Source organism: Lycorma delicatula, chromosome 11 (genome assembly GCF_047948215.1).
Source record: "Lycorma delicatula isolate Av1 chromosome 11, ASM4794821v1, whole genome shotgun sequence".
Lineage (NCBI taxonomy): Eukaryota > Metazoa > Arthropoda > Insecta > Hemiptera > Fulgoridae > Lycorma > Lycorma delicatula.
The window spans coordinates 66007277-66151455 of NC_134465.1; the positions used below are offsets into that span (position 1 = coordinate 66007277).

A 144179-nucleotide genomic window follows, 5' to 3' on the forward strand; every position below is an offset into this window, starting at 1 on the left:
AATTATTCAAGTAGGAGGGTGATTAAAAAATTTTAATATGCCATTTAATACAAAATTTCCAATTGTCTAATTAATAACTAATTAAGAACAAACTGGCTGAACTTATATTCATTAATGAACATATACGGAATCTTAATGTTGGACAAAGATTACTGGCTGCCATTAGGCAAAAATTTTGGCCTCTTCATGGACAAAGCTTAGTGAGGAGTGTAGTTCATAAGTATACCATTTGCTTTAAGACGAATCCAATAAATTCAAATCAACAAATGGGAAATCTACCAAGAGAAAGATTCAGACTTATAGACCATTTTTGATTGTCGGAATAGACTATTGTGTACAATTTTACATCAGCCAGAGTTGCAATTGAGCCTTGTTAAAATCACATGTGTGTGTTTTTGTATGCTTTGCCACAAGGGCAATTCACTTAGAGTTTGTCAGTGACTTAACAACCGAAGCATTTGTTGGCGCCTTGAAGAGATTTATCCCTTATCATTGAAGGTGTCAACAGATATATTCAGACAATTTTTCAAGCAATTTTGCGCCAACAAAATTGCTTGCAAAGTGTGAATTAAAGGAACTGAATGACCTGTTCAATCAAGGGAACATTTTGACAAGGTTAATGATTTCTTGTTAAAGGACAGTATTATCTGATCATTTATTCCTCCATGATCCCCTCATATGGGAGGCAGCAGTAAAATCTTTTAAATTTCATTTTAAATGTATTGTTGATTTGGCTAATTTAACTTATGAGGAAATGACAACCATAATGGGAGTAGGGAGGCTGCTAAACATTTGAATGCCAAGTTTTGATACAGAAGTCTGATGAAAATGCAGTCCTTGGATTGCAGCATTGTCATGAATAATTGACCTTTCAACAGTATATTGTAGATAATCCAGTATTACTTCTGATCACATTACGATCTTCAGGACCAAACTTATAATTAGTTACTCCCTGGTGGTCAAAGGAAATTGTCAACTTTCAGCTCGATTTGTGTTTGCCATGCCTTCAGTTATAGATACTGTAGCATTAACAGTCTCCATTTGCATTCGTCTCACGGTAACTGTAGACCCAGGTTTCACCTCTAATTGTGATTTTCTTCATAAAATCAAGATTGGCACTGTTGCCATACACCAAGTCATCTGTAATGCTCTCAGACAACTTTCCCTTGAGGAGACTTGACATAAATTTTGCAACAATGACCTACGGAAAGATTGTCACTCAGAATTGTTTTTCTTTCAAAATCTGTAATTTTTATTCTGCGATTTTCCATCAGCACTGAATTTTATAGATTGTTTCTATGTTCATTAGATGTTCAACCATCTTTTAAGCAATTAAATGTAGTATTCATAATTTCATTAACCAAGACCATTTTTATCTTTTAACCTTCTTCAGTTTCTTATCATTTTGGATTAAAGTTTCATCCAAAACTTTCACTCAAAGCAAGAATGCAACAAACACAGAATACATATTTGAATACAAGATTTGATTAGAAAATGAATGGAATTTTTAAATTTCCCAGACTGTATAAGTTCAGTTGTCACAATTTTTTTATTGTGTTGGTACACTTGGATGTACATATTGGATGCTTAGTTTATTATTGGCTGTTGAAAAAGTTACACATGTTTTGGTATGGTTACAATTGGAAATATTGAATGTTGCTTTTGGCAATTCTTCAATGAATAAAACAAGCATTTACAAACCACTGAATCATTATCACAGTCAATAAGGATTACATTGAAGGGATAAAGACAGAATCACTAAGGAGCTAAATGCCATGCCGGAAATTGCATTCCAGAGGTACTTTGAAGATTGGAAAAAGTGCTGGCACAAATTTGTTACAGCTGAAAAAGAGAAATTTGAAGATGACAAAATCAGTATTGGTAAACGAATTAAAGTTTTTTGAGAAAAACTAAAATTCAAACCTTGTACAGCAGCCTAGAGTGATTGTGGAGTATAGCAATTTAACGCAAAATCACATACTCACGTCTGAACAAGTTCACATGTATTATGGTCGTTACCCTGTAACGAAGCTAGTTGGTATGAAAAAGATAAGGTCTAATACTTTTTGACCAGACCTTGTATTTGCTTTAATATCTTGAACATATAATTAAACACATATTTTAACAAGGAAGATTAGATGAATAAAATAAAATAACTAAGTATCACTACACAACATAATTGTTAAATACTGATTTAGCTTAAATTTATATAAGTTATGCTTGATATATATTTTCATAAATGTGAATGAAAAATAATAGAAATATTTCAAAATCATTAGTGTAAAGCAGTTTTGTTCATTACCAAGTTCACCAATTATCCTTACATTTATTTTGGGATTTGAATATTTTATTCTTCTATATAGAATTATCTAATAAATAACACCAAAAGAAAGCAAAGGAATAACAGTGATGAATAAAGTGATATCCAGAGTCAAGTAAAGTTTTTATTTTTATATACATATTTTATTTGCGAAATGACAATTTTTATTTTAATGTTTTAATTAAAATGAGGAAATATTTACAAATGTATGAAATAATTTGAATATGCATCAATTTTTGTCCACATTTAAGTTTATAATGAAAATTTTGTTATAACAGCAATTTTGTTTGTTCTTTACTGCTATTATCACAGGGTTTTACTATACTTTGTGTAACTTCAACATAATTTTTGTAAATTCTCATCACTAAAACTTCTCTTATTTACATAATATGTATTCATATAAGTAGGTAAACATACATTCATATAAGTAAATATGTAGGTGTTATGCAAGGTGACCTTGGATACTGATCTGCTACACCTAATCCAGCTGAAAAATAAGTGATAATATTTCTTGCTAGCTTCTTCATAAAAATGTGGAGATCACCATCATTTGCTGTATTGTTGGTTAAGAAACATTCAAAAGAAATATTTATATTTGTCTTGACAAAAATGAACGGTCCAATAATAAACTGACTAATAATACTGCACCTGTTTTATTACTAGGTAATTCAACTAGTATTTGTGAATTCACTTTGCATCAGTTACTTTTAACTCTAGCTGGGTTATGTCAAATGTAATAGCAGTCATTGTATTAATACTTATATTCTATTTTTTTTAAACATTTTGATGTCATAGCACTGATGAATAATTTGAAAAGTTAATTTGTTACATATCTTATTTTTAATAGATATTTCAGAGTTATTCTTTCATCAATTTGTCTGTTATAATTAATTTGTCTGGAGTTTATAAGTATCTCAGTCATTATTTTCTCCTCTTCCTCTCTTATAATTCTCTTCTGAAGGCAGTTTTTGATTGGGATATGCCCCAATCAAAATATTTCCCTCTCTTCATCTTCATCAAATTCAACTACTCTTCTGTTCTGAATAATTTCTCATTTTAAATTTTGTCTATTCATTTTATTCATTAAAAAGTAAAACAAAAAAATATAAATGGAACCTACCTTTAACAAGTAATTTTTCTTATTACTTAAGTATGACAAGAATTTTAAAAATTATACTTAATAAATAAATTTCAGTATTTGTTTAAAAAGTTGATAATTTTAATTATGTTAATCTAAACATTTCTCAACAACAAATACTTAAGGATTTAGGGTAATATTTGATGCATTTATTGAACATCACTTGGTATTTCTGGTTTACTGTTACTTCATTAAGATCACACTTTACTCGCATCCATTATTTTTCAGAATATTTATTTCATTTAAATCTAAAATTGTTAAATGAAAGATAACTTGGCATCAAAATCCCAATATAAATATGTTTCATCTTGGATAAAGGTACATGCCATGTGAACACTAAAGTTTGTTGACCATGCATTAATTTGGTTTTCCATAATTTCTTATAAGTTCATATTTCTTACAATATTTTTTTTCGTTTCACATTAATTTTTTTAATGAAACAGAAATCAAAATGTGAAAAGGATTAAATAGTACAAATTGAAGTTTTACAATGATTATTTGTAAATTAATTGTTAAATTTTTTAATACGTTTTATATATTCTGTATATATTGTTGAACACTAGGAAAAAGATTAACTTCAACAAAAAAAAATATGTTATATTTGTAAAATGAAAATGATTTTTAAATTTATTTAATTAGTTGTTAATGAACTTACAGAATAATAAAGTTTAATAAAAAATTAATTCTTTACAAAGTTAAGTAAGTTTATTTACATGTTACACTAGATTGTTCTTGCTGAACTAGATATGTAATATCTGTTTGAATGTGTTGAAATTATATTACATTAGGCAAATTTTGCCTTAAATAAGCAGTAATACATGATGTTTATTAAATTTCAATGACATATGTGTCATAAATTACTTGTAAGATTTTACATAAAATACTCTATTCTTTTATTTTTAATTTTGTAAATTTCTTTTCTTTTTATTTTGTAAAAATAAGTAATTTATATGAGTACTAGACTTCCTTCCTGAATGACCTTGGCTCGTATTCAAACCTAGTTTGCAAAGCATTTAAAGAAAATATGCTATAGCATACCCATTCCCTCTTTTCAGCATTTTTTTGGCCATTTTTCGCTTGAATATAATTTTAGAAACAAAAAACAAAATGAATCTACATAAAAATTCCAAATAGTTTCAATGTAAATAATTTTGTTGATATTTCATCATTATTTTAATTTATTCTTACCTATTTATGGGGGAGAGATAAACTTTTCACCGCTATCTTAATCCTGATCTTTTCTGCTTAAAATGTTATAAAAAGAAAAACATATTTTAAATGCAAGGCATCTCAGGTGACAACACTGCCATCCTGCTTTCTATTACACATATAAAAAAAAAGCAATATACTTGGTATTTTGGGAACATGACTTTTGCTTCTTTGGTTTATATTCAAATTTTACATACTAACTTATTTAATTTTCATGATCTCATTTCTCAAATATTATTTATTATTTGAGTATTCATAGAACTATTTACTTATCACTATTTGTTATGCTTCTGCCATCACCAAGTTGTCACACACTCATCATTCACATTGAAGGAAAATTAATATATGACTTAAAACTGAATATGCAGGTTCACTACATAGAGTGAAATTGCAAGATCACTGTTTGATCTTTATTCTTCAATTAATATTTTCTATTGTAGATTATCTGTTGAGTTGATAAAAAGTGTTAATTAATTATTTACATATTAACTTCATTTAGCATAAAATTACTATAATTGGGTGGTGTAAGCCTATTATTTCTTAGAGGTAAATAAGCTTTTTCATCGTTGTATTTAATACATTATATATTTTACTACTAGTGTGTTGTTATAATTTCATCAACAATTTATGATTTAACTGAACTGTCAAAAGAGAGAACAGAACTGTCAAAAAAAGAACAGAATGCAATTACTGAGATGAAATCAAAATGATTGTTTTGTTCAGGTAATTGTAACTACATTCAGTATGAGCGATAGAGACTGGTCAGTGCATTATTGCAATGCGATAAGAAGGGAAACACACCTTCAGCCAGATTGAGATCATCATGTTTTTCAATGTGCTAACAAAAGCAATATCAAGAGTGAAGCCTACCTTTCTGACTGGTACTTGCCTTTAACAGCCCCAGTTCTCACCAAATATGTGCTCTTAATTAACGTAAGAATGAATGTTTGTTATCCAAAAATTTGTTAGTACAACTCCTTGCGTTAGCTTTCCCATTGAAATGACAACCAGTTTTTATGTTTGATAAACTTTTATCAAAAAAGTTTTGACTCCCTTTTGGATGTTAGTTTATTTAATAAATCAAAGAACTCTAAATGTTATTAGAACTCAATGTATAACACATTCACGACATCATGCGCCCATATAGGTATACAAATTGTAAATGTATACCCATAAGGACACACTCCACCCATTACTGAAGTGTCTCATGTCCCCAACAGGGTACACATTTCCACAGGTTTCTTATAGCATTTATTTTTAGGCTAGCTATACTGTAGGTGTTTAAAATCTTACAATGGCATATTAGAAGTGTCATGAAAAGAACTACGAGTACATAATACAAGTTTGCAAATAACTATTTTATTCAGATAAATATTTCAAACTTTGCATAATACAAATTCTAAATTAAAATGCTTTACTAAGTTATAAAATGAATTACAACAATTGGTGTACTTAGTGGCAGGCTCAGAGGAACAAGAGAGCTCGTGTACCCATGCAGGTGCGCAACGCCCAGGAGTCGTGTACCTGCACGTCGATACACAACTTGTTTGTTTCATTTCAGCTGCTTCATAACATTACAGCTGTAAGAAAGATTATACAGGTAGTGTAAAGTAATAGATTATTGTAATTTATTGGTTATTATTTTTACCCAAAACAAAAGTCAAAGTTGAGTTTTGAGTATGTACAAAAATCAAGGGATTTAAATTTTCATTTAGTTAATTTAGATGAATGTTGAATAGAAAAAGATTAATTTTTATTTTTTTTAAATATCCCTTTTTAAGTTGTTACTAAACAAAGACAGAAAATGACTAAATTGGTTAAGACTGAATTCAGTTAATCATTTTAGGTAATTTGACATTTTTACAACAAATGAATGAAGCATTTTATCAGTTCTTGGAAAAATAATTTATATAACATAAACCTGCTGTTGCTGACTACAAAACCTGCTGTTGGGACTTATTCAGACCTGAACTGTTAGTATAGCACTTTATAAAGATGTGCTGAAAACCAGGTAAACTTGTTAAACTAATTGTAAATATGCTTGTAAATAAATTTCAGAGGTTTGCTGGATTACACCCAAAATTAGTTGAACTTGCTTATAGAATTAAATAATAGTGTCGATTGAAAAGAGAAATTACAACAAAAGCAAATATATGTCTATTAGAATTTTGAATGTAAGTGAATAAATCCCTCTGTTAGTATAATAACTCGACTCCTAAAAAATAAATCTCCTCATTCCCAATAATCTAGTAAATTAAACTTGTCATCTTTGGGTTGGTCGTATATATTTTAAGGAGGTTATTTGCTTAATTTAATTTAGAATTTATAACTTTAGAAGAGCTTATAAAAACTTCTAAAGTTCACAAGATACATTTATTTGTAAATTATGAAATCTTTCATTTGAATAGTTTACACAACCAACAATACAAAATAATCATATAGTGGAGCACGGCAGAAAAATAGATATTAATAAAAATATTTAATCCATTGACTTCAGCAACATTTATAAATTAATTGGCATAGAATTATTTATTTGGGTGTGTTTTTGTAATGCAAATAAATAAAAAAAAACAGTCTTTTATAATTTAAAAAAATTTTACGAATTCTATTTATTGAGAAATGGTTTAGCAATGTGTTACCTCCTTAGGAAAATAATCTTTGTAGCATTCTGTACCACTTTTGAGAGCGTTTTTTTTTACTAATACCCAAAGATTTTCAATTGGGTTTAAGACAGGTAGTTGTCTGGACATGGGAGCACTTCAATGTTTTATTCTTCAAAACATTGCCTTCAAATGTGAAACAACCCCAAAATATTTTTTCTGGGGATGTTTAGCTTTAACTGGTTGTTAGATAGAGCTTGTGATATATTTTCATCTAATGCTTTTCTAACTTATGGAACTCACTGTCCCTGAAAAAAAAGTGACATTATTTGCACATTGCTGGTGTTAAAAGCGGCTCTTTAGCTGGCTGACAGACTTTCCGTCTAGCTGCAATAATTGTGTATAATAGTTGTTACAAAAAATCTGTTACGTGGGCTGCTAATTCTCCATTTAAGTGAAATTTTATAAAGTTAAATTTTCTTCACTAATAACCAAATTGTGTTGGAATAGTTTTTCTTTAAATAGTATTAAAATAGCATTCATTGTCCCTAGTGCAACACTATACTCTTGAGTCATACTAGTATGCTCAGAAAAAGAAACAACTTTTAAATGCTTTTTTGGAGTTATGTCCATCATTATGTATTCAAGATGCGTACAACAACAAATACGAAAATATGATTTTATAATAAAAAATTAAGTAAATTTTCACAAAACGCTATTTAAAATATGAAAATTGGTAAAAAACCTCACAAGGTTATTTTAATAACCATGTGAGTTGTTTAACTCAGACAATTTAAAGAATGGATGTGGACAAGCATTGTAGCTACATAGAATCAAATTTTTAGACCAATTTTCTTGTTAAAAACTCTTGGAAAAGATTATTCACAACAGAATTAGCGGTTCCATTTTGGAACAAATCCCAGTTGAGTAGGCAGAATTTTATGCCTCGCAGAAGCTGCTGTAACCAGGTGCTGGCCTCAACTACTTTCATAGAAGCTGGTTTTCAAGAAAATCTCAGAACACCTGTGAAAGATGATTTGTAGACCTAACCGCTGCATATGACACAGTTTGGAGGGAAGAAATTATATATAATAATTCTTAAAAATTAACTTTGTGCCAAACAACTGCAACCCCTCTTAATAACATGTTAAGAAACAGATACTTCAACATCTATTTGGAAGAAAGTTTATAAGGAGAGAAAATTAAGTAATAGTTTATATTAACTATATATTTTTGATCTCCCTAATACCAGGTCAACACAATTCTGCAATGTAGCTTATATTGCTCTTGCTTGCAGAGCCAGACAGGGGCAATTCTAACAGAGGATTTGAGACTTAAAGAAGAAGTGCTGACTTATAAATAAAGTGTCAGTAAAACTGAAGTTTGTGCATTTCTCCTCTGTAACAAACAAGCTAACTTGCAGTTTCTCCAAGTGCAATTTTATGGCAATACTCTTGGTAATAATATGTACCCCAAATATTTTTTGTCATCCTTGATCACATTCTCATTCAGAACTTGAGAACACCATTGCTATGTTTAAAAACAATAATATTATCCAAAAATTGTGGTACAACATGGGATGCTTCAGTGGACACCCTGCATCCATCATCATCGCACTAGTTCTACTGCTGAGTACTATGCGCCAGTTTGGCTATAGCTGCCACACCAACTTGATTGATCAGCTGAATCACACCATGCATTTAATAACGAACAATGAGACCAACACTCACTCACTGGCTTCTGCTAAGTAACTCTATAGAATAGAAACCTTCTTTTTCTTAATATATTGTCTATAAATGAATCTATACCACATCTACACTATACACTGCACCTATACCACATGAATAAATAAATATGCAAGTTAAATTATATAATTTTTTCAAGTTTTTTATATAGTTGAACAATTAATATCAAATAAAATACTGATGCTTTCTTCAGTGTTTAGAGAGCGTGTTTTTTGGTTAGAGAGCAGTTCACCTCAATCGGGGGCTTGATTTGAGAATTGTGTGTGTTCTATATAAGGGTATGTGCAAAGTTATAATTCTGTCTGGGTTCATTGAACGAGGTACAAATGTTAAAGGAATATGTTGTTGAGAGCTCAGCATCTCCTACTGTTATCTGTGATTGATGCCTATAGGACTATCTCTGAAGAGGTCATCCATGTTATTTCTGGTATTAAGCCCATTGATATCCTCGCGACTGAGTGCCAATTATATTACGATGCCATGAAGGCAACTTACCTTTGGCATCATGAAAGAAACAAACCACCAAGGTTTCCATCATTATTTAAGGTGGACTGAATCATCCAATGGCCATTAAAATATCATCCAATGGTATTTTTCCTGATGTGAGAAGTATGCAGATAGTTAGGTGGATGTCCCCCCAATCGGCATATTACAGTTTTTTTCTGGGCATGGAGCTCTTTGAGATAAGTTGGCTGGATTTGGTTTGATTAATTCAGGCTTGTGTTCTAAGTGTAGAGCCATTAATGATGTGCATCATGTCTAATGTCTACCCCAGACACAAAGCTGAAAGCACCAAAGTAGCTAGAGAGCTTGCAATAATCAATTTTGGCTTTGATCTGAAAGTTAATTGGAAAACCGAAAAGTAATTGAACATAGTTACTGGCTTCCTTAGATTCTTAGACCTGCAAAGCACGGATGAGGGGATCTGATGCTGTTGTAAATGTATAGATAAAATAGCAACGCGGCTGGCTAGGGGTCCGCCTGGGTGCTTATTTCGCCAAGATAGGTGTTTTGGGATCGAATCCCGGTCGGCTGAGATATTCGCTGTTAGGAGGAGAACTCTCTAATAGAGCAGTAGTGTGGGAGATGTAGGCATTGACTTCGATTCCGAAAGAGGAATAAAGCAGAGAGAAATAGGGTATATTTTTTAGAGATAGATTAAATAAGATTTCTTGTTTTTTAAGTAAATCAAGAGCACTTGAGTAAATTGAATTGTAGGACAAAATTGTCGTTGTAATCAATACTTACTTTTCTTGGTATGAGGATAGTATTATTGGTCTTTAAAAGACTAAAGTACAGTCGCTGCAAGCTTGGAGTGGTGACGTAAAAACATGCTCCTCGCTATTAGTAATTCCCCTTAACAAATAATCGATCTATTTTTTTTTAACAAATGGTTTTATTTCATGTAAATTGGTGTATACCAATTTACATGAAATAAAACAGTCTGCTAATTCTGTACTGTACATTGTAGAGTGCATCAATGGATAATGAAATACTATCTATTACTACTTACACGGTAAATATTGCCATAGATGGTTATTACTGTAACTTTAATTACGGGATTCCTCATACTTACTTCCGTTTAATTCCTCAACTAGAACACTTTTCTCGCTCTTATCACTATCTTCAGTGTAATTGTCACTATTATCACTGTCCTATGTAAAGAGACAATGGAAGATTTTCAACAATGAGTTTCTGCTGCAGCAAATAACCTAATAGGGCTTCTTACCAAAGTTATCACCAAAATCTTCTAATGCCTAGATGTCTACAAAGAAACCAAAATAAAAATCTATAAAGAAAAAAATAAAGTGCGATAAAATGTACTGCTCGTTAAAACTATGAAATTATTATAGCAATGAAAATACCATAATAATTGAATCGTAAAAAAATAATCAGTTATCTCTTACTCAAATTTAATTACGTGTTATCTACAATCTGCAAAAGACAGTGTAACTTATTCAAAAGTACATTAAAATGATGCCATAAAATTAAACGTGTAAATACAATAACTCAATTATAATAATGATAATACTGTATAAAAATTAAATTTACAACAAATTTAACCTTAAAATCACTTAAGCGTAATGAGTAAGTTTTGATTTTTTAAAAATAATGTTAAAAGTTTATAGTCAACTGAATTGTTTGAAGCAATAAACACGATTAAAGAAGAACTTTTGTGGTAGTTTACTTCGTTTTTAACGCATCTTTATTCTCTGTCTAGGATAAGCAATATCCTTATAAAATTGATGCCATTAGGTGGAAATTACTTCCTTAACAGATATCTGGCAGATCATATTTCGCTGAATCGGTGCACCATTCTGAGTAATCTTTCTAGAGGTTATGAAAATCAAAGTCGTCTATACTTTTTCCCAATCATATTTTCTGAACGTCATATCCTGAAATATTTATTTCTGGGTCAACATAGTCATACTTAAAGAAAACATTAATGAAATTTTTTTTTTGGTGAATCGGAATTAGTTATACCTTTTTCCGCGACTCTATGTCCGCTGTCGCTGGAAAACATCACTGGAGATACCTGTTAGTATTGTCAACTCTATAAAGTTATCGTGAATAAAATTTTGTAATTTTTAGATCTTTGAAACTTTTCTTGCCACTGACGAATGAGGATCCATTCTTTGTACATTTACTTGTATGTTTATCGATGCCCTTTTAAAAGCATCTGTTCTTTATCTAAACGAGACATTTGTCTACATTACATAGACATAACAAAAAAAATACATAAAAAACATTTACCACGTAATCCCTCTATTGTTCAGGTGCATACATATGAGGGCGGTTCAGAATGTTTGCGACCTAGGAAAAAAACAAAATTTCTTACCAAATTTTTTTTATTTTTCAACATAGTCACCTTTTAAAGTAATAAACTTAGTCCATCGTTTTTCCAGCTTATTTATTCCTTCATTAAAATACAATTTCTCAAGCTCTGCAAACTAGGCATTTGTCTCGGCTATGACTGTAATTTGAGGTAAATCTTCGCCCGCCAAGCCATTTCTTCAGATTCAGGAACGGGGAAATAATCACTCTGAGCTAAATGCGGTGCATGTGGAAGCAATTTAAAGCCCAGTTTGTGAATTTTAGCAGCAACAACAGAAGATGTGTGCGCAGGTTCATTGTCAAGTTAAAAAAGCACTTTTTTCTCGCCTAAATGTGAACGTTTGGTCTTTTAATGGCCTCCTTCAATCCCTTCAGCAATGATGCATAATATTCTCCGATTTTTTTTTTTTTCCAAGTAGTCAATGACATTACACCATGAACATCCCAAAAAAACAGTGGCCACGACTTTCCCGCAGGTCCAATACTTTTTGCCTTCTTTGGAGCCTTCCATCGGTTTCGACCCGCTGTTTAGACTGTTGCTTTGTCTCAGGGCAGTAATAATGAATCCGCTTTTCATCAGCAGTAATGAAACATTGCAAAAATTCAGTCGAGTTACGGTTGTTTGTCTGCGTTTCTGATCAACCGTTAAAAAACGCGGCACCCATTGTGCCGATAGCTATCTATATCCAAATGCTCGTGTAAGATGCGAGTACGGTCAAACTCTTGTATCTTCAACCGTCAATCTTTTAAATCCGCATTGTGGATTTTTGCAGTGCTTTCATCGGTCATGGTGGTTGCAAGGCAACCTACAACAGAGTATAAGAAGCTTTTAAGTATAGCCTACAAACATTCTAAGTACGAGGTAAGTTCTTACCTGAGATACATGCATTTTATACAGAATGTATAATTAATATGTAATGCATGACATAAAAACTACACTTACTTTTTTTTTTCTACAGCGCTATTAAGAAAAATAACTGTATTCAATTTTAATTCATTATAAAACGGGATAAAACATTCATAAAAAAAATTTGATGGAATTCTTATTACCTCTAATGAAAACCTCTATTTAACAAATTTTTCTTGGGATTCTCGATTTCATTATATAAAGATTTGACCATATATGACAGCCTAGCACAGTTATATGACAGCGTAGCACTCTTTGGGTAAAAAGAAAATAGAAAATTATGGTTATGATGAGAATGCTCAGACAGCTCAGTTTCCTGTAATTGTTTTATAAAAACAGAAACCAATCATAAAACTGTAAAAACTTTTTGTTATACGCAAAAGTAAACAAAAGAAAAAAAAAATCAAAAAATTGACTGATACAGTTCCAAACATTTTTTAAATGTTGAAATATAATATACACAAATTTTAAAAGAGAATTAGCAGTGAAAAAAGTAATTTTATTGCTCCCTATGATTATACACGTGTTTAAATTATGCGGTTGTAATATGTGGTATTTAATAAATTCTATAATTCAAGCTTTGAGCCCTGTACTCTACCTTATCCTCCCAAACAGTATTTGAATGCGGGAGGTAATAGAGAGAGAGAACTAGTACAAACATTTCTGCGAGACCTACCTTAAAACTCTCAAAATTGTTGGCCAGATCAGTTGTAATCTAGATAGTTTGCAGCCACCCAACTGTTTGCACAAATGGAGAACCGACTGGAAAAATTATACAGCGAGTTAAACTTTAGCAGAAACATTGCAGAATTTAATAGATTCAAGTTGTAACTGAGAAGTGGAACTCTGTTTCTTTAGAGATTGATGCTGGGACTTCTGAATGTTGTGTTGCTACCATTGATTTGCAATGTAGGTGTTCAAATCGGGTTTTGAAAGGTAATATTGATTTACAACAAGTAAGAACAGCATGCGTGATTTTAATTGTTTGTGTTCATTTAATTAAGCAAAGATCTTTTAAAACCTAATTCGAACACTAGTGCCTTGTCTAGAAGCAGAGCTGGAACAATTTTTCCTGTACAAAAAGCGTGCAGTTCTAAAATCGTTTTCAATTCTTAAATTCAAAGATTTTCTTATAATACCCAAAAGCCATAAAACAATTCCAAATATATATAGGCAATAACCCGTGATGGTGGTGCAAAAACTTTTAATATTTCGAATTTGCAAAAGCTCTTAGCACGAAAGTCATAGAAATTCTTTTGGACCCTAAAATTTTTAGTAAATCTGATAAAATTTTATCGGACTTTATCAGAGTGCTTAGTAGACTCCAAAATATCATATTTCTGCAAGAGTGATCTTAGAGAAAAAATTGCGTTGCACCGTTGTATTTCACTCCAACGTTAAATATATATATTTCTAGCCAAATCTCCTTCCTTTGGAGAATATAAGCCTGAAGTATCTGAAGTTTTATGCAAAAGTGGATTGCCAACAAAAAATTAAATAAATAATTTTTTTTGTTGTTCATCTCCTTCTACAGCTGCAGGTGTCCAGGACATCCTTGTCCACATAGAGGTATTAAACAAAAGGTGCAGTAGGAATGGTTTTTTTTCTCGTCTATAAAGATTCAGTAATGCAGAATCACATCTAAGTCAAAAGAGAACAAAGCCACTGACTGGTAAATAACCCAAAAAAACTTTCACAATTTGGTAGGAAATCTGATGAGAAAATAATAATACCTGATAATGACGCTTTCCAGATGAATCGCACAAGTGAAATTAATGCGCATCAGTTTTTAAGCCCTGAAATCAGGACAGCTAAAAAATCTATTCTTTGTATCTATCGGTACACAAAGGTATTGGTATATAGTCCCGCCTTAATTTTCTGTTGTAACACAATATATTTAATTGAGAAATATCTTGAAAATTTTTGTACAGCTTTCTAAGTAAAGAAAAAGTACAGGCGATGGTCCTAGTTCTTGCATCGAACAGATGTAACTTTAAAAATATTTTTATTAGGTTAGTTTCAATAATTATAGTAAAGATTAAGCGAGCATAATTTACTATACAACATAAATGCAATATACATTACAAGCATTATGTAAATTTCCATAGAAGAAAATAAATCATACATAGATAATATTCACCGCTTAATAACTTTATCATTATCATAACCTCTACAATATGTCACTGAAATAGTTTAAAATAAATATTTATTATTAACACAAGTCTGTCAATCTTGATATGAAAAATAAATTTAACTTAAGATCGTATACATATTCTTTTCTGACAGAATCACTTCTACTTAAAAATATTAAATGTTTAAAATAGACAAGAAAAGTAAATGTGTGTGTTATATATATATATATACAAACACAGGCAAAATCATTTAAAAAATTATATAATTATACTCAGACACCATCATGTAAAATTACATTCAAAATTGTTTTACACTTTCTGTCACTAAATGCATTATTCAAATTTACAATAAAAAACTTTGAACAAGAAAGTTTCATTAAAAATATCTATAATTATTGACTGCTTGGTGGTGCTAATACAGGTACTGTAGGTAAAGTTGAATTCTCCAGCAGATTAGCGGTTAACAATAATGGCATGCTTGATATTCCTGTAAATAAAACCGTTAAGTTAAAACTAATTCATGAACACAACATAAGTTATAATAAAAGTAGATACAGAACAATAGATGTATAAGTAAATAAAATAAATAATTATAGTGAATCGTACTAAATACTAAATTATACTACAAAATAAATAATTGTGTAAGAAACAACACACACACACACACACACATGCATATAATATTTATAACAAACAAATTATGTTTATCAAACTGATATTTGAATAACGGTACTTCTAGAACATTTGAATAACGGTACTTCTAGAACTAAAGTAAATAACTGTTTTCTAGTAAGTTTCCTTCAAATTTCTTGAAAAGTTATATTAAAATTTGTTAAGATATTTTAACAGCAACATATTTTTTTCCGTCAATATATTTCAGAAAAGTTTTAACGACTGAAGATTTAAGTTCTCCATTTATTTATTTATTTACAGCAGCCGCCTAAAATTAAGAATAGTTTACGACGGTCAACTTAGGTTAAGAGATGGCTCTAAGAAGAAACATGCGTGTATATAGAGCTATTTTTTCTGTTTTATGTTGGATATTATGAAAAATGCAGGAGATACAGTTCTGCGATCAGTTTTATTTGATTTTTGAGGTTAAAAGTCATACAAAACCATCCGGTTTAACACCAGAAAGTTTCAGTATGAACTCGTTTCACCAGGAAAACAGAAATACAGGAAAATCTTTCACTAGCTGTAACTCGATAACAAAATGTTTTTTAGATATATGTTTGTATCAACGTTCTCAAGTAGAGCTTATTTCAAACTACAGTATATATATTTTTTTGAAAGAAAGAAGATGACATGACATATTCCAAATATAAACTACACCTTCTTAAAGGTGACTGTCGGAACCGATGACTTTCACAACAATATACTAGCAGCTTTAAAATGACAGTTTACTGATGGCAATTGTCAATTGCTAATTCAGGCAAGCTATCTTCACCTGTTTTTTCATACAGCATATAAAATTATGTTATACATAGCGTAATTTCATGATCCATTATAGTTAAGTGAAAGCAAACTTCTTAAGCGGTGCATCAGCTATTTCATCGGCTAAGATTCCTATGTAACTAGGCACCAAGAAACCGAGATATGGAACATGGTTACTGAAAACAGGGACATGTACAAGAATGTCTCCAATTATTGCATGCTTGCACCGGTAAGACAAATACATAAAATCTGTATCTGAGAAAATATGCCATAAGGGAACATCTAAATGTAACTGCTGGTTAAATCCATCAATGTAAATCGCTTCACCTTATAAAGAAGTATCTTTATTGCAGAAATTCTGTAATAATATTACACGCTTATTGTCTGTTTTTCTTATAACTAATCACCTAAGTAAATATACTAATGAACAGTAAATGTAGCATGTAGTTTAATACTAAGGAAAGATAAAACAAACATTCCCAGAGCTTGAATAATCATAAAACTAAATTAAATGGGAATCTGTAGATTAAGACTGAAAATAAAAACAAAATCACACAGAAGATGCTAAGATTGTCCCTTTATGACGCGTGTAAATCATTATTGGTCAGACTCGACCAGAGAGGGAAAGGCTCACCATTCTTCATTAAAGTGCTTACTATTTGACTAGACAGGAATGATCCGGTAGCAAATCAAATAAAATTTTATGAATGGAGATCCAACATCCCAAGAATTGTACAGAGTAAACTACTAATCGAATTTAGACATTACAAAGATTCAGTAAAATTTAAGTACACATATTTCATCTGCACCCCAAAAGATGTTACAATAAATATTATGCTGTTACTTGTTAACCTATCAAAATGTTTTAAACACTGAATTTTGAGTTCTCTTCCACGTTTAATTCAGGCCGTGCATTCATAAAGCAGGTCTAAATTTATATGGAGTGATACTGAGATTTTTTTGTTGATTTAGATTCTAAACAAAAAGACTTACACTCACTAATGTAATGTGTAATTGTAAGATATTAAATTTGTTGTGGTAGGCAGAGCTGGCAATTTATGCCAGTAGTGGAATGAGTCGGTCATATTAGCTAGTGCAGCAGAAGACAGTCGAGTAGTAACAATGGCTGAGGTTCGCTTATCGTTTGTTGAATGCAAGGCTGTACTGAAGTGGTACTAGAAGTACAAGAACATTCATGAGGTACAATGCCAGTGGCAGATAGAGTTTGGAACAAGGAATGCTACATGTGATGAATGATGACGACCCAGATCGAAGGATGGAGTACTGTGAGTGGTTTCTGCTCATGGTTGGTGAGGATGAGGAATTTGCAGGGAAGTTTGTGTGGACTGATGAGGCGCAATTCAAAATTAACGGTACTGTGAACCATGTGGGCTCCTGAAAATCAGGAGCCCATATGGTTCAGGAGCGTCAGGATTAAGGAAAGGAACTCTTAGAAAAGGAAACTTTTCTAAGAGTGATGGCTGATTGGAGTTCCATTTTCTCAACTCAAAGCCACCAAGTGATAATAATTTTACCACTTCGTCTATGAGTTGTTTTGCAGTGTCAATATCAGCAGAGCCAGTAACTATCAACATAGGTATGATTCGATAAAGCATGAGCAGCGAGAGGAAATTTGGATCCCTCATCAGTAACAAGTTGTTGAAGTACACGTTGGGCAAGATACGCTGAAGGTTTCAAATTGTAGGTTATGGTGTTTAATTAGAATTCTTTGACACGAGAAATAGAATCAGGACGCCAAAAAATATGTTGGAGCTTTCTGTCCTGAGGTAGGAGACGACCTACATGGAAGACATTCGTTGCAAATTGCATCAGTGAAGTGGAAGATTTAACAAAGGAATGCACCTGGCATCAAGTTTCATCAGCATCCAATCCTTCAGATATGGTGTCATGCGGAGTCACTCCTCAAGGTCTCATAAATAACGAGTTATGGTGGCACGGTCCGTCTTGGTTGATAGAAACCCCATCACAATGGCCGTCACTTACATTTGTGGCAACCTTAATTAGTGATATTCCTGAAATGCATCATACTGTAAGTTTTGTCGCATTCACCTCCTCAGATGACATTTTGAAGGAATCATCTTCTCTTCCACAAGTCCAGCGAAAAATTGCATATTGTCTTTGTTTTATAAAAAATTGTAAAGGTTCAAAGAATTCACAAAATTTTGGGCCACTCACTACTAAGGAATTAAAAACATCCTTAAACACTTGCATAAAATTAGCACAATGCGTCCGTCTGTTATTCCCAAGAACTCACGAATTTGGAAAGTGGGTGGGAATTAGCTACTAAATCAACTATACGTGACTTGCACTCATTGATAATGCTGGTCTTCTTAGAGTTGGAGGAAGGCTACAAAATTCCGAGCTTCCATTTCACAAATACATCAAATCATCTTACCACCGCGTCATCATCTTACGCGACTACTAATTGAGCAAGAGCATAAACGACTTATGCATGCTGGTTCACAGTTATTGATCAGCTCACTTCGATCCAACTATTGGATACCTTCGGCGAGAAGGATTATACATTCTAGATAAATGTACACGTTGTTTTTGGTTATCAGCAAAACCACATAACCAGCTCATGGGAAGTCTACCTAGCAAGCGAGTTGTTCCTGCACGGTGTGGACTTTGCTGGCCCATTCTTCATAAAATCTGGCACATGTCGCAGCAAAGGTCGCATTAAATGTTACGTTTCAGTATTTGTTTGCATTATTACGCATGCCGTTCACTTAGAACTCGTAAGTAACTTAACTTCTGATGCTTTCCTAGCAGTTCTTCGTCGATTCATGCCACGCCAAGGAATCTGTGCAAATATCTATAGTGACAACAGTTCAAATTTCATCGGTGCCTGTTAACAAGCTTTGTGAAAATTATACCATGCTGAAAAATAATAATACAGCCATTTTGGAGAATCTGTCAGTGGATTGTTGTCAATGGCATTTTAACCCTCCTAGCGCACACCATTTTGGCGGCATGTGCGAAAGTGCAGTCAAGGCAATGAAATACCATCTCCATCGCATTGCTGGTAATAATTGTCTAACTTTTGAAGAAATTATGACACTATATTGAGGATATGGAACAAAACAAATCAAATGTAATGATGGATTTGTATGTAATAAAAAGTAACCAAATTCAGGATGTTTTCCATTAGATATATTTTGAAATCTACAGAGGGGTCCAAAACTATGTCCTCACTGTTTGCTAGTCCGTATCTAATGACAAATCTGACAAAGTGACAATTTTTGGTACTAAGAGGGGCTTATGGTGTGTGTTAGAAATGACCACCAGCAGCTTCTATACAACGCCCACGGTGCCAAACTGCACACCAAACTACAGCTGTTAGTGTAATGGTATAATGGCAGCAAATGACTATGACTTTTTCACATAGGTCATTGATTGTTGCAGATTTTTGTCAATACATGTAATTTTTGACGGTCCCATGTCATTTTTGACGGTCCCCCAGAGATAGAAATCCGGAAGTGAAAAATCAGGAGACCAAGGTGGGTATTCAACAGCATCTCAACCCATCCACCCATGTCCAGGTAGTTTTATTGAGGTACAACCTGACATCTTGATGGTAGTGAGGCGGGCCTCTGTCATGTTGCATGTAAAAAAGTTAATCACCACACAGATTTTGGATGGCAGGCAAAATCCTTGTCTGAAGCATATCAAGATACGCCCTACCAGTTACAGTACCCCAAACCACGCACTTAAAGACTACATTACATGTTGTGTATTTAATATTATGTTTTATATATTCAGATTTAGTTTTTAAATAATCTAAATCAGTTTCATTCAAAGCTTTGTCAATCTTGTCAGTTTTATAGATTTCATTAAGAACTGTATTAGCTTTGTTTTTTATATATCTTAATTGCGAAAAATGTAGTGAAAAATTCAGTGTACTAATATTACGATCTCATGTTTTTAAAATCATTATAACATGATGAATTGCATTATGTTACAATATTAATTATATTATTGTATTATGTTATAACATTATGTTGCATAATATTGAATTTTCTTTAATCAATGTAAGATTACTAATCTTTAAGTTTTGCCAAAGTCCAATACTTTGGCAAACGAGCTATGTTTAATTTTTGTAATTTACCCAACATCAACCAATATACCCTTGTACATTAACATCTTAACATCTTGTACAAAATAAATAAGTTTGAAAATTACCTTTGAAAGTTTCAGAATGGAGTCCATTAAAATTTTTTAATCATTAATAGCTCCATAAATACTTTATACTTCCATGTACCAAGTACACCCAGGTTTGGAAAATTGGAAGTAATAAAAAAAATTTGCTACTTTGCATTTTATTTACAAAATTAACATAGAAGATTGAATGTATAATAAGTAGTATTTGTTATTTCCTTTATGTTATTAAATCAGTCTATACTGGAAATATTTAATTAAAAACATAGAAATTATAATAGTTATTTACCTAATTCTGTAATCGGTGTTCTAGTTTCCATCATCCATAGAATTGCTATTATCTTCATAATCGGTGTTCAAAATATATCTCTTGAACAATTTTTTAATCAGCATACTTCTGACCAGGCCACAATAATCCACTCATAAATCTGTATTTAAGACGCTTTCTTAATTTTACCAAATGATGTCTCTTTTGTCATGTTGGACTTCCAGTGTGTGTATTGTTTAGGGAGATTTGTTTTTATAGTCTGTTTACATAGATATCTGGAGCTTGCAGATTAGATGATATTCCATCTGAAATATTAACCATATCACACTAGCAATCAGTCTTTGCTTTACATCAATGGTTGTATGACGCCTAAAACTGTCCATTACAAGGAAGATTTTCATAATAAAGCTTTGATCAACACTCCCAGATGCATTTAATTCAGTTCAGTACTAATTCATTATTCATCTGTCCCTTTTCTTGGGCTTATATGAAAATATCTGCTGAAAAGTTTTTACTTTTTGGTAGAGATTTTCTTTTAAAAATTGTATGTGTATTTTGTATGTCCAAAATTGCATACTGTATTTTCTTTCGTTCCAAAAGTATTCTTAACAGTTTTGTTTTTCGTAACCAACAGTTTCTGTCTACACTGTTTGCATCTTCTACACTTTCAGTTATTGTTGTTGATGGTGTATTTCAAAAGTCACCGGTGTTGGATCACATTCTTAATTTGATTTAGGAAATAATTGTTCTTTTTGCATAAATTTATAATATATCTTTGAAATTCTGTCATTTGTTTTCACATGTTTCTGGTATCTGCTGTGCTATTATCATCCTTCTTCAAACAAAGAAACTGTGTCAGCAAAGAAATTGGTATACCCAGTTAAGACTCAAATCCATCCGTACTGATATTTATCCATCTGCGATTCCAGGGCTTTCATCCAACACATGTCTGTAGAAATCATGAATCTAAACTGTGGTACATACTTTATAATTGCAAATTTTTCTTCTATTTTTTTATATTTCATTTTTTCCACCAAAATGATCTGTTATTTTTACTGGCTCTGAGACATTTATTTTCTTTCTTTCATCACTCACAAACTTAGCGCTTTACTGTATCAAATTTTCTGCCTGTTGTACAATTTCCATGCTCCTTTACGTAAATTTTCTGCAGCAGTGAATGAAAGCAGTCTCTTTTTCACTTATTCTATATTTTTGCTGTACGTGAAACTTTTATATACTGAGCATTATCACAGTGAAAACTAAACATAAAATGACTACAAAGTAATCGATAAAAATATACTTGGATGAAATAAAAATAGGCTGTGAGTGAGAAAAATACAAAGGACAGCTTCCAGTGATTTTGATGTTATGTTGTAGATATGTTATGTTGTCTTTTCTAATACTGATAATTACTCATAGCCAAGTTTTCTGTTTTATCTAAATGATTTTATTTCACTGGATGTAGGTTCATAGACAAAATGAAACAGTTTGTATTACATATCTGTAGGGATTGATTAACATACATATATAATCTGTGACATGTCACCTACCGTCCTTTAGGACCTGAGGCATTATGAGACAACAGAAATCAAATAAATAAGTTTATCAATATTCAAGCATATTAGACATGTCGTTCAAATTTGGCATATCAAGTGATAAGGATTTATTTTATTAAGAATGCTAATTTATTTTGTTTGAAAATGACAGAACAAAGGATTTGCATTAAATTTTATGATAAAAATGGAATAAAGTGCAATCGAGTAGTGAAAGTTTTAAAGAAGGCTTTTGGTGAGGATGATACTAAGTATTTATGATGTTGACACTAAGGATTTATGAGTAATACAATCAATTTTCAAGAAAGCCGTGTCTCAAGGCCTTAGGTTGAAAACAACAGAAAAGTTAGACATTCTAACACGTCTATAACCTATTTTACCAAGATAAATACATTCTGATCAATAATCACTATTAGAGAAGTTGCTGAAGTGGTGGGATTCTCTTATGGTTCATATGAAACCGTTTTGACTGACATTTTGGATATGAAATTAGTAGCAGCATAATTTGTTTCAAAACTGTTAAATTTTCAAAAAAAACCATCACAGAACAATTTTTAGCTGAAGATTCAGAATTCAAACATGTCATTACAGCTGATAGAATGTGGGTCATCTGTTATGACACTGAAATAAAGGTCTAATCATCCCGATAGAAATTTTCTTAAGAACTGTGGCCGAAAAAAAGCTTGCCAAAGTTTGATAAAATGTTAAGGTTCTCCGTACTTTTTTTTTCTATTACAGTGGCGTCATCCATTATGAATTCTTACCATAAGGTTATGCAGTGAATAAATATCATTACTTAGCAGTTTTACACCATTTACTATATAAATGGTAATCTGAAGAAAACACCACTAATGTGAGCAAACAATATTTGGATTTTGCGCCACAATAGCATTTCGGCTCACACTTGATTAATAATTCATCATGATTATTTAGTCAAAAACAACATCCTAATGATACCGCAGGCTTCATATTTTCCAGACATGACATCCTGTAACTTGTTCATGTTTCCACTGATGTGAGAACATTGAAGGAACAACAATTTAGATGATATATGAAATAAAGAAAAATTTGCTAAAAAAAGTGAACTTATGCTACACCTGAGAATTCACTTTCTAATAATTTTTTGAGGGAGGAATGGAAGAAACGCTGGCATATGTGTTCACATCTGTAGATATATTTGTTGATAAAAATGTTATTAATTTTGTGTTTAATATATGTGCAGATGTTTTGTGTCATTTTAATTTACAGGCTGAGATTTGTAGGTGCAAAATTTCTAATGTGTGAAAGGTGTAAGTAATTGTACCTTATGCTGACATGTTACCTAGCATTTTGATGTGCCCATTGTTTACTGTTATGTTATAAAATAAATAATCTCTAATGCGGTTGTAAAGTTGTATTATGGTGATAGATTTAAATATACATATAAACTGATCTGGTGGGTAAATTTATGTTTAATTTCTAAATTGTATATGAGATTATTATTGTACAATTTTTTTATTTCTTCTCTATTTTTAGAAACAACAGAACAGTCTGATACCAGGTTTAAGGGCAACAAATGAAATGTTAACATTACAAGATCATACAGAAGAAAAAGCTAAAGAGACAACTGTTTATCGTGAAAGTGAAGTAGATAATAAGGTAAGTTAATTGCTCATTAATTTCTGACTTACTATTTATAGATACTGCTCCAAAACTTCTTATTCCAAAATGTAAATTATTTAGCGTTTTTTTTTTCTTATTTGAACTTTTGGTTCTTATGAACTGTCATGCTATGAACTTATCTGATATGCTACATTTTAGCATCTCCAACATTCATTGACACTGATTTTTTATGATTTCACTTTATGTAAGAAAGTGATAAAAATAAAATGATGTAGTTTAATATATTTTATGAAGCAGTTACTGTAATACCAGTAAAATGATAATCGATCTTTCATATATTTGGCAACCAAGTATCCTAAAACCCTGAAAGGTGACGAACCTCCATAGATTTTTTTTGAAATTGTTAACCAATACAGCTAAAATATGATTATGCCGAAAATGTGATGAGGAAACCTGGGAATTTCATCTACAAACAACAAAGATATTTAGCCAAATGTCTTCATATTAAAATCATGAGATATATTAATTCAGTCAATATCCAACATTCCTTAAAATTTATAAGTTTTCCTAAACTTTTATTAGCTACAAATTATCTATGAACATTATAAATAAAAAATATTAGCAAAAAATATGATTATGGCTTTCGGCGGAAAATACCCTGTAATATCGAAAATAGAATTTGATATTAAATTTGGTAAGAACGATATTTTAAATGTTCAAGGAAAAGTATATTTAAAATCTTAACAAAGATGTGCCGGTTTTTTTAAATCGGTTTTGATATATTTGTTGAATAATTCAACAAGGAAAAGAATAAGTCCTAAAGAAAAGATCCTGTAACTTGTATATAACTTCAGAGTGAGGTGTGGATGCCTTTTTAGAGAGAATAGAACAGAATTAAAATGTCAGAATGAGATTGCTACAAACTGTGAAAAAATTGTCCATTTCCAAGTAAAGGTAAACATTTGTTTTCAAGTGTAGATAATATTCATAAAGGATTGAATTTATGTTCATCTTAGAAATACAAGGATTTTTATTGTTAGTTTAGTATGAGGTCTAAATAAAGTAGCACCATCCCACATACTCTGTTAGCATTCTGCCTAATTTATTTTAAATAGTAAATTAATATTTTAAACTACATAAAAATTATATATAATTCATATATTTAATGTTAATTAGAAGTGATTAGCAAGCAAAGTAAGCGTTAGGTTAAGTTTTGTTTTGTAAAAAAAAAAAAAAAAAACAAAATGTAATGTCATTTCAGCATACTGAACTTTATACAATATCAATATAATCTAATCACACTAAACCTTAGCATTACTTCACAGGATGAGATGAATGATTTGTAGCGTGTGTGAAAATGCCATGCCTGACCGGGATTTGAACCCGGGACCAATCACACTTAACCTAATGCTCGCTTTCCTCACTAACACCTCTAATTAACGTTAAATATACAAATTATATGCAATTTTATACACAATGATAGTAGACCACATGTACTGTTGTGGTCAAGGATTTTTATTGCTAGTTTAATATGAGGTCTAAATAAAGTAGCACCATCCCACATAATCTGTTAGCATTCTGCCTAATTTATTTTAAATAGTAAATTAATATTTTAATCTACATAAAAATTATATATAATTATTGTAGATTGCATACTTAAGTAGCACTGAACTCTTTTATTATATGAATAAAAACTACTATTTATTATTATTTTGGTTATTGATGATTTCAGGACAGGTCTGATTTAAAAGGTTTGACTCCCCTGACGGAGAGTCTTAGTCGTTAAGACTTTGGGGATTGGCGTCCCCACAGCCCTAGCCTCTGCAGCTTTTCTGCCCATTATTGAACACTGTAATGAGCTGCAGAACACTTAACATTGTGCACATTTACTACACCAAGAACACCACACAAATTACAACATATACCCTTACACAACTCCACAACATCGTACACTGTTTTTTCTTACATTTACATTTGGTGGTGTTGTGACATCTTATGAAACACAACCATAACCCAAGGTGGAAACTATCGTGCCAATGGGTGGATGGCTGTGTGTAGTGAGTCTCGAACGATGCCCTCTGACCACCAGGGTGAACCCAGTTGTATTTAGCTCTAGCTCCAGTACACGTGCATTCTGCTGGAATGGTCCATTATATCACCGGTACTCATAGGGCCAAAATTTCAAGCCTTCAAGCAAACTTCATGATGGTTGGTGGCCAGTCTGAAAAAAACCACCTCAAATAGTCTAGTGAAAAGATCTTGCTCAACATTGTCTGACAAGGATAACAGTTCAGACCATAACATTAATCTAAATGATGAGAAATCAAATCTGCAATACAAGAACATCAGATTTGTAGTTCTTTGAAATAATCAGGAAGGTGGCTTCCTTCATAAGGTCTCGCGTTTCCTAATAAACAAAGTTGTAATGGGTTCAAGTGGTTCCCCAAAGAAGTTAAGAAGTTACTAGACGGATGATCGAAAATTTTAATAATGAGCAGAGTTGATGTATCTTATGTCTTCATAGTATGGGTAATATAAACATAAGTGCAGAATCCCACAAAACCCTAAATATGAGTCAGGGAGTAATTTTTTGCAGAGACTAAAACAGCTTATGAGCTTCGTCCCCAATATGTAGAAGTAAAGCATATAATAAAAAGGCACAACGGAATGGAAGAACCAACACCATCTCTTAAACTGACTTAACCTTCCAGTCCCACTGGAAAAAATAAAAATTTGTTATCTTTCAGTTCGAGTACAACTTTTCATTCCTAACCCTCAATGATGTTTTAAATGCCAAGGGTGTGGTCACACTACATCATTTTGCTCGAAAACAGAGATCTGTGCTTGATGTGCAAAGGAAGGCCACAATGATACTAACTGCCACGAAGATGAAGAAAAATGTGCAAGTTGCAGTGGTTTTTATCTTTTTCAGTGGCACACAGAATATAAAAAGACAATTAACTCAAGGAGCCTGGTTAAACCAGATGTATCTTTTGCCACCGCTACATCAAAATAAGCTCCTACAAATTAGATAATCAGCTGTGCGGATCCTGCAATGTGAATGAAACATGCAAATCATCGAGACTCCCACGTGGAATATTTCCAAAGCATCCTGTATGGGAAAAGTATTACAAAAATGTAAACTCATTGTTTGGGATGAATGCACGATGGCACATAAAAAATCGCTTAAAGCTCTTGATCGATCGTTACGAGATTTGCGTGGAAACGTTCAACCGTTCGGGAATGCTTTGATTTTGCTCGCAGGAGATTTTAGGCAAACATTGCCTGTAATTTCTCGATCGACACCAGCAGACGAAATAAATGCTTGTCTGAAATATTCAACACTGTGGCGACATGTATGTACATTGCAGACGACTACGAATATGCGTGTCCAGTTGCAGAATGATCCATCAGCTGAGGTATTCTCATGACAGTTACTGGATATTGGAAACGGACAGCTGCCAGTCGATGAGACGTCCAGACGAATATCATTTCCTGATAATTTTTTGTAATTTAGTAACTTCGAAAGAAGAACTGATCGAGAAAGTATTTCCTGATATTCAAATTAATCATAGAAATCACGATCGGATCAGTGAACGAGCTATCCTTGACGCAAAGAATAAAGATGTCTATCAACTTGTTATTCAATCCAGCATTCAAAGAGAGGAAATTACATATAAGTCCATAGACACCGTTGTGGAAGCAGATGAAGTAGTTAATTATCCAACGGAATTTTTAAACTCACTTGTTCTGCCAGGGATGCCACCACACATATTAAAATTGAAAATAGGTGTGCCAATTATCCTGTTGCGGAATATTAATCGGCCAAAACTCTGCAACGGCACGCTACTTGCAGTTAAAAAATTGATGAATAATGTAGTGGAAGCAATGATTTTAATGGGGCCTTTCAAAGGTGAAGATGTTCTCATTCCTCGAATACCCATGATCCCGACCGATACACCATTTACAGCTAATATATATATATATATATATATATATATATAGATAGATATCAAATCGTTTAATACAATTATAATTAAATGTAGCTGATCTGGTGGCATAAATTTTATCTCTTAATATTATAGGAAAATGAAATTAGGATACATTTAAATTTTTGTTGAGTAGTCTAGTATAAATTTTGCACCTTATCTTATGAAACATTAAAATACATTTTAATATTAAAAAAATATTATATGATAACCTGAACATGAGAAAAGTAGTATAAACAGTATCAAATAATAATGAAAAGTAATGAAACTATACAAATAATAAAATAAGCCATCTTCTACTAACTTAAAAGGAAAAGTTGAATACATCATTACCAGATTTTTACAAAAGACACATTTTTACAAAACCTTTGAGTTCCTTAGAAATTAATGAGATAATCTGAAAAATGATAAGGCTGGTGGAGTTGATATAAATATAAACATCTTCAAAAGAAAGTTACTTAATAACTGTACCACTTGAACATATTTTCAATCTATACACAGAAAAATCTATTTGGTCTTCTGCTTCAAAAGTAGCAGAAGTTAAACCGGTATTCAAATCTGGAGAAACATTTTTAACCACAAACTAACTATAGACTGATATCTTTAATATCTAATATATAAAAAATATTAGATAAATTATTCATAAAAGAATTTTCAATTTTATTGATGAATACAGTATTATTTTGACAAGATAATAAGGCTTTGTTGAAAACAAGGGCACATGGGATGCTCTAGGTTATATTACACATTTTATTTATGAAAAATTGAACTTAGGAGCTCTATTAATTGCTAATTTTTTAGACTTGTCTAACTAAAGTCTTTGATACTGTAAATCATAAAATTTTGTTCTAAAAATTGCACAGATATGACATTCAGGGTATGATATTAGATCAAATTTTTCAGAACAACACATTGCCAGGTGTTTCATCTTTCCATTTTTTTTTATAAAACAATGATATAATGATATTTTAATTATTGCACCAATTTTTAAATCTGTACTATTAATATAATCCAAATGAGGATCATATTCAAAAGCAGTTCCAATCTTAAAAGTGGCTTTCCTGTTGTATACCATCGTAAAACAGAGCCTCACGCTCTTTCATAGTCTCATGTAAATGTGATATTGACATTTGCCTTGCATCTGTATATTTTTTACCAATATTACATTTTTTCTGTTTAGGTATGATTTTAGAAAAAGAACTCAACAAATACCACCAAAATAGATACACAAATAAATAAATAAACTTGAATAATCAAATTTTTATTGCTAATCAAATACTGCCAAAATCATTCTCTATAAAAATGATGGTGCATGGATTTGTTTTTCATATGTGCTCACATTTTTATTTTAGCTGCTATTGGTGCAGAGCAGACCAATGGTGGTGCACTGGGTGGCTGCACACAGCACCCCTCCACATTAAAAGCAAAGCTTTACTTTGTACTTTCTCCCACTAGAAGCAGTCTATTGTTAATTAATTTAAGATTGTTTATAAATTTCTAAGTGTAGATTATTTTTATTTATATTTTATATATGTATCCTTATTTACTTATTATTATTTATTAATTTTATTTTTTAAATTTTTTTAATAAAAGAAAGGGATTATTAATTAATATTTAGCAGTAAAAAAAGGATTCTATATTTAGTGTGAGAGAGCCATTGCGCATAGCTCCATCCAAGCAGTTCGTTGTCAATTAATTGACAGATTATGTTTAATTTCTAACTGTACATTATTTTTATTTATATTTTATATTTGTATATTTTTTTACTTATTATTTATTTAATTTTATAAATTTTAATAATCAAATATTTTTCACCTACCACAGAACCAATATATCATATTACCTGAGAAATCGAATACTACAACTATATGTATATGTATAGTTAGGTATATATGCTATATATGTACCTGACTACTGTACATATATCAAAGTAACAAATTAAAATTGTATTCAATAATTACCAATTATCAGCAGCTTACGCTCTTGTGATTATGTAGACTGAATTTAGTGCAACTGACCACTACCTAGCAGACAGCCAATATACTACGTAAAAATTTATTGCCAGAGTACAAAATATCCGTCACTAAGTGGAGAGTCAACATACTATGTATGGAGGCAATGAAGCATTATCTTTTTAACTTGTTTTTCTTTTATTGTTGTTTTTAATATTTTTTCAAGATGAAATGTATCTAAACCTTCTCAGTTATGCCAAGAAACATAGGTAAAAATTTGATTGCGATTGATCAGATAGTTTTTTTTTTTATCGGAAACAAAAAAAAACCCTTCCTTTTCATATAATAATATAATTAAACATTTTTTTCCAGTTTAGCTGAATTCTAGATAAATTAATACAAAAAAAAAAAAAAAATTAATACTTTCTTTGGCACTAAAAGTAAATCTGTAGATAAAGGATTAATTTGGAATTTATTGCCAATGAAATGTTGTGAATAATAAATTATTTTTAATTTGGTTATCTTAATTTTCTTATTATTACTGACACTTGTTGTATCAAGTTTTTGCTAATGCCCAAGCTTGTGCTGGAACGATTTGTTTAGATCGGTTCTGCAGATAATGAAATAGGATTTATTAAAAATATAAAATCTTAACCCCAAATCTTTTATTTAAAGATTAATTTTGTTACCAATTTAATGAATGTATCCAAGAAAGTGTACATTTAAAAACCATTTTTGGCTGCTTTTCACGATTATTATTGTTATACAACCCAATATTCACTTAGTTTTTAAATCTACTTTACTGACACATTAACTGGTACTTGAAGAAAATAGTATCTTAACCATTTCCTATTTAAAAGTCTTATATACTTTGTATCGCTAGTGTAATTCAGAAAAATTGTTTAAAAAATATTTCATGAAATTTGATACAATTGACCTGGAATTACACAGGCACAAACAAACATATATATCACTAAAATATGGAAACTTTCTCCTTATTTACATCACAAAAAGGAGTATTTCTCCTCCTGCTACAGCAATATAAAAATATGAACTTACTTTAAAACATCATGGAAAGTTACATCTTCTCCATTATGTAAACGCTCTAATTCATAACACATGTGCTTGAACAAAAGACGATCTTTCTGTGGATCCACTTCTAATCTCCCTCGTAAAAGTCTTAAAATGAACCTTACCTAAAAAAATACCCACAAGAAATTAGCATAAAATTATCTTATATTTCATTAGTTTAAATGTTATCTGTTTAGAAAATAAAAAGTAAGTTTATTCATTCATTGAACACAATAAATGCCTAAGTAAAACTCAGTAATTGTGTTAATAGATAATTTTCAAAAAAAAAAATAGTGATGTATTACTACAAAATTATCATAATTATTCTAAAATCTGATATTTAATTATTCAGTAATTCAACGATTAAAACTAGCACTTCAATGATTAAAAAGACAGTGAGTGATAAACAGATCTTAAATTCAGTGTCCAGGCCTATTTCAAAGCTGAATTCATACTGACAAAAAAAAATGTTTTAGAGAAAAGGATTTTATTGTATAATAAATTACCCAAATATCTACTTTACTTCTTCACATAGTCACACATATGAAGGTGGTGTCATGATACTTATCAATCATGATAATGCCTTTAGCAAACTCTGATTGAAGAACTCCATGGAACAGGATATCCACTCAGTCAATGACACCAACCATGAGCTCTTCTTTGGTTTCAAGGCATCACAGTTTCCAACTTAGAAAATTTTGATTTTCCAACTCAGAGTTGGAAACTCTTCACTAAGTTTCCAACTTAAAAAAGAAATGGTAGTTAAAGTATATTGATTTCAGGTTATACATAATGATAAAAAAAAATCATTAACGGCTTAAGTAAAGCCTTAGTGTAAACTGGGAATTGAGACCACACACTATCATATGAAGGACAGAAACAACATTTTTTGAGCATCCCACTCTGTTTTCTGAACTCAACTCCAAAGCTTCTTTAGAATTCGATAATGAACTTCTAACATAATTGTGGTTACAAGTTTCATGAATTCTGCCAGAAAAAGTACCCTTGCTGTCCTAAAACACTGGACTCACCTTTTTTTGATTTGAAAGTGTATTTAGGATTTTTTCCATTCATTAGGTAAATGAATAAACCGAGCAAACTTTTGGTTCACAATGCTCCAACTTATAACATCAATACTATAAGCACAATAAAACTCTGTCTATGGAACTTGGCAATACTGTCTCCTTCTGCTTTCAAGAAAACAAATTAAACTAAACATCTCACAGAGATAACTTTCATTTACTGGTTTACTACAGCTTAACAGAATGGATAGTAGATGGGCACATACAAAGATGGCAGGTACTGTTTTGTGCATCATGTTACAGTATAGCAACTCCTTCGTTTACAAAAACCAATTAAAATAAATTTTCAAACAGTTAAGTCACACTTAAGCCATAAAAAAACCATAAAAGACATATTTGGCAACTACAATATGTGTTCTTTAAGCTGTGAACTTTAATATAGTCATTTTATGCTCATGAAATATAAAATTGCATCTGATAGCAACATTATTATTGTACATCACCTCAGGGAATTCTAATGATTAAGATGAAATGAATGTTTGTAACAACTGATGTAACTGATAGTAACAATAATATTGATGGTAATTATTAACAGCAAAGATAATTGCTTAATAGGTTTCAGCTGAGCAGAGTGCATAACTTTATGAAAAATAAATGCCACTAACTTCTACAGAACCAATAGATAAATTGATAAACATTAATAATGTTCTATGAATTCTTAAAATTCTAAAGTATCATGTAATGTAGTCAACTGAATTAAATTTAAGGAGTAAACTAATAATTTCATTTCATATTCTGTTTTGGTCATTATATTAGAAACTTTTGTTTATTCAAACATACTGACAACAAGACTACTGCATGATTATAGCTATTCCATCTTTTAAAATTTTATTCTATAAATGAATTTTATAACATACGCAAAACGCCAATCCTGAACAGAATTCAAACCATAATCTTCCTTTTAGAATGCATATGGTGTAAAAAACTAAACATTTGTCAATTTGTCAACCAGTGATATAGCATATTTTTAATCTTAGATTTTTCTCATTTCTATCTTAATTTAAACTAAGACCTAAGTTTAAACAATTTCACTGTATGATAAGTATTTTGTTAAGTATATAACTAAGGTACAATTCTCAATGAATTTTTTTGAAGGATCTCCTTATGTATTTTTTATTAAAAAATACTTCCTATTTTTCTGAAATAATCTTTTAGATTTGTTTTTACTGCATAATTATATATATATATTTTTTTTGCTTACATCTTTGTTTCTAATGCAAAAATAAATGGCCACTATAATTTTTATGACATATTAGCTACTAATGTTAATTAGTTAATTAGCTTTGCTTTGATTAGCTGCTATTTATACAATTATTAATAATAAATTTTCATCAAACAGGACACTACTACTACTTTCTTATTTCACAAAGTTTAGTTCAATTTTTATTTTGTATACCACTATTTTATAAATAAGTAATTCATAAAATTTAGTAATTTCTTACTTGATTCAATTTAATTCAATAATATACAAAAGTTGCATGGAAAGTAGTTCCCATTTTCGCATCAATATTGTACAGGTCAATTATCCTGTCCAATTCAAATTCCCCAATCACAATTTTTTGTCTAACTCCAGGAAAATTTATTTGTTTTAAGAAGATTTTTGTGTAGTTTCTGAGACTTTTTAAATTAAGAATAAAACTGATAATCTCATGGTGGGTTGAATGAGAGCATTTAATGATTAAAAAGACCAACTACTGTAGAAAATTATTATTTATTCAATGACATTGAAACTAACAATACTTTTCAGCATAATCTCTGGCTATATTTAGGCACTTGTCACATCTTTTTGCAAGTTGTTTTATTCTAGTAGTATAGAATTGTTGAGAACTACTTACATAGTGAACTAAATTAAATAAATCTACAGATTTAAAGACAAACGAATTTACTCACATCAGCCCCCTACATAGAACCATTCTCTAGTTGTACACTCGTTTCAGCACTGGTACAGCCTGTCAAATACTCTGGAAAAATCACTTAGTGGGACTGCCTTCAATAGCTCTGTGCAAGCCCTTTGGATGGATGGAATGTCGTTAAAAAAGCAGCCTTTCATCTTCAACTTGAGTTTTGGAAACATAAAATAGTCTGCTGGAGCCAAATCAGGTGAATATGGCAGACAGGATAAGACAGTGATTTGATTTGTAGCACGATAACGTGTTAGAACTATTGCCATGTGTTCTGAGGCATTGTTGTACAAAAGACTCCAATTATCCGGATCTTGGTACTTAGGCCGGATTCGATGAATGTGATGCATCAGGCGTTTCATTACTTCCAAATAGAATTTAGAATTCTTGGTTTGACCGGTTGGAACAAATTCATGATGAATCTGACCCTTTGAGTCAAAGAATGCAATCAACATCGTTTTCGCTCTTGATTTTTGCTGCCTGACTAAAGGCAGCAAAAATCAAAGAGTCTTTGTGCTCTAGGACTCAACCGAGGAGCAGATTGATGCTTCATTTGCAGATCATACATGAAGCACCTGCTTTTATCCCCGGTTACAATTGTACACCTTTTGGCAGTTTTTTTTTTTTTGTTAAAACTGTACGTACTGCATCTTTACTAATGTTTAGCTCTTCTGCTATGGCCCAAAGGGTAAGATGAGGTTGTTTGAGCAGGAGTGTGCACATTTTCATTGTGAACAGCTGTTGACGGCCACCAACTTCATTTGCTGTCATTCAATGACTCTCTACCATCTTTAAATCGCTTTCACCATGTGAGACGCAGCTTCATCACTGAATGCTTGCTGTATCATCATAGATTAAGTTTCAACAAAAGATTTCTGAAGTCGAACATAAAATTTTATCGCGCTTCTCTGTTCCATGTTGCGAGCTCACAAGTCATATGAACACAATGTTAGTTCGGGAACTTTTTAGACCTACTGTATATTGTTGCTGAAATCGGTGTCATGTAAAAACTCTTTGAGGGCAAAATAAAAAAAAGTTAACGATATTGAGATTATAAAGTAGATTTGTTACAATAATACTCATTATATGTAGTTGATTATATGTAGTTCTTCCAAATAATCACAATAGATTGCGCCTTTACAGTCCCAAAACACTGTTAACATCACTTTACTGGCTGATGAGTATGTTTAGAATTTTTTCCTGGTGGGCAATCTCAGAAGTTTGATTCAGTTTCAAAATAATGAATCCAAGTTTCATCATGAGTTATTATATGATCTTAAAAAAGCATTAACTTCTGCTAAAAACTGTTATTTAAGTGCTGTAAAAATGCAAATTTGAATGTCTGTGAATTTAAATCAACTGTCTTCGAACTACCTTGAACACATTTTTCCATAATTCACCTTATTATGAATAAAGAATGGGCAGTGACCAAACTCATACTACAAATTTCAGCAATTTTCCTTTTATGCATCTGTCTTTGAGATAAGATCATTAGAGTGATTTTGGAAACAACAGTTGAAACTTTCATTGTGAAGAAAATTAGTGATACCTGTTTTGCTTGATAACTGTTCATCAACTTACAGAAATTTATATGGTTAATATACTTTTTACCATACTGTTTTAATATACGCTAGTGAATTTGACCAGTTTTACACTTTCTAAAAATAACATTCTTACCACAGCATTCTGTTCTTTCATTGTCACACATTTCAAGTGGAGTCAATATTTTAAAATAAATAAGAGGTTTTATTAATGGAATTTTTTTTAATTGCTGATATTTTTAATGTCAAAGGCACCAACTTGAACATCATGACAGTTTCAATTTATTGTATTAAATAATTAATTATTAAGCGACTCTTGAAAAATCTCTTTTTCTTAACAAAAATCATGAATGTCTGAAACTGGTCGACAGATTAGTAAGTTTACAGTATATTATGGAAAAATCAATTGCAAAACAATAGTGTTGAATATAATGCAATGAGAAAGAATATCAGTAGTGAAGAACAGTAAGAGTGTTTGTTATTATAGATGATTTGCTATAATGTTGATGAATTCATCAGGTCAGATTTGTATCGCACACTTAATTGACACCAATGAAAGATTTTCATACATTTCTTATAAATACAACCACATCACGGTGTGGTTGTATGTATAAGGAAACATAGCTTTCTGCTATGGCCCCAGTCCATCTCATCACTGTTCATCTCAGGTATGTAAAATTTTTTTCAAGATTCGATTCCAAACAAGATTACCAATCAACACAAAGCAAAGCTGAAACACTCATTCCCTAAACATTTCAAATGGTAAGTTTTGAGATTCACTTCTTTGTTAAGAAAATTTTCTTGATGGTAACTTTCTAATGTAAAATAAGTACTACTAAGCTATAATCAAATGATTAGTATACTTTATTACATGTAATAGTTTAAATATTAGTTAATGCTGCCAAATCTTTTAATTTAAATACCAAAATCAATCTAATATGAGCCAAAAATGACAATAATAAAAAATCATTTTCGAATGATTGTAAAATCATCCATGTTTCTCTTTCCATTTTTATTTATAATTACTTGCACTATGTAAAAATAAGACAGTAAATTCAAAAAAATTTCTTTCAATTTTATCAAACTATTGATGAAAAGAAAGAATGCGTGATTTGTTGTTTTCGGGATGTAATAAATATTAGTAATGGAGTCATTATAATTTTGATTAATGGTTTGTCTTTTTTTATAACTAAAATTCAGTAATAAGGATATACAACCACAGCAGGTAAAAATGGTATATAGGGAAATCTATTTAATTTCCCATTTATCCATTAGATATCTCTTTTTTAAAGATGTATAAATTTTTCTTGCTATATATAAATTTTCCTCTGTAATCTTGTTTTGTCAGCACTTCAATATACCATACACAATATCTTGAAAGACATTTTCTTCTCTATATTCCATTGTCAGTATGTGAATTTAATATTAAGTCATTCTGAATTAAATATGTTATCTAAATTTTTGTATGTAGTGCAGTACCTCAAAATATAATCTGTTTTTAGGATAATGTTAAAAATCAATAATAACCATGTTTTCAGTTCATTACAAGACATCCCAAATTTTTAATAGCATGTGGAAAGTTTTACACCAAATATATGTAATTTGTACGTAAACAATAGTAATTTAAGCCATAAACAAATAGCACATACCCTTCTTACAGGAATAACACCTCGTTGATGTATATCAACAACATTCAAAGTGTTTTGAAAGTTTCTTGTATCAGCATATGACAGTAAAGCATCCTCTTCATTAGAATAAAATAGTCAAACATTTTCCATAATGATAGCTGAAAATCAATTAAAATTTACGACAGAATAAACCATGAAGTAAGTTTCAAATAACGTATTTCATAATGATGAAGGGTGAAAAGTTTCAGGCCTCACATAGAGATGACATTAGTAACTTTTCGATGGCATCACATGATTCCATTCTTCATCAGGTTACTAGAAGAGCTTGACATGCACTGGGATATACTTTTCCTCAAATACAACTGTTAAATGCTGGGTTGCAGAGTTTAAAGTGGGTCGAAAACACACTAGCAGTGAACTGTGCAGTGAATGCCCTTCTGAAGTGACTGTGCCAGAAATGAAAAAAAAAGTGCATAACTTCGTTTTGGCAGATTGTCACTGACGAGTGACAGTTAGCAGAATCTGCAGGCATGTCAACAGAACATATGTGCAATATTTTGCATGAATACTTGGACATGAACAAGCTGTGTGCTAGAAAGGTGCTGCGCTTGCTCATGCTCGACCAAAAAGTGCTGAAAAACATTTCAAGTGATTGTCTCGAGCTGTTTCGACACAATCCAGAGGAATTTTTATGTCGATTTGTGACAATTGATAAGACTTGGATTACTGGAACTTTTCTCCCTGCTCTAGTTTATTACTTTTACATAAATATCATTGACATGTTTTTAAAACGTTTTCATACAAGTGACATAATGTTACAATTTTTCTATATGTAGTAACATACTATTACAATATATTTATATATATTGTAAAAGACAATATATATAAATATATATATATTGTCTTTTAACTTGTCTGACTTTTAACTGACTAATTATTTTTCTACAACACAAATGCATTTTTTTTTAAGTGTGTAATGATAACTAAATAAATATTTTTTTTAGGAGATACATAACAAATATTAATTTATTTTTATTACAAAAATATTGGCAGTTAAATTTTTGTTACACTTATAAGTTTTATGACTTTTTATGATAGAAAGAATGAAGAATTACTTTAGCTATCATAAAAATTATTTTATACTTTGGAAAAAAAGAATAAAATATTGATCCCAATAGAACTTTTCATGCTGAATTCATGATACATTTTCTAAATTTTTAAATATTCTCAACTAGTCACCATTTTATTTATGATACATAAGTAAACTTTAAAAGAATATAAATTTTCCATGCATGCAGAGCACTATTCAACTTAATTAAAATGTGGTAGTTGTTTTGCTTTTGTGTTGGTATTTGGAACATCCCATCCCTCTTTAGCATCCAACAATAATCTGCAAGCATTGTTGCACTTTACTGTCACTGTATATGTTTTCCAAAACAGATTTCCTGATGGAAGTGTTACCAGTGCTGTCACTGATTGTACCGAGATTATCCAGACAGAGATGTGAGTGTGAATCCAAGAAATGAATTTTTAGGTACATATTACAACACCCTGCATGTTTCTATGACTAATAATTCACTATTCTATTGGATTTTCATAAACTTTACTTTTGCACAATGCTTTTAAATGATTTCATGCTGATTTTTGACTTAGCTTAACAGTTCTTCGAACTACTGATCTCTGATAAAAGTCCTTATTGGGAACCCATATAAATTCCTTCCTTGATTTTAGCATAACTAACACAAGGAAATTTTTCTTTCAAATAATGCAATCCAGTAGCATTTTTATTCATTGACTTAACAAAATTTTTGAAAAGCCCTTATTTGGTATGTGGTGGAGACAGAAGAATCATTTAACAGTTAACTGGTGGGGGATGTACAACATTTTTCTGTCCAGACTCAAGTTCTTCATATTTTGGCCATTTCTTCTTGATATGATTTGTCTTGACCTTGCTGTCTCATTCAGACAAAACGCAACAAAATTTAGTGTAACCAAGTTGCAAATCCATTAATAATGCAATAACTTTTAAATGACACCACATAGTGCAACATTACTTGTACTGAATTTTCATATTGACATAAATTTCTTTTATCTTAGTTGCATAAGCTATGGTACAAAAGGGGATTTGTTGCCACTGTACAAAAGGACAGACTTTAAAGTAATTTTTGATGAATCAATGAACAATTTCCATTCTGTAGCATTATGTTCATGATCCATGATAGCACAAATAATTGTTTCAGTATTAAAATATTTTCTTCAGAATATTAATCTTAAAATTCTTCTTGATCATTATGAAAGAAACATACTTTAGTCTCAGCCTGGAGAAAATTCCAGCTTTTCAGCCTAGATCCCAAAAGCTTGGCTAGTTTCTTTGAAAAGTTCAAATCCTGAACAAGATTGTTTAATTCATCTGATTTTCAGATGAGGTTCATGGGAAGAGAATTTTGCGTAAAAAAATATCATCTAGCTCCACATGTTGAATACAATGGCTACCTCATTTTCTGACTCATCTTCATAAGTTAGATGTGTTGGAGGATTCAGTGCAAGTAAGTCGTTAAAATGAGGTGCTTACCATATAACAAACAATAATTCAGATTCTATATGGTATGATTGAATTTACTACTTATTCATTTTATTTTCAACAAAGAAATAACAATTTAAATAGTAGTCTTGCAATTCATGCCATAATATGACAAAACTTACATGCCAATTACCCCCTAGCCCAATCTTTCAAACATTTCACAGAGGTCAAACATGTAATATGAGGACCCAGTTCTTATCTTGATCCCCAACTCTACAGCCATAATACAGTTCATAACATTTTTAAATGGTAAAATCAAACTTTGTTGTTATTCTTTAACACAAGTAAGAGAAGATATCAAGATCACTTACAAACTTCCTTGTCATATTTAATCACTAATACGACAGACTTGAGACAGTAACTATAAATCACAAAAGAGAATGAAACCACAGTACGTATATACACAACAACTGTTTAAACAATACTAGTGTGATAATTGTATGATTCAAAAGACTACACTGTGCTAATAAGTCAGAATCTATAGTAAATGAATCATGATGCATATACAGCTATTGCCTTCACAATGCTATGTTTATACCTCATCCTCTGTTAGAAATCATTTAAAATATTTTTTTCTCTATGTAAGTTATCCCTAAAAAAATATGTAACATTCAGCAAAAGCAATATTTCAACACATTTATCTAAAAAAAAAAAAAAAAAAACTGGGTGATGGAAATTCTGATAGCATTTTTGTATTAACCATAAAAATTAAATAATGCACAATAAAATTTTCATGTACCAAAAACTGTGTGCATTAGTGTAATTATACTTGAATTAAAAGTTTGTTCAGTGGTATATGGAGATATTCAACTTTGTCTTTTGCGATTATAAAATTACTTACTCAGTTTTTTTTAATAAAAATTATAAATATTTGTAAAATGTTTTATTTATTTATGTAATACCAAATTACAGAGTAACAGCACAGTGACATATGTCAATAGTCCTCTGCACAGATGCCAAGGAATGTATTTGCAGTACGGCACATAAGTGTAAAGGTACCAGTAAATATGTAGTCTTGAAAAAGACTCAGGCTGACCATCCCTATGTGAGGTTAATTGAAACCCAACCAACAAAGAACAGTGGTATCCACAATCTAGCACTCAAATCCATATAAAAGCAACTGCCTTTACAAGGACTTAAACCTTAGAAATAAAAGTAAACTCATACTACATACCTAACATGACAGCCAAAAAAAAAAATGAATTTTAGTTTTTAGCTGAAAAGGTAGAGTAATATCTTCAGTAATACCTCTACCATTTCCACAGTCTTTGCTACTCAGCACTCTGGCTACCTGACTATAACCCAGTAAGGTAATAATTTCAACAATGACCTTATTAAAATCAGTAAAACCAGCTGGTCTTGCTCACCTCCATTTTGGATATATATTGCATGTACCTGTTAAAAATTGAAAGCGATTTAATCTACTTTTTTTGTTATGGGGTAATGGAAAGAATATTTTCAAATATTCATAAAACAATAAATAAAAATTATAATCTTTTTTCTTACATCACTTTCAAAAAAAAAAATATTTTCCTCCAATAAAATCTTATAAAAAATATCACTCAATTGGAGTTTAATTTTAGCAGTTATGAGCATGAATGTATGTATCTTATATAAAGGTAAAAAAAAAAAACAGTTTAATATTGAAGATAGTTCATACAACAGTTAATACATATTTAACTTTCAGCAAACAAATCAACCATAAATTTTATTTTCCTTCACAACAATTTTTTAAAAAATCTGATAATGTAGTCGCAAAAATTTTCAAGCCGTATTAAATAACTCTATTATTATTATACAGCCCTATATTAGATAACCTTGTTTTTAAGAGGAGAATGTTTTAAGAGGAGAATTTTCAATACAGTTATGTTTAATAGTAAATAATATGATTATGTAATAAAAGGAAAAGACATGTCTTATATTTTGGTAGAAATCAAAAAATACTGACCTGTTGTGTACAAATTCCCTTCTGCAAGACCCAAGAGAGATCCATTTTTTCTGACCACCAGTTCACTCTTATTTATATTTCAACTAACCTAACTTGCAGCACTAATTTCCCCGTGAAGAAGGTTGATGTTGATATTTTGGTTGAGCCCACTACAATTTTAAGGCTAATATGTTTAAACAACCTAATTTTTAAAGCTCTTCAATCTGTTCTTGGCTACTATTCAGTTGTAAAATTCTATTAAACAATACATCCTGCCCCGACAATTATCTCTTTGTCTTATCCTTGATTTTTATTTCTTTTGATGCTACTCTTGCTATAAGCAATATTTTTAATCGGAAAAACAATGGAGATTTTAAATGATCGGATGATTGTCCAATGTAGTGATTCAGTTCTAAGGTTAAACTAAATACTTTTCTATTTAATTGTGATTTTTATAAATAGATAGTGTCGGGGTGGAGTAGACAATCAATCTTCCTATAAGGGAATGGCTGAATCAGTTATTCATTACCAATAGCTCATAATTATTTCTATCCTCATTTAGGTCTGATGATTCATGGATATACTAACAAACAACAGACACTCCCGTAATTCAAACAAGTCCACAACTGCCTACAAGTCTTGACTAAAAGGTACTACATAAACGGAAACTTCTAGGTCTAATGTGAATCAATCCAATATAACATGTCAAAAAAATAAAAAACCTTTAAGATTTTAAGGAAGCTTTTCTATTTTGGAGATGTAGGATACAGTAAGTCTTTTCAAACGCTTCTTATAATACAATAATTAAAAATAATAAGCTTTAAATACTTTAAAAAAATAATAAGGTGAAGTTTCGATCAAAGTGGACCTGGGTTGAGGTAATAATCACTCAATACCAAGACAGCCAAAGCACTTACTACTTTTCACAAAAATTATTAAATACTCCTGAAAAAAAAGTAAACATTTTTTTTTTAAATTAGCCTCTCTACTGGATCCAAAGAAGGGGTGTGTCCCTGCAGCTCCTACACCATTCTACATGTATTCTGGTTAGAATAGAAAAAATTTAATTTAATTTAAATTATAATTTAATTATATTTAATTTAATCATAATTTCACAATCATGAAATGAAGTCTCCTAAACTTAACTCCTGACATCTATTTATGTATAATTTTCAATAAATATTTAAAAAATGAAGCTCTAATTCAAGGAAAATTAACCTGTCCTAATATAGGAATTCCCCATTCTTCTTTATTTTTTCAACTTCTTTTTAAATTTTTAATACATCTGAGATTGATTTTTAGAATATTAGACACAATTAGATTACCAAATATTTATTGGGATTATGACCTTCTCAACAAAATACTAACCAAGTTTATTTTGATATTACATGGAACAATAATATTTAACTAATTTTCATCGCCAAATTAGATACACTGCTGAATTTTTCAAAAGTAGTCAGGTTTAACATACAATTCAGTAATACATTAATAATTACTTACTATTCATTTTATATGTTTAACATGTAAAATTTGATATAAAATGTAATCTTATTATTGAACTTTTCTTTTTTACTTTCATAGTTTACATCATTATATACTATTATTACATTTTACTTTAACAGAAGTTGATACCACAAAAATAAATACACAGCTAATACACAGTTTTCATTCAGACAATAATATTAAAAATAAGCTATGCATTGTTGAATAGATGAGACACATTATTAGAAAATAAATAGAATGACAAATAATTTTTAATAATTATTTACAAGAAGAATTAAATAGAATAAATAAGCAGTTTGTACTTACAAAAAAAATTCCACATCATTGAAAAATTTGACATAATCAATTTTGAAGGCTGGCTTTAAAGTCGAGCTGTTTTTCACTCTATGACAATATGTATTTAAGATGTCTTTTTAGTGATAATTGAAAATAATATTATGATCAAACAATTTGTTAATAGAAATTTGAAATGTTATATAACATGACAAAAATAGAACTGACCTAATTTATCTAACAAAGAACATTACATTTTTTATGACGGCACATACCTTCTATCTGCATAATTAAAATTGCATACATATACAGTGAAACTCCCCTGGGAAGGTCACTTCCCAGTAGTAGACTTATCTAATACCAGACACTTTTAGAGTCCCCGGTAGTTTTTTAGTGAAGTTAATTGATAAAATAATTCTTAATAATGAACACAGACAAGGAATTTACCTACAAAAAATATTCTATCAATTATGAAAAATGGATAGCGGGAATAAAAAAATTGCAATTTTCACAGTTTTATTTCATACTCAAGTGTGACTAATTTATTTATCTGTTGTGAATTGCATCACTTCGTGCCTAGATGCTGATGTTATGATTTCAATCATTTCATGTATTCATCATCATCAGTTGATGTGCGTGTGTATACTAGTCATTGTTACGGTATAGAACTGTATTATTTTTTGTAGCTCTTATTATTAGCTCTATTTTCTACACATACTTTACTATATGTTCAATTTTGTATATTTTATCAAAATCGTTACAACCATTGATACCACAACTTAAAATATCTCAAAATTGTAAATGCTTGACATTAAAAAAAAAGTAGCAGTTATAAATGTCTACAAAAAGAAAATTAAGAAAATTAAAGGAAATTGCAGAAAACTCTGTTATGGTGAGTTTAAACCATCAGGGGGTTAGTTAAACTCTGAATTCGATATAATGCTTCATATAAAACCGTTTACGGTGAAACTGTAGATCAGAATTTGGTGTGTGAGTGTAAGAAAAAGTTAAATGAAATATGCAAGAGTTATAATGAAAGAAACATTTTTAATTGTGATGAGACTGGTATTTATTTCCAGGCTTTGCCCATTGAAATATGTTTGAAAGAGGAATAATGCACAGAGGGAAAGATATCAAAAGACTGACTGCTTTGTTGGCTGAGAATATGTCAGGTGAATTTGAAAAACCACTAATAATTGGTTACTGAAGGTGACCTTGGTCTACAGCCCTCACCCCCTTGACCTTTTATATTGAAAATTTAATGACATTAATGTCCCTTATACAGAAGTAATCTGACGAAGTTTGGTCAAAACCGGTCCAGCAGGTCTGGAGACCTTAACTATGCTAAATCTCGTGATACTGAGGGTGACCTTGCACTACAGACTCATTCTCTTGATCTTTTAAGCTGAAGATTTAATAACATCAATTTTTACTTTCCAGACTGGAAAGTAAAAATAGTACTAGACTGGAAAGTAAAAATTCATGCGGATAAATGCCTTACTTTGATTCATTTTCTCTTTGTCCTCCAATAAAATCTAATAAAATCTGGTTTACATGCACCGTACAATATCTTCAACAAAATAAATAAGTTTGAACATTTTACCTTTGAAAAAGCAAAATGGCGGCCATTTAAATTTTTTAATCATTAATATCTTTGTAAATATTAAGTTTATCAAATTATATTTATTAGATAAAATATAAGGCCTCTAATTGTGAACACCTCATTTGTTTAAATTAGTTAATGAATAGCTGAAATTGTTAGAGGATCATACAAATTATGCAGACTCACAATTTTATGTCTGTTTTCACTTATTAGTATTAATAATTAATTTTAATTTAATGAACTTATTTCATTTATTTTGATGTTCTGAGTTCCACAAGTCTGGGCAACATCTTCTGGGATATTTTGTAAGTGTAGCTTTAAAAAAAGGAAGAAAAAATCTTTGTTGGTTTTTTAATATAATATTTTTGAATAATGCAATTTTTTTTTTTTTTACTTTTAAGAACATAATGGATCACTTTAGTTCTTTTTTTTGGCAAGTTCTTTCTTTTCTTGCTGATTTGTTGTTTTTCAGCTTTTCTTTTTTGCCAGTAATTTCTAAGGGTTCAGATCTTCTTGCCCTTTCTTGCTCAGAGTACACCCGGCTTATTGTTTTGTTGGGTTTTGATAGGAATCTTGTTTCTTTATTTTTTAATTTCTCATAGTTTCCGGTTTTCATTTTTAGGTTTTCACAGGTTATGTCTAATTCCTCCATGTCTTTCTGTACTTCGTATAACCAGTTCGGTCTGCTTTTCTTGTTCCAGAAAAGTTTGATTGTCCGTCTGATAAGTCCGGTCTCTTCCATTCTGAAAATATGCCCTAGAAAGGAAATTCTCTTCTTTCTAAATTTATTAGTTATCGGGATAATCGTTTTGTAAATAGATTCGTCTGGAATAATTCTCCAAATCCCGTCTTTTTTAATGTTTTTCCCGATGCATTGTTGTAGAATCTGTCTTTCAATCTTTTCCTGTTTGTTGGTAAACCTTGTCTGGTACGGTCCAAATATGGTTTCGCATCCGTAAAGTATTTCTGGTTGGATAACTGAGTTATAATGTCTTATTTTTGTGTTTATGGACATGCATTTTTTGTTACAGATGTTTTGTGTTTTTATTGTGGCTTTGATGAGTTTATTTATTCTTTCATTCCAGTTTGGATTTTCTTGGAGGTTGTGTGTGATGTTTTCCCCCAAATATTTAAAGTTTTCTAGTAGATGAACTTCCAATAGAATTCTTTAAAAGGTTGGAACCAAAAAATGTGAAGAACATACAACTATCAGCTTAATATCACATGCTACAAAAATAAGCTTAGCATTATTAAAAGAAGGTTGATTACAAAAATGGAGGAGAATGCTGGAAAGAACAGTTTGGATTTAGAAAAGTAGAGGAACAAGAAAGACTGTAGGGCTGATCAGAATGATAGAAGAAAGATGTTTTGAAAGAAGAAGAGGATTGAGTTTGTGTTTTATAGATATGTCAAACATAATGCAGTGGGAAAAGTTATTTGAGATTCTGAACGAAAAGAAAGTTGATTGGAACGGTAGGAAATTGATCAGAGAATTGCATATGAAGCAAAAAGCAGTTGTGAAAATAAATGAGAATCTCACAAATCGGTTAGAATTAGGCGGAGGAAAGGCTGCTGTTTATCACCAACACTGTTCACTCTTTATGTTAAGGAAATATTGAAAGAAATAGTGGAAGGCTAAAAAGAAGTAAGCATAGATGGAAGGAATAAAAATTGTGTCAGATATGCTGATGATCTGTTGATTGTAGCTAAAGACACTCAGACATTACAAGTAATGATAAAAGCATTGGAAGTACGGATGAACGAATATGGGATGAAAATAATTGTGAGGAAAGGCGAGGGAAGGCGAGTGAGAGGAAAGATAAGGATCTTGTTACAGAAGGAAAAATTGAACAAGTAGAAAGATACAGATATCTAGGGACAATACTAACTGAAGACTGGAAAAGTAAAGAAGAGATTAAGATTAGAACTGTAATTGCAGATGAAGTCTTTTTTTAGAAAGAAAAACCTACTCTGCAGCAACATGGATCTCAACCTGAAGACGAGATTGGTAAAATGCTATGTTTTGAGAATATTTTTTACGTTAGTCAAACATGGACACTGGGGAAAAATGAAAAAGATAAGATCAAGGCTTCTGAGATGTGGGTCTAGAGGAGGTTGAGAAGATAATATGATTGAACAGAGTAAGCAATAAAAAAGTATTATGAAGAATAAATGAGAAGTAAAGATGAGATGAAAAGAAAAGCATGGGACAGAAACAGATGAAGGTAACAATGGTGCTAGGGACCTGCCACCAGGCAGAATATCCCATGCAAGTATAGCTAAATCACATGACAAATCCATTTATTAATTAGATGTGGGTATCAGTGGCTGTACCATAGTATTCAGTACCATAAAAAAGGAAGATACAAGAGAATACTTTATGTAAGAAATAAAGTTTGTACTTTTCTTATCAATTATTTCTGAACAAATAGTTATAATTGAAGATTTTAATTTGATTTTATCTTTTTTAAGACAGTTTCATAACAATATCATACAAATGAATAACACAAATAAGCCTAATAACAGAGCACAGCTGCCAGATGCACACATGCATCCACAGAATAAAGGAAAGACAGCAATTAAGAAAAGTTTTATTAAATTAAAAATGTTTAAAGAATCAACAGTAAAAATATTTGAGATACTTTTTTGTGATCATTAATTCCATGATCCTTGAGAAAATGTTGATAAAATGATACCGGAGTTCTCATTGGACTCATAAATAATATATTTTTAATTTGGAATTAGATTTCCAATACTGTTTTTCATGCACATTAACATGAATTTATTCATATATAACAGTGCATACCTGCACAACAGAATTCTTTTTAGATGTATTTAGAATTTAAAAAATTAAGATGTAATGTTAATGCATTGATTACGAGTCACAATCAGATTTTTTAATATAATCTGAATAACAGGGTCATAATATCATAACCTAAATTTATTACATTAGAACCCTTTACAGTAAGTAAAAAAATAAAAATAAAATAAAAGCTGTCAATCCCTTAACTAAATAAAAAATAACAATTTTTAAATATCCATTGATAGAGCATATATTTTTTCTTTATATCAACAAGATGAAACTACAAAACCATTTCAACAACAAATAAATAAACATCAACTGGAATAACTAAGCATGCACACAACATTTATATCGCAAGCTTATTCATTTTTATTTTTATCAGGTTAATAAAAAAAAGAAGATATATTCAGTCAATATAAGAAGAAATTTGAATCTGTAACAAACCCTGTTAACGCATGTTTCTTCTCTTCATGTTAAGTGTTCTGGCTAAAATTTACATCAGCATCATTGTAAATAAAAATTCTAATTCTACACAAAAAGGATTATTACACGTGTTAGTGAATTAGAATGATTGCAGTATATTGAAATATAAAGAAAACCCAGTAAAATTGACTTATTAATTTTGATAATTGAGAAAAATCAATTCACTATATAGAAGGAATATAAAAATTCTTATCACTGATACGTGTTTAAATCTATGAAAAATTTATGATACATGTCATACAACTTTAACAATAATTCTATTTTTAACATATAAAAGAAAATTTAAATATTGACCGACATTATATGCTACAGAGAATTGTAAAAAAGAGTTCTTAAAAGATTACGTTAACATATTAAATCATAATTTACAGTAAATTGCAGCAAATTAAACAAAATATTAAATGGTTAAATAATTTATTTAAATTTCATATTATACTGTTAATAACAGAATGTAAAGCCTAATTAAAGCTCAATTTTTTTTGTCTCCAGTCATTTGACTGGTTTGATGCAGCTCTCCAAGATTCCCTATCTAAAGCTCAATAGTGGACTTATTGAGATCCAGACTGACCACTGATTCTTTCCAAATCAGCTGATTTGGAAGTCTAGAGTTCCACCGTTCGTCCTAGTAAAGCCAGTTATTTTTACACGGATTTGAATACTAGATCGCGGATACCGGTGTTCTTTGGTGGTTGGGTTTCAATTAACCACACATCTCAGGAATGGTCGAACTGAGAATGTACAAGACTACAGTTCATTTACACTCGCACATAATTATCATCCTCATTCATCCTCTGAAGTATTATCTGAACGGTAATTACCGGAGGCTAAACAGGAAAAAGAAAGTAAAGACTGACCACTGATGAACTTGTCATTGCAAATCAGCTGATTTTGAAGTTGAGAGTTCTAAGGTTCATATCCTGGTAAATGCAGTTACTTTTATATGGACTTGAATACTAGAGTGTGGTTACTGGTGTTCTTAGGTGGTTGGGTTTTAATTAACCACACATCTCAGGAATGGCCGACCTGAAACTGTACAAGACTACACTTCATTTACATTCACACATATTATCTTCATTCCTCCTCTGAACTAATACTTTACGGTGGTTCTGGAGGCTAAACAGAAAAAGAAAGACGTTCACTCTACAAGCTGACTACTAAATTAATTGAAACCCTACACCCTAACAGGTAGTAAAGTGGTCATAACCTAACTTTAAATCTTAGCAATTATAGGTGAATAAAACACCTTGACTTGCAGGTATAAGTACTCAAGTCCAATTTTAATGATAACAGAGGTATTTTACCCAAATGAAGTTAATGACAACTCCTTTTTGAAGATTACATTACCTAAGTCCAACAATACACTTTTTATGAGCAATGGTTTATTTTCAAAATACCTAAATGAACACTGACACTTGGCTGTAGAGGTAAAAATTAATTAAATTTATTTGGGTAGTTTTACCTCATGAAAATAAATGAATTAAAACTATCTAAATGCATTTGGGTAGTTTTATCTCTCTGAGTAAGGTGCACTGGCAGTGGTCAGTTGTTCTGTCAGTAACATATGACAATCGGGTAGTTTTACCGCTGTACGTTTTTATGAAGTTGTTTTATTTATGAGTTCAGTGCCAGTTTCTATTTAGTTTTAGCTGTGGTTTTATACGTTAAAAATGAATTGAAATGAATTAATGATGACTTTAGCTGAAAGAAGTGTGTTTAGAAAAACATTAGAAGTTAATCAAGGTAATTTATTTGATGTCAATAATATAGTAATCAGAGATGTGGTCATTTGGCAACTTCTATTATGTTTTAAATGTTGAAATAAATAATGAAAACTCCCCTGGAACAGTAATTTGGACTGATTTTACTGATCAGTAATAATTTTACTGGGGAAAATTTTTAAGCAATTGTTAATGCAGATGAAGAAATAGAGGATAATAGACTGAGGATATGTCAGCTGTAAGTTAGAGAATTGTTACAAGTCAGTCTATCATAAGTTTTTAATCACAATGAAAGACATTCAGGAAATTCAGAAAGTTTTCCACTATCATGTCTGGGTTCCTAAATAATTTCATAAGATACTGAACAAAAAATAAACATTTCAAAGTCAGGGTGTAAATTTGCTAACAGGGTTTTCCATTTTAATTCAACAAATCTACAAAAATTTTATTGCATTACTATTTTTTCCTCCTCTATGAATCATGAGACCTTGCCGTTGGTGAGGGGGCTTGAGTGCTCAGGGATACAGAGTAGCTGGACCGAAGGTGCAACCATATCGGAGAGGTATCTGTTGAGAGCCAGACTAAGGAATGATTCCTGAAAGAGGGCAGCATCTCTTTCAGTAGTTGTTAGGGGCGTGAGTCACAATGACTTAAACGGCCATATTAACATCACTCAGTCCTCTGAGTACTGCACAGCTGAAAGCAATGGAAAACTGCAACTGTTTTTTTTTTTCCAAGAAAATGTGGCTCTGCATTTTCAAAAGCAATAATGGAGGCGCCTTCCTTGGTAAAATATTCCGGAGGTAAAATAGTCCCCTGTTCGGAGCGTGGAATGTTAGAAGCTTAAAAAGGTTAGGTTGGTAGAGTAGAAAATTTAAAAAGGGAAATGGATAGGGTAAACGTGGATATAGTAGGAATTAGTGAGGTTCGGTGGGAAGAGGAAGGCGACTTTTGGTCGGGTGACTTTAGAGTAATTAACTCAGCGTCAAATAATGGGCAGGCAGGAGTAGGTTTCGTGATGAACAAGAAGATAGTGAGGAGAGTGGAGTATTTCAAGACGCATAGCGATAGAGTCATTGTAATAAGGATAAAATCAAAACCTAAACCGACAACGATTGTTAACGTCTATATGCCTACAAGCGCCCATGATGATGATGAGGTAGAATGTGTATACGAAGAGATTGATGAAGCAATTAAACACGTAAAAGGAGATGAAAATTCAATAATAGTTGGAGATTGGAAAAGGCAAGGAAGGAAATATAGTGGGTGAATACGGGCTGGGCAAAAGGAATGTAGGGGGGGAACGACTTATAGAGTTTTGCACGAAGTGTATAATTTAGTAACAGCCAACACCCAATTTAAAAATCATAATAGAAGAATATACACTTGGAAAAAGCCAGGCGATACTGCAAGGTATCAGATAGATTATATCATGGTTAAGCAAAGATTTAGAAATCAACTCGTTGACTGCAAAACTTACCCTGGAGCAGACATTGATAGCGACCATAATTTGGTGATAATGAAATGTAGATTGGGGTTTAAAAACCTGAAGAAAAGTTGTCAGATGAATCGGTGGAATTTAGAGAAGCTTGAGGAAGAGGAGGTAAAGAAGATTTTTGAGGAGGATATCGCAAGAGGTCTGAGTAAAAAAGATAAGGTAGAAAAGGTAGAAGAAGAATGGGAGAATGTTAAAAAGGAAATTCTTAAATCAGCAGAAGCAAACTTAGGCAGAATAAAGAGAACTGGTAGAAAACCTTGGGTTTCAGACGATATATTGTAGCTGATGGATGAACGTAGAAAATATAAGAATGCTAGTGATGAAGAAAGTAAAAGGAACTATCGGCAATTAAGAAATGCTATAAACAGGAACTGCAAACTGGCCAAAGAAGAGTGGATTAAAGAAAAGTGTTCAGAAGTGGAAAGAGAAATGAACATTGGTAAAATAGACGGAGCATACAGGAAAGTTAAGGAAAATTTTGGGGTACATAAATTAAAATCTAATAATGTGTTAAACAAACATGATACACCAATATATAATACGAAAGGTAAAGTCGATAGATGGGTGGAATATATTGAAGAGTTATACGGAGGAAATGAATTAGAAAATGGTGTTATAGAGGAAGAAGAGGAAGTTGAGGAGGATGAAATGGGAGAAACAATACTGAGATCTGAATTTAAGAGAGCATTAAAAGATTTAAATGGCAGAAAGGCTCCTGGAATAGACGGAATACCTGTAGAATTACTGCGCAGTGCAGGTGAGGAAGCGATTGATAGATTATACAAACTGGTGTGTAATATTTATGAAAATGGGGAATTTCCATCAGACTTCAAAAAAAGTGTTATAGTTATGATACCAAAGAAAGCAGGGGCAGATAAATGTGAAGAATACAGAACAATTAGTTTAACTAGTCATGCATCAAAAATCTTAACTAGAATTTTATACAGAAGAATTGAGAGGAGAGTGGAAGAATTGAGAGGAGAGTGGAAGAAGTGTTAGGAGAAGACCAATTTGGTTTCAGGAAAAATATAGGGACAAGGGAAGCAATTTTAGGCCTCAGATTAATAGTAGAAGGAAGATTAAAGAAAAACAAACCAACATACTTGGGGTTTATAGACCTAGAAAAGGCTTTCGATAACGTAGACTGGAATAAAATGTTCAGCATTTAAAAAAAATTAGGGTTCAAATACAGAGATAGAAGAACAATTGCTAACATGTACAGGAACCAAACAGCAACAATAACAATTGAAGAACATAAGAAAGAAGCCCTAATAAGAAAGGGAGTCCAACAAGGATGTTCCCTATCTCCGTTACTTTTTAATCTTTACATGGAACTAGCAGTTAATGATGTTAAAGGACAATTTAGATTCGGAGTAACAGTACAAGGTGAAAAGATAAAGATGCTACGATTTGCTGATGATATAGTATTTCTAGCCGAGAGTAAAAAGGATTTAGAAGAAACAATGAACGGCATAGATGAAGTCCTACGCAAGAACTATCGCATGAAAATAAACAAGAACAAAACAAAAGTAATGAAATGTAGTAGAAATAACAAAGATGGACCGCTGAATGTGAAAATAGGAGGAGAAAAGATTATGGAGGTAGAAGAATTTTGTTATTTGGGAAGTAAAATTACTAAAGATAGACGAAGCAGGAGCGATATAAAATGCCGAATAGCACAAGCTAAACGAGCCTTCAGTAAGAAATATAATTTGTTTACATCAAAAATTAATTTAAATGTCAGGAAAAGATTTTTGAAAGTGTATGTTTGGAGTGTCGCTTTATATGGAAGTGAAACTTGGACGATCGGAGTATATGAGAAGAAAAGATTAGAAGCTTTTGAAATGTGGTGCTATAGGAGAATGTTAAAAATCAGATGGGTGGATAAAGTGACAAATGAAGAGGTATTGCGGCAAATAGATGAAGAAAGAAGCATTTGGAAAAATATAGTTAAAAGAAGAGACAGACTTATAGGCCACATACTAAGGCATCCTGGAATAGTCGCTTTAATATTGGTGGGACAGGTAGAAGGAAAAAAATTGTAGGATGTAGGGGGTATACCGAAATGAAACGAATCTTGGAGAGCTGCATCAAACCAGTCAAATGCTGAAGACAAAAAAAAGACCAGTATGATTCATATTTACTAAAACCAAAACTATTTTTTTTTCTTTTTTTGTAGTATAAGAATATATTGAGTTTTACGTGATTTTCACAGTCAGCTCAATAACGTCAGATAACCTAGAAAAACTGTGCACAGCCCATCAACTTTAAATATGAGCTACAAAAAAGATTTAGGCCTCAACAGATGAAACTAACTTAATTTATTTTCATCTGTTAAAAAATTTATATGCTTAAGACCAAGCAGATATACAATATAGACAAAGTAGATGACCAATACAGTTGGATCATCTACAATAACAAGTAATTTTTATTCTTTTTCTAGGGAAATATTTTATCACCACATACAGGTATAGTAATATCACACTGGCTTTTTCTGGGATTAGTATACATAATATTCCTTTTGCTGACATTACAAAAATATTGATTTAATTTTTTTAATTTATAAATTAATTATAGATATTTAAGTAATTGTTCAAAATAATTTTAAATATTTTTTGTAAAATTCACATACATATATTTTTAAAATGATGCTAATAAAAACATTAAGAAGTATACACACATTCTACATTCAAATAATAAAAATAGATTCATTGCAATAAGACAAAACTCTTGCAATAAAAGAAATGTGTAGTATATGTAAAATGTGTGTGTATGATCAAACAACAAATGTGTCGTTGAACTACAGCATTCTTGAAAATTATTAATATGAGAGATGGTTAATGTGTCTAAAACAATATGCAATAACTGAATTATTAAGAGCGGAAAAAGTGAATGTTAGTGACTTTCATTGTTGTCTAAAAGCAGTTTATGATGATGAAACTATTCTATATAGGTTCTATAGAGGTTCTATTGAAGAGGTGTGTAATAAAGTTTTGTGCATCAGACGCTGGTAAAGAAAATATTGAGGATAAGTTGCAGTGGTCGATGGTGGATCAATTTCTATGACTGATGAAAAGCACCAAAAGAAGGTGGATGAATGAATTTCAAAATGACCATCGCCATCCAAATAAGCATATCCAAAGAAAGAAAACACATTATTCCACAACTGGGCTGTGTAAAATCCTTTCGTGGTGAGTGACATGCAGTCACAGAAAGGAACAAACTACAATGAAGGAATATTGTGATGATGAAGGGAACTTCCTTTTTAATATTGCGACAGGACACAAAACTGAATGATCATTACAACCCAGAAAAAACTGTACAACACTGAACACAAGCAATACGGTTCTTTGTAACAAAAACAATTCAAAATACAACCCTCTGTAAAAAAATTCTTTTGATAGTATTCTGGGATTCCAACCAAATGTATGCGACTGACACCTTGAAGCTGGGTTGACTAAATTGTGTACGATATATACAAATGTTAAAACATCTTAGGAGATGAGTATGTCTTGTTTGACAATCTAGAGCCAAGAACTCTGCAGCACAATAATACTTGAACATACATATTGCAGCAAATGCCAAGGCTTTTGAAAAATTGAAATCGGAACCATTTCCACACCCTTTATACTAGCCAGACTTGGTGCCCGGCAATTTTCAATTTTTCTACAATTAAAAGGGATATTAAGGATATTTTACCATGTTTGATGTACTGAATGACACAGTGAGGTTGTGGATCAAGAAAAGACTGCCAGTATTCATCACTGATGGAATGAGAAAACTGTTTCGCTATTGGAAGAAATGTATAGGCTGTAAATGGTACTATTTGGAATGTTAAGTTTTTGTAGCAAATAAAATATACTTTTATGCCATATTTTTTTCAGATGACTATCTCTTTTTGTTCATGAGTTATGAATGACTATTCATTAAATATCAGCCTTCCTGGTATGCTGTGTAATAATATAATGCAGTTATCGACTATAATGCAACATTCTGTAAAATTGTGAAACCCTTTACCAAAAATGCTGATGTTTTGTGATCTTTACTTTGAAGAATTTACTGTTCATTACAACTGTTCTGTTCTGTCAAAATCTTGAAATCTACTGGCTATATAAAAGAAATGTGGTGTTGTAAAACTGGTTTGTATAGTCGAAAATTTAATTTGAGTGACAGGACACATGGTACTCTGTACATCATGCTTGTTACTTGAGCTGTTTGAATCAGTGATCAGGAGATTTTATGTAAAGATCTACACTTCCACATCAATAAAGTTTGCATTAGTCACTACTAGACAAGACTATGATAACAAAGTTAATTTTTGTTAGACATTTTGTTGTTAATTAACTAAAATCAAAACTAGGTAAATAATTTATTAAAGAGTGATGGAACTAATTTTCATTTGCAATGTTTATTAATAAACAAATTTTCTGATAATGATTTCCCTCAGCAAAGACAATATTCTATAAATGAATTCTTCCATTTCAAAGAAACTAAGTGGTTACAATCTGTGGTAGCAATTATTGAACTTAATATTTTTGAAGATTATGAAGAAAAGTGCTGTGACTGGTATTAGAGTGCTTTATGTTCATATGTTACAATATCTTTTTAATTCTTAATTTATTCAGCAACAAGTAGAAAAAAGATTTTTTTCAGTAAGATGGTGCTATGAGCCACACTGTATGAGTTTCCAAGGCAACTCGGCAGAATCTTTTCCTAGCAGAATTATCTCTTAGTAAAGGAATACAATGTCTCTTGACCTTTTACAATGTGCATTCTTGGGGGAATGGGGGACCCTTTAAACAGGTCGGGTAACAACATTTCTAGCATATTTTGCCAAATAAGCCAAAATATCCTTTTGATAAGGAATGTCAGAGCATTCATTATCAATAAGCAGATCAAGAACCCATGAATTGTTGACAACCATTTCTAACTGCTCCCTTTTCTCCTAAAATTCTGTATTACAGTTAAATTAAATTCTTATTTATTTGTAAATATTATAAAATAAACTACTGATAAACATAAAAGAAATGTAAAAGCAATTGATGTGGCCTTGGTGGTGGAGTGGCTACTGTGCTATTTTCAGTTGAATGCTGTTTTTCCCTGGCTGATTCCCAATGATTGTGCTTTGGTTTCATTGTCATTTATGGAATGTAAAAAAAATTTTCTGTCATTTCACAGATTCAAAAGTTTCCAATGAGCAAAAATGTCCTTTTGCTTTTTAACAGCTGAAACAAAATTTGTCATAATGTGATATAATTTAGTTTAAGTTTAAAAAATTTGCGCTTCTTTAGACATTTCATGGAGAGCTAGATATTTTAGGAACAATCGTCACCAACAGCTTTCCCTGATAGTATGACCTAATTCTTTGATTGGGATATTATTGGTAGTTGACATTGTTTCTGCTTAGCTTGAGGGAACTAATTCACTGAGTATGATTCACATTTCTCCCTGAATGTAAATAGAAATTTTTATAAATAAAAGTATACACATATTAAAAATGAGATCGATAAAATAATTAAAATGTTTACATTCTCTGGATGTTAAAATAAAAAGTTTGTTGATTTTTATTAGAAAGGTCAAAGCTGTAAGCAAACTTAAATCACATTTTATAGCTAAGTGAAAAAAATAAATTTATTTTCATATGGGAGACTTTTTTAACATCTTTTCAGAAAATTTTTTAACCTATTTTTTGATTTTGTCTTAAAGCCAATTTCATTTCTATGATTTTAAGTAATAATTTATCATTTTCTGCTCCATCACTTACATAAATGATGCTAGATTTTTATACATTTTCTAGGTATGTAACAATTATTTTACATGGAAGTGGTTGATTTTTATAATCCAGTTTGATGTTTCTGAGATAAAAAACCTTTTTGCTTTTATAAATATAAAGAGTAATGAAAAACGTTTAAATCTATTGCTGATTTAACAATAAGTCAGAAAGAAACCGATGAATTTTTGTCAATCTATGCACATATTAAGTATAATTTAGTGATAATGACTGAGGATGATATTATGAAAAATATATTGTCACAGTTTGATTTTTATAACCATTTAGTTATACATTAATTGAGAGAAATTAAAATAGGGGAGGTATAATTATTTTTATTGATGAAAAAAGTTTTAATTTTTATAATCATTTTATTTATCTTGAGGATATATTGGGAATGTTACTGATGCAGCTATTATTTTTAATATAGATATATTATTAATAGAGTGGCTGCTAATAGTGAAAATGCATGCTTTTCACTCTACTTGATAACAAATCCTTCTGACTTTATTTCTGAAATTAAATTATTTTTAAAAAAATTATGGACAGTTTTGAAAATCAGAAGTAATTTGGTGACATGAGTAATGATTTAAATAAAGAGATTTATTATAAGTTTAAAAAAGAGATTTTGTATTTTTCAAATTAGAGCAATGTATTAGTGTGTTTACAAAGAAACAGTTTCTTGGAGGTAATTTAGTACCATTATAATCATATACTTATTATATCAATTATATTTTACTCAAAGCAATTCATTTTACAGTGAATATCTGATCATTATCTAGTCAGCCCAGTTTACAATCGGCAAACTGTAATTTGTACAGACTAGTTTATTACATGATTAATAAAGAATATTGTTATTGTTTATTGACATTTGCCTTTTTAATTATTTTAAAATTCAGGAATTATAATTTAACAACTAAAAGATTAACTTAAACAAATTTTAATAGGATTTTTTTTTAAACAAAATAATAAATATAAGAAGGGATTAATGATTTCAGACATCATGGTGATGATTAAAGAATGGGATTTGTTATTTTAATAATGTAAACTGTCACCAAGGTATAAAATAAATCAGTTACGAGGTTGATTTCTCTAAGATAATTGATGTTCATTACATATCCAATTTCTGTTGTGAACAGAATGAATGTGTCGCAGGACTGAATATCACATGCACTTCAATGGGCTTGGCAATATCGATATGCAACCACATACTTCTTAATGAAGAAAATTAAAAAAAAACAACTCTACTTCACACTTTTCCTGCGCGACAAGGAGTGGTTATATAATTCTTGAAAATAACTCAGCGACTCATGTTAAGTGTACAATCATTACAGTTACAGCACTTCACATACATACACACAAAAATTCTGTAGTTATTTATCTCAGCAGAAAAACAACAAAATGCACTTCAAACTAAAATTAAATAAAACTGTTCTAAGGGGAATACTTACACAAAATATTCCAAAAATTTAAAAGATAATTGAAACTTGTGAATACAAGGTTTAAAATTACAACATGCTATATCTTTGCAATACTATTTATTTACTTTGTATTATTACAGTACATCCATTCACTTATCATATAATTACTTAACGGTGTTTTGTACATTAAAACTTTCACTAAAAACTTTAGTTGGTAAAATTAAATAAAATTATAAAATAATTTTAAAATATGTAAAATAACAATAAGAAAAATTTAATTAATCAAACTAACCAGATACGAGGAACAAGCATAGAAGGATAAGTTTCATTAGCACCTGGTTGCAACTTCATCTTAGTAACAACAAATACTCTACAGACAAAAACTCCAACATAATCTTCACGGCGGGTTATTGTAGGATCATTACATCGAGCAAGTCTGCCACCAAATAGTTGTACTCCATAGCTTGCAAATACAAACATTAAGACAATCAGAAGAATCGATACCTGTAAACAACAAATTCATAAATCCTGATTAATTAGGAATAGTAAAAGTTCTTTAGTGGCTTTAGTAATTCATACCGGCAAATGTAATACAGCAAAAAAGGAAAATTATAAACCGCATAGAGATTTGTAACAGAATCTTGTAAAGACAAACTATAATCTAATTTTAGTTTTCTAATCTCACGATTCAAAAACTTCAGTTATTGAAGTTATAATTACAGTTTCTGATCTCATGATGACATGAATTCAAAATCATTTAAAACTTGATTTGATAAAACACTAAAATATCTTGTAAGGTGCTGTGATCATTCTGGAAATGTTTGCCATCATTTCTGCAGAATTGAAATAACTCCTTTTACTAATCAACCAAAAAATAAAAGACTGGATAAGTTATAAAATGCAGATCAAAATTTAACACATACATTTGAGCTATGGACATTGTCATATCATTGTGCACTTAATGCTTTAGAAATGGTTGGAACAAAAATAAAAATTTTATCAGAAAAAATATTTAAACCTTTAAAATTTATGAGCAAGTTATAATTTATATTATGATTAAGATAGGGAAAAAGATATGCAGGAATTAGGTATTGTATTGAAATGATGACGGTATGGCACAGTGAAATGCAAGCAGTACTTTAGGTGTTTCTTCTGGATAATAATAATGCCCTGCACAAAATCCAAACCCATGTCTGTGCAGTTACACCTATGCACACGTCTGTGGTGGGCAATAACATGGTACTTTGCTATTTTCACTTATGTCGGTCAACAGGCCAATGGTATTGCTCAGGAGCTTCCTGTGGAGAATGGGACCGGTAGTCCTGAACAGTTTGAGCCGATTGCAGTTGTGCTTCTGTTTCACTGCCTGCAGTGGGGAGCAGGAAGAATGACAATGATCTGTTTTGCTAATGTCGAGGAGAGTGTGGATGGCGAAAGCTTATCCCCCTTCCTGATGGTGGAAACCGGGTTGGGGGTGAGTTGATGTGAACTTGTTCTGCTGAAGTCTTTTGCTGCTCAACCTGAGTCAGACACTTCGGCTCTTTATCTGCAAAGAGCCAGGGATTGTCCCACGGGTAAGAGTATTGGAGTCCTATGTCCAGGCCCTGGGATACCGGTATACCGGGTCAGGCAGTACAAGGAAGCTCAGTGATTCGGGGCATGCTAAACCACCTCTCCACCCACATTTTGTGACATCTTAACTGGCAAATCTTCATGTATGAAAATTTCTATTTCTACACATTTTGTGGCAGAGGGTCCACATAAAAACCTTTGTTCAGGAGGGCCTTTGTCTTCACAAGTGAAGCAAAGAGAAAGTGTTGAATTCAGTGGTATCGAAAAGACAGACTGAACTAAGTTTCAACCGAAGAGCTGTGGATGAATTCCAAATATTTTGTGATGGAAAGGAAAGAAGGGATTTTTCTAGAATCAGTCCTTCTGTAATTACTCAAGGGATCATATGGAAGCAGCCAGAGGTAAAGGAGAAAAGAAAGACTGTTGCAGGACTATTTGTTGAAACTGTCAATGACAAAAAATCATCACAGCTACTCAAAACCAAGAAGATTGGAATCATCAACATTGAGGTTGTACTGTACGGTATGCTAATTACCTCAAAGAATGTGTGCAGGGACTTACTAAACTACTGAACAGAAAATTATGTTCAAACAGTAGTATATTTTATATGTTAAGGTTTATTTACTTTTGTACTTTTTAGTGTTGTAAATTTAAAAAAAAGAAATGAACCGCTATTTGACAATTTAACTTATTTAATGAACATAGTTTATGTAAAAGATATTTACTTCCAATTCCTAATACAGAATGAGTAATTTTTACAATAATTATCTATTTTCAGAATATAGATATTTAATTCCATTTATAACTCACTGTCTTTATAATTATGACAAAATAATAATGTAAAATGCTTCCTAAAAAACATAACAAACCTCACTCCAAGCAGCGGTTCCTTAGTTAAACTACCTATCTTAGTTAAACTAATTATCTAATAAGAATTAAATGTCATTACAAGAAAATAAGAGTACAAGACGTGTTATACATTATTTAGCCAAAAATATTAAATCAGTTTTTTTGTATTAAAGTGATGTTAAATATTACAGCTCTCAAAAAGATATAAGTGACGATGCTGATTCAGATAAAGTGAGATTATAATAATTTAAGAATGTCCAGTTCTACCACCAAGATCATTTTTACTATCAGTTGTTTATTTTAGTATATCTTCTAAGAAACACTATAAAAAAACTACAAAATATGCGCATTTTTAAAAATAAAATTCTCCACAAATTCTCTTATTTCTTAAAGGAATGAATTATAATAATTAAATTACCTCTATTGAGTAGTAGCATCTCTGCCTTTCATTTTAAAAGTTTTGTTCACTCATATGTTTTGTTTTTTTTTTTTACAAATATTTATTCATATTTCAATAAATATTTACATTTACCTTTCAATAAAGTTATCTTTAGTTTGAAATTACAATTTTTATTATAAGAAATATATTTAGTTTTTTTTTCAGTGATTTTTATACACAATTACATTACCACCTAATACATGCAAGGTGTATCACAAAGATCTCCTGGGACTTTCACACCTGTTCTACTTGCAAAAATAATGAAAAAAGTACACAAATATATGTGTTAAAATGTTTTGTTCGTGAGTAAGGGTTAGTCAAAGATTTTGCTCGGATTTCAGCTATCCCGGTGAAATGAGTTTGAGTGAATTTGTTGAGGAATTAACTGTCGCATTATGGATGCAGCTGAGCAACTAAAGGACAACCCTGAAAAACTAAAAAGAGCAACAAAAGCAAGAAATGTGTTGAAAATGACAGGGTAATTTTTGAATATTTTTTATAAACTTGTGTATACATAATTCACTTTTCTTTGTTTATTCAACTTATCTTACAACATTTTTATTCAGAATTAAATTTTCTACAGGTTTTGTTTAAAAGTTTTATGTGTTTATTACCCATTTAAAACGGTTACTGTCAAATATAAAAAAACAGGATTTTTTATTCTAATTAATGGTTTTCACCCCATATTTCTCAAAAACTACTGCAGGTATGGTTCTGGGGCATATTTTATTTTATTTTTTGGGTCAAAAAACATAAGAAATCACTATTTCTGTCCCTTAATTAACATCCCAAAAATTTCAGTATGACCTCATTTACCAGGGTAGCTGAATTCTGAGTATCTTTCATTAACCATAACTCGCAAACAAAGTATTTTAGAACTTATGTTTACATGAACTTTTTTCATTATTTTCACAAGTAGAATAGGTTATCATAGTCCAGGGAGAACTTAGTCATAGATCCTGTATACGTTACTCTGGTTAATCTAGTTCTGATCAATTTGATTATTTATATATATATATATATATATATATATATATATATATATATATATAGAGAGAGAGAGAGAGAGAGAGAGAGAGTGCATGTTATTATCATTTAACAAAAAATACAATAAATTAAATTCAACAATGTAAATGTGAACTAAAAAATATTTTTTAACACTTTTTAATAAATTACAATGAGCACTAGGGGTTAAGGAATAATTAACAAAGTAAACACAATATTTTTCTGACTTTTAAGGTACAACTGTGTGTCAAATGTACCTCAAATACCAGGTAAACAGTACTTAATTGTATAATTATTTATAAGTGACTTTTTTCTAAAGGAACAAGAAATATACAAAATAACAAAAAAATAAAACAACTTCCAAAAAATACTTGTAAAATTTAATAACACTTCAATTTTGACTTTTTAAAATCAGCAACAAATTAAAAATAAATTATCTATAAATGACAAAAAATTAATTTAGTCATAAATTTAGAGTGTAAAAAATTGAAGAAGAAATGAAAAAGTATTATTTTTATGTAGCATATATTATTTTTCATTAAGTATTATACTATTTTAAAACAGTTTTACGGATTAGATTTATTATTTCTAAAATGTTTAGTCTACATCTCCTAATTTCATTATTATTTAAACTGTGAAAGGTCTACAAAAAGAATGCATGCTTTTTGTAGGCTCACCTCAAAAGACATACATGTAGAAGCCAAAAAACTTGAATACGGATAAAACTAGAAAAAGAAATGTAGAGAAAAACAGCATTAAGTAATTACTAATGAGAGTAAGGTAAAGTTGTATGTACGTATTATTTTTTTACCTCAATCTTGTCAAATAATTTTCTTGACATTCTGTATAAAAATACTATGAATATCAGGATGACTTCAACTTACATATTATCAAGTTTTAACAATCCAATACTAAAAGCGATGACAACAAATAAAGAGTAATTTAAAGGTGTTTATGAAAGTAATATAATTTCTTATTTTAAAACAAATCATTTAGAAAATCTTCAATACTTACAGGGATACTTACAGAGAAATTTCTAGAAAAAAAAATCATTACAAGCAATCCATTATATGAAGATCAAGGCTTGTATGCAGAGAAAATAAAGTTACATAGAAATAGAGTTGAAAAATTCCTATTTTTTCAAAAGTTGGTTAAATAATAGTTATAATCCTGAAAATGTTTTAACTTCTATAGCATTAACCATACAGCAAAAATGAAAATAAAATGCATACAATATCACTACTTCTATAAGAATCCTGGCAATCTATAAGGGCATTTCATTTTATACATTGTCAAGCAAGTAGTACAGACAACCTGAAAATCAAGAAGATTTTAATAAAGAAGAATTTACTTACAACATAAATAAATACATCCAATATAGATGCAACATCATTCATATAAGCTTTTGGTGTAAATCAGCTAATATTTTTAAGGCAAGTTCCAAACTCATAAAAATGACGAACCCATATTCTGCAATTTGTAAAACAGGAGTTGACATCACTCTATAATCAGATGTCTCAAACATCATTTAAATACATGAAAGAGTGGTTACACATATCATAACCCGGTCCAGATATGTGACTAAACTGAGAAAATTGCTGTAAAAAAGAAGAAATTATCAAAATGATAAAAATAAGAAGCAAAAAGATATCTATCGCTCTTTCTATTAAAAAAAATCAAACTATTTTGCAACTTATTTCTAGCAGCAAGCTAAAATCTTAATGTTCACTGGTTTGGCCTTATGTACAAAATTTTCCTACAAGGTATAACAAAGCTGTAATAGCAAGGCACTTTCCCCTCTACTTAGAGTAATAGCCAAAGCCATTTATCGTAGTGTAGGGCACGATTGCTTAATTTTCAGTTTGACATTGACGAGTTCAATTCAAAGTACAAATGAAAGTTAAAAACATAAGCTGCAGTACAATGATTGTACATGCGTAATGTGCAATGCCACATTAAAAATTTTTTTTGTGTAATTTTTTATACTGTACCGTAAAATTTTTAAATAAATTCATTCATCGGTTATTTATCGAAAATGTACAAATTGTTTGTACATTGTTTTTTTGTTGCTTGTATAAATTTTTTTTATAAGCATCAATTTGCATTCATTAATGTTTCTGTAAACAAATTCATGGCTGTCTCACTGCTAGCTACAAACATTTGAAATAGTCTAAACATATTAATCATCGAGCTTGGTCTTACTTCCTTCCAATTAATTGTTGGTTTCTTAAAATTGAATTATGTATGAGTCATTTGTTTAGCGGTAATCACCTTTACCAACAAAAGCAAACATTTTAATCCACCAATAAAAACAAAGAAACATATTCTGTATAGTATAGAAAACACTAAGCACAGTCATTACTTTAAATCATGTGAATTTAAGTAAAAATTATTATGAGAATAAGTTTTTACACATTCATTTTTATTTTATTATTTTTGGTTTTATTTATTTGATTTACATTATGCATATTTGTATAATACCGGATATATTTCAGTGTTTTTTATCATTAGCAGTTTTACATTTGTAGTTATGGAAATTCCAAAACAGGTAGTCATAAAGTTTAACTTAGCCAGATTTGTGATGTCATTTTCATTGTTCATTCTTTTATGAAAAAAGAAGGTTCATGGTAACTAACAAAAGTTCAGGAAACAACAGAAGTTTCTCGCTGTAGTGTTCTGCGAATAATTGAGGAAATACCTCAATTATTCGCAGAAAAAAAAGGCAGCATCCGCTAGTGGATTTTCTATTCCAAACAAAAAACATTTACAAAATAAACTAAAAACAGAAATTGATAACTTTGACAAGTGTGTTATTAGATGAACTATAAATGAATTTAATGTTTCACAAAGTACACAATCTATTATAAAAAGTTTATTAACAGTGGTAAAGAACAAAATACACTTCAAGGGTGGAAAATTGGCTTTGCGGGAAGTTAATAAGACAATTAAGATTTAGATGGAAAAAGATGTGTAATAATAGAAGATTTTTAATAAGAAAAAAAAAATGATGTTTAGGAGAAACAAATATTATACCTACGAACATTAGAAAAACACAGAGCTGAAGTATGGCCAGTCATTTTTACGGATGAAACGTATGTGCATTCAACACACACAAGGCCATATTGTAGGACGAATGATTCTGATGAAGCATCTGGCTTACTTGTTCTGATTTCAAAGGTCAAAGAGTAATTATCATTCATGCTGGGGGGGAAAATGCTTTTGTAAAAGATGAGTTATTGATTTTCAAATCTGAACAAACGTGTGGCGATTACCATGATAGTAAGAATTATAGAAATTATAAAAAATGGGTTACAAATCAACTCATAAAAAATTTATAAACTTAAACAACATTTTGTGTTAAGTCATTGATTATGCACCATATCACAATCTGGAGTTGAATGGTGCACCGAAATCAACCTCTGAGAAATGACTGAATGGTTACTGAAAAGAACTATTGTTCGATGAAAACCTGTTAAAACCCAAGCTATATAAATTAATTTCAGCCGCTAAATCATGATTTAAAATGTATAAAATAGATGCTTTATTTGCTGAAAAGGGTCACAGTGTATTACGGCTTCCACCGTATCATCTGCATCTCAATCTGACTGTGATGAAATGGGCTGATATAAAAAATTATGTTGTTGATAAAAATGTGACTTTCAAATTGGATGATTATATAGAATTAGTACAAGGTAAAATAGGTGTAATTAATAAAGATGACTGGATGCAAAAATGTCAGCTTGTGCAACAATTAGAAAAAAATTATTAGACTGATCATGTGATTGACCAGGTATCGGAAATTATACTGAACACAGCAAACAATTGTGAAAACCATACAGATAGTAATAGTGAAAGTGAATTCAGTGACAATGATGTTACAGTAATTATGGTAAGTAAATAATGTTACGTTTAATGTTTTTTGCATAGGTTAGTACACTGATTCCTGCCATGAATAAGTTCTTCCATGCATTTGTTGTGTACCTCCCAGAGCTGTACATCTACTTCCCCCTGCAAGCACCTTGCTACAACTGTTCAGCTATAGATTTAAAAATGAAGTACATATTTAAAAAAAAATTATTTTCCTCAAAGAATCTGACAGAAAATTAAATTATTTATATGAAATATGTTAAATCATTCATTTATTTTACTATTAAAGGTTTTGTTTTGTTCTTTTTCAGTTAAAATTATAAAACTAGAAAGATTTAAAACTGAGAATTCACTGCTCTGTCTTCTTTTTATAACTGCATTTGTCAAAATTTTCTGAAAATAGATTCGGTCATAATTACGGTATTAAAAGTTTTTTTTGAAAAAATAAAATTTTTATGACTTTTAGCATTTTATATATTTTAATATTTTACAGGTTGTATCATAAAGTTCTTCCAGGACTTTCATAACCTTTTCTACTCATGAAAGTATTGGAAAAAGTTCATATAAACATGTCCTAAAATACTTTGTTAGTGAGTTATGGCTAGTGAAAGATTTTGCTCGGATTTCAGCTACCCTGGTGAGATGGGGTCCTACTGGAATTTTTAGGGCATTAATTAAGGGTCAGAGTTAATGAATTCTTATGCTTTTTGATCTGAAAAATCAAATAAAATAGGTCCCAGAACCATACCTGCAATACATTTTGAGAAATCTGGGGTGAAAACCAATAAACAGGGGTGAAAAACCCTGCTCTTTATGTTTTGATGTATGATAACTTTGTTAAATGGGTAATAAAGACATAAAACTTTTAAACAAATGTTTCAGACAATTTAATTCTGAACAAAATGGTGTAAGATAGGTTGAATAAAAAAGAAGAAAGTTAGAAAAATTACAGTACTAGAGTACTGTATAATTTTTGTGAAGAAGACCGCATCACACATTGATATTAAATCAGTGTTGAAAATTGCCTCCATCACTTCATGAGTATTTATGATATGTATGAGTGTAAATAAAGTGTAGTCTTGTACATTCTCAGTTCGACTATTCCTGAGATGTGTGGTTAATTGAAACCCATCCACCAAAGAACAGCGGTATCCACGATCTAGTATTCAAATCCATGTAAAAATAACTGACTTTACTAGGACATGAACGCTGGAACCCTCGACTTCCAAATCAGCTGATTTGGGAAGATGCGTTCACAACTAGACCAACCTGGTGGGTTATTTCATATTCTACTACAGCATTATCATTACACACACCCAAAATGAATACTATATCAGCATATTCTTCTGTTGTAAATAAACATGACATTACTTCAATGGCAGAGATCATATTTAAACTAACACTCACAGAAACCCTTCTCTAACAACAGCACAGTTCACAGTACCTGGTAATATTTAATGTACCTAACAGAATGATTTAAACACTAATACAGTATTGCGCATTGTTGATCAGCTGCTGTTACTGACAAGTTTGAAATAATTTTTCATTTATTTTATTTCTGTCATTAATAAAAAAATTATTATATAAGGAATTTTTATTTTACAACTGTTGTGTAATTTCCAGTTTTTTAAATATTTTAACAGTAAGTTTTGTTTTTACAAAACCTTTTTTTCAGATCTCCAAAAAAGATTTGGTTTTTTTTCATTAAATAAGTACATTCTAATAAATGTAGTAACATACTGTTTCTAAATAAAATTCAAATTTTTATAACTTTTCATTGTTTTATTCAACTTATCTTAGACAATTTTCTTCAGAATTAAATTTTCTACAAGTTTTGTTTGTTTATTGCCAATTTAACAAAGTTATTATACATCAAACATAAAAAACAGGGTTTTTTATCCTAATTTATTGTTTTCCCCCAGATTTCTCAAAATCTACTCCAGATAATTTTGGGAATATTTTATTTAATCTTCAGGTCAAAAACCATACAAAACCCCTAATTTTGTCCTTTCATTAACATCCTAAATGTTTCATTACGATCTCATTTCACTGGGATAGCTGAAATCAGAATGGAATCTTTCACTAGTCATAACTCGCAAACTAAGCATTTTAGCACATATGTACTTTTTCCATTATTTTAACATGTACATATATTATGAAAGTCCTGAAGGAATTTGTGATACACTTGTATTCACAAATATTTTGAGAATATACAAATTTTCAGTACATCAAAACATATTTCATTTATATTTCCTCAATAAATGGCAATTTAAAAAAAAATCAGCCAGAAAATTCTTGTTAAGGAGAAACTGGTTTAACCAGGTAATGTCATTATTTATTTCACAAAAATTAATTAAGCAACAAAAAAGAAAAGTACCTTCATAAAAGTGAAGTTTTTTTTCATTAAATAATAATGAAAACTGTTCACTTATTTATTTGTAAAAGCACATACAATATCACCAAAAGACCTTCCTTTACAAATTAAAAAACCATTAATATTCATCTAATTAGTGAAAATAAGTTGAGAAGAAATTAAAAGGCATTACCCATTTATGTACAGTTGGCTATTATATTCTTTAGCTAACACATACAGGTGAATTTTAAAAGTCGGTTTCATTTATTATATTGTAGAATTGTACATTATCACAGTTAATAAAAAATAAAAATGAAAAAAAAAATCAGAACAAAAATTTTGGTTAAATTTTTGTTGAACAAAATGTTAATAAAATTGAACATGTAACATAAAAGCTGACCGTTTTGATCTGCGGAACACATCAAGGCAAGTTTCAAAAAAGTGAGAAAATATTTCTAAAGTATTTCATACTTAACAATAAAGGCAATTTACCTTTCTAAAATAGATAGCTAATTTATTAATTACCAAATGCAGACACAAGCAGATTTTGTTATTAACAGAAACCTAAATTTTTTAAAACAAAAACTGAACTTCAATAAAATATTGATACCCAAAATAATAAGTAGCAATTATTAGAGCACATTTAAAAGAAATAGTAATGCATAAATAAAACATTTGGTCTACATGCAAACCATCTTCTAGTGTATAGGTACTTCTTGAAAGCAAATTATTTTTATCATGTATGTTTAAAAAGTAATCTGAATCAATTTTATTTAATTTAAATTAAAATAACAAGAATTATAATATGTATGTAAGCTAAAAATAATTTTTTAAAGCCTTACAAAGTGTGCGAACATTTACCTCGTTAAATTCCCATAATTCCTGCTAAGTTAACCTTACAATTAATATTAACATGCATGCAAATCACATTATTTAATTGTGTACTATTTTTCTTAATGTAAAATAGTTTTTCTTAATGTAAAAATTACTGAAAGAACTTACCTAGTTTACATGTAGAATTCTTTTCTAGACGGTTGTTTAAATTCGTATAAAATACTCCTAACAGACAGAATAGGTTAAACACAAATAATCAAGTAAACAAAATTTGATGCGGTTTTAAAAACGCCACAAGAGATCATAGACAAATAAATACTATTTACCCTACATGACAACGATATTCAATAATAACACTAATATTAGTTATCAGAAAGAAAATACAGAATTAGATAATATACTATGTAAGTTTTGTTTATTTTCACAAGATCACTTTATATAATGAAAGCAACTAATATTATTATAAACAAATGTAATTTTTCATCAACGTAACACATTTTGATACATCAGTTGTTTTGACGAATTCGCGGCGCGAACCAAGTGGAGGACGAGATAGATGTACTCACAGCAATTACACTTTTTCCATTCTCTGAACGCATTTAAAAATGAATTTTTTAATTTTAATTAATTGAAATTAAATGAATTTTTTACTAATTACAATCTACCATTGCTTACAATTGGTGTATGTATAGTTATATATCATAAACATACATAATTTCAAAGCGTTATTTATGATGAAGTAACACTTGGACAAGCGATGGTTCATTCCAAAATTGCTACACCTATTTTGAAGGAAATATCTGAAAGTTACTTTACACAAATCTTAAACTTTTTTAAAGAAAAATGTTTATAAATCATACTGTGTGTATGCGTGCGCGAGTAGATAGAAAGCTTAAAATTGCTATAGAGGAATATGGTATAATATAGTAAGTACCACGATACTCCGGTTTTTCCGGATAATCGACCCTTCTGCAAATATTATTTTCAAATTAGACGGTACTTATTTTAATGGAAATACTTAATCATTATTTTAGTTAAAATACGAATAAATTAAACAATTTGTGTTTAAAAAAACCGTTTGAAAATAAAAGTATGTTGCAAAAGGGTTCTGGCTTCGAATTCCAGTCAAGCTCAATATTTTTACACCCTAAAAATTCATTTCATAATTAAAGAGAAAAAAATAACTGGATATGTTATTATAATATGGATATGTTATAATATGTTGTCAATTCAATTTAATATATTATTTAAGATAGATTATGAATATTTGTTTTAGTAGTGCATGATGACGATAAAAGTTCCTTGCGTGCTGTCTGGCCAGCATCTGGTTGCTAGACACGGTTGTTATGTAACCCTTCCTCAGTCCAACCATCTCTCGTTTTACTGTTTAGCTTCTGGAACCACCGTAAGATATTACTTCAGAGGATGATAGCCTGCCTGCATGCGTGCGAGTGTGTATGCATATATATATAAAATAATATATATATTATTTTATTGAAATTAATATTTTTTAAGATTCATATTAGTCCTTTGTAAGTTAAATTATATTTAAATTCTATTAAAGTACAGAATATTAAGATAAGACATAGCTTACTTTAATTTTTCCATGAAAGTACTTTCAAGGATCCCGCATCCTCAGTCATGATTGAAATAATTCTGTTATTGCATATTTAACTGTAAAAATACTAAAATAATGAAAATTGCATATTAATTTATATGAGTACTGCAATATTTTACTTATTAAATTTATAACTTATTATTAAATTTTTGTTAGGTTCTTGTGTAAGACGATCAGTAATAACGTCAATTTGGAATTAAAACTTTTGTAATGATATACTGAACCATCAAAACATTTTCAGTAGTCTTTGTAACTACCAGGTGGTGCTGTTTTTCCTCTTCCATCAACTGATGTTACTGCTGGCAGTTTTCTTTTAATTAGATAAGATTGATGCATATTACAAATGTTGCCCAAAAAATCTTCATAATGTAAACTATTAGTATATTATTGATGTCACAAATCTGTTAACATTGATAACAACCTTGATATTTTAGATGTATACAAAAAACACATCTTAACACTCTTGAAAATTATGGAACATAAATATAAAATGATGTAATAAATGAAAAGACAACTCAAATCACACACACTTAACAACAGTACACCAGTCACTGAAGATAATTGATAACTGTTTAAAATAATTATATTTTTTATATGTTTTATTATATAATACACAGAAAGTTTGAAGTATTCAAATCGTACAAGGCGATAGGTTTGAAAGCTAACAAGAAATTATTGAACCCTGCAATTTCAACTGCATGGGAAGATTTTAATAAAAAAGTAACGCCAATTTTAACTAATTCAAAACCAACTACTGTTGTAAGAATTTTAGAGCTTGGTAAATATATAAATGAACTGCTCATTTCAAGAACACAAAATCCTTAGATTTTAAAAAACAAAATGTTTGTGTTTGTCTGCGTTAGTAACTTTGCGCGTATTAGTAAAAATTTGATCAGTCACTGAAGATAATTGATAACTGTTTAAAATATTTTTTTTTTGTTTTATTATACAATTCACAGAAAGTTCGAAGCATTCAGATCAAACAAGGCGATAGGTTTGAAAGCTAACAAGAAATTATTGAACCTTGAGTTTCAACTGCATGGAAGATTTTGATAAAAAAGTAACGCCAATTTTAACTAATTCAAAACTAACAGTAGTAGGAATTTTAGAGCTAGGTAAATATATAAATAGACTGCTCAACTCAAGAACACAAAATCCTTTCAGTTGGTGAAAAGAAAAAAGTTAATTTATCCAAGATTATTCAAAATTATACAAGACTTTGCATTCCTGCAACCTCTGTTCCCTGTGAAGGATTTTTTTCAAATGTGAGACAGTTAATAACTAAAAGGCGAAGTAGTCTTACTTCAAAGAATTTCAAAAAATTATATTTCTACATGAAAAAAATGTAAAATACTGTAAAGTTTATTTGAAAAGTATTAATTGATTATTTTAATTTTTACTATTAGTTTTCATTATTTTTTTTTTATAATAGAACCAAAGATTTTTAAAAACAAAATGTTTGTGTGTGTGTTGTGTAGTAATAGTAACTTTGCGTGCATTAGTAAAATCTAGTGGAAACCACAAGACTGTATGCCTGACCTTGTACCCCACTAAATTACATATACATATTTTTTTTAATGAAAAGTACACTAAATTTTATTTCATTAATAACTTCTTATATTTTTTCTTATTTTTTTTTATTGTTATTGAATTGTTATTTATTGTAATTTTTTTTTACAAACAGAGGTTTATAATTAATTATTAATAAATCAATATAGTTAAATTAAAAAAAAAAAGGAGATGTAGTCTGATTTGAACCGATGTGCCTTCCCCTTGATTCAAATATTTCATTAATTGAAATTTTGTTTGGCTCTAAGTCTGGAACCAATGAAAATAAATACCACTTATGATATATCGTTGAAAAGCTCTAAATGAGCTCTTATTAATGCAGAAAAAGTCCAAAATCCAATTTTTTTTCAGATTTTGCACTCTTTTTGGACACTTGGTTCAGTCAATTGCAATCAAAAAGGGACTTGCACAACTAGATGTTTCTAAATCCAAATGTTGTAAGTCGTAAATCCAAAATTTCTAATCATTTTTGAGTTAAGCGAGATACATACGTACGTACGTACAGACGTCATGCCGAAATTAGTAAAAATGGATTCAGAGATGGACAAAATGGATATTTCCGTTGAAATCTGAAAACCGAAATTTTTCGCTATCACAAAACTTTCTTTACTTCGTACAAGAAAGAAAAAAATAGACGGAATGAATGGCTCGCTCAAAAATAAGGTATGGTACAAACTATATTATTTTAAATTATTGATTTTGTCATATATAATTTGATATTGATGTCAGTTCAATAATTTATGTCATGTATACATATAGTGAAATTAGATTAAGATAAATTTTCTAGATATAAAATACTTTTCACGAGTTGAAATTATCTATATATATATAATAATAATAATAATAATAATAATGATAATAATGATATATAAATTAATTGGCTGTCGTTTCGTTTGTAGTTAGTGATTAAACATATAAAATGTGTTTTGGGGCTTACAGATATAATTTAATTTTTTTAAGATTAATTCAGTTAAATAGCACAATTAATGAAAATATCTTATCAAGCAGTGATAAATTTGCCGAATGTTTAATAAACATTAGTAGTGGTGATGCAATAAGTTATAAGTCATGTGAAAGGATATAAAGTAAACAAAGCGAGCTAGAATTTGGTATGGTAAGAGGATCCTCACCTCAAAATAAGCATAAGAAAGGTTGCTATGAATCGAATCGAAACTGAGAAGGATTTGGTTTCCCATCGTCTATTCAGTTGATTGTTGAGAATCGTATCTCGATTATTTCGTTCAGAATAGAGAATCTAATCGAAGGAACGACTCGTTCACGAATTTCCCATAATTAGTTAACAGATACTGTATTTGTAAGATTGTGAATTTCATGGAAAAATGTTGTCTTTAGGTAGCCGTCTTGTAAATGTTTTTAAGCAATCTGCAAAGAGAGTTTTAGGTAATGAAGAAGTAAGTGTCATATACTGTAGTTCCGTTAAGGCACGTTTAATGTAAACTGGACTTTATTTCATAAAATAGTTAATTTTATCTTTTCAAGACCGATTGTTTTCTCCGTAGAAATTTTAGAAGGAAAATAAATATATATATGGCAATATTGATTATTAATTAGGTTATTCTGTATTAGATTTTTGATTTCTGCAATTTCCTACTTCTCACTTTAAGGTTAAGAGGTTATACAGCATCGGGGTTATGTTACAGGATGAGTTTTACTTGACAGCTCGGCAACTTAAATAAACAATAAGTTCCTGGGATAAAAATTTTTTAGATTTATGTTATTACCGTAACCCTTTCTTTATTTAAATTTTAAGATAAATTACTTTATAAAAGAGGACGCTTTTCCTCATTTTAACTTTGAGGCAGCCATCAAAATGTTATCATTCTTAAATCTAATTTTGCCTAACAGTTTCCGATTTTCCAAAATAGATTGATCCCAGAAGAGCGAGAAACCACAGTGTTCAAGTTTTTTAATTAATAAAATTGTATGCTCTACCAAATTGAAAGCTTTGCTCAGGCAGTAAAAACAAATTCCCAGGGTTAAATCAATATTGTAAATACCACTTAATATCAGAAAATGCTAACTAAAAATCTTGCTTTGTAAGAAAAATATAGATTTCAGAAAATAAAGCAATCTTACCTAACCAATTGCGATTAATTTGTTCTTCAAAAAATCGTACTACTTTGTGATATCAAAGCACCCTGCCTGTGGATTTCATAAATTTTGAAATTTTACATCACAACAATAAATCATCTAATTCATTTTCAACCAATTGGAAATCCCATTGATGGTCTTACTGGATCTATTCATGTTCTTCCTAACCTATGAAAATGAAATTATGGTGTATATCTGGCAAGCCAAACAGTATCTGTAACCAACCTGCATAGTGTAACATGGCAAGTACAAGGTGATTACTGTTTTGTATATAATCTTAAGACTAGATATAGTAAGTGTTTGAGGTATGGTTGGAGCTGTTCTCTAGGTCACCATCTCCCTTTATTCTTCTAATGAGTTATAGATTGATGCAAAGATAATGGATAAAATGTAAATTGTCTGAAAAATAATTAAAACGATTGTGTATTATACTATTTAAAATTTAAATATTAAAAATGCATTTCATGTAATGTCTCACATTTAGTATTATAAATCACCATTAATATACTTCATTAACTATTAATTTATCGCTTTTAAAATGACAAAACTGAACAATTTGCTTAGAAACACAAAAATTTCTTCAAGTAAAAAAATGCTGCACAGTTAAAAATTTACTCAAAAACATTTTATTAAAAATGAATATTTTTCTTTGTATATTTTTTGTTAATTAATTTGTCTTCTGAATTTGTATATGGGAATGTTGACTGTACATTTTTGTAATTCATTTCTCTATTTCAATCTATTATTTTTGGGTTGCCTATTCAAAACATTTGGTATCAAAGTTTTTTTTTATGATATGCTGCTAAATTTAACCTTATTATTTGTTACTGTTCCTAGAATATTCTGAACAGTGGGATACAACTATTTTACATAAGTTTTGGGGTTTTTTATTTTATATTCATTTTTAATTCTGTAGTGTAAATAACATAAATATAAAAAACTATCTGCAGTAAAATATCAATGCAGAATCAAGAAAAAATCCATTACCCAATACAAAGTAAATATTAAATTAAATTTGTATGTAGCAAAATAGAATTTTATATATATTTATATATATACCGACAATTTCCTACAGATGGAGAGGTCAACAAGGGTCACTTGTCAGTCACAAAGATCTCCTACCTTAATGATGGATTTCTTTTTTTGGGAGGGTTATTAAAGATAAAGTATTTTCAAGAAAACAATGAACTGCTGACGATATGATTCAGTTATTAAAGAAGCACACCAAGAAATGAATGAAAACAAAGTATGCTCAATGTAAAATCTTGACTACAGTAGTATGTGAATGCAAAAAGCAATCAACTTGAATACTAAAGATATTGTTTTTAATTGCATGTTTTATGCGATCCTTATTATTACTTAATAAAATAGAATTTTCTTTTTTTATATATATAGCAAAATAGAATTTTATATATATATGTAAAATATACATATACATACTGGTGGGGGAAGAGGCAAAAGTAAATGTGTGTGAAAGGTGTAAATAAAAAATATAAGTTTTATTAAGTAAAAGAAGAAGAAAATTCTATTTTTTCAAATGGTTTGGCAATTTATTAAAAATGGGTATGGTAGCATAATAAAGCCCTGTCTTACAAGCCAAAGTATTGTGTTGATTTTACAAAAACTGTTCCATTGTCATTGTTTAAAAGACAATGGAACTGTGGATAGTGTAATTTTTTAAGAAGAAGCAACTATTCTGTTTTGCAAAGATTGCACATTCATAAATATAAACACAAGGGTATGTTGTTAATACGTTTAATTTTGTAAATATAGGTTAACATGATTATGTAGGCGTAATAAATAATGATGACAAGCTTAGCATTTTATTATGGTGCTTCAGAGCAAAACAGTACAGCTTGATTTTGTTACAATGAAATCATATTGATCATCTCATGAGAACTTGTTATATAATAAAACACCCAGAAATTTTGGTTTGTGGGCAACAGAAATACTGTTGTTTTCATTAATGGAATTCTATCCACATGATGAATGGTGTTACATCTGCCTGGGAATTAGGTTTCCTAATTCCCAGGAATATATATTGTTCTTATAAAATATATTTTTTAGACTCTGTTATAGAGTTCAATTTTAATACTACAGTTTCTTAATAATAATAAGTGTTAGTTATATTAACCAAATATAAAGATTGATATTACTATGATTAAAATTTCTTTTTGGTGAGTTATTAATTTAAATTCATTTATTAGTTTTTTTTCTATTATTTTTATTATTATATTTATTCGAGATTTTTTGGTTCAGTATCATTTTGGTAGAATTATTGTTGTTATTATTATAATTATTCAATTTCTTTGTAAAAGTTTAGTTATTGGATCAAATGTTGAGAATAGTCTAGTTATCATTTTCAGTTAATATTAAATTTTATTTTTTTTTATTTTTATTTTTTTTATTTGTATTTAGGTTAGTTATAAAGAATAATTTTGTTATGTTTATTATGATTGTGGCTGTTGTTATTATTAATATGATGTTTCATATAATAGGAGATATTTGTGGAATCAAGATGCACATAAAATGTATTTTTTATTTGACAGTTAAATGTTTTTTTTAAACTAGCTTCTTTCATTAAGAGTATTCGATGTTTACTATATTTTGGTTTAAGAGACCATTACTTTCTTTCAGTAACTTAATGTTTATTAATTTTATGTTTTTATTCATTTAATGAATGATTTTATATTAATTCTTTCTATAGTGATTGGTATAAATCTGTGATTTATTCCACAGATTTCTTAGCATTGTCCAAAAAATACTCCTGGGTTTTTAGTTATTAGGCTGATTTGGTTAAGTCGTCCTGGGATTGCGTCTATTTTTACTCATATTGATGGAATTGTTCAAGAGTGGATTACGTCAGATGATGATACAATTATTCGAATTTGTGTTGAGAATGGGATAATTATTCGGTTATCTACTTCAATTAGTCGAAATGATGATAAGTCATTTTGTGGTTTTATATATGATTCAAATTCTATTTTTTTAGAGTCTGAATATTCATAAGATCAGTATCATTGATGTCCAATTGTTTTAATAGTAATTGATGGTTTAATTACTTCTTCTATTAGGTATAAGGTTTTAATTGATGGAATAGCAATAAAAATTAAAATAATTGCTGGTATTGTTGTTCAGATTGTTTCTATTATTTGATTTTCTGTTAATATATTATTTGATAATTTATTTTTTGTTATTGTTGCTATTATAATTGTTACTGTTACTGTAATAGATAATAGAATTATTATAGTGTGATCATGGAAATTTAATAGTTGTTCTATAATTGGTCTGGCTCTATTTATTATGTTAAATTTTATTCATGATGATATTTCTAAGGAAATTTTTTTAATTTATTAATGAATTTTAAGTTCATGGCAATTTTCTGCCACTCTTAGAATGGCTTAGATACTAGTGGTAGTTCATTAAAAGAGTGTTCAGGGGGTGGTGTAATTGAAAATCATTCAATTGAGGATGATTTATTGTTTTTAAAGATTGTAATTCGTTTAAATGCTATGGCTTCTCATATGATGAATATGAATATTATAATTCTGATTATTGAAATTAATGATCCCATTGATGAAATTGTGTTTCATGTCATGTAATTGTCTGGGTAATCTGAATATCGTCGTGGTATTCCCGCTAGGTCTAAAAAGTGTTGTGGGAAGAATGTTAGGTTTACTCCTAAAAATATGGTTGAAAATTGAATTTTTAATCATTTTTTATTTATTCTTATACCTGTTATTAGTGGAAATCAGTGAATGATTCTTGCTATAATGGCGAATACTGCTCCTATTGATAATACGTAATGAAAATAGGCTACAACATAGTATGTATCGTGTAAAATTACATCAATTGAAGAGTTGGCTAGAATTACTCCTGTTAATCCTCCAATAGTGAATAGGAATACGAATCCTATAGATCAAATTATTTGGGGTGATTTTTTTTTTTGTTATTCCTTGTTTAGTGGCCATTCATCTAAAGATTTTAATTCCTGTTGGTACTGCAATAATTATAGTTGCAGAGGTAAAGTATGCTCGTGTGTCAATATCTATACCTACAGTAAATATGTGGTGTGCTCATACAATAAATCCTAAAATACCAATTGCTAATATTGCATAAATTATTCCTAGATGACCAAATGTTATTATTTTTCCTCTTTCGTTTGTAATAATATGTGAGATTAATCTGAATCCTGGTAAAATTAAAATATATACTTCTGGATGTCCAAAGAATCAGAATAAGTGTTGATACAAAATTGGGTCTCCCCCTCCTGTGGGGTCAAAAAATGAAGTATTAAAGTTTCGATCTGTTAATAGTATTGTGATTGCTCCAGCTAATACTGGTAATGATACTAGTAGCAAAACTGCTGTAATTAGGACTGATCAACAGAAAAGGGGTATTTTTTCTATAGTTATTCCTTTTGGTCGTATATTTATTGTTGTTGAAATAAAATTAATTGCTCCTATGATTGATCTTAATCCTACAATGTGAAGAGAAAAAATAGTTAGGTCTACTGAAGGTCCTGAATGTGCAATTTGGGCTGAGAGAGGGGGGTAAACAGTTCATCCTGTTCCTGATCCTGACCCTACAATTGATCTTGCAATTAAAAGTGAGATTGATGGTGGTAGTAATCAAAATCTTATGTTATTTATTCGTGGGAATGCCATGTCTGGTGCAACAATTATTATAGGAACTAGTCAGTTTCCAAATCCTCCAATTATAATTGGTATAACCATAAAGAAAATAATAATGAATGCATGTGATGTTACGATGGTATTATAGATTTGGTCATTTTTAATTATTGATGCTGGTTGTATTAGTTCTAATCGGATAATTATTCTTCTTATTGTTCCAAGTAGTCTAGCTCAGAGCCCAAAAATAAAATAAAGAGTTCCGATATCTTTATGATTTGTTGAAAATATTCATTTATTCATGAAGAATGGGATGGCTGATTTAGGTGATAGATTGTAAATTTATTTAAGGTTTTAAACCTCTCATTATTTGTCTTGTATTCAATTATGATTCTATATTGCAAATATAGAGGTGCATTACTTGCTAAGGCTTATTTATAATAATAATTTTAACTTTGAAGGTTAATAGTTTTTTTAACTTAAATCCTTCTTTTAGTTTAATTTAAAAATTATTATTATTGAAATTCCTATTAAATTTAAGATAATCGGGATAATTGATTCTTTTTTTTTTATTTTTTATTTATTTGATTTGGTTATTGTAGGGATTATTATGTTTAAGTATATGAATGTTGATATAATTGATGAAATTAGTATAATTAATGGAATTGTTGGTGCTATACAAATTGTTGATTTTATAATTATTCATTTTATTAAAAATCCTGTAGTTGGAGGTATACCTCTTATTGATAATGATGAAATTATTAGGGATGTTTTTGTTAAATTTGTTTGAGTATTGATTTGGTTTAAAAAATTGATATTATTTTTTTGAACGTGTTTATTATAGTTAAGTTGATTATGGTGTATATAATTAATAGAAGAATAAATTGTTGTTTTGAAATTATTAATGAAAAGATTATTACTGGTGAATTTGAGATTGATGAGTATGCTATTAATTTTTTTAGTGATGTTTGTTTTATTCCTGAGATTGGTGCCATAATTATTGATATTATTATTAGTTTAATTCTGGTTATTTGGGTTGCAATAATTGTGGGAATGATTTTTTGTATAGTTATCATTATTATACATATTTCTCATCTTATTATTTGTATAATTCTTGGTACTCATAGGTGAAATGGGATTATACCTATTTTTATTAAAATTCTCATTATTATTAAAATTCTTTCATTAATGGGGCAGTTAATGATAGCATTAGTAATTATTGAGGTTATTATAATTGATGAGGATATTCTTTGAATAATTAAATATTTTATAGATTGTTCATTTATTTTATTTCTTTTTTTTAAAAGGGGTAGAAAAGAAATTAAATTAATTTCTATAGATATTCATGAGAATATTATTCTGTTGGAGGATATTGTTATGATAATTCTTATGGTTATTGTTGTGATAAATATTGTTTTTGATAAATTTATTTTAATTAAAAAGAGAATTTATTCATCGATGGGGTATGAACCCATAAGCTTAATTTAGCTTATCTTTTTGTAAAAGGATGTGTGATGCATTAAGAATTTTGATTTCTTCAGTTTCAGTTTAATTCTGGATTTTACAATTTAGCATGAGTGAGGTTTCACTTAATTTACTTCATCAAAGTAATCCTTTAATCAGGCATCTTGCTTGAGTATAAAAATCCATTGTTTTTTTCCTTTTTCTTTTTTAATATCATTTTTTTTTATACGGTACATTATTTGCTTATTTGGTTTTTTTGCAATTTTTGATTTTTGAGTTTAATTTTTCAACAAAAATTACCCTTAAATCATTCTTTTGAAAATTTTTAAATTTATCATTAAAATACTTCTCCTTCGCTTTTCGTATTTCAATATTAATTTTATTTCTATATAATATGTAATCTTTTCGAATTTCCAGGTTAGCTGGTGCTTTTTTCCATTTTTTGAACAGTTTGTCTCTATACTTTATTTTATTTAGAATGTCATCCGTCATCCATAGTTTTTTTCTACTTTGAATTTTAATCCTATCAGTATTTCTGCGAACTAAAGAACTGTTATACACAGAATTAATTATATCAACGAATTTCTCATATGCAGATGGATTATTATCCATCTTATTACCTAAGGTGTCATAATTTATGCTATCTAACTTATATCTAATTAAGGCATTATCTAAGTAAAATGAACCAAGACTGTCATCCATCGATCGTCGGGATGAATTCTTGTACAACAGATCTGCTATTGTCACATAGCGATCAGAAATTTTAGTTTCAATTACTCCAGAAAAAACGTATCAGGAAAGCCTCTAATAAAAATGTGATCTATACAAGATCTAACAATTACCCCATCTCTTATTTCCTCCCTCGTTATATCAGATATGCAACACATGAATCCCGTTGTATGTAATAAGGTTTGATAGTAACTAACTACAGTATTTTCCTTAGTAAGTTCAATGTTCATATCTCCGATTAAGACCGCATTATTATTATTACAATTATGAAGAATATTTTCAAGATCATGTAAAAATTCATGAACATTTAAATCTGGCGGTCTGTAAAAGCATATTATCGTAAAATCATCGGTCTTAACGCCCAATTTCACTGAAACCTGAATGCATAATAGTTCACAACTTGAGACAGTCAAATGCAACATTATTCTTTCAGCACTGAGTGTGCTACGACAAAGAATTAAAATACCACCACCAGACCTAATATTCCGGACACAGTGATAGGAGTCATAGCCATTAATCTGATAAAAATTAATTAAACTTATTTCATTATCCGTAATGTTTATTTCCGTGAGAACTATCAAATCTACGTTACTATTACCTAGGTGAATCAAGAATTCATCCCGATGACCGCGAATAGTCCTAATATTTAAATGAAGTATACTCAGTTTCGATAAACAAGAGTAATCTTGCGAAAATTCGTCTAGGTTCGAGTAGTAATTATCAATAGCCAAAAACCGGCCATTAAAAATATTATTTTCATTAATGCTTTCCATTTCAATAGGGATTCGAAAATATGTCTAAAACGCACAGATTACATAAGCTATACAGATTATAAGATTATACAATTTGTAAACATAATAAAAACATTTTATTTAGAAACATATAAATTTTATTTGTAAAGACTAATTTAATACTAATCGTTGTTATGACTAATGTCTTATCTACGCAAAAACACAGCATAACCGTTTTTGTTAAAGGGGTTAAAGGTTAATCGGGCAATAAATAATTAACTAGGAAGTCAAATTTATTCCACACTCTAAAAGTACTATATACGGAGGTAAGGAAAGTACGGTTAATATGTTAATATTAATTTTAGTATAAAATTAATATTTTAGATAATTTAAAAATCTTTGGTCTTAAGTCGTCAGTCGGACACCAATCCGTTACACACTTTCCGGTACCCAAGCCGAGAATCGACCCTCGGATCTTCGATTTTATATCGACAAGTACGCCTTTGCCATCGATGAGATGATAAATTAAATTCATTTTTAGTTTTACTGATTTCAATTTCCAAGCAATATTTTTAGTTTATAAAATAATATTGAGTTTCTAACCTAGAAAAATAATTTATTAAAAAATGTCACATTCATGCCTCTACATTTTTATAATTTAATTGTACGATTGACTACAAAAATTATTTTTTTTAGATATTTTAATTTATTTTCACTTTTTATTTAAAAAGGTACTACTAAAAAAAATAACAAATCTACCTTAATGAAACTAGACTATTTTCATGTAACCCAATACAATACTTAAAACGTAGAGAAGCAGCGGTACATTTTTATTCGTCTGTTACTACTGGAGCAAATGTCAAACCTCTTTTGCACATTTCCTTGATTTTTTCTTTCATTCATAAAATAATTTATGAGTAAAAAATGTAAAGAAAAGTCTATGCTGGAATTGCTCATAAAAATAACATGCATTTTACAAGTAATTCATTGTAATTTTACATACTTAAAATGTATAATCTTTAATCGAACTCTCTAGTTCGATTTTTTATACAAAATTGTTGTTCATTTTATGAAAAAAAAAAGATTAAAATATATCATTTGTTATTAATTTTGTAAAAGTGCTGTTTAAGAAAGAAATAATCTTTTGGTAGAATAACTCAACAGGCCTAATTACTATACATTCGACACAGACTGGAGACTGTATATAACACATCGTTTCCTGAAGAAAGAGGACATTAATTAGTTGCATTTTTTCTTATGATTGTGATAAATTTTAACCGTCTGTGGCATAGATGGCACTAATAAGAACTTCTGTCTCTCTCTGATAGTAATGGTGCATATATAACCTTACCTGTTGTGAAAGAAATGAAAATATCATTTGTACTACTGAACACCATTTCCATTTCAGTAAGTTAGTACATTGTTAGGCAAAAACGTGTACTATTTAGCTAAATGAAGTGTGTAACGGAAAACGGCTTCATTCCTCACTCGTTAGCAATTAGGTAGACGTAAATTAATAACAAAGCCTTTTCGGACATGAGTTTGTATTAACTTTTTTCCCTATCTTAAGCTCTAGAATCAGTTTCCAAATTATGTACTTTTCCTCCTGAATCATTCTGTATACAGAATGATTTTATATATATATACATAGAGAGAAAGATTACATTTTATAAAATTATTATTTTTTTAATATTTTCCATAATTTATTATAAGATATTTTCTCAATTAAAAGTTGTAATAACATTAACATTACAAATTCGATGCGGTGATGAACGTTTAAAAAAATGTAGATGGGATTACTCTCCCTTCAAAGTGAGAAATAATTTTTGTTACTTTATGAAATAATTTTATTTCATAGAATCAGTGGATAGTACATAAAAAATATAATAAAAATTAGAATTAAGTTTGATTTGGTATATTTATTTCTTTAATTGTTTTCTTATAATATTTAAGAGAATTATAAGGAATAAATATGCCGGAGGTTGGACATTTTTCAGTCTTCTTGAGAAGTTAGGTCTTATAAATAAATTATTTCTACAATACCTCTTCTTCGGTAAGAAATTAATGATTTCTCTTTTCTATCAACACCAACACACACACACCCGCGCGCGCAACACTCCCCCTCACACGATTTCTCTCACTCATTCACTCCCCCTCACTCACTCACACGCGCGCGCGCGGTTAGAAAATTCTCGCGCCCTCTGAGGAACTTCTTCGCTACTAACTCGTGCCTTTCACGCTGCAATGTAAATCATATTTTAATAACTAATTACACGAGTCTATTATAATATAATTTATATTAAATTATAAATGCCGATCGTATGTGAGATTCAAACTCGGGAACTTTCGGACGAAATGCAGTTATTCGACGTCGACAAACGGTTTACTTGATGCGTGTTCATCAAGTATAACGTTATATATTTTGTTCTTATAAATATAAAAGAATTATACAAATGTGGGTTGTTTATTACATCTAAGGCAACATTATTTCATTTATCTGGCCGTTTGTTATTTTTATTATTATAAACTTAAATATAATCCGAGTTAATTAAACGTTTTGAGTAACTGTTTTATTCTTAAACGCAATTTTATTTTATAAATAAGTTTATAACATTCTATCATATTAAAAACTAAGACTGTTGTGAGACTAGTAAGTGCGTAATAATCTGTATAAATAGGCACATTGACAAGATGTCTACATCTTGTTAATTTTTTCTTTAAACCATAAGACTTCGCAACTGTTAATATACGTTTGGATTTATACTTTTTATGACTAACTGTTATTTATAAAGTAACATCGATCAGTCATATAGTTGTTAGTACGTCGGCTTCTAAATCTGCCGGTCTCGGGTTTGATTCTGGGTAATAATTTGGCTTTTTTAAATATCTCATATTTAATTTAAATTAAAATAACAAGAATAAAAATATATTTCGCTAAGCTAAAAATAATCATTTTTGCCAAACAATTCATTAAATTCCCATAATTCCTGCTAATGAGTTAACCTTTTGTAATTAATCACATTATTTGTGTACTATTTTGCTTATTACAAAATATTTTATTGAAAGAACTTACCTAATTTACATGTAGAATTCTTCTCTAAATGGTCGTTTATATTCGTGTAAAACACTACTATATATACTGAAAACAAATAACGTATAAGTAAACAAAATTTGATACGGTTTTAAAAACACCATTAGATCGGAAAGAAATAAATATCATTTATTGTACATGACAACGTTAATCGTTCGTTAATACTACTTATATTAGATTAATAAGTTATCAGAAAGAAAATATTAGATAATATTACAATCTAAGTTTTCTTTATTTTTACTACATCGCTGTATATTATGGAAGCAGCTAATAAATAATATAAACAAATATAATTTTTCATGAACGTAATAAATATTTTGACACACGCAGTTGTTTTGACTAATTGTAGCCGAACCAAGTTGAAGGACGAAATAGTCGGATACAGTCACAGCAGTTACGCTTCCTGATCAATTCTATCTGTACACTCCCTTTTACATACACCAACACGTACAAGTTACCGCAGTTAGTAAATTTTTTTCTCCGCTCTATCCGTAGTTCAGACCCATCTTTTTATTTTATTCTGTTAGGTTTTTTTTACTATTATTTTCTTATTAATCTGCATAATTAATTTTAATTTTCTAATTAATGTTTTTATATTAAAATATTTTTAAACTTTTTTTAATATAATATATTTAAAAATGTATTTTTTAAATGTAATTAATAATTTTTTCACAAAAAAAAAAAACAAACGGATTGATTTCTTACAGACATTCGATTTGGTTTGCTTTAATTCTTATTTTCAATTAGAATCGCATTATCTTAGGTGAATTTCAATGGTTTTCTGAGAAAAAGAAATTTTGACTATAAAAAAGTAATCGGGTTTATTTAACTATGTTACTTTCCAACCTGTTAACTGCCATCTGTGATCGGAATTAAGTAACGTTTACTGATTTTACAGTCTAGGAACTCTTTATAACCGTATTTAAAAATATATAAAGTTTCATATCATTAGTAAATATCCTCGATGAATCGGGAGCTAAATTAGACGGTTCTGAAACCTCTTCAAGGTTTGTTATTTCAAAAACAAAACGTTAAATTTTTCAACGAATAAAACCTATCTATATTTAATTTATTCTGTAGTAAAAAGATTACGTACATATGACAATCTGCCATCGTTTAAAACACACACATGCACGCGCGCACACACACACACAAGATTTTATTAACCTCCCTTTAGAGACTATTGAGTGCGATATTAAACTCGAAAATCGTATTTTTCCTTTCCTTATTTATACAAAATAAACAAACTACGTATCATATAAAATAGATTATGAATATTTGTTTTAATAATGCGTATTAAGATCACAAGTTCCTTCCCGCGCTGTCTGGCCAGCGCCCGTTGTTGAACACAGTTATGTAATATTACTCACTCCAGCCGACTACAAAGGTTCAAGGTTAACAGTCTGACGCGCTTTAATAAATAAATCCCTTACGCGATAGAGAATTGAGTTATCTTATAAAACAATTAAATTAAATGAAGTCAAAAATATAAAATAAGACACGCAACTTTTCGCTTTACGTTTGCTGGTTTTTATTTAAACCGTTTGATGGTTTTTATTTATTTATTGATTTTTGAATTTGTTGTCGCCTTAAGAATTATTTTTATGTGCAGATTAAGAATAAAATATAAAAAACCGCTAATTGAAAGAGCGGAACCCAGTATCTTCAGTTTTTTCTGGTTTAATCTGGTTAGCATGTAGATTTGTAAGTTACGTCTAAATTGAGAAACTAACCTGCGTAAATTGAGACCTCTCCAGCGTATCCAATCGGTTCCTTATTAACATTTTTATTATGAACTTATTTACAGATGATTTACGTCAGTAAATCTGAACTGTAGGAAGAATAAATCGATTCCGTATCTAATATTTATATGAATATAAGCGATCTGAGACAGAAGCATTACGCAAGTAATTCTGTGCGGCAACTAACAATCAACTACAGTGTCTTAACGTTATGAATAAATTTTTTTTTTTTTTTTTTTTAATTATAAGCATATTACGCTGCTGCAAACCCTCTCCAAGCTGAGAAAAAACCTTAGATCTTCAGACTACGAGTAGTGTTCTTTTAACTGGCAATACCCATATAGGCATTAAACATGTGAGCTTAAGTCCAAGCCAAGAATCGAACCCAAAACCCTCAGTATATCATTCGGTTGTTCTATTACGGAGGTGACAAAATAGATTACAAAAATCCGACATCCGACAAAATTTAATTCCATGTCACTCAAAGAACTTTCAATATAATTTTTGGATTAAACTGTTTCGTTCATCGAGAGCCAGGTATTAGTTAAAAACGACGAAATATATTTTAAAAGATCTAAATAAAATAAAATTAGGCTTTATACGTATAATAAAGTGAACTAATAAATAGATCTACGGGTGTGTGTACGCTCTTACACACCCATTCGATTTGGATATTGTAGACGGGCCGAACCGTGAAATTTAGAGATAATACTAATCATTCATTACCTCCTTGCGTACTGTTCGTGGTTTCTATAATTTACATCGTAAAAGATGCGGTTCTGTTATTTTTCTTTTTGAGAAGATGACTGTTCGTCTTCTCAAAAAGAAGCAAATCTTTTGTTCATCTTCTCAAAAAAAAACTGCAGTTCCAGATATCGATCGAATCTGGAACTTTTAGTCTAGCAGGTAAGGTAGCCAGCGCTACCTCTTCTCTAATAGCATGTAGGTCGTGTTACATCTAAAAAAGAAAAGATTAATAATACAATTTTTTTTTTAATTCCTGAATGATATTTAAAAAATATAGTAACATTTAATAACAAAATTGTACGTGCGCGCGCGTGGGGGTCCGTATTTACATGTAGTATATATATATATTTTTTTTTTTTGAGGGCGAAAAACGGTTGAACGTTATCATCGCCCGGATGTACTATATATTGAGCTTGATTACATATATACGTATATTTTACGATTATACGATAGACATATATACGATTAGATTACGTATATAAACTGATTATACGTATTTAAATAATAAGTAAAAATCTCGTTATAACCCCTTTGTGTACGGTTGGCTGTTGTTGTAATATGTCCATTTATAGTTTTAAGCGAAAATTTATTCTCTTTAATATTTTATCTAATTATAAGTTGGGCAAGACCGATAGTCAATTTTAAAAACAATTTAATATTAGACGACATGTAATGGATGGTGAATGACAGTTTGCGAACCAAATTTTAGATATAATATTTTTTTCATTATAATTTTTTGTTAAACTAGCGGATGTCTTTCGATGACGTCGATTCCGTAGTGGGGGGAAGATGAGTCTAACTAAAGAAATTCACAGAGTTGCTTTGTTTTGTGGTTAGTTATTGGCGGGAATTATCGGTAGATAGCCGACTGAATACGTAATGCTTCCAGTTAATATTGACGTCATCCAATTTACATCTTTTTACTGAGATATTTCTTATTACTGATTAAGGTGAGTTGTATTTATTTTTTTAATATTATTGGCAGTTTTATTCTGTGTATGTGTTATTCAAATTATTTATTAGATTAAAAATGTTAGAACCCAATTTACTCTCGTCTAATTTTACAAAATAAATTTAATAATAATAAATTTGTTTATTTATCTCTTAATAGCGGCTAAACAGTATCGAAAAAATAAACAAGTTATATGTTTGTAAGAGTATTTCGTGAGTGATATATTAGATGTATTTCGTGTTAAATATATTATGTTTTAAGTCGGGTAACGAGAATGAAGCTAAGAAAATAATTCGCATCTGTATCGTTATAAAGAATATACCGGAGAATATATTTAAGAATAATATATAATAAATATAAATAAATATATAATAAATAATATATAAGAATAATATATAATAATATATTTAAGAATATATTTACTGGAGTCCTGGGTTCGACACCTAAATAGCTTACCGTTTATTCACCGATCTCAATTAATGTCGTTAAATATTCATAAATGAATGTCTCGGGAATAACACAAAAATTTGAAAAAAAATATTTTTTGATAGGAAAGAAAGTAACAAATAATCGTTTTAATAAATTTGTAAAAATATTTTTAGAAATTTATCGGCGTAGTTTTTATTTAACATATATATATATTTAATAATATAAGTAAGAAAGGAAAAAAAAAATAGGTAGTGAGTTTGTAGAAGGCAACCAATATTTTATAATATGAGTTCGACTCCCGGTATAATCGTGTATCATCTTAATAATTATGCGTACATAATATTTAAAGCAGAAATTATTCGTAAACAGTACAACGAGATATATACAACAAATAGTTCATTACAGATTTTTATATTTAACATTTCCCGTGTTTAATTTATATTTTTTAAGCTAAATTAAAAAAAAAAAATCACAAAATAGTCGATCATTCTTTTAGAGGAAAACTATTTTTAAGAAAGTTTTAATGACCCTCAGATCGATCGGTTGGTAAATTAACCGACTGATATACCGAAAATCCTGGTTTCGAATTTCGGCATTCCTTATAGGTTACAGTTCATTTAATTCATTACGTACAATAATAAACGACGCGAAATAAATAAATTACAAAAAAAACTATGTTTGTTTAGCTGATCAAAGGAGCGATGAAATTTAAAAACAATTGAAGTAACATAATTTAACGGTGTACTCGTATTTTCGAAATAAAATTCTATACGCGTAATTTTTTATTACTACAAACGACGTTGTAACTTTTCTTCTCGTCGGCAAAAACCTTAACGGTCAATTTTTTTTATTACAAAGTTTTTGTAAAAATGCACTTTGAGTGAGAAAATTGAAAAAATACAAACATGTTTAAGTAGCCCACCGCATACAGCGAGAGAGATTGACGGAGGGGGAGAGTGAGAGAGTGACTGGGAGAGAGAGTGGTCGAGTGAGAGACAGAGCGGGTAGTGTGAGAGAGATTTGGTGGGAGAGGGTGCGAGGGCGATGGAGAGAAATTGAGAGAGGGGTTGGTAGGGGGATCAGTGTAGGAGAGGAAGCGAGACAGAGGGTCTCTCTCTCACTCTCTTACTTCTCTTCTCTTCTAATACTATTCTTAATACGGAGTGGTATTATATTAACACAGCTCTAACATTGTGACTACAACAGGTGCTGCTATGTTGCCAATTTACCTGTCTTTTCCTTCCCCCCTGGCCCTTTGGCCGCCAAGATCGGCATCAGGTAAATCACTGCGTTTGAGTTATTCAACACTTTTACATAGAATATCTTCCAAGCTAACCAGTAAGGAAGATGAATGAAAAAAATAATTTTTAATATTTTTCGTAAAATTTTTATTATTTATTTTTTTTAAAATTTAATAATAAATCATATTATTATTTTACTATTATTTATATTTATATATTAAAAAAAAAAAAAAAATAAAAAAAAATAAATAAAATAAATCGTGTTAAATTCTTTGTTTGACAACAAGGTCAATGAACTTTGATATTTATCGTTTATGTATTAGTGTTAAAAACTTAAAAATCATACTTGATAACTTTTTTGTTTATTTAAATTTTTTTTATGTTGTTATAATACAATTAGTAAAATAATCACTGATTTTATACATCCGACTCTTGGTTAACCGGACTTACATATTTTATTTATCCGTAAAATTTACATAAACTATTGCTTGTTTAAGTACTCGAATTATCAGAGATTTTCTTGTTACAAAATTGTGATTCAAATTAAATATAATCTGAGATTAATGTTTGTTAAAACGTCGATTATTCGGACATCCATATCTCAAACATTTTTCGACTAATTGCGGGGCCTTTTATCCGGAGGTCCCGGGTTCGAATAAAAGGAAATAACTGAAAACCTTAACATTACAGTTTAACGTTGGTTACGTTCCTTTGTTAACTTTGTATACATAGGTTTAAGCGAAAATTTGGTTATTATTACAGTTATTTATTACAGTTATTATTTTGTAAAATTAAAAGTTTTCAAATCTGTAAAACATTAATGCTATACTGTCGGTTGTTATTATGAGAGGAGAAACAGTACAGTGTAGGTAATACATTTTAGTTGGGGCGCCAATTTTCATAATTTATTTTGCAGATTTGTTCGGACGTTGTTTGAAGCGACAGAGAAATAACGTGCGTGGCAGAGAACGAAAGCTTATGGAATCTAGCGACATTACAGATGGCCTGTGATATGCAGTTCAATTTGGATCCTCGTGTCTGCGGTCATTCTTGTTTAACTATTTCTTATACGTTGTTTATTTTGTTTTGGTGTTTAATGACCTTCATTATTAATCGAGGTAAGTTTCTTTATATTAATATTATTTTAATATAGCTTAAAATAAGTGTTATTATTTTTGTTTTCTTATCACGTACTGCATTTTCTATTTAACACCGGCTACATAGTATCCCCCAAAAATAAACAAAAGTTACACGCTTGTTTATAAATTTTAGGTTAATCGGCCGATAAATAATTAACCAAATAAAATAGAAAAAAGAATTTTTGCACAATCTAAACGTACCGTACTCGTGGGTTAAGCAAAGTACGGTTAATGTGTAAAAACGCGCTCACATGCACCCACAGAGAGAATGTTAGAGAATTTTCGCGCTGTCTGGGACAGAGTGAGGTTTAAGAGACGGGGTGATGATAGTGATTGTGATGTTTTATTACTTTCCAAGAGCGACTCTTATTTTGATAATCGTATTCTCTAAATAAGTATATAATTTCGTACCAAATTCTTACGGTATTTTGTATTTCACTTTTATTCGTTTCTGGAATATTAAATTTCGTATTTTAAAATGCTTGAAATTTATCGGTGATAAATTATAATTTTAAACTTCTATTTACGAGAATAAAAAGTAAAAACAAAAATAATAGTAATGTAAAACATTGGCAAAAGACACCAGAATTGTAGGTAGTACAGGTAGACAGAAAGTTCTATGTTCAAATTTCGGTCAGAATTGGCTTTTTTATACGCTTTATTAAAATTTGAAATAAAAGTAAGTGACGAACTGAATGTGGGTCTATTGCCCATACAAATAAATAAATATAAAAATGTATTAGGTATTAATATGTGTTAGGAATAGCATTAATAAAGATTACGAGGTCGAATTGTAAATAAAACTGGAAAATTTTTATCTGTTATTATGTAATATTAGAATCTTTTTTTTTGTAAATTACTTTACAAAACTGATAAATTTAATCGTAATATTTTTAAAAAAATTATTAAAATTAAGGGAGATTAATTATTATTTTAAATAAAATGTAATAATAGAGATATAAACTGATCGACAAATCTTGATTTAATTTAATTTATATCGAACGTCTATATAAGAAATATATTAGGGATATTAACTTTGTTATTCGACCGCAATACACACACACGTACGCACATTTACGGTTGAATTTGAATTGTTGTACCATCGCGTGACCAGTACTGTCCGAGGGTAGCCAATCAGAGTGAAGTTAGCCACCTGCTGCATTTGTTTCATCTCCCCCCTCTCCCCGCACCGTCTTCGCAGTCGTCAGAGTGACAAGTTGTTTTTACTTATGCGTTATCCCAATAAAATTAAACAAAAAAATAATTACCTCTGACAGCGTATTAACGATACAATTTTATAAATTATTGTTTTATTTTTTATCATTGACAATCGAAGTATTGTTTTTCTATTAAAGCATTTATTATTATAAAAAATTTAATTATTACATTTATTTTATTTATATTTAATTTTTTTTTAAACACTTCGCTTTTATTATAATCTGAATTTTTTAAAATCTAGCACAAATTATGTATTACAGTAAATAAATTTGTACCTTCAAAACTAGATTGTATGTTAGTTCAATCTAGTTTTGAAGGTACAAATTTATTTACAAGGGGTTGTTGATGAAGCTTTCTATTATTTAATAAAATCTAATGTTACAGCTGGATAAAACTATATGTGTATATGTCTTTATCAGTAATGCAAGAGTTCGCACGCACGCACATCCCCGCGCGCAAATGAAGAAATTCTTTACTACATAATTAAAATTTTTTTAAAAATATTTGTTTTTCTTTCTTTTCTTACAAGCTTTTTTTCATGATATAGTAAGTTAGCGATGTGGAATTTAATATTATTTCTATATTTGATGTAGTCCGGTGCCTGTGTAGGCTGTATGAGGTGGTAACTCCCGAGTACAAGATAACGCATAAAAGTAATATTAAATTTCATATCGCTGACTATACTAATGTATCTGAAAAAAATGCCGATAAAATAAACAAAAACTCGCTCGACTATTTTTTGTTGTTTATTCTAGGTAGATGTGTACAATCAGGAGTAGTCTGGTTTTTTTAATAATTTTTATCTTGCAGTTAAAAACCAATTACATATTTTAGGGTAATATTGTTTTAGGAATAACTATGTACGGATTATGATTTTAAATACTCATCAAGAAAGCACCGATAAAACTATAGTAAAAGTAACGGAGAAAGTGATTATGATGGATAATGGAAAATGCTATTAAAAAGATATTTGCACAAACTTAAACTTTATAACTAACAAACTGTTAAAATACATCATCAAATAAAAATATCAATATCAATATTATGTCGAATATTTTTCAGGTTTAACTGTACATCTAATTATCATGTAACACACCCGCGCGCGCAGTGAGATAGAGACACACGCACACACACACACACACACACACACACACACAGTTATTTCTTAAGGATAAATATTCTTTTAAAAAACAAACATTTTATTATATGTATAAAATAATTATTTCAATATAAATATTCTTCCAGAATTATATTATATTAGCCAATGTTAAGTGTAAATGCTAACAGTGATTTTTTAATTAAAACTGAATAAAATAACACGTAACAAAGACTTCAACCAGGAATACATACCAGCCCACCGGGTTGGTCTAGTGGTGAACGCGTCTTCCCAAATAAGCTGATTTGGAAGTCGAGAGTTCCAGCGTTCAAGTCCTTGTAAAGCCAGTTATTTTTACACGAATTTGAATACTAGATCGTGGATACCGGTGTTCTTTGGGGGTCGGGTTTCAATTAACCGCACATCTCAGGAGTGGTTGAACTGAGACTGTACAAGACTACACTTCATTTACACTCATACATATCATCCTCATTCATCCTCTGAACAATTATCTAAACGGTAGTTACCGGAGGCTAAACAGAAAAAAAAAAGGAATATATACCACTAATAATGCTTACATATGCTACATCCTGAATCCTAACATGTGTGTGTGTGTGTGTGTGTGCGCGCGCGCGCATGTATGTAAAATTTGTCATAAAAAGATATTAATAACATTTTAAAAATTACTTCTGCAGGAATATAGATAGTTATGCCCCAAAAGGGTTTATATCTTATTTTTTATATATTTACGTAAAAAAAATGTTTTAATTGTAAAATGGGTTTCTTTTAAAACGTAATTGCTCCAAAAACTAGAAAATATTTGTACATTTGTAAAAATTTGCGCTCATAAAATATTACTTAGTTTTATAATTTTAATTTACGTTCGTTCGCATTTTTTACCTTTATTAATCCTCGCAGAACACCTATTCCAATTCTTCAGTAAAATTTTATGAGCCGCAATGGATTTCTTTTTACAAATATTGAAAATTACTTTGATTATATTACAGTTACTGAAAAATTATTTCCTACTATTTAGAGAAATTTCTTTAAAAGAATACCATTTTTTTATTTATTTATTTTTACTTTTTGGTCTCCCGCCTTCGCTTGTTCGTTCAAATGCTATCGATTCATTCACATCGGTTTATCATTTTTTCTCATTCTTTCTTACTCTAGTAGCGGGCGCGTAAAAAAATAAAATAAAAACTCAACTTTCGCCCGCTAAAAATCAACTCGTCAAATCTCGCCCGTTTTACCTTTTCGCTTTCATTCGCTCGCTTTTCATGCTATTTCTCCAACCGTATTTTACGGTGTGTTGCAGTTTTTTTTTTGTTTTGTACTCTAGTTTCATCTTTTTGTTCCCATGAGAATCTACACTACACGAAGAAAAATGATTTTGTTATAGTAACAGAATTCATTTACTTACAACAAATCGGTTTGTCGTCGTAACAAAATCAGATAACTTACAGTAAAAAATCAGTAACGACAGTTGGTAGTAACAAATCCATTTTGTAATCGTAACAAAATCGTTTCGCTGCCACAACACACCCTTAGTTACCGAAACATATGATTTGTTACCCGTAAGTAAACAAATAAATATGTTTTTACAAACGTCCGACATGTTTGTTTTAGAACGATATTAAATATGGTATATTATATTATCATTCATGCCAAACGTGTGTGCAAAATTTCATCTTGATTGGATAACGGGAAGTTTGTCAGATTTCAGTTACTAAATGTCATCTAAATAGGATTTCGAACATAAGAAAGCTATTAAAAAAAATAACTGTAATTGAGCGTTATTTTTAGCTCTTTCGTACGGGTTAAAATGTACTCTGCACGATTCATAGCGTTATCCGACAAACACCACAAGAAAATGACCAATTTTCTTTCTTTTTCTTTGCGAAAAAGTTTTCGATACATTATGTTGAAACATCATAATCTAAACGCTGAAATTGCATACAGAATTACAGCTCTTCTCTCTGGAATATGCATATATACGTTGTTTCTACATGAGCATAAAGCAACCGACTTTATTTGAAAACTGAAGGTGTTTGAATGTAAAGACCTCCGGATCCACCGTTAGGCATTCTTCAGAGGATGAGATGAATGATTTGTAGCGTGTGTGAAAATGCCATGCCTGACCGGGATTCGAAAGGGCAAGTCTAAAGGAATGTACATCGAACACGAACACCATCGCTCCTTTAAGGTATATTTACCGATAATCCAAATAGTATCGCAAAAGATAGAGAGAGACCTTTTTTGTAGAAAATTTAATTTCAAAAACTGTAAATGCTGTCAGAATTCGATCGATCAACGGTTTGGCCGTGGTAAATTTAAATATAGGAAAGGAACATAATCCGGTGGTTACCGCAAGCAATTTAAACGACTACCGTCATGAAACAGTGGAATATTTCGTTACGGTAATAGTCGTAAATTCTTTTCGGTTATAAAACGTATTTTAGTACAAAATATCACCTCGATCGGACGAGTAGATTTTGCGTGAAAGAATAACAGCCTCATAAAAATTACTATATATTTACACAGATTGTATCACAAAGTTCTCCCGGGCCCTTTCATAACCTTTTCTACTCGTGAAAATAATCTACTCGTTTAAATTTCATTTAAACATTCGTCCTAAAATACTTCGTTTGGGATTTACGGCTAATGAAAGAGACGTGAAAAAGTTTTCTTTGTTTGATTCAACTTGCTCTTCTATTTTGTTTAGAATTAAATCCTCTACAAGTTTTGTTTAAAAGTTATTTAACAAAGTTATTGTACATCTAACATTAAAAACAGGGGTTTTACCCCGATTTATTGAATTTCACACTAGATTTCTACTACTACTGCAGATACGGTTCTGGGATATATTTTATTCGATTTTTCCGGTCAAAAACAAAACGATTCACTAATTTTGTCCCTTAATTAACGTTTTAAAAATTTCAGTGACATTATTTCACCGGGATAGCTGAAATCCGACGTAACTCGCAAACGAAGCATTTTAGGACAAATTTTTATTATGAATTTTTTCCATTATCTTCGCGAGTAGAATAGGTTGTGAAAGTCCCGGAAAAAATTCGTGATACACTCTGTATATATAATAAATAATTGTATATGTAATAGATAATACATTACCGGGAAGATAAAATTTTAATTGAAATTCAATGAGATTCGATTGAATCAGTTCTTTTTTCTACAACTGATGAATGATTCACCGTACAAGTTTACAAAGGAATGTAAAAATGGAAATTTTTAGCATAAGCAAAATGTTACACCTCACCGGTATTCGAATCCGGGACCTCCAGATGAAACGCCGAGACGCTACCACACTGCCACGGTAATCGGAAGAGTGGTATGCTTAATATAATTTATTAAATCAGTATATTTTTTTAAAACTGTGTGTGTGTGTGTGTGTGTCCTAATCCTTTATTGCTTTTATATTAATTCTTCATAATCATCAAATTATTATTGATTTTTGTTTGATTGTTTGCATTTTTGTGCGAGTTTGCGTGCGCACATCTATGTATGTGTATGTATTTCATTTATTCTTACTCTAACTGATTGTTAAAAGAATGGATTTTGACTTTTTTTGTCATAAATCAAGCCTATCTTAACACACTAGTTATGATATATTTTTCAGTCTACCGGATGTGAATTATAAAACATAAAAATGATTTTTTTCTTATCTCACTTTGGAGGTTCTGAACCGACTTAAAAAAAACTTCATTGTTTAAAATTTCGGTTTTTGTATATAATGTAGACGTACGTAAATAAATGATTTACCATAATTAAATAATAAAATAAAAATGAAAAAGTTTTCCTGAACATTACCAATATAACTATGAATATAATTTAACCAAACTTAACCTACGCTCGCTCCGCTCGCTAACTTTGACTAGCGAGGGAAGGTTAAGTTTGGTTATACTTTTAAATTTATTTATTATATATATATATATATATATATATATATATATATATATATTTGTTTATCTCATAACCGAACACGAATATTGCCCTTTTTGTTATCTTCAACTGCTCATTCACGTTATCTACGAACTTTCGGGCAAATCATGTCTCTTCTTTCGTCTTCGTGTTGACCTCCAATATAACGTATTGCAATCTGGGAAAAATTGAGGTTGGGGGAATAATTGCTCAGAATTACCAAATGATATATAATATAACTAATGTAATTTCACAACTTACATAGAAAAAATTTCCCCGTTAGACCGAGTTACTTTTTACACTTTAAATATTATTCATTTATTTAATTCTACCGCCCACCTGTGACGTCACAACATAGCAGTAAATTAGAGCAATTTTTGTGGTGGGCATGCGATTTTAAAAAAGTTTTTTTGCAAATATTATTATTTTTTAATCGTTAACAAATGCGCCTAAGTAAAATATGTCCTTAATTAGGCGAAATCTCGAGACTGAGGTTGACCTTGCTTCACAGCCTCATCCCTTTGAACATTTAAGTTGAAAATTTAATGGCATGTGCCTCATAAGAAGTAATCAGACCAAGTTTGGTCTAAATCGGTCCAGTAGTTCTGGAGATATAAGGTGATTTATATGCCAACACCGAACACATGTTTATACGAACATTAACAACAGGACAATTTCCATTCGGTTTTTTGGGTTCCTTAGGCGTCAAAACGTCAAGATCCGGTGAAAACCGCATATGCCGAAATCGGACCGATTTCAATACTTTCTAGAGCTGTAGCGCTATCTAGACGGGAAAGTTAAAGGTAATTTAGTAACTCTTCTTTGCGTTTGTACTGTTAGACATTGTGTGACGTATAATAAATCAACTATTCTAATTAAAAAGGTGCGCTTATAAAATTATTTATAGGAAAATTGCTCTATTTATGAAAAAGATGCAAAATTTAAATTTAACTGTCTCTGGTTCCTGTATATTTTATGTCCACATTTAATAATAAATTTGGCAATTATATAAGTTACGGTCTCGCCTCTGATTTTGATGAAATTTGAAATATAACTTATGTAAAAGAAAGTTATTCGTTACTATTAAAATTATTCGTGGGAAACGCCTTCCTTCCATCGAGTTACGTTACGTCCCTTGCAAGTTACGCAGCATCCTTACCGAAATTTCGAAATATTACAAGCGTAAATAAACTTTATTTTGGGACTGAATAAATTGGTTTCGATGAAATTAAATTCACTTAAGGTTAAATTAATTTAGGTTTAGTTTACGATGTGGGTTTTGGTAAATGTACAATATACATTATTTGCGGAGTAAAACGCTTGGTTTAAATGAAATTTAATCGAGTATAGTTAGGTTTAGAACAAGGTTAATGTTAGGTTTACGAGTAAGTCGATTGAAATTTTCCGTAATTTATCTGATTAATTCACACTTCAAGATTTCTGTTCGACTCAACTTTAAGCAAATCTAACCTTATTCTTAACTAAATTTATATGAAACAAAATTTTAGTTTACAATTAATTTATGTTACCGTGGAAGCTCGATATCTGACAAATATGGATTTTCTCCGGTATATATCGGCACACACCAAATACATCGGTGAAATATCAAAATATTACTTATTCAGACCTTCCCCAGAATATGTGACAACACAGATAAGTTCTGGGGTAGAGGGTCAAAACGATAACTAAAAATTAAAAAAAAAAAAAATCACCCAATACCAATGTTTACGGTAAATAGATTACAAGAAATGGTCGTAAAAAAGGAAGTTACATTTTCGACATATGTAACCTACTATGCTACTATACACTGTTTGCTAATCTCGTCTAATTAACATTAAATTTACAAATTAAATATGTTATTCTCCCACACTGGAAGCTATTAATCAAATTCACCGCATTTATAAACAATTTAATCAAATTTTCAGAATTTTATAAATTGAAAGGTCCAGTCACTATCAGTGTACCCTGAAGGCGGTGAGTCAAATTCCTCCAGTGTTGGAAAATAACATGTATAATTTGTATATTCAATTTCAAATTCAAATTTATTCCAATAATACTTTTACAAATATATACACGAAGTTCCATTCTCTGGAATACCTAAAGCGATTCTCCGGGACCACCTTTAGGTATTGCTTCAGAGAATGAGATGAATGACAATTTTTGTATAGCGTGTGGAAAATACCATGTCTGACCGGAATTCGAACCCGGGTCCTCCAGATGAAAGGTCGAGACGCTACCACTCGCGCCACAGAGGACCGCTTAAAAGCTCCATTGCCGCAAGTAATTCTATCCTACTAAACGGCATTTGTATGTGTGTATGTTTGTGTCCCCTTAGCTTAGCACGGGAATGTACTGTTCACTAGCTGAAACTCCTGATTCGTTAGTACATGGCTAGTGGTGATTAGATGTTTTTTTTTGTCTTCAGTCATTTGACTGGTTTGATGCAGCTCTCCAAGATTCCCTATCTAGTGCTAGTCGTTTCATTTCAGTATACCCTCTACATCCTACATCCCTAACAATTTGTTTTACATATTCCAAACGTGGCCTGCCTACACAATTTTTCCCTTCTACCTGTCCTTCCAATATTAAAGCGACTATTCCAGGATGCCTTAGTATGTGGCCTATAAGTCTGTCTCTTCTTTTAACTATATTTTTCCAAATGCTTCTTTCTTCATCTATTTGCCGCAATACCTCTTCATTTGTCACTTTATCCGCCCATCTGATTTTTAACATTCTCCTATAGCACCGCATTTCAAAAGCTTCTAATCTTTTCTTCTCAGATACTCCGATTGTCCAAGTTTCACTTCCATATAAAGCGACACTCCAAACATACACTTTCAAAAATCTTTTCCTGACATTTAAATTAATCTTTGATGTAAACAACTTATATTTCTTACTGAAGGCTCGTTTAGCTTGTGCTATTCGGCATTTTATATCGCTCCTGCTTCGTCCATCTTTAGTAATTCTACTTCCCAAATAACAAAATTCTTCTACCTCCATAATCTTTTCTCCTACTATTTTCACATTCAGTGGTCCATCTTTGTTATTTCTACTACATTTCATTACTTTTGTTTTCTTCTTGTTTATTTTCATGCGATAGTTCTTGCGTAGGACTTCATCTATGCCGTTCATTGTTTCTTCTAAATCCTTTTTACTCTCGGCTAAAATTACTATATCATCAGCAAATCGTAGCATCTTTATCTTTTCACCTTGTACTGTTACTCCGAATCTAAATTGTTCTTTAACATCATTAACCGCTAGTTCCATGTAAAGATTAAAAAGTAACGGAGATAGGGAACATCCTTGTCGGACTCCCTTTCTTATTACGGCTTCTTTCTTATGTTCTTCAGTTGTTACTGTTGGTGTTTGGTTCCTGTACATGTTAGCAATTGTTCTTCTATCTCTGTATTTGAACCCTAATTTTTTTAAAATGCTGAACATTTTATTCCAGTCTACGTTATCGAATGCCTTTTCTAGGTATATAAACGCCAAGTATGTTGGTTTGTTTTTCTTTAATCTTCCTTCTACTATTAATCTGAGGCCTAAAATTGCTTCCCTTGTCCCTATACTTTTCCTGAAACCAAATTGGTCTTCTCCTAACACTTCCTCCACTCTCCTCTCAATTCTTCTGTATAGTATTCTAGTTAAGATTTTTGATGCGTGACTAGTTAAACTAATTGTTCTGTATTCTTCACATTTATCTGCCCCTGCTTTCTTTGGTATCATGACTATAACATTTTTTTTGAAGTCTGACGGGAATTCCCCTTTTTTATAAATATTACACACCAGTTTGTATAATCTATCAATCGCTTCCTCACCTGCACTGCGCAGTAATTCTACGGGTATTCCGTCTATTCCATTAGCCTTTCTGCCATTACATTACGAATTATTAATTTATTATTTCGGCTTCTTGTTTTAACATAAAAGTACAACATATTTATATATATATATCTAGTATCCCCATACGGCTTCGTTCCCACTATATGGTTACTTGCGTTTCCCGACGCAGTCAATTTTTCTAATTTTATGTATGTTTTTTAATCAGTTTATCGGAAGGGGTGTACTAATATTTGCATCGAACATACAATAATAGTAACAAGGGCTGTGTTGGTTTAGCCGCCATGTTGTACAACGTCGCATTCCTTACAAGATCAGAATTAAAAAATGCCGATAACAGTTGTTAGATATTTATCAGAAGGGTATTTGCAAGCCGAGAAATTTCTACTGAATATCTGTTTTTTTATTATATATATTATAGCACTGTTTAAAATTCGTTATTGTATGCATTATCAATGTAAAATACAATAAGATTATTCATGAAGCGCGATTTACCTCGTTTTATTGTTAACACGATTTTTCCTTCATCGCAAATTTGATTGCTTATAACTCGACAACGAAGGAATTAACAGAAAACGGGTTTCACTATTGTTTTTGTTGTAAAATTTTAAATCGAAATCATCCGTCATACGCGTCCACCTTCTTATTTAAAAAAATTAAGTTTGATTCAACATAGCGGATAAAATTTAAAAACCAGCAATAATGCTGATTTTTTCAAAATGTGGAACTCCATTTCATCCCGTTTCCAATTACTTCTCAGATACGCGGCAAAAAGCTGTTCCCGTACTTAAATATTACCCGGTGTGTATAAAAGAACATGTCCTGAATGACTGACTGATTCATCAACGTCCAGCAATGTCGGTAACAAATGAAGATATCAACTTGATTTTTGATGTATGTAAATTTCATTTAAATATTTAAATTTTTTTTGAAAGTCAGCCTTGAAAGTTATAAGAAAAGTAAAAAAAAATTTTTGATCAATCCTTGCAAATTTTCCCCATTTCCGACTATATTAAATGAAATACCTAATCACAAGATTGGGGCTTGCAAATACTCCATATATATATATATATATATATATATATATATATATATATATATATATATATCGCAAATTTTTAAGGGGTGCGACGGCACCCCTTATATTCGAGAATATTAATAAAATTGTTTGGGTTATTATTACGATTATGTTCCAAAATATGTCTGGTAAAATTTGATCGTTGTTAGTTGGTGTATTCTTTATGACTGCTATGATACAATAGAAGTAAACAATTTTTTTTTTTAATTTTAATCCTCGATTAGATTTTAACCTTAAATATGAACTAAATATAATTCATACGAACATAAGAAGCATAAGAAAAAAATTTGATGAATTTGTTTTTTTACTTAAGTAATAGTAAAGTTAAGTTTCAGATTATTATATTGATCGAACTTGGATCGGTGATGACATTGAATTTAATTTCAGTTTAGGTTATAACGTATATTATTCAAAATAATAAACTCACAAAGAGTGACTGGTAGATAAAAATATTAAACACGAAATAGTGTAAGTAGAGTTAGAAAATGCAACACATCGGGTTGGTCTAGTAGTGAAAGCGTCTTCCCAAATCAGCTGATTTGGAAGCTGAGAGTTCCAGGTTCAATCCTAGTAAAGTGACTTATTTTCATACGGATTTGAATTCGAGATCGTGGATACCGGTGTTCTTTGGCGGTCGGGTTTCAATTAACCGCACATCTCAGGAACGGTCGAACCGAGACTGTACAAGACTACACTTCATTTACACTCGTACATATCATCCTCTGAATCCCTGAACGGTAATTCCCGGAGGATAAACAGGAAAAAGAAAGAAAGAAAAGAGTTAGAAAATGCGAATTCAGTCTGTATTAATTTTAGAATTAATAACGGGAACCGTAAACTGATTGCCGTTTATCGATCGCCTTTCCAGAACATACGTTCTTGCCTGACTAGCTTAGATGTTTATCTACAAAATATAAAGACGGATGATAACGTAGTTTTAATAGGGGGATACGAATTTGAATATTCTTGATAATAATAAGCCGATAAATGAATTTCTTAGTATTATGCAACTATATGGATTTAAATCATGTGTAAACAAATCTATACGATTACAAAACAGTTTCGATGACGTAATGCAGTCGACCAGCTGCAAAGACCATATTTGCTTTAAGAGCGGTTCCGTTGGAAGAGTGACGTGATCGGGGCGTTCGTGAAGACTCTCTCTTTTTTCCTGTTTAGCCTCCGGTAACTACCGTTAAGATAATTCTTCAGAGGATGATATGTAATGAGTGTAAATGAAGTGTAGTCTTGTACATTCTCAGTTCGATCGTTCCTGAGATGTGTGGTTAATTGAAACCCGACCGCCAAAGAACACCGGTATCCACGATCTAGTATTCAAATCCGTGGAAAAATAACTGGCTTTTACTAGGACTTGAACGCTGTAACTCTCGATTTCTAAATCAGCTGATTTAGGAAGACGAGTTCACCACTAGACCAACCCGGTGGGTTTGATGAACTTAATCTAGCTTGGATAAAGAAAACTGGAACGAGATATGCAAAAATAACACCGGTAGTAACGTATTTTATTAATAAACTTACCGACTACTTAAATAAACATAAACTGATTATTAAAATATCACATAAAACTAAACCACTAAAACAACGGGTCATTCCGAGCACGGTAGCTGCTATGGAAGAGATATAATGCGCCGTAAATTACTAAAACAAGCTTTTAATACAAAACTAAAAGATTATTATGAGAAATATAGGAACACATTAAACAATATAATAAAGAAAGCAAAAATTATTTTAAAATCAAATAAAAACAATATTAAGAAAAAAATTGGAATCTATTAATGAAATATTAGATATGAAAAAAGAAATTACACGACCGAAAATTGAACCCAAAAATTAAATACTTTACAAATGTAGGAGAAAATTATGCAAATGCGATACTAAAAAATACAAATAACTTAAAATCTCTCTCTTTCGTTAATCCTACCCTCTATTAGTAGCCTGTTTCTTAACCCGACTAATATTACTGAAATATTAAACGTAATAAAAAATTTAAAAAGAAAAACTCGTCACCTGGAATCGATAGCTTTAATGCTTCTCGCTTAAAAAAAAATAAGTAACTACATAGCAAAACCACTTGAACAAATAAATGGATATTTTATTGAAGAATATTTCCCTACTAAATTTAAAAAAAGCCAAAATAAAAGCAATATATAAATCGGGAGATAAAAACAAGCCGGCAAATTACAGACCTATAAGTTTTGTTACGTAACTTCTCCAAAATAATTGAAAAACTATTAAAAAAACGAATAATAAAGTTTCTTGATAAAAGTAATTTTATTCGTAAAAATCAGTACGGTTTTCAAACTGGAAAATCAACAAAAGATGCGGTTTTACATTTAACTGGAATAATTAACCGTAATTTTATAGCAACATTCCTCGATTTAACTAAGACATTTGACATAATTCCTTACAGAGATGCTCGCTTATTTGAATTTTTTTAAGTACCTACTTTGAGGCAAATATATGTCAAGAAAGTAATATTACACGTAAACAAATATATAAATGAATTCAAATTTAAAAATGCACCGTACAATACTCGTTCATCAGGAAAATATACTTATACCGCATTCTTTTCAAAATTAACAGTTTGCAAACGTCAATTTTCGTATTACGCAAGTATATTTTCTAATAAAGTCCGCAATCATTTTAACGTCCAAATAATAAATAGTAATCTAATCAAAGAAATAGATGAACGGGTGAAACACAATATATATTTTGAATTATCAAATTGAAAGACGCAAATAATCCACAATAATAACAATAAATTTAACATACAATTGTAACGAATAACATACAACAAAATACGTTAATATACTACTTAACACTAAAAACTCTACTTATTTCAAACCGTGAATGCTAAGGCAGTATATTTCATAATAGTATTAAGTTGTCTTATCTTATGAATATTTCTTGTGGTCGTGTCATACGTTATCTTAAAATATATATTTGTTTTATTTCTCCAAAATGTATTTTATTTTATATGAATTCAATGTAAACTTAAATAATTTTACATTCTGGTTCTATGTGTTTAACTTAATTTTTCAATTTTTTTCTTTTTGAATAGCCCATTTAGAGGGCACGCTTAATCAGTTTTTTAGCCCGTGCTTCTTTCATTTTTCTAGAGCGGTGTTATTTGTCGTCTTGAACAAAGTTCACCCTCTTCTACTAGTGAGGTTTTTACTCTGCTGAAAATTCCTGTATTGTTTTTCTGAATGTCGCTCTGTCTTTTAAAATGTCTGAGTCTATTGAATCGTTTACTAGGTCATTGTCTATTTCTTTAAGCCGGGTTATCTTGTTCTTGTGAGTGCTTAGTAGGGTGAAGATGTTTTGTTAGTGATTACATCTGTTATTTTTTCTATTTTGGAATATAGCTCTTGGTTTAATCTTTGTTTATAATCTAGTCCTGTGTTGTTTTTCGGGCCTAATATTTTCCGTAAGATTCTTTTCTCTATTTTCTCTATTCTCTCTCCGTCCTGTACTTTATGTAGTTTCAGCGTTTCTGCCGCAACTCATCGGGTTGGTCTAGTGGTGAACGCGTCTTCCCAAAACAGCTGCTTTGAAAGTCGAGAGTTACAGCGTTCAAGTCCTAGTAAAGCCAGTTATTTTTACACGGATTTGAATACTAGATCGTGGATACCGGTGTTCTTTGGTGGTCGGGTTTAAAACCCAACCGACCCGATCGCAATCAAACAAATCAAAAAGGGGGGTGTACAAGAGCCCTAAATCCAACATTTAATCGTGCTACGGCTAGTCGTTCTTGAGATACATACATACATATATGCTCTAGATTATGAGAGATACATACATACTTGAGAGATACATACATGCGTACGTACGTACAGACGTCACGTCGAAAGTAGTCAAAATGGATTCAGGGATGGTCAAAACGGATATTTCCGTTGAAATCTGAAAACCGACATTTTTCGCGGTCATATACTTCCTTAAATATGTTGTAAATTAATATTATCTTTTAAAAAAGGCATATAAGTGTAAAAATAAAAATATATTACTGTCACGAAAATTTCGGTTTATAGATTTCAACGGAAATATCCATTTTGACCATCCGTAAACCCATTTTGACTAGTTTCGGCGTGACTTATGTGTGTGTATATTAAGGTGTGTGTCTGTGAGTGTGTGTGTGCGCGCGCGCGTGTATGTATGTATGTGATTGCATTTGTGTGTGTATGTGTAAGAGTGAGTTAATGTGTATGTGTATATATGCATGTGTTAGTGCGCGCGCGCATATGTAATGCTGTGTGTGTATGCGCGTGCGCGTATTGGTGTGTTTTGAGCACGTGCGCGCGCGCGCGTGTGTGTGTGTGTGTGTGTATCTATCAGTAAAAAATGACACCATCCCGTATTTTTTTTCTCCTGTTTCTCGAATCTAAAGTTTGAGTTAAAAGTACTAAATTTACTTTTTATTCTTTAATGATGGTATTTTCACGAAAGTTTCTGGTTCGTCTGAATATTTTATAAATAATACTTTTTCCTTAAAAAATTCATCATGTTCAAATTTTATTTGATTACTAGCATTCCTCGTCGCGGGTTCGCCCGTACTATATGCGTAGAGAACTTCAAAAATTTGGAATAGATTTTTAGTAATTACGTATGGACTGTTGATCTCAAGATTTATCGCTATTCACAATTACCTGTTAAAAGTAAAATGTTAAGATAAAATTCAAATTCCAAATTCTCAGATTCAAATTTTTAATAATCATATCAACATAAGTCTTGCTCAGCTTTGTTTTCCTTCGGACGCCGGTTTGTGATATTAAAAAAAAATATATATATTTCTCAGGAGCGGGTAAACCTACATTAATTAAATTTAGAAAATCTAATTTTTTATTTTACAAAATAAAAATTTTGAAAACTTCACCTTCAAAATGGCGGTCATCATAATTTTAATTCGTCAATATCTTTGTAATTGTTTGATAACATTTTTACTAATTACAAAATTTATTAAGCATTTTATTTTGAACAAAATGACACCTCACTTTTAAAATTTCGTTGACAAACAATCAAGTTGTAGCAGACAACCCGGGGCAGTACGCTTTTGGACCGTAATGGAAGCTGATAATTATTTTTTTCTGTTTCTATTTTCCTCCTTTAAATGTAATAAAAATTAATGATAGTAAATTAATAAAAATTATCAACTTTTAATATTTTAAAAGCCCTTGTATCCCTTCTAAGCTATATGCTTGGAAATGTAAAAATTGTAAAAACATTTAATCAAAGACACAAAATCATATTCGTATAGATAATGTAGTTTTAAATAATTCTTTCCTTTAGTTGTGCAGTCTAAACATTTTATTTGCTTTGCTTATGCGCGTGCGTGTGTATGTATTGAGATATATGGACGCACGAGTAGAACGCATAGACAAAGACCAAGAGAATAAAAGAAACGTAATAGATTTGTTAGTTGTTCATAATAATTCGTTCATATAGCACAGCTGCGCACTTACTAGCTCACTCATTATCATCTCTCTCTTTCTAACATGAGTTACAAAACTGTTTTTTAATATACTGGACAGTTGTCGTTATTTGTCTATTAATAATGATTTATGTCTTTTGGTTCTCTGCGGTGTCACTTTGTTTTTTAACGGCAATGTATTATACTACTGTAGTCTGCAGTTGCTTCATATCTTTCTTTTCTAATGTACTAGATCAGCTATTCTTTCTATAAATACAATAACATTTCTTCAAAGATATCTTCACTTATTTGAATTATTAAAAATCAACAATCATTTCTTTTTTTCTTAAAAATATTTTTTTAATTTGAATATTTTTTATATTTGAATTTATTAAATAAATCCCTTGTACCAGTTTAGTTTAGTTACACTTTCTTTTTCATTCCTTTCTTTCCAAAAATAATACGATTCTAAATTATAATTTTCAATTATTATTAAATAATCAGATGTTTCACCGTCTCTATTACGTACACACACATGTAATAATGCCTGTGAAATCACATATAGTCTACTCATTTTTATAAGTACATAAAATTTTATTTCACTAATAACTTTTGATTTTTTTTTCATATTTTTTTATTATTATTGAAAATAATTATTTATTGTAAAATTCTTTTTACAATCACGGGTTAATAATTATTAATAAATCAATATATTTAATTTAAAAAAAATAAAAATAAAAAATGTTAAACTGGAAAAGGAGATGTCTGATTCGAACCGATATGCCTTCCCCTTATAGATCCAGATATTTCATAAATTAAATTTTCATTATATCATTGAAAAGCTCTCAATGAACGCTTATTACTGCAGTTAAGAAAAAGTCCAAAATCAAATTTGGTTTGGATTTTGGTTTTTTGGATTCCTTAGATGTCAAAACCTGAAGATGGGCTGAAAACCACATATGCCCGAATCGGACCGATTACAATACTTTCCCTTGTAGAGCTACAGCTCTGCTATAGCACTACGTAGATGGGAAAGTGAAAACGCTAATATTATGCAATATGTGAGCGCATGAATATTTCCTACCGAGTTAAAGCAGTGTGTATAATCAATTGTTTCAAAATAGAAAGGTAAAAATTAACATGTAACTTTGCACTGTTTGTCCCCGTCTCTTTTTACAAATGTAATGCGTGTAAAGATAACAAAGCACAAGAGATACCAGTTAGAGCAGCCTTCTCTGAGAGCAGTGATGTTTATTAAAAAGCCAGTCCGTGTGTCGAGCGTAGTAAAAAGTCCATTGCCAGCTAAATATTAGTTGATTTTTTCTACGTACTCGGCATGCTGATATGTTTGACTCGATGAAGAAGGCCATAGGAAATATATCATTTCTCGCATTTTTTGGTAAATCTGGCACGGGATTTTTATTGTTCTTGAGGATGGCTCTACTATTTTTAGAAGTAACTGGGATTCATTTCAGGTCATCTACAACTTATGCCCTTATGAAATTTAATCATACATAAGAACGCATTGTCATATTTGCTGTACAATATTAAATCAAATATTATGGATGTAATAATACATATATGTACTGTCAGAAAAATAAAATAATGTAAAAATATTAATATTGGAAATTTCAATAATTGATATCTTATGAAATAACATGGCATTTACAATCAGTGTTAGTAATATTCATTAAGTTTTTTAGAAAAAATTGAAAACGCACATTTTGAATATCGACTTGGTTGAATCTAAAGATTTTTCAAAAATGTAGTTATCGGTCATTCAGTAAAGTTTTGTAAAGTTTTGTTTTCAGTAAAAGTCAAATTTTGTATATATACTGAGCATCAGGAATGCTGAATATAATAATCGATGTGATGTAACATTTTTTACATGAAATTACAGGCAGTACATGCAAGCAACATAGAAACCTGGCTAAAATGTGTTATTAAGCGTGTAAATAATACATCTTAATAGTATGAAACAATTCTGAGGCGGGTATTATAGACCAGGTGAACAAAAATTCTGTTTCACTATATACTAATTAGAAAAAAGTTAATAAAGAAAGGTTTTATTATGTCCAATTCACATCGGAAGAAGTGTTAAGAGTGTTGTCCTTTTGTTCTTACGACTGACTCATGCAGCGTTTAACCGATGAAGTGCATATCTTTTATTTTTAATAAAGTTTCATTCTGATTTATAAAGTCAGAACAAATATTTAAAAGCTTGAAATTGTTCAGGTCATTTGTATTTAAAGGAAATACCGTGTTTTTTTTTTGTTTAAAAAAAAATTAAAAATTGCAGGCGTCAAATTACACGAATGCGGTTGCTATTCAGTTTTTCCTTTGGTGGCTTAAACATTCATAAATTTTTGATCGAGTTATTGTCTAGTTTAACCCTATCTTGTTCAAAAATCAGGATAACACAGATAAAGGCACCGGGGACTGATCAACTTGACCCGGATATTTTCTATCATCTGTTGCTATTTTCTATCAGAGCCGTTTGGCAGGCTGTTCTCGGGGTGCCTAAGCTGGGGTTGCTTTTCGAATTTTTGGAAGGTGGCTTTGGTGAGGGTGCTCTTAAAATCAGTAAAGGATCCGAGTGAAATCAGCAGTTATCGACCCGTCAGCCAAGTTGCTTGAAAGGCTGGTTGTGGAACGGCTCTGGAAAGCATCGATATGAACTCGCTTCTTAATCGAGGCCAGTACGGCTTCGTTAAAAGGGTTGGAACCAAGGATTGCATCTTAAATGCTCTTGCCGAAGTGGAAAGCGCCGATTGTAAATATGTTTTGGCAATTTTTATTGACATAGAGGGAGCATTTCCATCCTTATGTTGGAGTTGGAGTTCTCTTTCTTTTTCCTGTCTAGGTAGTTACCGGTAGTTACCGGAGGGGTAACTACCGTTTTTAGATAATACTTCAGAGGATGAATGAGAATGATATGTATGAGTGTAAATGAAGTGTAGTCTTGTACATTCTCAGTTCGACCGTACCCGAGATGTGTGGTTAATTGAAACCCAACCGCCAAAGAACACCGGCATGTGTTGGAGTTCTGTCCTCTATGAGTTGGAACGCCGCAATGTTGCAGTAGCCCTGCAGGCCGTAGTGCGTGACTATTTGTATAAGCGTACGGCTCTGTTTAGAGATACGTACCTGGCTGTGGAAACGTCCGTCACCAGGGGAAGCCCGCAGGGTTCTGTTCTCGGTCACCTGCAGTGGAACCTGGTATTTGACGGATTTCTGAGACTGACATTCGCAGAAAGGGTCACGGCCCAGGCGACCCTCACATTAAGTATAAAGGCTGTGTGATCAGCCGAGTTAAGAGTTCATAAGTACGTAAGTGTCTCTGATGCACAAGCATAGGAGGATTGTTGGGAAGGATTACGGGCTATCGGGCCGTCATTTGTACACGGTGTACGAGGTGTCGTCGAAAGTATGGTCTTTTATGCTGCGTCCGTTTGGGCCCGTAGGTTGGACAGAAACAGAGCACTTATTCAGAATTTAATTAATAATAATTGTTTATTTAATCGGATCGGTTCCAATTCGACTTCATCTCTTTTTTTTTAATTTAAATACATTGATTTATTAACAATTATTAACCTCTGATTGTAAAACAAATTTTACAATAAATAATAATTAAATAAAATAAAGAATATGAAAAAATATCCGAATTTATTAATAAAATAAAATTTTATTTACCTTTCATTCTAGAAAGATGCGTATATGTAATTTAATAGGCGTACAATTAAGTCATGCGGTGTCCACAGTATTTTTTTTTCTTTTTGTCTTCGTAACTTTGGAGACAATATTGGTGATGGGAGAATCGATCAAAGTTTAAAAATATCAAATTCTGGAATTTTTAAAAAAGTTTCTAGTTTATTTAAATCTTTATTAATAATATTACAATAAAAAATCATCATGATTCACCCCCACCCGTAAAAAAGAAACCTTAGATAACTTTTTGTTGTACATTTTTCAGTGAAATTTTCTTATTTCTTCCATTTAATATACTAAATGAAAATAAACCTAAACATTTTCTTGGGATGTGATTTTGGGGGTAGGAAAGCAGAAAAAGTAATAAAATAACGAATTTTTTAAACTTTTTTCTTGAATCATTATTTTTTCACTATATAGAAATAATTAACCGGTGTCAGGAAAATATTAAAACAGCCTGACACCGGCCAAAAGCCGCAACTTCAAATACATTCTTAAGAACAACAATCAAAACATACCAAGTTTACGTAGGAAACCTCAGGAGTGAAGCGGTTTCCTGTTTCCTTCTTCGTTAAAGCTGAACGAACAGCTTCTGCTATATACCTGCGTTAAACTAAAATGCAGGTGATTATCAGCTCTACAAATGACATCTCTCCGAATGATCGCGGATGTAATGAACATCATTACTATCAGAAAAAGTATTATCTGAATGACGGTTCTTGTACCTCGTATGTTTTAAATGTGTTCAATGCCAAAAAAAATATACTTTAGTAGATTATAAAAATATTTAAAATTTAAAACGTTCTATAATTTACTGCATTTACAACTAAAAGTAATGAAATGCAATAAATCCACGATCGGAAAGGATTTTTCTCGGTTATAAAATTATATTTTCTTTTTTAATATTTATTTTATTTAAATAAATGTTCGGATATAACAAAAAATAGAAATTAGTTTGTAAAAAAATATTCAAAATCTATTTGTTTATTCCACAATTTCTTTTTTCCTTATAGCTTTACAAAGGGAAACAATGTTTCCCAATGTTAACGAAGATTCATTCCAGCGTAATAGAATTTACAGTTATTATTCAAAAGCGATACCGGCAACAATTTATTACGCGTCTAATCTTTGTGATCATTAATAAAAATTAGATTATGCTGAATAAAATAATCGTAATTAAATAAAAATATATTTATATACATCAGTAATAAGCATTGTAAATGCAAAGATAGAAATTTAAATTTAAAAAAATGGAATTTATAAAATGATACCCTGTAACCGGCCGCTGCTTCACTTTTCTTATTTTAAGTTTGGTATTATAAAAAAAGATTTTAACTCAAGACTCGATGACATGAAGATTCAATCTCGTCAACCGTTAAAAGTAACGTTTAGCGTTCTAGAAACTTTTGCGAGAAAGAAAAATTAAAAGAAAAAATTTTAATTTTAAAGTTTTTTAAACGGTGTTTCCGTACTTTTATTTAACGATAGTTTTCTGCGTTGCTGTTGCAATAAGTTTCCGATAATTGTTTTCTAACTTAAATTAATTTTATTTTCAGTCGCCTAGCGCAAAGGCGTATTTCTCTTTTCTTATAACGAGTCAAATTGGTTTTTATTCTAATTTCAATATAAATTTTCCGTAGGAATCTGTAACCGGTTTTATTTTCTTTAAAGAATAATTTCGCACCGTCTTGACAAAATTAATTTTACGTTTAATATTTCCAATCTTAGAGAATAGTTTGCTTAACGCGATCTCGTTAACGCTAAAATTACGTTTATTTATTATTTTTTTTCAGTGTCTGTATTCTTTTGTTTTACGAAAAGTGTAAGCGGTTGTTTTTTGATTATCATTCTGTCCTTACAATCTTTTTAAAATGAAGATTGTTTGTAGAAAAAAAATTTGGTCGATTTCCTTTCTACGTTCACGTATTAATGACTATTTTAGTAATACCGTTGAACTCATCTGTATTTTAACTTCCCGACTAAAATTCTGTCGATGCTGAAACAGCATAGCTATAAACAAATAGTATAACGATTTGGGTTTTGGGGCTTTTGTAGATGCTGAAGTTTGTAACCGCCATTAGATAAAACAAATCAAAATAGAAATTTCTGGAATTGTATGTTCGTAGCATACCTGTATTTTTATTAATTACTTCAGACAGACTCGACATAAACTTGGAAAACGACTCAAAATGTTCTTTATGAGGTATTGATAGGATTAAATTTTTGAAAAACAAAGTCGAGGGAGGGCTACTTTTCGTTATTTTGAATTTTCATATAGCGATTGTAGAAAATTGAGATTTAGTAGAATGAAAGTACGTATTAAATAAGTTTTAAATCGATCGGTTTAACGGTAGGAATATTCAACATAATTTCTAATCGGATTTTGCCTCCTACCTAGTAAACGAAAACCAGTTTACCAAAAAACAATTGAAAGTTGCTACAAATAGTCGGTTGACTATAAATCGGTTGATTTTTCGTCTCCATTGGACAAGGGAGAATCAAACAATCCATTTTTTTCGAATTATTTATTAATATCGCATCAGATTGAACCAACCGATTGAAAAAAAAATAATATTCCAATAATAAACGTATTAAAACCCCGTAACATGGGGGCGCTGAGTAAAACTGAGATACCTAAAATATAATTTTTTTTTATACTTTCATTTTTGGAAATTGAAAGTCCAATTGTGTCTAGTATTAATGCGGGCAGAACGGATACTTTTTAAAAATGTAACCTTAGGGGCTCCGATTTATGAATTTAATTACTTTTTCAACGTTTTTTTATAATTTTTGATACGATTTTTTGAGATGACGGGCATCAACCTCTTTGGTCATTTTTCTCTGTGAGAATGGAAATTTGAAGAGTATGAGTAACGCCATGTCTGAGAGGGGTTCGAATCCAGGACCTCCAGATGAAAGGCTGAGACGCTACCTACCACTCCGCCACGGAGATGTGCATTTATCTGTTTTATTTATTCTGAAACTTATTTTATACAGATTATAATCTAGAAAAGGTATAATTTTTATGATAAATAAACGATTTTGTATTCATTAACAAAAATATTACGTTTACTTATAATATTTTCTAGTCGATTTTTATAATAATTTTATCATATAGCCATATATATTATTTATCCTATTAAATCGTGTAATTTTTTTTAACCGGGACATAATTTAATCTTAGAAATTAAAAAAAAAAATCCGCTTTCCAGCACGCCGGAAGGCTGAGGTATATTTCACCGGTGAACAGGTAAAAAAGATTTCCACCTTAAAGTTAAGAAAAACTTTAAATTTACTCAATACAACGGTTGCATGTGAACAAAAGTTTCACATGTTTAGCTTACGACAAACCCATCTTCTTAATATTCCAGGAAAGGTTTAGTCATCCCTTGCCGTAAGGGTTGGTCATATCAAAAATTGTTTCAGACAAAGGTTTTAGGTAATGTTTAGAGAACTAACGACCTCTTTAAACCGATTCGATACTGTGCCTATTAAGGGAGGTATGATTTTTTTGTCTTCAGAACCCCATTTTTTCCATCCCCTGGGTCAATGGTTGGAGATATCAAAAAAGTTTACTTAGTAGATAAGTTTTAGGTTCTTATCCAAAGAACAGTAGAAACTTTAAATGAATTCGATGTTTTACTTAATAAGAAAGTCATAGCGATATTTTTTTTTTTTTCGAAAAAGCCCCTCCATTTACACTCCCGTGATCAGATTTTGTTCATTAACGAACTCGACCGATATTTTGAGTCGTTATATTTTATGTATCAATTTGAAATTGATTGGCGCAAAATTACGGCAATTATCGTGTCCACAAAAAGTGAAATATATATATATATATATATATATATATATATATATATATATAAATACAATACGAAAGGTAAAGTCGATAGATGGGTGGAATATATTGAAGAGTTATACGGAGGAAATGAATTAGAAAATGGTTTTATAGAGGAAGAAGAGGAAGTTGAGGAGGATGAAATGGGAGAAACAATACTGAGATCTGAATTTAAGAGAGCATTAAAAGATTTAAATGGCAGAAAGGCTCCTGGAATAGACGGAATACCTGTAGAATTACTGCGCAGTGCAGGGGAGGAGGCGATTGATAGATTATACAAACTGGTGTGTAATATTTATGAAAAAGGGGAATTTCCGTCAGACTTCAAAAAAAGTGTTATCGTAATGATACCAAAGAAATCAGGGGCAGATAAATGTGAAGAATACAGAACAATTAGTTTAACTAGTCATGCATCAAAAATCTTAACTAGAATTCTATACAGAAGAATTGAGAGGAGAGTGGAAGAAGTGTTAGGAGAAGACCAATTTGGGTTCAGGAAAAGTATAGGGACAAGGGAAGCAATTTTAGGCCTCAGATTAATAGTAGAAGGAAGATTAAAGAAAAACAAACCAACATACTTGGCGTTTATAGACCTAGAAAAAGCATTCGATAACGTAGACTGGAATAAAATGTTCAGCATTTTAAAAAAATTAGGGTTCAAATACAGAGATAGAAGAACAATTGCTAACATGTACAGGAACCAAACAGCAACAGTAACAATTGAAGAACATAAGAAAGAAGCCGTAATAAGAAAGGGAGTCCGACAAGGATGTTCCCTATCTCCGTTACTTTCTAATCTTTACATGGAACTAGCAGTTAATGATGTTAAAGAACAATTTAGATTCGGAGTAACAGTACAAGGTGAAAAGATAAAGATGCTACGATTGGCTGATGATATAGTAATTCTAGCCCAGAGTAAAAAGGATTTAGAAGAAACAATGAACGGCATAGATGAAGTCCTACGCAAGAACTATCGCATGAAAATAAACAAGAACAAAACAAAAGTAATGAAATGTAGTAGAAATAACAAAGATGGACCACTGAATGTGAAAATAGGAGGAGAAAAGATTATGGAGGTAGAAGAATTTTGTTATTTGGGAAGTAGAATTACTAAAGATGGACGAAGCAGGAGCAATATAAAATGCCAAATAGCACAAGCTAAACGAGCCTTCAGTAAGAAATATAATTTGTTTACATCAGAAATTAATTTAAATGTCAGGAAAAGATTTTTGAAAGTGTAAGTTTGGAGTGTCGCTTTATTAAGTTTAATAAATTAATTTTAATAACTTAATAATTGAACTGAGGATATATAAATGTAATAAAATTTAATTATTATAATCAGTGAGGTAAACTATGAGAAAGTCATAATTATTCCAATTTAATCTAAATTTTTTTTTCAAGAAGTGAAAAACACCTGAAGGTAGTATGATCTCTGATAATTTTTATTATCAGAATTTGCAGTTACAAAAAAAATACTATTTTACTGTAGGAGGTACATTTAGGTTCTAGTCTAAAATAATATAATCAAATGAAATAAAATAAATAAAATAGTTAATTTTTTTATGTATAATACATTATTAAGTTCTTCTGTTACAGGTGTCTGGTGGATTCTGGTGCAATTGGAAAAGTAGAAGATCGTAAAGTGACATGTACTATAACCAATCCATCTCGGTCTCTCACAGAAAACCATATTACTTCACTTGCTGATGGAACATACCGAATCGGTTGTTATACACCATTTGAAGAAGGTATTGGTTCTACTATATTAAGTGAATTTTTTAACAGTTATAAAAATTAGTTAATGTTCAAGGTTTTCTAAAAGGGTGAAGTTAACTGAATAATATAACCAGTCTATTGTTAGGTTTGTCTACATTTAAATAATAGAATGAAATATATAAAAAAGAGTAAATTAATGAAATTAGGTATTTAAAAAATCCATTAATTGGCAGTATTTTCTGTAAATGTAAGTGATAGATTACCTTTTCGTTGGATTTCTTAGAATATATTAGTACAAGTTCAGGAATGCATTTGTTAGCATGAAATATTGTTTACTGTTTTTACTTTACTTTTGATTTCATTATCTCTTTTTTATTTTTTAAAATCAAAATAACAAATTTATTTCAATCACCTTTCTCATTTTGGTTTTAATGTTTTATTGTTTACATAATGCGTTTAATTAGACTAATATTCACAGTATTATTTAATTAACTGCATATTCTGATGTACATAATAAACATTTCTGATTGAAGCATAGGTGTGTAAAAAGGTATGCTTACATTATTTATATAATTTTAAAAATGCTGCCTGTTAATAGAAAAGATTCAAAGTTGTCATTACAACTTTTCAAAACCACCATTAAATGAATAAAAAATTGTTTCTGAAATTTCTACAGTCATCATAAGGGTTCAAGAGAAACCATAAAAATATGTAACTTTGTATACATGACAATTTTTATTTGCAAAGATTTATTTGTGTGATTGTTGAATAAGTTTCTTTCTAAAGTGTTTTTATTGCTAATTTTTATAAAATCATATTTATTCTGTCATTCATTGTAGAGGAACATAATTGTGTTTTTAAAGAGAAAAAAAACATCCATTAATTTTGTGTTTTAGTAACACTTTTCTTTACATGGAGAGAAAAGTCAAATTTTCTGTTGTTTTAATTTTGTTATTTTTGAATATTTTACTTATGTTAGATAAGGCGTGCAAGGTGATTTTTATTTGCTGTGGCCATACAATTTACACATGCACAGGGACATGAGGAAGTGATCTGTGTATTTGTTACAATAATTTGATAAATTCATTTTGTTATGTGTGCTAAATCAATTTATTATATTTGTCAACTTCTTGATGTCCTTGGAAGGTCAGAAGAGTTTCTGAAAGTGTTATGATGAAAGTGTCTATTCAGTGTAAATTTGTCTTGGTTTGCCATTAAAATTGTTTTGTTTGGAACTACCATATTTAAAGTTATCAACTGTTTAAAATTTATCTCCTTCAAGAAAAACAATGAAAAATTTGTTGTTCTTTCAACGGATTATCTAATAAAAATAAATCTGTGGTGACTGAGCTCTTTTATAATCTAAATTCGTATGAAAAATTATGTTAGAATCTCTTTTTTTTAGTTATTCTCACTTACCCTCCTTTGTTACTCTTTTTACTCAACTCATGTCAAAAATTTTAGATTTCCTAACTCTTCATATTTAAGTAATAACATTGGGGAATAAAAAGTAATTTTTTTTTGTCCCTAGGAAGATAAATATGTATTTCTAATAGTATTTTTTCTATTGAATTTAAATCTGATATCAGTTTTTTCCCATTACACAAGGTTTCTGAGAGACAGGCATCTATAATTTCAAACATTTTAATACTTTTTGCATTCTTAATTACACAATATTCAAATATTTGACTCATCTGGAAAGTAAGAAATGATGATTTTCTGCTATATTTTGATTGTGCAGCATTCCTCTTGATGGTCCAACAATAATCGGCCAGCATATTAGGATTCCATTTTCCTTGATACATCTTTTCCATAGCTGAAATCTGATGAAAGTGTACCTCATTCTCATTGCTCACTGTGCCAAGATTTTCTGGGAAGAAATCTAGGTGTAAGTGCAGGAAGTGTGCCTTTACGAACATATTATAACCCAAATTTTTAAAAGATCATTGACAGTATCACGGTAATTTTCCTCCTTTCGATTTCCCAAAAAACTCTTGAGTAACATTTTTGAATGTTTGCCAATCTGTTTTCTCTGGTGGATTCAATATTTCCTCAAACTTTTCATCATGCATTAGTGGTCATATTTGTGGACCCACAAATATTCCTCCTTTAATTTTTATATCACTAATTTTAGGAAACTTCTGTTTTAAGTACATGAAACCACGAGTATTGTCCATGTCCTTGACAAAATTCTTCATTAATCTTAGTTTGATGTGTAATGTTGGTAGATACACATTTTTAAGATTACACAATGGGTCATGTTTCACATCTTTCTGTTCAGGAATGAGTGATTCGCGTTTAGGCCACTTTTTTTTTCTAAGGAAATGGTTTTTTCTGTCCCTACTATCCCATTTACACAAAAAACAGCAGTACTTTGTGTAACCGAGCTGCAGACCAAGAATAAGTGCAATTACCTTCAAATCACCACAAATATTCCATTCATACACTGGATATTGAAGCTTTTCCAATATAAATTTAAAGTTTTCATATGTTTCTTTCATACTAGCAGAGTTAGCCGCAGATACTATGGGAATTTGTTTCCATTATGCAGAAACACAACTTTTAAGCTAACTCTAGAGTAATCGGTGAACAAGTGCCATTCTGTTGGTTTATGTTCATTACAAAGTGTCTCCATAAGAAAAGAAATATCATTATAAAACACTAAGCCATTTTCTTCAGAAAAATAGTCTTTAAATTCAGAATAACGATTACGGTAAGTACATATCTTTGTATTCTTTTGAAGAAGATTCCATCCTTTTAGCTGGGAAGCAAGCATTTCAGACTGTTTTTTGGATAATTTTTAATCTTGTATGAGATCGTTAAGATTTTCTTGAGTCAGTAAATGAGGCTCAGATGAACTGCTTTGTTCAAAAATTGTATCACCAGAATCTGTTTCTTTTTCTTCCTTACTTCCATCAGACTCTGAGCTCACTTCATCTAATGTCACATGCTCTGGAGGTTTTACTATGGGCAATTCTTTCCAGTGTCCAACTGGTCTTATTGCAGATTACAAGTTAGGGTACACCACTGTATGTTTTGATTTTGACGTAATCCCTTTAATATTTATTAAGCAGAAATAACAGTCAGAAGAGTGATCTTTGGGTTCTCTCCAAATCATAGGGATAGTAAATGGCATGTGGCCTGTGCCATTTTTCATGCAGTGAGAAGCCTACAACACAATAAATAATAGATATGTGGCGCCCAGGCTCTTGTTTGTTCCCCGACTTTACACCCAAAATAAAGTTCACAACACTTTTTTACTATTGGAGTAAGTTTTCCACCTTACTTGAGTGTCACTTCACCATATACATAACAAAAATTGTTAGGATGATTTAAACAAACTTAGGCATTTTGTAACTAACATCTAATTAAAAGAAATAAAGTTGTAAATACGTAATACACAATAATTCAGATATATGAAATGACGTGTTTACTGGTTCACTACTATCTCACAACTGGCATTATTCTGATGAATGTGGGCTACAATAGATCACGTATGTACATGTCTGTACACATCTGAACCTACACAACAGTAGCAACACTAATCTTTGAGTTAGCTCATTTGGTCCCATCATATTTACAATGTTCTAGGAGCTTTTACTTGACAATAGACAAATGGACGAAAAAATGTTTTAAAATATTTAAAAAAAATTAAAATAACAAAAATCTGTAAGCGATGGAGAAATTCCGACTACATATTTGAAAACAGTTTAAAAAACCATTTTAAGTACACCTACTGGTACTCGTGAGACAAGAATCTTGTTGGCCACTGTAATTGGTGGGAGACATCCCTTCATTGAATGCCTTACCTACATAAGAACAACTATATGTTAAAACATTATTTTCTACACTACAGTGAAAGGTCATTTATATGCATCTTTTAAAAGTTAAAGTTCTTTGTAATATTTACTTTTGACTGCAGTGTATTTTATTTTTTGTTTTGAAATAATTTCATTTTTTGATACAACTTTTTCATTTTAGGTCGACATACTATTGATATTCTATATGATGGTCTTGCGATTCCTGGTTCTCCATTTGTTGTAAATGTAAGAAGAGGATGTGACCCCAGCAAGTGCAGAGCATTTGGACAGAGGCATTGTGAACAAAGCAAATACGTTTACTGACGAAACAAAAGGTAACTAAACTTTCATCTTAATGTTTTAACTGAATGGATAATGTTTTTCAGTATTTATAAATGATGATTTATTTCTTCTTAATAAGCTTTATAAATGTTTAACATCACATTCATTTTACATGTTATGTTAAAAAAATATTCTGTATGTCCTCAAATTAGGTCAAATTATTTTATATTAATTTAATTTTAATTGTTATTATATTATATATTTTTTTCTTGTATATATTCTTTAGCCTATTATTTTGTAAATACCTGTCTTTTTAGTTTGATTTATTAGTTTGCAAATGATGTTTCTTTTATAGGTGCTGGTACTGGTAGTTTAGGCTTAGCTATTGAAGGACCTTCTGAAGCAAAAATGACTTGTAAGGATAATAGAGATGGATCTTGTTCTGTTGAATACATACCAAATGAACCTGGTGATTATGATGTCAGTATAAAATTTGCTGACAAACATATACCTGGCTCTCCATTCAAGGTAAAAATTCATAAATGAACTTTAGTTTTTTTTGTGTGAATTAATTTTTTCAAATGCACTGATTCTTGTTGATTATAGTAAATTTTGGTTTTAATAGTTTTGCATCAAGTGTGGTGGGATCAGTAATTGATTGTATTGTTAGTGCTTAGTTTCTTTCTATTAACCTTATATATTTTGAATGTATATATATATATATATATATATATATGTATAATTTTTTTTTTGAAAATTCAAATAATTCATTAACATATTGACCACTGTGCTAATAAAATTTAAATAAAATAAAATAAAATATAACCCACCAAAACACAGTAAATGGATAAGTTATACTATACTATATTAATTCCAAGAATCGATTTTCACAGGATCCCACATAGTTGTTATTAAATTATATAATTATATTAAAACATATTTATTACTGGACTGCAGAATTTGCATATTTGTACATAATAAATTTCAAAATTTTCAATAAATAATTTCAACAAATCATAAATAAATATGTTTTTATACAAAATATATTTATTAAAAAATAAGACCCCTTTGATTGTAAGATCCTCCAAGTTTTGCAGGCAAATTTTAGAAAAAAAAATTTGTGAATGTTAGACCCGTCAGTTTGACAGGCTGTAATTTCTAGGAAAACAGTTCTTCGGGAATTTTCTTTGTTGTTGGCCAAGGACAAATTTTACACTTTCAGATGTTTGCAAAACAATGGTATGATATTTGACGGAGGGGGTAGAAGGTGAGACGACCTTTACACAGTGGCAGCTTCAATCCTACTACCCGAGTTCTTTTTACTAGTAAGACAAGACCTTTGGTTAGAACAGTAGCAACTTTATGGAAAGTGAGTTTCTCTTGCATTGTGTCTGCGTTGCTGGTAAAGTGAATTCATGGAAAAGTTTCACTGTAGGGTTTAAGTTAGAAGTTTTGGAATTCGTTGAATAAATGGTGTGCGAGCAGCAGGTAGAGAATAATCGATACATCCAAACATGATATGTTACTTAGTAAGCTACCTTACTACTACCGGTGAAAGTTGTGAAACATATGGCATATCATTGCTCGCAACAAGTAGATGTAGCTGTTTAATATAAAAACATATATGGCACATTTTTATATAATGTATATTTCAGCTATGTAGTTATTACTACTGCTTTTGTAATAATTAAATATACTTGTTTATTTTAATGCTTCTATGATTGTGCTAATTAATGTATTTCTTTTATGTTTACAGATTTTAATTTAGCTTACTTACAGCGACATGGATTCAACACACCGCTTTTATTTAAAGAGAAAACTGGGCTGGTATTGCAAGTACCTAGGGCAAATTTTACTGTTAATGATGTCCGTATGTGTGTTGGTGAGTATATAAAATTAATTTTCGTTATGAAGATCATCATTTCTAATGTGTTGTATATTAATTCTAAGTCATAATCTCTCAGTTTTCATTAATATTATCCAGTCCTCTTGAATTTATTTCTCTTAATATTGTTTTTTAATTGTCTTCAGTTATTTGACTGGTTTAATGCAGCTTCCCAAGATTCCCAATCAAGTGCAAGTTGTTTCATGTTTGTATGCCCACTACATCCCTAACAATTTGTTTTACATATTCCAAATGTTACCTGCCTTCAGGGTTTTTCCCTTCTACCTGTCCCTCCAATATCAAAGCGACTATTCCAGGATGCCTTAAGATGTGGCCTATAAGTTTGTCTCTTCTTTTAACTATTTTTCCAAATGCTTCTTTCTTCATCAATTTGCCATGACACCTCTTCATTTGTCACTTTATCCATCCATCTGATCTTCAACATTCTTCTATAGCACTGCATTTCAAAAGCTTCTAATCTTTTCTTTTCAAGTACTCTGATCATCCATCCAAGTTTCACTTCCATATAAAGCGATGCTCCAGACACATACTTTCAAAAATGTCTTCCTGTTGTCTAAATTAATTTTTGATGTAAACAAATTATATTTCTGACTGAAAGCTCATTTTGCCTGTACTATTTGACATTTTATGTCGCTTCTGCTTCATCCATCTTTAGTAATTCTACTTCCCAAATAACAAAATTCTTCTACCCCTTCTATCTTTTCTCTTCCTAATTTTATATCAGTGGTTTACCTAAGTTATTTCTAATACATTTCATTACTGTCGTTTTGTTCTTGTTTATTTATATGCGGTAGTTCTTGCATAGGATGAATGGCATGGATGAAGATTTATGCCATTCATTGTTTCTTTTAAATAATTTTTACTTTTAGTTAGAATTACTATATCATCAGCAAATCATAGCATCTTTATCTTTTCACCTTACACTGTTACTCTGGATTCTAAATTGTTCTTAAACATCATTAACTCCTAGTTCTATGTAAAGATTAAAAAGTAACAGGGATAGGGACCATCCTTGTCAGACTCTTGTTTTATTAGGGCTTCTTTCTTATGCTCTTCGATTATTACTGTTGCAGTTTTGTTCCTGTAAATGTTAGCAATTGTTCTTGTATCTCTATACTAGAACCTAAATTTTTTTAAATACTGAACATTTTATTCCAGTCTACGTTATCAAATGCCTTTTGTAAGTCTATAAATGCCATGTATGTTGGTTTGCTTTTTTGATCTTCCTTCTACTATTAATCTGACCACTAAAATTGCTTCCCTTGTCCCTATACTTTTCCTGAAACCAATATGTCCTTCTCCTAACACTTCTTCCATTCTCCTCTCATTCTTCTGTACAGAATTCTAGTTAAGATTTTTTATGCATGAGTAGTTAAGCTAATTGTTCTGTACTGTTCACATCTATCTGATTCTACTTTCTTTGATATCATGTCATAACACTCTTTTTGAAGTCTGATGGAACTTTCCCTTTTTAATAAATATTTCACACCAGTTTGTATATACTTCCTCACCTGCACTGCACAGTAATTCTGCAGGTATCCCATCTATCAAAGGAGCCTTTCTGCCATTCAAATCTTTTAGTGTTCTATTAAATTCAGATCTCAGTATTGTATCTCTTTTTTCATCCTCTTTAACTTCCTCTTCTTTCTCTATAACACCAGTTTCTAATTCATTTTCTCCGTATAACTCTTCAATTTATATCACCCACCTATTGACCTTTTCTTTCATAGTATAAATCGGTGTGCCATCTTTATTTAACACATTATTAGATTTTAACTTATGTACTACAAAATTCTCCTTGTCATTCCTGTATGCTCTGTCTATTTTACCGATGATCATTTCTCTTTCCACTTCTGAACACTTTTCTTTAATCCGCTACTCTTTTGCTAATTTGCACTTCCTGTTTATGGTATTTCTTAAATTGTGGATAGTTCCTTTTACATTCTTCGTCACTAGCATTCTTATACTTTCTACGTTCAACCATCAGTTGCAATATATCCTCTGATATCCAAGGTTTTCTACAAGTTTTCTTTGTTCCGCCTAAATTCGCTTCTGCTGATTTAAGAATTCCCTTTTTAACATTTTTCCATTCTTCTTCTGCATGTTTTAACTTATCTTTTTTATTCAGACCTCTTGCGATGTCCTCCTCAAAAATCTTATTTACCTACTCTTCCTCAAGCTTCTCTAAATTCTACCGATTCATCTGACACCTTTTCTTCAGGTTTTTTAAACCCCAATCTACATTTCATTATCACTAAATTATGGTCGCTATCAATGTCTGCTCCTAAATATGCTTTGCAGTTGACGAGTTGATTTCTAAATCTTGTTTAACCATGATATAATCTATCTGATACCTTGCAGTATTGCCCAGCTTTTTTCATGTATATATTCTTCTATTATGCTTTTTAAAAAGGGTGTTTGTAATTACTAAGCTGTACTTCATGCAGAACTGAATAAGTCGGTCCGCTCTTTCATTCCTTTTTCCCAGCCCATATTCACCTACAGTATTTCCTACCTTGCCTTTTACGATGCTTGCATTCCAGTCTTCAACTATTATTAAATTTTCATTCATCCCCTTTTATGTATTTAATTGCTTCGTCAATTTCTTTGTATATACTCTCTACCTCATCATCATTGTTATGGGCACTTGCTACAGGCATATAGATGTTAACAATCGTCGGCTTAGGTTTTGATTTTATCCTTATTACAATGATTAATATCTCTCCCCTATCTTCTTGTTCATTATGAGACCTACTCCTTCCTGCCCTTTATTTGATGCTGAGTTAATTATTCTAAATTTCCCAGACAAAAAGTCATTTCACTCTTTAAATTTTGTAACGTATCAACCTATTTTAGACTTATAACATTCCATGCTATGACTTGTAAAACGTTATTTTTTAATTTTCTGTAGTCCCTATCCAGAGATCCAAATGGGGGACTAGTTTACCAAGGAAGGCGCCTCCATCTTTGTTACATGAAAATACAGAGAGCTACATTTTCTTGGAAAAATAACACCTGTAGTTTTCCATTGTTCTTAGCTTCGCAGTGCTCATAAGATTGAGTGATGTTGATATGATCATTTAATTTCTCCAAACCTGTGCCCTTAACAACTACTGAATGAGCTTCTGCCCTCTTTCAGGAATCATTCTTTTGTCTGGCTCTCAACAGATACCTCTCCAATATGGTTGCACCTTTGTTCCAGCTACTTTGTATCACTGAGCACTCAAGCCCCCTCACCATCAGCAAGGTCTCATGATTCATAGAGGAAGTCTTTTAATACAGCTATTTTTAACCACACTATTAAAGTCTGGTGTAAATTAAGAGTAGCCAATTGTTCAGAAATTGTTAATGTCATATTCCTGTAGGTTGCAATAGTGTCTTGGCACATTACCTGAAGTTAAACACCGGTTCATCTTCAGTAACAAATTGGCCTCTGTAATATAAATCTGGATAGTTGTATCGCTAGTGATTTTATTATTATTTTTCTGTTTTTCTAATTAAATTTATTTTAACTTTTTCTGTTTCTTCTGTTCTCTCTTATATAGTGTTTTTTTTTTTTTTTTACTTCTGCACCAATCAAAGTCAGTTCTGGGTACCATTATTGTTACAGGACGTCTGATTTGTTGGAACATTCCTATATGCAATGAAATTAGAATTTGAAACTAGGATCCCAAAAATTACAGCTTAGTTAACCGGTCACTGGGTATCTCTAAAAGTTATTCTAATACCTTGGAATGCATATATTTCCACAAAAAGATAAGGTAAAGAAAACCGTAATAATCAGTTTGGCAGCACCATCTATCATGTGTTGGTATCACATTGAATCCAAACTATAATTAGACTTTTCTAATTTTTAATTGCCATAAAAGTATTGATTAGTTATTGCACTTTCTAGTCTTAAGATTAAATATACAGATCATCTTTCAAAATTGTACACCTGACCCATATCTATGTTAAATGTGGGTAAAATGATAAATTAGCTTCTCTAAGAGGAAGAAGAAGACTGGAACAGTTGCTTGATATTAGACCTTGTTAATGGTACATTTATTGTTATTTGTTTTGTTAATGGTACAAAATATGAAGAAAATATAACACAGTAACATCTTCATAATTATTTTAACTTCAATGATTTCTGAAAATGATTAATTGTTTTTTCAATGTTTTCTGGAAATAATTATTGTTTCTTGTTGCTTTCAACAATTATTTTGTTCAAGATCCTTTGTTTTAAGTATGAAAATTACGAATCCTTAAAATAAAAAATTGGTCTGTAGCAGTTTTCTTCTCTAAAATAAAGGCTTTAATTTATTTTATACTATTAAATCATTTAGAAATCTCAGTACTGATGATTGTATAGGCAGATTATATATTTAGGCTCACTAATCTTTCAAAATTTGACTATTTTTTTTCTTAATTTGCATTTATGTTTAATACTTAATACATTTTAATACACATAATACATTTTATTACATTTAATACTTATAATAAAAATTAAATATCAATAGAACGTAAAATAAATTATTAGGCCATTCATACTGATGAGTATGGTGCAAGCTTTTGGTGTATTCTTGTATGTAAATTATTGAAATAAAAATGAAGCACCCCTTTGATAGTAGTTTTTGTATTACTGAAGTCGGTACAAAATATTTATGAAATTTTCATCATGTAATACAATAAAATTTTTTATCAAGTCTGTGTTAGGTAATTCTCTTGTCTTGAGTTCAAAAGAATCCTTACTTCTTAATTCATTCTATTTTATTAAATTGTGTGTTTCTGGATATTAAATTCATCTTGTTGTTAATTATTTAGCTTTTTATCATAGAGCAGTTAAATTATAGGCGTTACTATAAAGCCTAAAGTTTCATTTTTATCGATATACTTAATGCTCACTTTTTTACGATGGTACATTAAAATTGTCTGTGTACTTTAGAGTTCTTAAATCCAACTGATTCTGATGAATCTGATTAAAAAACTTTTTGTAAAAATTGCTTTGCTCTGATAATTGATAAATGGAACAAGTCCATCTTCCTCTGTCTAATCTGAAGATTTCTTCTAAATAAATATGTTTATAGATGAACATTTGTATGAGAAAGTAGCTGAAGTTTTATTCTTGTTACAATAAAACACTAGCTAAATTTCTCGACTTGGTTGAGGTAACTAACTTGCTAAGCTAAAGAAATTACCAGTAAATGTATTAAATGTAAATTATTATACCAGTCAGTAAAATCTATGTGAGAAAAAAGTTCCATATAAGTTTGAGCTGTTTGGGCTTGTAAACTATTTTTTGTTAATGTACTTTCAGTGACAGAACCAGAAAAGCTTATTTTACTGGCAGAATGTAAAATTATTCATGATTTCAAAAACATATTACAAATTTTTTTTTGTAAATTTTATTTCTTTGATTTATTCTAGTAGTTTTTTTTATGTATCTCAAGTAAGTAAATATAAATTGACTTACATCATGGTCAGTTGGTGATTAATGTTTTACAGACATCGCATAATTTCATTCAGAGTTACCATAATTTTTCTTTCGTCCTCCTTAAAATGGTACAGCCATCCTTTAAATGAACACGTGAAGAACACATGTGAAGTAATAAATATTCTTAACTAAATATTTGAAAATTTCTACATCAGTAATTAAGAAAGAACGGAAAAATATAAAACTTCTGTATTAAAAACTATAGTGTATGTAAAATCTAAAGTCCGGTCCTCCCTACAAGCTGCCTCTACTTTCCTCCTATAACTCACCATGTGGAACATGTGCTACTACTGATTGCCACAAAAGTAAGACCTCAAAAATGATAGACTTGTATTTATTATTATTTTTATTTTTTTATTATTGTTTATTCTACTGTATTCATTTATTTTTTCTATTATTTATTTATTTAAATTTGTCATTTAATTATTTATTTTATCTGTTATATACTTATTCTACTGTATTTATTTATTTGAGCTGCTATATAGATTATTTTGTATGAAATCATTTTCATTAATATTTCTGTAGTATTCATAAATTTTTATTTATTTATGTATTTTTTTTGTATAATTTAATATTTTTATTTTGCATTTTGTAGGCCTACAAAGTTCAAAAGAATATTAGTTATTGGTGCGAACGGTGCTATTTAGAAATAATTTTCGTAAAAACTACACCACGTCAAAGAAAATAACATTATAATCTATAATAAATAAACAAATCATTTCACATTTCATATACTTTTGTATTCCGTCATCATTATTGCTTATTTATAGCAAAAATATATTTTAAAGTTCTTTTTTTCTTGGCATCTTTTGTTTCCGAGCCCCCCAGAGCCAGACCCACAATTAAGCTTAAACTCAGTTCCAGGGGGGAGGGGTGCGTAGCCAGGACTAGGTTTTTTTGCTTGTCATGCCTCAAGTGGGGGAATCCTTGCCCCCATGCCATAGGGGCAAGGACCCCCATCGGGATTGCGGTTTTGATGCCTTGCCTCTATTTGGGATTCCCCACCAGGACTACGGTCTAATTTTTACCCCTCAATGGCATCTCAAGGGAGTCGCCACCCGATATCATCGTAGGTAGAACCACCCCTCCTGAGTGAGGCTTTCCCTCAAAGAAACCATGATGTTCCTATGAAGACACAGTTCCAGATGTAGATGAAGCTGTCTTACATCCCTGACCTCCGGGCGCATGACCATGTGACTTGCAGAACGAGCATCTAAGTTCCTGCTTGCAATCCTTACATAAATGGCCGTTTTTACTGCATGTAAAATGTGGCCACTCCCATTTACACCAGAGCAAAACTTGTCCCTGTGGCATGAATTCCAACATCTGAAACAGACTTCATCAGAGGCACCCGGAACAAACTTCTAGGGTGACCTAGACAGGCCACCCATCCAATGCGGATGCGCCCATCAGATAATAGTTTGTTCGCCAGAATGGTAAAGATTCTCCCCTTTGCTTTGCCGGAAGGAAGGAACCTCAGTTTGCACCGGTGAAACCGCCCCCTTCACCAAACTGAGAAGATCTGCGAACGTCCGCCCCTTCACCTTAACCACAACGGTGAACCCGCAGGTCGCTTCTTGCCTGTAGGCATCGATGGTGGCGACGCCCGTATCAAATGGACGAGAAGTTGCTTCCTTGCTCTTCTGCCCACATACTCCACAGAACGTAGTAAAATTTGCCCGATCCGCCCTTGCAGATCACAAAAGCACACTTTTCGATCCTGTTATCCTCCAACACCCGCAGGATGGATTGCAGATAGAGGACATCCCACAATCCCCTGCTGATGAAACAAAGACCAGAGCATAATCGGTCCGACCGAGTGCAACCATGGTGCTGCTACCCTCCTCGGAAAGGTCCCGAGTAGTTGACTGCAAAAGGAAAATCTGGCCAGGTTTTAATTTACCAGTAGCAACCAAGTCCTTAAACCATGGAGCTTTCCAGTGTACCGTCATATGCTGGGACTGCTCAATTCCAGCTGCCATGTCAGCAACCCAGGTGGATCCAACTTCATCCAATCCGTCAGTGTCCTCCACAAGAGTGGAGGATTGAAAGATGTCTTTGGAGAGTCCCTAAGGACCAGCTGCTCAAGGTCAACATCAGCAACTCCATCTTCGACCACCTGTCAAAGCTCCTCCAGCGACCAAGTTGTGATCCGTCCCAATCCCCCATCTGGAGTCTGAGATGCTGTGACAGAGATGACATAGCACATCTGAGTAGCCTTGTTCTGTATTTGCTCAAACCGTTTTTTGCCGTTGAGATCCATCTTCTGGTCGGCCCAGAATTTCTTCAAAAGACTCCAACATACAAACACCTCTGTCCATATCCTCAGAGCACCCTTTAATTTCAAGTTTAATATTCGAGTGCTGTTGAATCAGTAAATTCAGCTCCCTCAGACTATGAAAGAGAAGCCTCATGTTTTGTGCAAAACACTCTTCTTTCATATCAGATCGGGACCTTGTCCTCAGGTCCACCTGAATCAGCCATATATCAGTTACAAGTTTATATAAAACAAAAACAAAATAAATAACTGAATCAAGAAATAATAACCGTAAAAATAAATTATTAAACTTACAAAACACAGCACCCGAAAAATCCAGTACAAAAATTATTCTAAGTGCAGATGTAAACAACAACCCTGATGGAGGGAAAAAATTATTCAAAATTTTTGTACTCTGAACCGCTAATATAAAAAATAATTTAAATAAGATTATAAAAGTCGACTTAATAAACTCTGTAAGCCGAATGTAAACAGAGATGGAAATGAAATAAACACAGCTGCTTTCCAGTCATCAAGCCCTGATAACCATAGGCTAAGAAGCATTTTTATAAATATAAAACACCAAAAACGATTTAAAACAAATAACAAACAACAAATTAACAATGAATACAGCAATTAACACCATGGAACTGAGTAAAAACACTCATACAAGTGCAAAAAATGCGCAAAACAACAAACAGGAAACAAAACAAACTCAAATAAACTCTAAAGACACAACAGAACGATGGAGAAAATGCAAAAAAATAAAACTTAATAATGAAAACAAAAACCATAAACAGAAAAACAATGAAAACAAGTACTATTTCACAGAGTGAAAATTCAGTCATCTCGAGAGCTTAACAACAACAGTTTAACATACTTGGAAATAAAAACATATACGTTCAAGAAATTAATAAATAAATTACTTCATATATATATTGAATAAAATGTTAGGGATAATTAATTTTATTTATAATAACAAATTACCAGAACATATTTTGTTACTATTATAGTGATTGTCATAATTAGATATGGTGCAAGTCATTGCAAATTAATTGATGTGACTTTTGGAGTACACTACTTTGGTTGCTGGTGTGAGGAGAAATGGCTTTGTGATGTTAAGAGCAATAGAGGGGATGCCATAGCATACTACGGACTAGCCTTCAGATATTACATACACTATATTTTATTCACTGTAATAAAAACGGACTATCTAAAAAAAAGGTGACTATTTTTTAATTAGTTGAAAATAATGATCAATCAGGGTAGATTTCATCCATATAAAAAAAAATTTTGAAAACTAAATTGTTCTAACAATCATTTATTCTGAACATTTATTTTTCTTTTTTTCATACAAAAGTGACATAAGAGACTAATCTAGTAATGGGTTTGGTTTATATATAGTTTACAGTTAAGTTACGTTCTACATAATTTTAGAGAAAAATAATTTTTTTTCTTAATTAAGGAATTTTGTACGTATTCTCCAATGATTCTTTTATTTCTGGAGTTAAAACACTGTTGGTTGTTTCTTATATTAGAGGAATTCAACACAAAATCATGACAAAAAATATATGCTTCTGTTTAGGGAGAAATTTCAATCTCCCAAGAAATTGTTTGCAGGTTAGATCTTCTGGAAAGAACCTTGAAGTTACATCAAGTGTGGAGTTTTTTGTTGTGTACTGGAGTTCCTAGAAAGGTAGATCATTCCTTATTGAGCGCCCGCTCCTTTTCCTTATCCTTAATTTCTCCATTTTGTTACTGTGAGTGTATGTGTGACCCTATTATGTTCATCCTAATGATATGATGACAAGTAGCAATCTTGAATACAACAATCCAGGACTCTTGTTTCATTGGTGACTGCATAATAAGTCTAATAATAGCTGAAGTGCCAATTGGGTGAAGCCAAACCTTCTAATTCTTCTAAAAATTATAATAAGCATAAGATATTGTAAATAAATGAGTGCATTGTCAAAGTATAGCATTCATATCATATTTTTTATATTCTTCATAACTCTTTTATTCTCATTATCTCCCTCAAATGTGTTATTTTTTAAAATAAACATCATTATTAATTTTATATGATGAACTCAACTCATTTGCATAACAAATTTGTTTATAATTATTTGGCTTTAATTTTAACAAATACAGCCAGCCATCTTTATTATTATCCAATCTAAAACATGTAATATGTATTTTTATTATTCCTTATTTTTGCCTTGAGATATAATACTGTTTTATATCAGTGTATTTTTTTTATCTCCTACTAGTATCAAATACATAGCATTTTCCCCCATTGATGTTATAAACACTGAACAAGTGTTTAAAAAAATTAAGGGTGCAATAAATAAGTTGGAAGTAATATTAGTTGTTAATAAGGTCATACACATGTGAACAAAATTCCCCTTAATGAAAATCAGTATATAAAAGTAGTTATAAAAAAATACATTAAAATAAACCTTAAACGATGTATTTGTAATCCAAACTGCTATCTATTGAATTAGAAATCAACTACCTTAAAGTACTATCATTTTCTCCAATGGTAACTTGTTGAATCATCACGCTTTTCCGATTAAAATAACATTATCATTTTATTATATTTAAAGAACTTTCTTTATATATGTCATAGTAATCCCACATTATTATGTAGTACTCTGTATAGCTCATTCATTCTCTACATAAAATATATTATGACATTTTTTGAAAGTCTTCTATTCTGGAAAAAAATGTATAAAACATATAGTTTCTTAGTTTTTCTCTTAATTCTTTTTACCTGCCAAAAAATATTCAAACTGCTCATTTTTATTAACTAGGAAACGTAAATTAATTTAATAAATTATTGTATGCTTTCCTATAAAAAAAAATAGTGCGTGGGTTTATTTGTTGTGTATGCTCACATTTTTACTTTAGCTACCCAGAGCAGCACCGAGCAGCTGCACGCAGCGCACAAACAATTCATTTGTTTAAATAATTTATCTAAAATTATATTTGTGTTTTGGGGATAAAAAAGGAAACATTGGGGGTTAGAGCTAGAGCTGTGTTTAAAAAATCACAACTCAAGAAATAACTAAAAATGTCTAGGATTTTGTAGCTTTCCATTGAAAAATTTTTGTTGTTGTTAGTATGCTAAATTCATAAACATTATTTAGTTACAATTGGCAAAATCATGTTCATGTGTAATGAAACAAACTAAATAACATTTTCACAACGGGCCCGTCTTTTTCCTAGTGTTAATAGTAAAGAATTGTACTAAGCAAAACTAATTCTACTTTTTGGACAGATCTTATTTAATTCATTGGAAATAACATAAACAAAAGCATATAAAATATTTCTTTTTTGTAATACCAATCTTTCTTAAATATTTTTTAGGGCTAAGGACAAGGAAAAGTAGCAGAATTTTTATGTATGGATACACTTTTCAAAGACATATTGTCTATAGGACACCAGCAACTCAAGATACAATTAAAAGGTCATCTCTCCATTTACTACATGGTGGCGTACAAAATGATCCAACAATTTTTTTGTTAAAAAATATTTATTTGAATCGCAATACAGAAAAGCAAAATACATGTGTTTACTATATACCTGGAGATTATGTTCTGCTTATCACATGTTTAATACAACCACCATCACTTACTTTTACTTCTTCAACATGAACTCCTATGTTAATAACCCAACGACACATATCTTTGGTTATCCCATAGCACACCTCAATGATCAACACTCACAGTTCCATCACTTATGAGGATATTTAGGGAAAATCTTTTCCTTTAGAAATCCCCAAAGAAAATAATCACACGAATTCAAATCAGGATTATTCTGTCCACACCCAAAACAATTAGAAAATCAGTTTGAAATGACATTTACACTAAAAGTTTCATGTATATAGTTTAAAACAACATTAGCTGTGTGTGTTGTGGTTCCTTTCTGCGTGAGCCACTCATTTTCTAATTGAAACTCTTTTGCAAGAACTGAATAACAAAATTTTTATGCAGCATGTTTAGATAACGTTCACTGTTTATTGTCTGTTCAAAAAAGAATGGTCCTGTTACCAGATGACTTGAGATAGCGGCCCATACTGTAATTCTTGAAGCATGATGCATCTTTTCATGAAACACATGTGGATTTTTGGAAATCCAAAAATGCACATTTTGTTTGTTAACAATCCTGTTTAGGTAAAAATGTGTCTCATCTGAAAACCAAACATTGTTCAACAATACATCTCGGTTCACAGCCCATTCAGTGAATGCCATTCATTGATGTATATTGTCAACCATTAATTTAGGCAACACTGATATTTTGTTTGGATACAAATGCAATCAGTTTTTAAAATTCGCTGTACAGATCACCTAGAAATCCCAAGTTGTGCTGCTGCTTTTCTTCTTGATTTGCCCGGGCCCCTTGGCAACGCTGCTCTGACATCTTCAACATTCTGTGGAGAATGAACATTGGCAGACCGTTTGCACTTACTCTCAAACACTGAACCATCATTATTAATTTTTTCATAAAGTCTACATATTGTTTTAAATAAGGGTGATCACAGAGTTTGAAACTGTGCACGAAACGTCTGTGTAAGTACTACACTTTTCGTTTCATTAAAAAACAACAGTCTTTATGCACTATTCAACAATTAGTCTTCGTTTGTCAGCCATCTTGGAACGATACACAAACAGCACACTCGGAAAGAGAAGAGACTAATATACATGAACTGCTGTCACTTCTGCCAACATAAAACACATTAATAATTAACATAAACAATTATTGACAAAACAAAGTTAGATCATTTTGTATGCCACTGTATATAATTAGATATTTTTAAAATAATTTACCATTTTTATTTATATAAAAAATTTTCTCAGGCTGCAGGACTATGGTTAAAATTTAATTAAAGGAAAACTAGCTTAAAATTGTACTAGAATACTTAGTTACTGGTATATTTTTTTCATAGGGTTCAATTAACAACAGTGTCCTAGGATGGTCCACTGGAATATATGATTGATTTTAGATTACTAGAAACTCTTTTGTTCATTACTTTTATATATTATTTTAAATGGATTGGTGTTTGAGTTCTGTGATATGGAGATCTTAAAGCACATCTCCTAATTAAAATAAATGCCTTAGTTGCGAAAGAGATATTTAGAAATATAAAACAAAGGTTGTAAGTAGTAGTAAAAATAAAACTTTTTTGAGTTGTATAAATTTTTTCTACCAAATACAAATTCATTTTTAGCAAAACAATTTTACGTTTGATTCTATTTTAAAAAGTTTTACTTTTGTAATAAAAGTTTAGAATCAGTATGAATATCAATAAACGCTATAAACATTCAACGATTACAAATTAACATAAAGTATTGTAGATATTTTATTATCAAGCAATATATTCAACATTTATTAAATAATTATTATTTATTTTTTATTATATTTATGTAAATATATCTGTGTGTGTTAATGCTGACAAAGAAACATAGTATGAATAATCGCATAGAATTCTTCCATGTTCAAATTTTCATATATTTTGGTGAATATCAATTGCATTTTGGTGGTCCTAAAATGCTATTGTTCATTTCTATATCAGGCTCATTGAAGAAGGCAATTGAATACCACAAAGTAATTTACCTATTGCTGTAGGGAAATGATGAGCCATTACCTTGTTAAACCTTGCAAGGGATGTTTTTATGTTTGAGAAGAACTTTTTCTTAAGTAAATTGTGACTTAAGCCAAATTGCTTGCAATCATTATGGTTATGTTACCTAATAAAACTGTATAACTATATAAAAAATGTACATTGTATTAAATTATTTTTGGATTCACATAATATAATCTTCTTACAGCAAAATTTTTGACAAGTTAAAAAATTTATCTTGTTTAGAATTTGTATTTAATATACATTATTATTTAATTTAAGAAATTTCCTTGAAAGGAAGTTTAGTTTGAGTCAAAACCTTTCTGGATATCAAACTGATATTCAGAATCTTCATTAAAGAATGGTGGTTTTAAACATGTATTAAATGAAAACAAAAATGCTTTCAGTTGATGTTGTTTACTTATCAAATTTGTCATCTCAAACAGTTTTTCTTACATAATTAATAAATTTCAATATGTGCCATTAGTCACTCAGTAAATCTCCAATTGATACTCAGTTTTCTGCCCATTCCTGAATTAACATATCTTCTGTTATGGTTACAACTGCTTCTTTAATTCTTTCCTTTAAGTGGCATATGTCATGTATTTTTCAATTTTTTTTATAAAACTTTTTGAATTGTTATTTTCAAAATATCTTAAGTCAAGGCTTTGACGAGAGATAGATTTGTTAGACTCCTGATTGCAGATTGTTCAACAGTTAATTGAATCAACAGTTTATTGTTAACTGTTAACAATTAACAGTTAATTGTTCAACAGTTAATTATCAACTGATAATTTGTTCAACAGTTTCATCTGATACTCGTGGTCTGCCAGTTGATGTTTCCTTGAGAAAGAACCAGTTTCTTCCTCAAGAACTATTTGAACCAATCATACGTTATTTTTATGTGGTGGCTGTTTTTCATTTTAACGTCAAAAGGCATGCTGAACTAAAATTACAGACTTTAATTCTGCCCGCCACAAAACACACATAGCTTTTTTTTGAACAGTGAACATAATAATGAACCTTCAATAATAATGAACGCTTCCGCAATAATACAAATCTACTGCGGTGGTTTGAACTGCTGTTACACAAACGTTTAGGTTGGAGACTATCAGGGCTACCAAAATAACTTTTCAAAATTTCTCTTCTGCTTTGATCCTTTTTTTAACCTCTGGGACTACTGTTAGGTATTGCTTCAGAGGATGAAATGAATGAAATTTTTATAGCATGTGAAAATGCCTTGCCTGACAGGAATTCAAACCCAGAACCTCCGGATGAAAGGTCGAGATGCTACCATTCACACCACAGAAATCAGCATCTGAATTAGAGAAAGTCCAACTTTCTTTTATGATTTGCCGAGCAACTAATGGTGCCCAATTCAAATTTTTAGTTATGTAAGAAAACTATATGAGATGAGAAATTTGATAAATAAACATCAACTGTAGGTATTTTTGTTTTCATTTAATCCATGTTCAAAACCCCCACTATTCTTGTATGAAGATCCTACATTTTAATTAGGAGTTAACAAAATTACTAACAGACATCAGAGCAGTTGGTATGAATCTCTTGTTGAGTGATTACTTTGCAGTAAGGCATAGCTGTTACCAGTATCTACTATTAACGACAATTTTTCAAATTAATCTTTGCATTGTGTTCAATTTAATTTGGAACATGGAAGTTTTATAAATATACAAATGAAATATAAACAAAATGATTATTATTGTATTTAAAAATATTTAATACATAAATTTTGTATTGTATTAGTTATTCAATTATATTATTGTATTATTATTATATTATTATTATTATTGTATTCAAGTTATTCAATTTGTGGATTTTTTCTTCAGATTGGATTTTTTGTTTATTTTAATTTTAATGGAATAAATTTACACTTTTTTTTTGGATCAGTCTTGCAACTTTGTTTATTGATATAATGAAGCAATCTGAGTTGTGTAATCCTGTTATCAGGTTAAAATTGTTGTTCACTTATATTAATTTTTTTGTAAATTATAAAAATACTTGTTTATAAATAAATAAGACAGCTGATTTTATATACATTTATCAAAAGTTTGCTATCAGTTTTTATACAGGTGATTAAAAAGCCCCGACTAAATACTTTTTTGTTTTTTTTTTATTTTGATAATTAATTCACCATATAACTAGAAAGCTTGTGCCATAGGAATATTAATTCTTACTTATAACTGCACAGATTCCACCAAGAACTATAAATACATTAACGTAGAAGTGGATAAAAACGGTTGTAATATAAGAATTTCAAATTCACAGCTTCAGAAGTTCAAGACAAAATCTCTTTTCGATAAATATATTGTATCGTACAATCATCAGTCGTTAAGTGAAAAAGGACAGGATATTGAGACAGAAATCATTTCAAAGTATCAGTCAACTTTTAACAACATACACTGTACAAAAACATCGACATGATTGCGAGATATGTGTAAAATTATCATAGTAATTTATATTTTATGATAAACTTAACAAGACTGAAAGATTGTAATTGGTATTCCACCATCTCTTCACTAAGCAGGGAAATTGATGTTTGTAACTCCTGTAAACATCGATTTCCCTGCTTAGTGAAGAGATGTATTCCCACCGAAAGGAATTAATTAATTTGTCCCTTTCTGCTGTTTATTCAATTCTCTTCTTATGACTGTGATACATACAAATTATCTGATATAAATGGTGCACTAGTCGTAAAATACTTTTTGTAAGAATGATGTATATTGTACTGTCATTCCCTATTATAAACAAACAATTGAATGGATTCAATATTTAATGGTGAATATAATGTGGATTTCACTTTTAGAACTGAAAATTACCTACATTGGGTTTGGCATCATCATAAGTATAAGTATAATTAACTTTAATCAAGGCATCAGGAAGCTACTTCATTTCTCATTTGAAATAAACCTATCATCAGATGCTAGTTATTGTTGTGTATAATTATGCTATTTTTATGAATGATTGTTTCACACCAGTTCGAATACCACAAACCTTTAATGTTATGCTATAAAACATAAAAAATCTTTTTATGTTTAAGTGTTTAATTTAAGTGTTACATCACTCAAACAAAGTTAAAAGATTGATTCATAGATTAAGGTGATTTTCTTTAATATAAAAATTATAAATATAATTTTCTATAGTATTATATAATTAAAGGAATAAATCATAAAAAATTATTTTCTTAAATAGCTTTATAAATAACTAGCTTTTATTTTTGTATATAACTTATATATAAATAATATATTATTAATTATTGTTTTATTAAGTAATTAAGTAATCTTTTATTATTTATTATTGTTTTATTTTTAATTATATTTCTTAATATTTAGTCTGTGATATGATAAAATATGTTATTAATGCCATTTGTTGTTTTATTATGTCCTTACCACTTTAGTTCTTTATTAATTCTTACAACAGAATATTTATTTAGTAGTAAATTAAATGGTTATTGAAATAAATCTGAATATAGAAAACAAGATGTTCAAAAAATAAGTCTTTTAAAGAAACATAAGATTTTTTAAATTCTACCGTAATTTAAAGATGGATATTTTAGTGGGTAAATTGGTCGATTTACCTTGGCTTTAATAATACTTTAATCTTATCAAATTGTTTATAGCATCTGACTTTATTTTGGGAATGTTTTTTACTACAGATTTTATTGACAATCCATATTATTTGCAGTGGCGCAGATAATATGGATTTTGAACACTTCCCTGCAAACTACATTAGTGGTTTTACATTCAGGTGCAAAAATGACCACAGGCAATCTCAAACATGCCTCCTAGAACTGTCCATGAGCGTTAAAATAGTTCACTAAAATAATATATAAGACACAATAATTTATTGTTAAGAAACTTTGCGTAAAGTTCATCTTAGGATAAACTTCAAAAATTAATGCAAAAATCTATCCAACTGTAGTCAACTCCCATAAACCTCCATAAGTATGAAGTTGTACCGTGTCATCAAAATACCCATAGTTTCCACCATTACTGTCAGTACATTATAGAGGATTCGATCCAGTAATTATTTATGTGTTCGCACACTTCATACGCAGTACTTGCGTGCAAAAATTCGTACAATAGCAGCTGAACAGACATGCTCGCATTGCCTAAAACTTTAGGAATTTGTGTGGTATTACAAGGTGCTACCCAAAAGTTTGGGCAACACGAATGAAGACTAATAATAATGACTTTAAGCATTATTAGTCTGTAATTATAATTATTACAAACTAATCTCCATAATAATTATTCTGGGGGATAATGACCCCAGAATCATCATGTCCACAGATTGATTAGAGACGATATTGTTGATAGTAATAGTGATATCTCAGGGAATGAAAGTGAATCTGATAATGTGCGTTTCCTAACGGAGAATATACCATGGCAAACTCTACCAATTTGTGCACACCAGAAAATAGTTTGCAAACCCTTGGTGTTTTTGGTTTTTAATAATGATCTAAGAACACTTTGTAATCAGTTTAATCATCTTCCTGTGGAAGAGGCCAGTGAGCAAACTAATCAGTAGGAGAAGGTTAAACCTTCACCAATTGTATTGTATGGTGTCACTGACGCATGAAAACATTATGAATTGTTAAAAACAATCGTGACCAAATCCGAGTACAGTATGCGAGTGATTGATAAAAAACAACTGAGAATAATGCTTATAAAAGGATTATTCAATCCCTTAGAGAACGCAATCTTATAGGACATGCTTTTACCAGAAAAGACGAGAGATCGTTCTGGATAGTACTACAGAATTTACACTTCTTGAATCCAGTCCATGTGATCAAGGAGGGAATTGAAGATCAAGCCCAGATGGTTTGAAGCGTCACCACCGCCATTGAATTACAAGGAACAGATACTGATTTTTTTATTTACCTAAAATTTCAAAATTGTAAAAAAAAAATTTCAGTCAGATATATTGACAACTGCAGTGCTAGGTTTGAAGAACCTAGGTGTTCTGGGATAACCTACCGGGTTGGTTTAGTGGTGAAAACGTCTTCTAAAATCAGCAGATTAGGAAGTCAAGAGTTCCAGTGTTTTATCGGTAGACATTTCCATGAACTGGTCGTGAATCTCCAAATGGTAACTTAGCAGTTGCAGCTAATAAATAAATTCAGTACCAATCTCTTCCAGAAAAAGTTTTTATCTTCCGGGAAACACTCGCCCACTGAATTTTTTGCTCAGGCAAATGCATCTTCATGCTATTCAAACTGTGGTGAATAATAATTCTTCTCAGTATAATCAAAATTGTTACTTTGAAGACAAGTAATCCAGACATCAAGCCTCTTAATGAAAGCATGAACTATGTTATTAATAAAATTTGGCCTGACGAAGATTTTTTTTTGGGGGGGAGGGTTTTTTGGATTTAGTATCAGGAGACAGCGAAGGCCCGGATCGGTATTGGTCTGGGACAAACAGGAAGTCAGGAAATTTAGAAAAAGTGATCCCCTTATAATTGTCTTTGTGAAGACTGAATATTTTTCGTGTTCGAGTATTGATACGCCGACTCGCCCCCAAACATCCTTGGGGAATCATCAGAGTGGTCTTCTCTGAGATAAACGACTTCTTTTGTTGATGATCCTTAAACAACATAGGATGCTGTAACAAGAAAACATCCAACCCCCTACGCATGGCGTTCTTACCAAGTTCAACCTGAGCAATGTAAGCACCCTACCCATTTAATTTCTGAATTTTAACTATCTAAGGGTATTCAATTGTAATACATTACGATAGCCCCCTTAAAACACGCACAATACTTACTATTTACAGAGTGCTTACGGTACTTCCGAAGACGTCTGCAGTAAACACTTGTCGGGCCCACCGACTACGTTGAATACTGTTCTCGTTTATGTTTCTCATCATCAAAATGGAAGCACACTACCACCGGGTTTTCCACCGTTCAACTGTGTGTCGAAACTGGGAGCACTTGAAGCAACGTTGAACGTCTTCAAGTTCTTTGCCCTTACACAAAGAAAATTCAGTAAACAACCTGCCCCCAGATATGCAATACAAAGAACTTCAGTCAAATTGTACTGGAAGACAAATAATTTTTGGTAAACATGTGTTCTGCAGAAATTCATTTTTATTATCTATATATCAGTGTTTGTTTAACTTTTTTATAAGTGGAACCCTGTTTAATGCCCACCTTTTTTGTGGAACCCCCTGGTTTGCTTCAATAGTATGGTTTTAATGCAATTTTTTATAAATGGATTATTTGCAATAACAATGAAAAAATTATTTTGAACAATATTTATTTGCTTCAAATAATAATTTTAACATTAATGCAAAAATTCTTAAAATATCTAAAAAATAAGTTATTTAAACAGAATTTGAATTTTAATTAAATGAGTGGTACTGCATTTTATTATCGCAGATATACTTAATATTAGGTTTTATAAATGAAAGTTGAATTCTCATGTCAGGTTTGGCATTCATTCTGTGGCGATATTTATTTTTTGTCGACACAAGCTGAGAACCTCGTTTTGCTCATATATATAATTGCAAATGGTAAAAGTGGCAACATGGCCTTTTTTGACACATGAGGATATTCATCTTTGAGTATCAACTGCACCAGAATTCTATTAATATCATTAATTAAAATTTTTCTTGCAATATTGACTCAGAGGTCATTTCAGTAAAAGTTTTGTACTCTTCTGCTGACATAGTTGTTGGAGGTTTTGCATTGACAATAAACCACAATGAATTTTGATATTTAATCTGTTGTTCATTTGAAAAATACTTTTTAAAGCTTCACTCAAACCTTTCAGGTTCTGAATAATTTCTTCAATATATGTTTCTTCTATTTGAACACCTTCTTCTGAAAAACGTTTTATTGTTGGGAAGCAATAAAAATTGTTGGAGCTCACACAAATTGTCCAAAATTCAATCTTTTTTTAAAAGCAAGAATCTTTTCGTGGGTAGTAAATTCATTTACTTGTTTTCCCTGAGCGATTAAATTAAGTTCATCAATTTTTGTAAAAATATCACTTAAATAGGCAATTTAAACAGCCAATTTCTATCAAATAATTGATTTTTCAATTCAAAATTGTGGTCTAAAAAAAGGCAAGCACCTTTAGCTCAAAAATACGGGTTAGTATCTTTTCTCGAGATAACCATCTTTTAGTTGTAAAAGAAGAGATGAATGTACCCTTCCCATATCCTCACATAGTATTTT

General features: G+C 30.5%; 1 protein-coding gene, 1 long non-coding RNA gene and 1 pseudogene across 11 annotated transcripts; 1 reads left to right on the forward strand and 2 right to left on the reverse strand.

Annotated features, from left to right (window-relative positions):
• Positions 1-15131: 15131 nt before the first annotated feature.
• LOC142332405 (sodium leak channel NALCN-like) lies at positions 15132-86016 on the reverse strand. Of its 10 annotated transcripts, XM_075378840.1 has the most exons (9): positions 85513-86014; positions 74870-75052; positions 71180-71270; positions 69754-69810; positions 63887-64129; positions 58959-59170; positions 37108-37244; positions 30923-31059; positions 15132-15373 (listed from the first exon to the last, which is right to left on the reverse strand). In XM_075378840.1, exons 5-7 carry the CDS (start codon positions 63926-63928, stop codon positions 37208-37210), a joined length of 291 nt encoding a protein of 96 aa, XP_075234955.1. In that variant the 5' UTR covers positions 63929-64129; positions 69754-69810; positions 71180-71270; positions 74870-75052; positions 85513-86014; the 3' UTR covers positions 15132-15373; positions 30923-31059; positions 37108-37207. The 10 variants fall into 10 exon arrangements, with proteins under 10 accessions (XP_075234955.1, XP_075234956.1, XP_075234953.1 ...); XM_075378841.1 differs by lacking the exon at positions 37108-37244 and having other exon boundaries at positions 85513-86011; XM_075378838.1 differs by lacking the exons at positions 15132-15373; positions 30923-31059; positions 71180-71270 and adding an exon at positions 40842-41062 and having other exon boundaries at positions 37112-37244; positions 63887-64001; positions 85513-86015.
• On the reverse strand, positions 78786-79803 carry LOC142331958 (cytochrome c oxidase subunit 1-like; annotated as a pseudogene).
• A 31506-nt stretch (positions 86017-117522) lies between the features above and the next one.
• LOC142332272 (uncharacterized) lies at positions 117523-138683 on the forward strand. The gene is made up of 5 exons (XR_012758244.1): positions 117523-117673; positions 121623-121776; positions 122079-122251; positions 123480-123605; positions 134729-138683. It is a non-coding gene; the product is annotated as an uncharacterized LOC142332272 (long non-coding RNA).
• The last annotated feature ends 5496 nt before the right edge of the window (positions 138684-144179 follow it).

What these genes read in the sequence shown, in the direction of transcription:
- LOC142332405 (XM_075378836.1), bottom strand. Translation starts at nt 63,928, where the DNA reads ATGAATGATGTTGCATCTATATTGGATGTATTTATTTATGTT. An exon ending in TGGATGTATTTATTTATGTT is followed by an intron (nt 59,171 to 63,886) that starts GTAAGTAAATTC and finishes TGTTGTTTACAG; the next exon opens with GTATCGATTCTTCTGATTGT. An exon ending in ATGCTTGTTCCTCGTATCTG is followed by an intron (nt 41,063 to 58,958) that starts GTTAGTTTGATT and finishes AATTTTTAACAG; the next exon opens with GTACATGCAATATATATCCA.